Source organism: Podarcis raffonei, chromosome 5, assembly GCF_027172205.1.
Source record: "Podarcis raffonei isolate rPodRaf1 chromosome 5, rPodRaf1.pri, whole genome shotgun sequence".
NCBI classification, from domain to species: domain Eukaryota; kingdom Metazoa; phylum Chordata; class Lepidosauria; order Squamata; family Lacertidae; genus Podarcis; species Podarcis raffonei.
The window spans coordinates 71,845,472-71,989,650 of record NC_070606.1 but is presented as its reverse complement, the minus strand read 5'-3'; the positions used below and the strand labels follow the sequence as shown (position 1 = coordinate 71,989,650).

General features: G+C 43.6%; 2 protein-coding genes across 5 annotated transcripts; both read left to right on the top strand.

Annotated features, from left to right (window-relative positions):
• The first annotated feature begins 71,820 nt into the window (after positions 1–71,820).
• On the top strand, positions 71,821–100,262 carry SERPINE2 (serpin family E member 2). Its single transcript, XM_053390041.1, has 9 exons — positions 71,821–72,035; positions 84,450–84,725; positions 86,341–86,568; positions 88,402–88,599; positions 93,244–93,442; positions 93,561–93,661; positions 94,006–94,092; positions 95,184–95,267; positions 98,916–100,262. The coding sequence occupies exons 2-9, from the start codon at positions 84,470–84,472 to the stop codon at positions 98,951–98,953; spliced, it is 1,191 nt and encodes a 396-aa protein (XP_053246016.1). The 5' UTR covers positions 71,821–72,035; positions 84,450–84,469; the 3' UTR covers positions 98,954–100,262.
• Positions 100,263–107,205: 6,943 nt separating this feature from the next.
• WDFY1 (WD repeat and FYVE domain containing 1) lies at positions 107,206–134,937 on the top strand. 4 transcript variants are annotated; one of them, XM_053390032.1, is made up of 13 exons: positions 107,368–107,445; positions 109,012–109,168; positions 111,998–112,069; positions 113,539–113,612; positions 115,259–115,313; positions 117,004–117,154; positions 121,217–121,329; positions 123,265–123,391; positions 124,136–124,241; positions 126,107–126,208; positions 126,662–126,792; positions 129,084–129,192; positions 132,106–134,937. In XM_053390032.1, exons 4-13 carry the CDS (start codon positions 113,553–113,555, stop codon positions 132,163–132,165), a joined length of 1,014 nt encoding a protein of 337 aa, XP_053246007.1. In that variant the 5' UTR covers positions 107,368–107,445; positions 109,012–109,168; positions 111,998–112,069; positions 113,539–113,552; the 3' UTR covers positions 132,166–134,937. The 4 variants fall into 4 exon arrangements, with proteins under 4 accessions (XP_053246004.1, XP_053246003.1, XP_053246007.1 ...); XM_053390031.1 differs by having other exon boundaries at positions 107,369–107,445; positions 111,998–112,065; XM_053390028.1 differs by lacking the exon at positions 109,012–109,168 and having other exon boundaries at positions 107,208–107,445; positions 111,998–112,065.
• Positions 134,938–144,179: the final 9,242 nt, after the last annotated feature.

The following is a 144,179-nucleotide window of genomic DNA, read 5'->3' as shown; positions in this document are numbered from 1 at the left end:
TAAATCTGACGAAGAGCTTGGCTTCAGCACCCAATTTCAAAGGTGCCCCGGAAAGAGAGAGAGGTGCAATATCTCTCAGGGGCTTCCTTTCAGAACGAAAATAGGCGTTTATTTTCAGAACAACATAGGCCATGTCAAGTACAAAGCAAAACTCTGCTACTGCACCCGCTATCAATGAACCATGAGGAATCTTAAACGCTGCGCTTTCCTGCTATTATTGAGAGACTGCTTCAAAAACCAGCAAAGCACTTTACGCAAAATAGGAATAATCAAAGGCTTTGCCTGAAGGCTCATAACTTTATTTATTCTTCTTCTGGAGTCTATGTATTTCTGACATAAAAAAACAGCAACCATGAAAGCAACAAATGCTGTTAAAGCACACCAGGTTTTTTGGTTTGCAGTTGGATCTGAATACATCCAACAGCAGCGAAGTGAACATTGCTGTGACTCTTCCTGCTGCCATTGTCCACTTGCTGAATTCTACCCTCCTTTTCTCATTACCTGGGCATAGGGAACCTAAGGCCCAAGGGCTGGATGTGGGCCTCCAAGCACCTCTTTCTGCCCTATAGACACTGTGGTCCCAATGCAGCTCAGCATGGCCAGTCCCATAGTTGCTTTAAATGGGATCGTGCAGGTAGCATGACCAATAGTTTGGCCCTCGCAATGGACGAATATGCCCATTTCCTTTTCTCTCGGTTTCTCATTTTTCAAATCTTCACATTTCCACATCAGTTTGTGATCAGTTTGTGCCCATGAAAACTTGTGAGCTGTTTGGGGTGAATATTTTTTGTACATTATTTTCACTAACATATTCATTTTTATGGATGCTTTATTCCGCCATATGCATTTTTATTTACAATACCTGGCTGGAGAGCTACATTGCAAAATTCAGATATGTTGCAGATTTCGAAGGAGGACAGCTGTGTTTTGCTCAGCAGCTTGGTTTCAGAAAGTGCAAATGGCATAAGTTCCCCTTTAAATGAAAAATGAATCAAATTTCTCCCACATCCCTACCTGGCCCTTCCTAGAGGAGGAGACTCGACTTCTGCATCTACCTTATATCTCAGAAGCAGAGCAGACTCTGGCGCATGGGTGCCCTGTGGCCCCATTCTGCATTTTGCAGTGGCAGCGGATTTCTAATGTGAGACTGTGATTCCAAGAGAAATCACCTCCTGGCAGGGACTGGCACCTTCCTCGCCCTTAGAGCAGACAGCTGTGCTAAGTGCCGTGGGGACTGCTCTTGAAAAATCTTTGGTGGCAGCTGGTAGCACAGAGAAGAGCACATGTCAAGCCATCCGAGAGTGTCAGACTTTTATAGCAGCCACCTGTGCCTCTCTATAGGCAACATGATTTCTTGTGGCCTCAGACTGACAACTGGCTAATGAAACAACTAGTCTTGCTGTTTGATATCAGCTCTCTCTTCCCCTCACGACCTTCAAATGCTTGCCTCTCCAACAGGCTCCTTCTCTTGGATTCATAGAGGTATGCTTTCACAATAGGGTGTCTCTAGAGGGCAACCTGCCTGTCTAATTTTTCCCTGGTCCTAGGAAAAGAACCATTGATGGAACTCTATCCTAGTGTATATAATACTGTATACACTCCCTCCAAACATGTGATGGCTTTATACAGTGGTACCTCGGGTTACAGACGCTTAGGTTACAGACTCCACTAACCCAGAAATAGCACCTTGGGTTAAGAACTTTGCTTCAGGATGAGAACAGAAATCGTGTGGCGGTGGCACGGCGGCAGCAGGAGGCCACATTAGCTAAAGTGGTACCTCAGGTTAAGAACAGTGTCAGGTTAAGAACGGACCTCCAGGATGAATTAAGTTCTTAACCTGAGGTACCACTGTACAGTGGAACCTCAGTTGTCGAACATCTCCATTGATGCATGTTTCAGCTTTTGAATGCCAGAATCCCAGAAGTAGCTGTTTTGGTTTTCAATGATTTTCGGAAGCCAAACATGCCTCGTGGCTTCCATTTTGAGTTTCCCTATTGTATTGAGGCTTCCGCTTTCAGTTTTCGGTTTTTGAATGTTTTGGAAGTCGAACGGTCTTCCGGAACGGATTACGTTCAAAAACCAAGGTTCCGCTGTACCTTTAAATGTCAGAGGTCTGTGAGAATGTCAAATAAAATGGGGGCTGTATTCAACTATCTTTTAATCGGAGCAGACACATTGAAATTAATCTCTGTGACTAACTTTAGTCCGTCAGTTTTGACAGTGCTGCTCTGAGTAACAGTTGAATGCAACACTAGGTTAGCAGCAGGTCAGTTGCAATTACTAGGATATGCAACAAAATGTGGTAGCGTAGAGCCCTGCTGCTCAGGATGCCTGCCAGCCAGCCATGCCCTTTTCCAGGATACACTATTCCAGCCTCTACAGCTGAGCTTGGGAGAAAAGTATCTAAAATAACAGAACATGACAAAGGAAGGCGAAGAAAAAGGGGTGGGATCCCATAAACTGTGTGCACCTTTTGTTGTGAAAATTATTTCTCACTTTCTATGTGAGCAGAGCAGACACGTGTTTAAAAGCAGGGTGGTTATTCTGTTCCCTTAAGCGTGGCTCTCCTTCTTCAGTGCACCAAAAATTTAAAACATGTGTATGGCATGTATAAAGGGATGTCTGCGTATGGACTTTTCATTGCATGCCAATTTGACTTTGCGGCTACAATCTGAGCCTCGCCTGCGAAACAAGCCAACTCATTCTTTCTCCTGTTGTTGAATTCAAAACTCTTCTCATCTTGCTTTTCAGAGAAAGCAACACACCCTCTTAACCCAAAGCAACAATACAGGTTCAGCCTTGATTACCTATGTGGGAGAATAGATTTTGGTTGTGTTAGAGAAATGCAATCCCATACAACCCAGAGCATGCATGAGTTGGGAGTTCAAAGACAGAACATCTGATCTTGCAATACGCAGGGGCTACAGGAGATTTTGGCAGGTCATGTAAGCGATACAAACTTGACTATGGCACCAAAGTAGCAATTGCTGCAGTGTTATGGTTGAGGAAACACTTTCATCCTTGGCCCTCATCCCCGGAGGCTTCCAGCCTCCTGAGAAAACTTCCCAGTGGGCTGAAATTTCTCATGCTCTCTCAGCCAGTGGATGGGAGGATTCCTCCCCGCACAGTTGGTTTTCCTGCTCGTTATTTAATTGAAAGCTTCTGTCAGTGCTTAATTGTTGAGATACTTCCTCCACAAATGTGTAGTTTACAGATCTGTTGATGGTTCACATCGGCAGCATGTGAAAGACATTAATTCAAGTGGAAATGTAGTCCAATTTCTTGAAATTCAGTCAGAGCGTGACGTTCTTCCCAAAAGCTGAATAGCCAAATACACTTAAATGTCCGGTGCCTAGGAAAGCTGTATATTTTCCAGGGAGAGAAACAACTTGCCATGAGTCCTGAGACAGCTTCTTGGAAGGGCTGATCTGATCAGGGCAAAAGGGGGCGAGGAGTTTGAGGAGGTGCCCTAGGATGACCCTGGGCAAGGATCCAGTGGGTTGAGGTGGACCACATCAGGACACCAGGATTTGTCCAAGCTGTAAAGGGCTGAGTTGGCAGGTGAGGAATCTGATCCCAAGGAGGGAACCAGTGGGTTGTTGCCAGTCTAGTCCACCATCTTGTTTTCATTAATGGTCCACTAGACGCTTCTGGGAAGCCCATAAGCAGTAACTCTTTAAAGATGTCAATGGGAGAGTCTTTTAACTGGAGGCATATCTGGGAGTTTCTGCACTCAATGCATGTGCTCTGCCACTGAATTATGGCCTCAAAAAAGACTGTGAATTGACAACGGCTGCTTTTCACTTAGATAAATGGCAACCACACCTCAGGTAGTTGCCCAAAATGCGACCGGGGCTTGCTCTGGATTCTTACCTTTTGTTGCTTTTTGAAATCCAGCAAGAGCATGGATATGTTCCCAAATATATTTCAAAACTTTTCATTTAAAGCAGCACGATCCTTTCCTTCACTTGAGAGAAAACCACACTATCTCAAGTGACCTGCCCCACAGCTAGTGTAGCTGGGAAAAGACCATTCATCAAATTTTTAATTAAAAACACATGCTGACAATGTTAAATGACACAGTCATCTGTGTGAGGCCTTTAAGGAAGCTGAAATGTTCGTGCAAAGGAAATGAGACTCAGGTTTGCTCAGTATTCAACCATTGTTCAATAACTAACTATTGCTCTCAATGAAACATGAAGATACCCCAGCATATTCTAGGGTCAATCCCAGGCATTCTTAGTAGGGCTGGGGATGTCTGAAACTCTAAGAGAGTGACTGTTAGGCAGTGCAGACAATATGGAATTAGATGGGCCCAATGGTCCAACTTGGTATGAAGAACCTTATGACCCTTTGTTTATGCTTATGACCCTGTCATAAGGCTGGGAAGTTTTCATCAGACAGCAGCAGCCACTGATGCACAATGTAGGTACAGGTGTTTGTAGGGAGAAATACATAACCTCAAGACATTGCAACACAGGGTAAGTGGGTGAACTTGGCACAGGATGCCATTATTGACAGTAGCTCTATGCCTTCAGTGAAACATGGTTTTATGTTTGTTTATTACTAAGGGCTGATACCCCTGCTTGCTTTGCTCACCAACCCACCACCCCTCTGCCAAACACTCTCTCTCCTTACCTCTTGCTAAAGCACCCAGCCCTCCTCTCCTGTGCTTCCCCCTTATTTCTTAGCAAACCTTTGCTGCTCAACCAGGCCCCCTCACTCAAACCACCCTGAGATCAACTCACTTGCCTGCTTCATCCACGCCAGTGCACAGCTATTCTTGCTCCACTTGCCCTGCTCGCTTGTCAACACCTCAGACGTCACTCAAACCACCCAGTACCGCAAGCCCAGATCACTTGCCTGCCACCCCTCTTGGTTACCCTGCTGTTGCAAATCCGGTTTTCTTGCTCATGGCCCACCTGCTCACATGGCCCTTGAGCAATGGCAGTGGCAGCACGACAACCGGCAGCGTAACAATGCACTAGTACAAATGTAATACACAGAGAAATTTTTATCCCACCTTTTCTCGAAGCAGCTCATGGCAGAATTGGTTCTCTCCCATTTAGTGACCATTTAGTTCATTGCCACTCAAGGCTCAGGAGGAATTTGAACCAGACAACACTGTAAAACAACTACACTTAACTCCCCCTGTCCTAAGTCTGGGCATCTTTTTCATACTTCACCTGATTTGTAGTCAGCAAGAACCACTAGTGGACATTGGAAGCTGACTTAAACTGAGTCAGGCCATAGGTTCATGTAGCTTTAGAACCATAGGTGCCAACTCAATGGGGCTGAGGACAGCTCAGCCCCCAAAGTATGTGCGGATGGGACTGAGCCCCCCAGTCTTGAGGAGCTAGTGTCCCCCCCCCATGATGGCAGAGGGCCTTGCCATGCCTACTCATGGTGGCAGCAGGCCTCTCCAGGCCTTGTGGCCTTCTCTCGATGCACGTAACATCACATGTGTGTGATGTTGTGCGCTTACGATGAGCCCCTCAGTGTTACGTGGAACTCAGTGCCTCTGCTTAGAACTGACTAGCTGTGGTTCTTCAGACTTGGGACTTGCTGAGTCCAACTTTGAGGGGCCAGAAATCGAAAAATGGAGCCTTCTGCATCCAAAGCAGCTGCTCTGCCACCAGAAGTTTTATTTCAAAATGTTGACTGGACACATTTCAACAAGAGTGCCCACATCTTTGTCCAACACAAGGATAGAGAACCTGAGACCCTCTTGATGCAGCTGGACTCCAACTCCCATCAACCCCATCCAGCATGGTGAAAGGTCACAGCTGATGGGATTTGTAGTTCAACAACTCTTATTTATCTGCATGATAAATAACATCAGGATAATTTGCCAATCTAAAAACATTAAAGCTGTGAAGACTGTAAGGCACAGTAACACATTAAAACCAGTACTAAAATTCTAAGCTAACAACAGAAATGGGTGACATTGATAACTGTCCCCAAATGACTTGCTGAAGAGAAATATCAGCAATATAGACACTAGCAATATATCTGATTGAAGATTCATATATTGGATACTGCCAGAGAAAAGTCCCTGTTTCAAATCATTGCCTGTTGTACCACAGTTCCTGGTGATGAGATCTCCAGAAAGGCCTCTTTGCACATCTCAGGGCTGATATAGAGAGAAGTCTGTGACAATCCAAACACTTGCCATTACTCTACAGCTGCAGTTCAGTACTGCAGAGAGAGAGGTGGTGGAGGAAATCTTAAAATTGGGCTACCAACTGGATAAGTATTATTGCTTCCATGGGAAGCTGCTGAAAAGATCCATTGCATGTTATTTTCAGGGATATCTAGAGACAGATGGAAGTAATAAATAAGATCTGTAAAGAGATTTGAATGAAATGAGCAGCAAGTCGCCCTGTGTTGCATAAGAAACAGCAGTTGCTCTAGATCTCTATCGTAAAAGCTCATCAGAGCAAACTGCTCTTAACATTGACAATGACCAGATGCTTAGCTTAAAAAACATCTAGTTTCCCTTCCAAATTAACTTTTGCTCTGCAACTCAGCTGCTTCCTGTTTCAAATCTGCTTCCAAAGTGCTCTCTATTCTTTTGGCAACATAATTATTAGATCCTCAAGCACAATCGAAAGCCCTGATAGTGGATGAAAAGAGATGCTTGTCAAATCGATTTCTCCATGTTGCGATGACTGTACCTGCGAGGGCTTTTGCTTCATTCACTGACATGCCTAACTGCACGCTTCAAATCCTACACAGGTGTGGCCAGACTTTGAGAGGCAGGAAATAGGGCAGTGAGTACAAGAGCAGACTCCACTTTCCCATCTCGATTAGCCTCAACTTCTTGAGTGAGGTCTTAATAAGTAGTGCAGCCAAGGGGCAGACAAGTTAATGGAGACCATTCCAGATTATTTTTCACTCAGCTGAACCTTCCTCAGTAATGCATAGCCCTAGGATGTAATGATGCCCTTTTGTGACTGTTCAGTTTAGTGATCAAATTTTCTGAAAATCTTGAAGCTGAGCTTATCTGCGCATATTTTCCCACTAATTTGCATCTTGTTCCTTGATCTAGTCAAGAAGTGGGTTATATATTTTTTCAGTCCAGGTAGAAATATGAACAATTAGTACTTATTACACACACCGAGAGAGGTATTCAACTAAATAGTTACGTTAGCAGAATAATTAGTGCTAGGGCAATGGGATTTCCCCTCTGAGCAACCTTGGGACGATGGCAATGGGAAGGGGAAGTCTGATTCTATCTCCCTGTGCCACACAAATGCCCCCAGAAATGCCTTTTGGAAACTGCTATTTGCATTTGACAGGAATCCTCCCTTGACTTCAATTGCATTTGCTTAGATTTAATTTGGCCCTGAGGCTTTTGTGGTGGCAATAGCAAGAGTCAGGATCAGGCCAGTTTCTCTGCTTGGAAAATGGGTGATTGTATGGTGGCAGAGAGTGGAGCTGAGGAAGGGGTGGATCCTTCTCCTTCTGCCCATCAGAACTGATGGGATTTGAGCTAGTCTTGCATCATCATTAGACAGGTTGAAGTATTCTGTCATTACTGAGTGATTTGCCTGCAAAACCATTTATCTCCATCTCCAGCTTGCTTAAAAGTATGTTGGAACAGTTCACACTGAGGGTCTCTTATGTGCCAAGAGTTTTTAGCGGTGTATCCTTCATAATACAGCTGTGTCAACTTTGATGCTTTGGGTTTGATTGAATGGGAGTGTTGGCATGTTATATTTCACGATGACTGATGACATTTTGGTAGGATACAGATGGTACTGCTATGAGCTCTAGATCATTTGCATTCTCCATCTCTTGGAGCGGCTGGCTGGGTTTTTGTTTTGGACAATATGAAGGAACTGGTAGAAACTGGTAGATCAGGAGGAGGCACCTGTATATCTCTGGAATATTGCTATAGATTATTTTGTAAGCAGAAGCAAGGCAGATGATTTGAGAAGGAAGTCGAAGAATATTGTGGATCATTCGCCAACATCCCAAATATTAGAGTGCTGACTCCAGTCCAGATGGGCCAAGCCAGGAAATTGAGAATATAGGAACTAGAAGCTGCCTTATCTGACTGTTTGGAACACCTGGTTCAATATTGTCTGCAATGGCTGACACTCTTTCATGCCTGGTGCTACTAAGGATTGAACCTGGCATTTTTTGCATGCAATATATGTGCTCTACTACTGAGCTACAGCCCTTTCTGCCAGTTTGGTAGCTTAGTCCTATCTCCTTAGAGATAACCCTTATTTGACTTTCGGCACACATTAGAATCATTGAGTAACCCAGGCTATTATGGGCAGAGGTTTAAAGTCATTCTGTATCATGGCCATCAACTCCCTTTTCCCTGGATTTGTTTAAAGGTGTGTATATTTTTAAGAAGATCTCATATTTCTTTGGTTTTTGAACTTATCATAGAGAACCGCAAGCTGCAATTATTTTCTGCATCATGAAATATTTATGGTCAGCTAATTAACTTGCTAAGTTTTATAGTCGTTCTGGGAATGTTTACACACACACACAGAGAGAGAGAGAGAGAGAGAGAGAGTTCAGTGTGAAATTCACACACTAAAAGTGTCAGAATTAACATATGCTGTTTTCCAAACATAAAAATTAGATCCCCGCATTAAAATGATTTGGGGGAAGTTAGTTTCCTTTACCCCCACTTCCAAATTTCATCCAAGTAAAATATTAATTTTATACAATTTTTCATGCTGGTGCTGCTCCACAACCTACTCCAAACTAAATACCAGAAATGTGTCTTTTCAGTCTTCATAAGTGAGTCATGGAATACAGTGGATTTTTTTATTTTTGATTTTTGTAAATACTTGTTTTCCCTTTCACAGGGCTGATGGCCATGTATGCAAAATTTTGTGTATGACTCAGCCCTTGGTTTCTGCTTATCCATGCATCTAAAAAGCTAGCTCTTGACAATCCACCCCACTCTTACAATAAACTGTCATGCGAGCGTGTGATCAAGAAACAGTACCCAGGTTGGTACAAAAAACATGGGAGCAGGTTAATGATACCTGGGGATGAGAAGCAAGTTTATCACGGACCCAGAGTCCATCCTTTCACTTTCTTGCATAACAATGAATGGCTGGCATTTATTTCTGTAGGGAAAAGCAAGGGAAAGGCTCTTGTTTAGTGAAGAACATCTGTTTTACATGCAGAAGATTCCAGGTTCAATCTCTGGCATCTCCAGGTAGAAGTGGGAAGGGCAATGCTCCTATCTTCCTAAGGAAAACACTATGTTTCAGGACACTGATGTGTTGCGGATGAAGCCTGCCTTCGACCCTGTAGTCTAGATAGCATGTCCTTTCTTATGGAGATCCCGCAGGAGTTTACAATCTGCCTGTGTGCACTGAGCTTACATATATACTTTAGTTGAGATTCTTGTTTTGCAGGGGGTTGGACTAGATGACCCTCGAAGCAGTGGTGTAGTGCAACTTGCCAGTATCCAGGGCCACACAGAGAAGTGGGAGGGAGGGAAACGAATGGAGTATGCCTGCACATTCAACTGCCTAGCGGCGTCCATGTCACCCAGTAGATGGCAGCCACAGAGATAAGAAAAGAAGAGTTGTTCTGTTGTCTGGAGAGATCTTTTCCAGGTTTGCATGGAGAAGGCGTTTTTAAAGGAACCCAGTGACAGAAGCGCACAGCTGAATTGAAGCAGCACCAGTTGCGCCCCCTAACAGTTTTGCAACTGGGACAGCTGCCCCTGTGGCCTCCCCCCCCCCATGCTCTGCAACTGCTTCAAGGTCCCTTTCAACTCTACAATTCTATGGTATGCATTGCACCCCCATAAGCCTTAGGGCCTAAGGACTACAGCAGTACTACAAGCCTTCTCTCTACGGACACCCACCCATCACAATGACTAGCATTTTTCAGAGCATTTTAATAAATCACAGCTTTACGAAATGTGGGAGAATGAGAAAGCTCTCCCAATGGAAGTGTTGCTTTTAGAATATTGTGCATGCAGCGTGGGCGTTTGCTTGCTTTTCCGACGCAGTTTTTGTGCTTTTTGGAATTGATGTAAGGCTTTAGTTCATGCCAGTTGGCATAGTTGTCTCTTTTCCAAAGTCCGTGCTGTGTCACTATTTCACAAAATACAGTCCCAAACTGTCAAAATATCATCTTCACTCTTCTCTGGAACTGACTCCCTGACTCCTGCAATTACTTTAAAGCAGGAGCGGGTTGAAATTGTTGCCTGTTATGACAGCATCCAAAATCCCCAGAGGCAAGGATTCCTATTTATTCTTACAGCCTCATCTAACTGCAACACACACACACACGTCCCTGCAGTGATCAGAATTTTAAGAGTGCAGAAGGATGTTTGTCACCTGTTCGAAAGTCTTTAAGTGTGGCTGAAAGTGCTCTGCTAGTTGCCATTTCCCCAGAAATGTTCAGTTTTAGAATGATTGTTATTCCAAGCACTTTGGCCTAAATTGTGGTAATTTGCTCAGTTGATTGCCTCACTTAGACCAGCATTTGCCCGCCTGGCACTTCCCTGGCTCCATCAGGCCCTAATGTGCTGGCGGCAGTAGCAGTCCACAATATCTAGAGGGCACCAGGTTGGGGAAGGCTGGCTTAGACTATTTCAGAATAAATATAAAAAGGTAGAGAAGGAAGGATAACTGTGGACTAGTACGGTAATTTATCTCAATTTCTCTTCTGAACATTGGTTTGGTTCCGGGATAATATGGATCATTTATACAGGAAATGAAGTAAAGAATAGTATATACATGAATTTATGGGTGCCAGACCCCACTAAATTCCTGGGTCTGTTAAGTGGTGGAATTTAATCAAGGCTTGGGGAGTTGAATCGGATGCCAGACACCTGATCCCTGGACCCAGCTTCCCATGTTCCGATCGCCTGGGAGATGGCCCATTAAGAGAAGAAAGGAAAGGTAATGAGCCATTAAGAAAGCCAAAGAGAGGAGGCTCTGTGCTAAACAGCAAATGGGTGGGGCCCCTCCTCCAGCCCTAAGATAGTTAGAAGAACAAAATCCAGAGTTTATAGCAGAGAGTTGGCTGTGATGTGATCTAGAGGGAAAAAGATTACAGGCTGGTAAAAGACCATAAAGAAGGCTGATCGCCGAAAAATTGATGCTTTTGAATTATGGTGTTGGAGGAGACTCTTGAGAGTCCCATGGACTGCAAGAAGATCAAACCTCTCCATTCTTAAGGAAATCAGCCCTGAGTACTCACTGGAAGGACAGGTCCTGAAGCTGAGGCTCCAATACTTTGGCCACCTCATGAGAAGAGAAGACTCCCTGGAAAAGAACCTGGTGTTGGGAAAGATGGAGGGCACAAGGAGAAGGGGACGACAGAGGACGAGATGGTTGGACGGTGTTCTCAAAGCTACCAGCATGAGTTTGACCAAACTGTGGGAGGCAGTGGAAGACAGGAGTGCCTAGCGTGCTCTGGTCCATGGGGTTACAAAGAGTCGGACACGACTAAATGACTAAACAACAACAACAAAGGCAGCAAGCTGAAAAATGAAAGAAGCAGAGCACGATGTTTGATGTCTGTTTGAATCCAAGGCTGCAGCTGTGGCAGATACAAGACCCTTTTAGAGTGCTGATGCTGTGACACCCCCCCCCCCACCCTATCACAAACCCAGGTTGTATATATGTGTAAATAAATACATCATAAAGACACACAGTCTTGGCTGTCCCTGAGTCCCAAAAGGAAACACGGATCATAGGTAAGCACCTGGAACCCCTGGAATCTCACACCGCTCAGAGATTGGGGTGGCATACAATAATATAAAATATATAATATATTTTGAATTGTTGTCTCTCTCCCTCCCCACCACAGATCTTCCCATAGACCCAGGCCTACCTTCTGCCCATACTTAGTCGGCAATATACCATACAGAAATGAGCTCCCCTTTAGAGGACTATGGCCTAAGGGACAGAGAATTGCCCTCAATTTCACAAGAGAATCCCATTATGAATTTAGAAAGGCACTCCTGACCTTTTTGCTTTCCGGTCCTTTAGCCATAAAGCTGTTTGTGTGTCAGTTTGGCTAGAGTTGCACAATCACTTTTCTCATGTATTTTCTCTCACCCCTGCCCCTGTTTGTTTATCTTCTCTTTTCTTTCCTGTGATTATACCATGAGCCACCCGCCACCCACAATGAGCTACTGTGCAATAGTTCTCAGCGAGATCTCCAAGTTAAGCCTAAAGGTTTTCTTGGCTAGACACCGAGCAAAAGGCAAGCGTTGTGTCACAGTCAGTTTTTAAGTTTTGTCTAGTTTGTAAAATGTAAACCAGGTTAGCCAATGCTAATCCTCTAGTCTTAACGACTGTACTTATAATTCTATGATCAGAACCCCTTCCGTTTAAAAGAAGGCTCTTAGAAATCTACTCATGCTTCAGAAAGCATGGAAACTGTTTACTAAACTGTTAACTGAGCTGTCACTTTAACTTACACACCATGTAAGCAGAAAAGGACACACTATAGCAGGGGTCAAGAACTGGATATAGCCTGAGGGACACATTTCCACATCCCTCACCTCCAGGTGGGTGGAAATGCCCACCTGTCAGTCACCTGATGTCATAATGGTATCAAGCGAAGCCTTTTCCTTTTGCATAGCTTGGCTTTATTTGTGAGGATGGTGTCGTCTCCCTCACTAAATACAGGAATGAAAGCAATTCTGGGTAACCAGATAATAGAAAACTGCTTTACAGTGGTACCTCAGGTTAAGAACTTAATTTGTTCTAGAGGTCCATTCTTAACCTGAAACTGTCCTTAATCTGAGGTACCACTTTAGCTAATGGGGCCTCCCGCCGCCGCCACACGATTACTGTTCTCATCCTGAAGCAAAGTTCTTAACCCGAGGTACTATTTCTGGGTTAGCGGCGTCTGTAACCTGAAGCGTCTGTAACCCACTGTATTCTGAATCAGGAAGCTAATGAACCATTTATCTTAGTATTAGCTACACTGACATTCAGCTGCATTTCGGACAAGAGGTCTTCCCTGAAGATGCCAGGAACTAAACCTGGTACCTTTGCCATGTAACACATATCTTCTTCCACTGAGCATCCCTGTGATCCTAAATATACTTATTTAAAAGTTAGTTCTATGGAAATCAATAGGACTTAGTACTCAAGTGAATATGTTCTGCATTCAAGAGGATGTGTGCTCAGAATCATCTCATCCTTATTAAGAGAGAGACAAAGTTTTTCACTGACTTTTAACCACAGCAAAATCAATTCAGCCAATAATGAGAACAATGTCTTGCACTAGAGAGAATTAATGAACTATGCACCTGAAATCCCACTGACAAGAGAACAATAGCCATTAGGGCCCTGAAAACCCACTGTAAGCTCCCAGGGTGGGTTATCTTCAAATATTTGCAGGAACCATTAGGACACTGGCAGATTTCCCCTCCCCCCTTCCCACTGGCAGATCTCCCCTTCCCAGAACTCCCTAGTTCCACGCCGCCTAGCTGTGTGTGTCTATGCACTTCAAGTGTTCCAATTTTCCTGGGACTTCCCCAGAATTACAGAAGCCATTTTGGCTTCTGATTTGATTCCAGAATGCCCCCTTTTTTGCCCTCTAGCACCGCCACTGAGCCACCGTTTGCAGTGCTGACACCAAAAGGAATGTTGAAGGGTATGTTCTCTCTCTCTCTCTCTCTCTCTCTCTCTCTCTCTCTCTCTCTCTCTCACACACACACACACACACACACACACAGAGAGAGAGAGAGAGAGAGAGAGAGAGAGAGAGAGAGACAGAGTCATGTAGCTCTTACATCCCTGCCCACTTACACAAATTCTTTCCTATCAGCCACAAACCAAGGCTTACTTGACTGGACTCTGACAGCTTCACCTTATTTATTTATTACTTTTATATCCCAGCTTTTCTTACAAGAAGCTCAAGGTGCCGTATATTTTTGTGAGACTCAGGAATGTATTTATTTCTTGGCAACCTTCTGAAGTCCACGTTCCTGCGGTGGGCGGAGCCAAAGGCAAAAATGGGAGAAGTAACTGAGGCACCTATGCACAGTAAGCTAGTTTCTACACACATCCATGCAAGATGAGCAAGAGGCCTTATCAGAGCGGCGGAGAAGATGCTGTGTATCAAATCTCATATTGCTCAGACAAATTCGCCCAATTTTATAAGGGACAGAGATTCGTGGGTGTTAATAGAGAAAGACTCGTGGTTTCACTATAGAACTGCTACCCAAGCTCTATAATGAGGGACTTTCTGAGTGTTCTGAAAGGGTCATTCTGTGAGCTGCTGTGAACTGAAAGACAAGGAATTCCTTCATGCTACGCTGAATGCTTTTACTATTCTCAAATCTAGTTTCAGGGAATGCCAAGCCTAACTGCAGACTTGATATATTTTTTTAAAACAGCACGTGTTGCTCTCTTTTTGCTGGAGCTGGAGGTTAGGAAGAGGAGGGCGGGGAATGTAAGGAGAGCTGAACAGAATCCGGTTAACTGGACGGCTTGGGGTTGTCTCTGCAGAACATTAAGGATCACTGTCGGCTCAAACTCTAGCCAAGGCTGTCGGATGTGCTGATTTACTACTTTGTTCCAACAGGGATAGCTTATTGCCTGTAATTAGAACCTCATGGCTACTTCTTTGACAATAAAATAGCAAAGCGGTAACAGATAAATGAAGCCTGCAGCAGGAACAGATAGAGATTGGACATGTTGCAATTGACTTCTACCCATTGTTCCCAGCAAACATGCACTTCTGTAGCCAGCAGAACTTGGAGGAGGAAACAAAGATGATTAATTAGAATGATTTTCCCTAGCCACAGGGTAAATCCAGAGTAAATTGGGAGGGGTGCAGGCTGGCTTTTTGATAGCAACAATGCTGTGTGCATGATGCAAAAACAAAACAAAACATGCATATATGAGGAGCACCAACCCCACAATACAAACACCTGCCTGAAGCGCCCAGAATCACAGGATGTGATCATAACAGGAATAACACTGGAGGAATAACACATATTACCATCAATTTGGTATATGATTCTATTCACCTCCCTTCTATGTGTGATGAGAACTCCCAGGGCTGCAATGCTTACCCAGGTTTGGTTCCCTTTGTAAGGTGGGTACGGAAGCCATTTTGCAATATCTGAGTTCATTCATGAATACACAGGTTGAACACAGATGGAGGCAGAGCTTAACTCGCCAATAGACATCCAAATCCACTGCCCCCCATCAACCTTTAATTCCCCAAAGGCATTTCCAGAACTTTCTCTCTCCTTTCCTCTCCCCAAAACAAAAACAACTGCAGTCTGTTTCTCAAAACGCTCCAGTTGTTTTTCCCATCCACACCTAGCTAACCCAAACCCTCTGACTAGAGGGAGAGGTGAGTCATCTTCTCCAACCATCTCCTAGCCTTCTCAGGGCATTTCGCTGTAATTTCCTTCCAAGATGCACCTACCAACTTTGCCACTGACCACAAAACTCCATTAAAGCTCACCTGTCCAAACTCCCAATCTTCACTACAGTCAGGGATACAAACACTTTCGCAACACCAAAGTTTTACACCTACTGGTAATTGGATGGAATGTTTCTGTTGGGAAATAACCAAGCAGTGGCAGGTTTGAGGCAGCAGAGTGGGAGACAGACATGGAAGTTCTCCTGTAAAAGTTCTATTGCAAAATTAACAGGAGCTGCACCAGGACCATACAGCTTCAGTTCAACTGCATGGGGCCTTCTTGATGGATTGTGCGCCATGTTGATTAGTGTGTGTGGAAGTGTCATTTGGAAAGGAATTCACTTCTGTAATGGCATATTACCTGCCCATTTCTAGTGGTAAAGAAATGTATACAAGGCCTCAGCTTTTCAGATGGGACACCTGTGCTCTTCTTAACACAGAACATAGGAATCTGCCTTATGCTTAGCCCGACCAGTGGTCCTTCTAGCTAAGCATAGTCTACTGATTAGCAGTGGCTCTCCTGGGTTTCAGAGGTCTTTCTTATCCCTACTTAGAAATGTCGGGGATTTAAAGTGGGACTTTCAATACGTAAGGCAAGTGCTCTATCGCTGAGCTATGGTTCTTCCACAAATCTTTCTAGAAACACGAATGATTTGCCTATTTTCTTCCCTGTAACAAAATGCCTCCTCCCTTTATAAAATAGTAGAGGATATTATGTAACCTGAAGAGAGTTCTTAAAATTCATGGAGTGAATTTTCTCTCTCATTAAGCCTGCTCTAGTCAGAAATCTTACACTGCTTACAACCATTCTATAAAATGCCACAAGACTCTTCCTCATAGTTTTTTGTTGCAATAATATAATGACTACCTTTCTGGAAGTAGTTTTCTTCTTGATCATCTCAGCTTTAACTTGTTTTCAGCTCCTGAAAATGTTGGGTTATCCCCAAACAGCGAGCTATGATCAAACAGTTAGTGGTGTCAATAAAATGATTGAGCACCAATCATTTGGGAGAGGTTCTTTTATTACCAAGTTTCCTGGTTGATCGAGTGACTCTGTAAACTATTTCCGGAGCAACATAGTCTTTTTAGGCCAATGGGACTGCTTTGTGGTACTGAAGTGTTTTGTCTTCTGGCTGTTATATATCATTTTTCTATTTTGTAGGGGCCCCCATCTATGTTTTTGTGCTTTTAGGTGCGTAGGCATCTCGTGTTGGGAACATTTAGTCCTTTTGGGAAAAAATTCTGTAATGTCAAGGCTGCTAGAAAATAGGTCAGCCAGAAAATTAGTATGTTACACTTGTATAAATGTGCTAATACCGGGAGGCATGTCCAAATATCATCCTTGAGTGCAAGGTCACCTCCCAAACCCTCTCCTTAGAAATTCAAAGTCACGTTTGTGAAGATGAAAGATGTCCACCTCATTTTCTACACTGAACTGTCTGGTGATGGAAAGGGACCAGTGTCTGCTTTGTGTGTCCTGCATGAGGCCTGCATGATACAGATCTATTTCCAAAATCCTCAAGTGCATCTAATGTCCAACACCCAGGCTGAGCCAAAGATGGCACATCATGCTCTTTTGAAAATATTAGATTGCTCCAAATGAACTCACTTGCACCAACATTTCTCAGAGCAACCTTTTAAGATGAGGATTTTGACAAATTGCTTTTCAAAGGCGTAAAGCATAGAGCACCCTAAGAAAACCACCCCAGAATCTTCAGCTTATGTTAATACGACATTTTGAAAAAGGCATCACCATGGTTTCTATGTGTAAAGCTTTGAAATCCCTGACACTTTGGCCATTAAAAAGTCATATGTATAACATTCATCTCCTCTGTGTTCTTTCCTGTCACCCTTTCCCCCCTCAGCTTCCTTAAACAGCTAGAATAAAAGAGTGGTCAAGAAATACAGATTCGGCCATCGTGTAGCAGTTGAAAAAACTATTAATAGTGGCAATTAAAATAAATTCACAAGGTACCTTTCAGGTGTCCAAGGCTCCAATTTTATACATAACATAGCTGGGTGTAAATGCCACAAAACACAGTCTGACCTGCTTCTGAGAAAACAAAACCCTTAGGATCTTTTATAGGAGAGTCCTTTTCAATGCATCTAATAAGCTTACCTATTAAAAGCTACAGAAGGTGCAAGAATTGTGGGGCAGAAACCACACATTAATATACCAACAAATAAAGTGTTAGGGCTGTGCATGAGCCCCTGATTCAATTCAGGACCCAATCAAACTGGGATTGGGGGATCTGGGGCTGACCCAACCTGGATCCAGCCCCCAATTGGTTGGGACAGGGTGGGGAAAGGAAAATACATGCCTCTTTTTCTCTCCCTGCTCCTGTCTTTTAAATCCTAAATAAAGAAGAGATGGTGGTGGAGAGATGCAAACAGGCTGTGCATCTCCTTCACCCACCCACCCACCTGCCACTGCTAGGCCACCCTCCTTCTGACAACCCCAGGTTGCTCCAGGTAGACACCATCTGACCTGGGGCAAGCCATAGCTGCTGCAACCCAATCCAACCAAATCCCGGGTTATAATAAAATAATAATAATATAATAATAATTTTTTATTTATACCCCGCCCATCTGGCTGGGCTTCCCCAGCCACTCTGGGCGGCTTTCGGCAAAAATTTAAAATACAGTAATAAATCAGCTCAATTTGTTGTGTGATCTAGAAGTTTCCCAACCTTGGGTCTCCAGCTGTTTTTGGACTACAACTCCCATCATACTTAGCGAGCAAGACCAGTGGTTAGGGATGATGGGAAGTGTAGTCCAAAAACTACATTTGGCCATATCTGGTGCACAGCCCTATAAAATACATGTGATGAATCAAGTTATCGCCCATGCAAATGGATGCCACGTGCTAGTCTTTAAGGTGCCACATTGCTGCAACAGACTGACGTGGTTAATCTTTGAGTGCAGTGGGCCTGCAGCTCATGCATAATCTACTTACGTGATCATAACCATAGCCACATGGCCAATGAATGAATGAATGAAGAACAGTGAAAATCCACCACGGAAAGAGCTTGTTAAGCCCTCCGTCTTGCTTGCCAGGCTCTGGGAAGGAGGTGCAAGAGCTTTGGGAGTGCTCCAGGGCTCTCAAGCAACCATCCCAGAGACTGGTAAGTGAAGTAGAGGGCAAGGTCTGCCGTTGGACAGATGGGGGTGGTCATGTGGTGGGGCCGGTTCCAGGATTTTCTAGCATTATACAATTTTGTGTTTGTGTGTGGACCCCCAGAACTGAGCCTGCACATAAGCGGTGGACCCACATATTTTTTAATGGCTGGCACGTGGTACCTTAAAAAGGAATAGAAGGGCAAAATACACATGTCTCTGTCTCGAGGTGCTTACAGATTTCTGCATCTAAGTTTCCATCGTGTGAGAGATGACAAATGGGAGGCAAGGGAAAGTTGGAACATGGGTGACATGGGATGAAGTGGGCAAATGTATCTACAACCTGAATGTCAGCTGCTTGGCTGTAGTTCCTGCATTGCAGGGGGCTGGTTTGGATGACCCTTGGGTCCCTTCCAGCTCTACAGTTCTATGATTCTACTTTCTGGATCATGATTATTAGTGGCGATTTTGGGTGAGCTAGAGGGGAAAAACACTGTGCTGTACTTTCAGATACCACAATGAATTTTTTCCCCTAAATGGAGCCGATATAAATCTCCTTCCTGCCACTTCAAATGTGTTTAGAAAATAAAGAATTTCAGGAGTTTGGGAGATTATTTTTTAAAATCTGTCTGATTAGATTTCATCCTCTCCTGCTGCTGCTTCTCCTGCCACTGCTTCCCCCCTCCATTTTTGCTTCATTACTCCTCACAGCTGGACCTTGGTGACTGTCTCCTTTCTGTAACTGCATAAACCCTTCATCACGAACTGTCTGAATGTTTCGATGACTAAATCCTCCTCTTCCTAAAAGGTCAGCCAGCAATGTGTTGGGGAAAATGTGTTTGGTTCAAGAGAAGAAAAATACAGAGTAGCATCCAAAAGCAACTATCTAGGGTGGCAAGCACAAAATTACTTCCCTTGCAATTGAAGGAGTGTGAATTACATGCCTGAGACTGTAGCATCTTCTTGAAACCGCAAGCATGTTTTAATTTTGATGGTTAAAAATAAGTCTGAGAACAACTGTCTGAGGTCACTCGTCATGTTGCAGATTTATAAAATCCCATAAATGCATAGATTGGGAAGGAATCTCGAAGGCACTCCAGTCCAATGCCCAGAAGGCACGTTTCTTTGTAACCTTAGCACTGACCCAGCAATCGGGACCAAAAAGTTAATGTATTTTACACAGTGCTCTTGGCTTTTAATTTTTTTGTTTCCCTTCCCTTGCTGTCCAGACCACATGGTTGTGATTAGACTTCTGTTTTATTTAGAAATAAATAGCTAAATAAAACAGCTTGTCTACAAAACTGGGTTCTATATATAAAAGAAGTACTTGCCTGCAGGCTTACAATCTAAACCTGGCTTTCAGGTGATTGATGGATGCACAAAGAGGGAAGTGAGGCAGAATGCTAAATACATGCAGAAATAGAGGTGAGAAATAGGAGAAAGAACTTTTAATGGGTGGCTGCTTAAAAGTAAGAATGGGGGTATAATTGCCATTTGCAAAACACGCACCCATTACTTTTGGGTTTGAATCTCAGCCAAGGAGATCAGGACCCTGGGTAGCTCCCTGTAGGTCCTGTTGGTTGAAATGTGGAAGATAACATCACACCAAAGGACTGGAGTGATCTTCAAGCTTTAGAAGGTTGGCAAGGTCATTCCTTCCAGTGACTCCACTCACCTGGAAGAGCTGCCTGTAATCTTTAAAAGTTCCACAGGGCTTCCTCCCCCCCCCCCCCATCCTAAGTGGGTGATCTCTAAATTGTCTATAGCTTAACCTTCATCCGGGCAACTCTGGGCCCATGGCTATGACACACTGAGGCTGTGATCTGGTAGATATATTTCTAATATATTGAACAGCATAGAAATTAAATAAGCACTCAGTTAACCTTGCTTGCGTGTGCATCCTAGCTACAGCTAAGAAGCAGGCAAAAGAGATGGAAACCAGACAAACTGTATTTAATGATGGTCAATGCATCAATGTAAAGATGCATAATAAATCTACCTGCCCTGGGAAGTCAGTATGCAATAAATGTCTTTGTAAAACTCCTGGAATCTTCTGAGGTTCCCCCCACCTGCCCCTAGTTCTACTGAAGTTTGAGCTTTGTGACCTGGCAACACTGAGTGTGCTTAAATGAGACAAGGCAAACCCAAGGGAAGGTGAGTGGAAGGAAAAGGTAGATGTGTGAGAGCAGTTCAAAGAAGCAAGATTTTAAAAAATATATATGAAATCAGGTATTTAAATAAATCAAAGGGAGAAGCCAGAAAGACTTAAGAGGGAATTATGGAGGGCAAAGAGTCCAGAGGAGCAAAAAGACTACAATAAGACATAGGGAGAGAGAAGAACAGAGAAGTGTTAGGAAGACAATAGCATTGCTTCCTGTGTGCAAAGTCTTGACTGCTATGCATTGACATGCAACTGGAATTCCTGCAGTTCTATATTAGAGAGAAGAAGGTGGGGAGGAAATGTCCTATTTAAAAGAACTACAGCCAAAGGGGGGGGGGGAGAGAATCCATAAAAGTCAGGAGTAATGCCTGTGCCGAGGTGAAAAATGGAGATCTGCCTGTGTTAATTCTAAGATACGCTCTGAGCATCGTCATAGACTTCCCATCAAAAGTGACCTTTTAATTTTGGTGTGTTCTCCCGCAGAAGTCATCCTTTTCAGAATAAACATGGTGATGTAATCTCCTAAACAAAACCCGGCAAAGGAAAGTGTTCTCACTGCGGTCAAAATGTTTTGTTAACTAGGAGTGCTGCAGAGGAAGAAGAAGAAAAAGGATCTCACAGAAATGTCGAAACGGTGGGACTGGAAAGTCTCCCCCACCATCTAGTCCAGGAGTAGGTAACCTAAGGCCCGGGGGCTGGATGCAGCCCAATCGCCTTCTCAATCCGGCCCGCAGACGGTCCAAGAATCAGTGTGTTTTTACATGAGTAGAATGTGTCCTTTTATTTAAAATGCATCTCTGGGTTATTTGTGGGGCCTGCCTGGTGTTTTTACATGAGTAGAATGTGTGCTTTTATTTAAAATGCATCTCTGGGTTATTTGTGGGGCATAGGAATTCGTTCATATTTTTTTTCCAAAATATAGTCCGGCCCACCACATAGTCTGAGGGACGGTGGACCGGCCCATGGCTGAAAAAGGTTGCTGACCTCTGATCTAGTCCAGCATCCTTTTCCCACAGTGGCCAACCAGCTGCCTCTGGGAAGACCACAAGCAAAGCACTCTCCCCGCCTGCAATTTCCAGAAATGGCTATACAGAAGCATACTGTCTCTGAGGTAGAACATAGCCATCACAGCTAGCAGCAGTTAATAGTCTTATCCTCCATTTTGTCTAATCCTCCCATCCTTCCTTTCTTGAATTGTGTGACAGAATCAACCACGTGCGGATTTTGTAGCTCCATTGGAAGCTGTTGGCTGGAAGTTTGACTAGAAAATGAGACATTACAGTCACTCATCATGGGCAGCTGTTGGTTCCTTTCAGTTTACTCAGATATACTGCTGCATGAACACCATTATTTGTCAAACAATTACTGTTTGCCATAAACTTAATGGATAGGAAATAATCTGTCAGTGATTAAAGGACCAAGGATCTGTGCATATATGCAAAATCATCTGCCCATAGTAAATGCGACTGCTTGTAAAACAAGCCTTTATATTCCCATAAACAAAGATTTATGCCTACAGGTCCTGCTCTACTGATTTCCCTTTCTGAATGGCTTGCATCTCATTTAGAGGAACATAAAAGATTCACTACCGGACGCGGGTGGCGCTGTGGGTAAAAGCCTCAGCGCCTAGGGCTAGCCGATCGAAAGGTCGGCGGTTCGAATCCCCACAGCGGGGTGCGCTCCCGCTGCTTGGTCCCAGCGCCTGCCAACCTAGCAGTTCGAAAGCACCCCCGGGTGCAAGTAGATAAATAGGGACCGCTTACCAGCAGGAAGGTAAACGGTGTTCCGTGTGCTGCGCTGGCTCGCCAGATGCAGCTTTGTCACGCTGGCCACGTGACCCGGAAGTGTCTACGGACAGCGCTGGCCCCCGGCCTCTTGAGTGAGATGGGCGCACAACCCTAGAGTCTGTCAAGACTGGCCCGTACGGGCAGGGGTACCTTTACCTTTACCTAAAAGATTCACTACTAGCTGCAGGGCAATTTAAAGGTTTGCTGTGGTGATGGTCATTATCTTTCCCCCACAGTTTTCATCAACCAGCATTCAGGATACACAGATGATGATGGGAGAAAGGTGAGGGCAAGTTCCTTAGCAGGATGCTTTCTAGTTCAGGTGGTTCATGACATTTTTTAAGTTAAGTCACAGAGGCATTCTGACCATGATGGTGGCATCCTGACTACACTCTGTCCTCTCCTCCTCCTCCATCTTCCTAGATGCTGACAGCTGCTGTGACAGATGCATCATATAATGTGACACACATCATCAGTGCTTCCCCCCCAGGGGTCACTCAAGGGTACGTGGTACCAGCACCTCTTTTTGTTGTTGTTAAAAAGTGTGGCACTTAATGTAACAACTTCATGGTGAGTACCGGCACCTATTTTTCTCATATATATATATATATATATATATATATATATATATATATATATAAAATTTTTTATTAAGTTTTCTGTTTTACAATTTAAAATACTCATTTTACATCCTTAAGATATCAATGACTTCCCTTCTTCTCTTTCCATGGTTCACTTTACATATCATAAATGCCTGCATATTTTACGAAAACTATACCATTCATTATTCCATTATTGCATCCATCAAAACTTGTTTACACTGTTGAATTTATCTTAAGGCTGCCAGCTTTTTCAGCTGTACACAATTATTTCCCATATATTCAGTAAACATTTTCCAATCTTCTTTAAACGTATGTTCTTCTTGTTCTCTTATTCTATATGCTAAGTCTGTGAGTTGTGCACATTCTGTCAACTTCAGTTGCCATTATTCTTTTGCTGGGACCTCGCTCGTTTTCCATTTTGGGGCTAACAAAACACGGGCCGCAGTAGTAGCATACATAAATAACCCTTTTTTGACACCTGGGAATTTGAGTCTGAATTATTTTTCTAGAAAAAAGAAAAAGAAAAGAAAAAAGCTCTGCACATCATGCATGCATGATGGTTGTATATAACCTCCACTATTAGGGGAGAATGATACGGAATTCCTGCACTACTGTGGGAAGCAGGATGCAGGACTCGATGGACCTTTGATCTGATCCAGCAGGGTTCTTCTTACGTTCCGAAGTTTGAAAGGCTATCTCTGATACATTCTGGCTGCAGTCTACAAGGGAGCAAGACCCCACTGAACTCTGTAAGCATGCTGTGGCTTGTTCAGACTGTGTTATATTGGCTTTTTTAAAAAAAGTATGATATTTTCAGAGATGTGCTATTCTCTCAAACTCTTTATAGCAGGTGTAATCAACACCAACAAGCAGGTTTTTTTTACCACTAGAATGTTTGTAACAGTCGCTCTGAGAATACAACTAGAAATATATGTAATGCTAAGGAATACTTGCACATATACTGAAAAACATATGGTATATGTGTGCATGGAATAGTAGTAGTCCTGCGCTAAAATCTTAGAAGCATCTAGATCAGGGCTGAGGAAGTGGATCTGGCAACCAGGCCAAATCCTTATCCGATCTCCAAAGGTCCAATTTTAACATGGTACTGTCTAGCTAATCAATCACCTTATACAGTGGTACCTTGGGTTACAGATGCTTCAGGTTGCAGACGCTTCAGGTTATAGACTCTGCTAACCTAGAAATAGTACCTCGGGTTAAGAACTTTGCTTCAGGATGAGAACAGAAGTCGTGCTCCAGCTGCGCAGCGGCAACGGGAGGTTCCATTAGCTAAAGTGGTACCTCAAGTTAAGAACAGTTTCAGGTTAAGAACGGACCTCTAGAATAAATTAAGTTCTTAACCCAAGGTACCACTGTATAACAATGACATCAGGTAACACATTTTTCTTTGTTCACATGGATTAAAATTCACCTTTGGCTAATTAAGCAATATATGGCCTTTTAAAACTTTTTGTGGCTGGGTGGGAGCTGTTGTTTGTTACTATGGTATGTATTTTTGTGTTTTAAAAACAACAACAACAACAACAACAACAACAATAAACTTTTATTTCTATCCCGCGCTCCCTGGCCAAAGTTGGGCTCAGGGCGGCTAACATCAGATATATAACATTAGTATAAAATCAAACAATAATTAAATTACCTCCTAAAAACAAACCTCCCTATGATCCTTGGATGAAGGGTTCTATATAAAATTTGTTGTTGTTTCAGGCCCTGCACAGCACTTTGCAAGCACCAGTGATCAGCTGATTGTCTGTGCTTGCAAAGCCTGGTATCCTTGCAAATACTACCATGATTGTTGGTGTTTGGGAAGGCCAGCATTGTGCAAGCGGTGACAATCAGCTGATTGGTGGTGCTTACAAATTGCAGGAATTTGCAGGCACTGATGATCAGCTGCTTGTTGCTAACTGCAAAGCCCTGTGCCTCTTCAGTGGCGCTAGGGAGATCCTGGAGAAGGACACTGGAATGCACCTGATCCCAGTGGGGTTTGCTTTCAGCATCAATCAGCTGATCAGCCGTGGCAGTGAGGCCCACTTGCAAAGGAACAGTCAGGAGCTCACTTGAATGCTGTATGAACTTCACCATGTGAACAAGGAGAGTGTGTTGATCCTTGCACATATGAGGAGAAACACCTAGAACAGCCTACCCTAGCCTGGTGACCTCCTGTTTTGGATTACAACTCCCATCAGACCCAGCCAACATGGTCTGAAAAAGACTGGTCCCAGTTTAGCATGTGAAATGGTCGTGTAGCATGAACTAAAAGCCCAATTAGATACTGTTAGGATATTTCCGTTCCACCTTAAAAGGGAGCAGGCTTTGTGAGTCACAGAGTCTGCGTATTTCCTGTTCACAGGATGTTTATGTTTTCAGTTGCTTTCGTTTCATACTTGTTGCCTGAGCATACCGATGCAGGCGGTCATGTTTTTCTTTGTTCTGACCAACGCTAAATAAACTGTAAATATGCTCTCCTGCTGTGCATCTCTCGCTGTGTGAATTCTGCTGACAGAGTGTGCACCAGCCTAAGAATGTGGAATACTGTTTCTGAGGCTTCGTGTCGCTAATTGCTGATACTGCCTGTCTACGGGAGGTCGATGGATCGTCCGGCAGCCGGCTTGGGGGCTATGATGACCCTAGCCTCCCTGGCAGCATCCCAACAGATACAACCTTAAGAGTGGGAGAACTCTATGGTCACTCCACTTTCCATTACACTCGCAGATGTTGTAATGTTTATTTTTTAGCAAATAAAGTATTACAACTGTCAGTGGTTTCCATTAACTGCAGGATAATTGTAGTTAGATCCAGCTGTCTGAAACATTCACACCCAACCTGGGTGGAAATGGTTGTAAGATTATAAAGCAGAGCATTTGCAGCCCTGGATTTGTATCTTTTCTTTAAAATAGAGATGGAGAGTTATGCAGATTTGTCCTCTCTTTGTGTCATCAGAGGTTTGGCAACTTGCACCCCCCTCTGTTTGAACCGTGATTGAATATTTTTCTGCTACATTTACATTTCACTACATTTAGAAAAGACAACTTCGCAGACTTGATCAGGTGTCACAGTTGTTATACTTTCTCTTAATTCTGTGTATATGTTGCTGCTGCATTAGCTATTTTTGTGAACTACAGCAACATTGTTGGCCAGAAATGCTGAGAGAGAAAGAAAATGTACGATAAGAAAAGTTAGTTAATTTGTTTATGACCAGAATATTGTTATATGAAATAATGATATTGGAAACTGCTATATTTAATTACAAGAAAATTCAGATGGAAGAGATTAGAGGAAGTCAAGTAATATGTTTATGAAGATGGATTATAATTACCTGATTAAGTTTTAGTGTATGTGGTAGTATATGGGATGTTGGAAGTATTTTATGTTTTTTTCTTTTTCTTTTTCTTTTGTTATTGTTTATTCCCTTTTTGTTATGTTTTTCTATGAAAATTAATAAACATTACTGGGGGGGGGGGAGAAATGCTGAGAGAGAGAGAGAGAGTGACGGTAAGACTGCGAGCCCCGTTAAACAACTTGGTGTGTGCCAAGCTTGTGACTGTAAATAAAACTTACTCCATTTATTTATTTATGCTCTTACATTTATATCCCACCCGCCAATCCCATGACTGCAATCATGGAGCAGGAATTCTGACATGTGGAACCCAAGATGGCATATATGCGGTTCCCAGGACATCAGGACTATCTGTAACATAAGGCAGAGAGGGGCAACCACCTCAGACAGCCAATGCTGGAAGGAGAGACGGACCTTGATGCCCTCCTGCAAGCCCTTGCAGTGGCAGCTTAAGCTGGGTTTGGGAAAAGAGGTGTGATGCTCTGGTAAGAGAAGGCGCCCTCCTTGGCTGCATCCCTGGTGTGACCACCCCATTAGCACTGCCCTAAATCCAGCTCTGCCAGAAGCACAGCAGAAGCCCCCCCCCCAGCTATTTACCCTGATCCCCTTAGCTATTCTTCTGTTGCAACACAACCTAGTTTGTCCAACCTAGTCCCTCTAGTTTGACCTGCTGCCTCAGGTGCAGTGAAGGACACTGTCCCACAGCAGTGCCCTTATACCCAGTATATACCCAGAACATACATAGTTGGTCTCTAAGGTGCTACTGGACAATATTTTTTTATTATTTACAGTGGTACCTCTGGTTGTGAATGGGATCCATTCTGGAGGCCCGTTCGCAACATGAAAAGCCCACAACCTAAAGTGCCGTATCTGTGCAGGTGTGCAGCGCAATTTGGCGCTTGTGTGCATGCGCAAACGGCGAAACCCGGAAGTAACCCTTTCCAGTACTTCCGGGTCGCCACGGGAGCAACCTGAAAAAACGTAACATGAAGCAAACGTAACTTGAGGTATGACTGTATTTATTTTGTTCCACAACAGTGGCACATGGAGTGATGGGGAACTCCAGTGTTACTTTACAACACCAGTGTTACTTACCTGGGATGGACTGGGGCAAGATGGCATCAGGTTTGAGGCCATACAGATTTACCAGTGGGGCCACTTTGCTGCTCCCATCACATGGTCCAAACAACACTACTGCCCCCACCCAGAGGCAGAGCTAGCTGCTCCGGCACCCAGAGCGGAACACATGCTGTGCACCCAGAGGTGGGGCTAGCTGCCCGCGGGGGCGGGGGGCAGCGAGCATCCCAGGGGGACAGAGGGGTGATGTCACTCCCTGTCAGGGATGACACCCGGCACGGACTGCAAACACAGCACCCCCTTCCTCTGCCAGTGTCACCACCCCCTCCAAGGAAACAACGGCACAAATGTCAAGAGTGCTATCTTGGCAGCAGTGTTCAGTCTAATCTGGTTTCTGTACATTAAATGGGGAGGGGCTATTGTTTTGTCTTTTGTCTCAGGCAGCATCCATACCCAGTTCTGCTTAGCTTCAGCTAGGCAGTTGTCTCTCCTGCCTTTAGATTTCTCCTTGTTTCATCATATAGCAAGGTCATTCTGCCCCGGCACCTTCAATTGTGCTACCAACATCAGTACTGTAAAGTCTTTGCAGTGGCACATGTGCACACCTCACAATGGGTTTACATAACCCACAAGCATGCTAGTAGGAACTCTGCTGGAGTACCATTTCAAAAGGTAAGAGTTAATGCAACTCCTCATCTCTCCTTATAGATTTTTAGCTCCTGCCCCCAAAATAACTTACAGCTAAGCAAGCTAAGGGACGCGGGTGGCGCTGTGGTTTAAACCACAGAGCCTAGGACTTGCCGATCAGAAGGTTGGCAGTTCAAACCTCTGTGACAGGGTGAGCTCCCGTTGCTCGGTCCCTGCTCCTGCCAACCTAGCAGTTCAAAAGCACGTCAAAGTGCAAGTAGATAAAGAGGTACTGCTCTGGCGGGAAGGTAAATGGCATTTCCGTGCACTGCTCTGGTTCACCAGAAGCGGCTTAGTCATGCTGGCCACATGACCCGGAAGCCGTACGCTGGCTCCCTCGGCCAATAAAGCGAGATGAGCGCCGCAACCCCAGAGTTGGCCATGACTGGACCTAATGGTCAGGGGTCCCTTTACCTTAAGCAAGCTAAGCAAGAGAGCAAAGCAGAGTTTGGTCTCTTTAAATCTGAAAGGACTCTGTCCTGAACTCTTTGAGATTAGCACCATTTAGAGAGCAGGGGTGGGGGGGAAAGGGGCCATTTTGAGGGTGAATAAAAGCCGATTAGAAGACAGTTGGAATCTGGGCCAGACTTTTGCATCTCTCAGGGGATCTCATTATGTAAATTATGGATAATAAGTGTTCATCAGTAACTAAAACTAGATAAAATTATTTCAGGCTACATCCCCGCCTACGACAAATCATCTGAATTGCTGCACTAGTGGGACAAGTATTTACAAAATATAAGAACCCCAAATGGCATGTGTGAAGCCTCGTTTATCACAGAAATGCACATGAAAAGATGCACAGGGCTGTGGCCAAATGGCAAACTCTCCTCCTCGCCTGCAGCGTGTGGTAAAACCCTGCATCCTCCTGTTGCCATCACACTGTATTTTCTCTGTTGCAGCTGTCAATACAGGGGCACGAGAAGCTGCCTTGTGCCAAGCCGGACTATGTGCCCATCTAGCTCTGTAAGGTCTACTCAGGCTGGCAGGAGTTCAGACTGGTGCTGCTCCTTGCAGTTCCCCGCCTCATTGGTGGGCCAGTTCTGTCCTGAGTTAAAGGAGCTTTGTAAATTGCAAACTTCCAGTGTAGGGATAGGAGTTTGAACCAGCAGATTGGTTTGTAGGTGGGTATTGAGTGGATAGCTGCAACTTTACAGAATTTTGCAGACAGATAGAGCCATCCAGTACATGCACTCTCTCTCTGCTGGTCTATATTGCAGTGGAGAGCAGAAATACAAAGCCTGCTAAGACTGCTAAGACCATCGGCTGGGTGAGGACTGCAGGGCCTGCTCCCTTCCAGGGCCTTTTCCAACTGGCCCAGGGGGCGTGGCCCAGGCCCTCTCTCCCAGCTATAAAGGGACTCCTGCTGCGGGGAAGCCTCGGACCATCGGCTGGGTGAGGACTGCAGGGCCTGCTCCCTTCCAGGGCCTTTTCCAACTGGCCCAGGGGGCGTGGCCCAGGCCCTCTCTCCCAGCTATAAAGGGACTCCTGCTGCAGTGAGGCCTCGGACCATCGGCTGGGTGAGGACTGCAGGGCCTGCTCCCTTCCAGGGCCTTTTCCAACTGGCCCAGGGGGCGTGGCCCAGGCCCTCTCTCCCAGCTATAAAGGGACTCCTGCTGCGGGGAAGCCTCGGACCATCGGCTGGGTGAGGACTGCAGGGCCTGCTCCCTTCCAGGGCCTTTTCCAACTGGCCCAGGGGGCGTGGCCCAGGCCCTTTTTGGAACAAACTTTTTGGGAAGGGTGGGAAGTGTTCTGCCACTGCTTCCCTGTTCCAGGTGGTTAATGTGCTTTAAAATGTCCTCAAGCAGTCGGTGGCAATTTAAATTTTTATTTCTTTTTTTCCTTTTTTCCTTTGTTGGGGGTGGGTGGGATGGATATTTGGTTGGGGATTAATTTTAGTATAATTGTTCTGTTCCTTTTTGTTGTTGTTGTTTTATTGGTTCTGTATAGTTTGCGTTTTGTTTTTAAGGGGCGGGATCAGGGCTGCCTGGGAGTGGGGCCCCAGCCAACACGATGGCTGGGACAAGTTCCACAGGGGGGGAAGCACTGGGACATCCGATCTCGGTGATCATGGGCAGGAGGCGGAGTTACGCTAAGACCAGACCATGTCATTACCGAGGAGGCAGGTTTAGTCGTTGTCTGAAGACTATCCCTGCCTCCGGGTCTGGCCTTGACCGGATGGATACTGGAATCAACAGGGGAAACCTACATGACCTGAAGGTGTTGCTGTGTAATGCCAGGTCAATGATGAATAAAACCACTGCCATCCACGACCTGATTGTGGATGGAGGATTTGACCTGGCATGTGTGACGGAGACCTGGTTGGAGGAAGCAGATGGGCCTGTCCTTGCCGCTGCTTGCCCACCAGGTTTCTCTTACACACAGCAACCCAGGTCATGTGGGCGGGGAGGGGGGGTTGCAGTGATTTTTAGGAAGTCACTAGCTTGCACCAGGCGTCCTACTGGGAAGATCCAGTTTTCTGAGTGCATGTTCTGGAAGTTGGGCAATAGGGGCAGTACAGGATTCCTTTTGGTGTACCGACCTCCCCGCTGCACCAAGGATTCCCTGTCTGAGCTGCTTCAGGTCGTGGCGGATTTTCTCCTGGAGACACCTAGTTTGGTTGTCCTAGGGGATTTTAACATCCATGCCGACACGACCTTACAAGGGGCCGCTCGGGACTTCGTGGAAAGCATGGCCTCCATGGGGCTGTCCCTGAATAAGTTTGGCCCAACTCATAGTCATGGACATGCCTTAGACCTGGTGTTCACCTCTAGTGACGTGGGTGATCTGACACTAAGTAAAAGTGAAACAAAAGAAGTGCCATGGTCAGATCACTTCCTGGTGCAACTGGACTTCTCCGCGACCCTTCCCCTCTGCAGGGAGGTGGGACCAATTCGGATGGTCCGCCCCCGCCACTTAATGGATCCAGATGGTTTCCAGAGAGTGGTAGGGGATGCTTTATCCCATGTTGATGGCCTTTCAGCTGATTCCCTGGTGGCCCGCTGGAATGCGGAGTTAACCAGGGCTATCGACTGTCTGGCTCCGAAGCGCCCTCTCCGATTGCATGGAGCCCGGACAGCCCCGTGGTTTTCTTCGGAGCTGAGGGCGATGAAACAATCGCTGAGACGGCTAGAGCGTCGGTGGCAAAAAACTCACTCCGAATCTGACCGGACACAGGTTAGAGCTCAACTTCGAGCCTACCAAGTGGCGATAGCGACGGCGAAGAAGACTTTCTTCACCGCCTCTATTGCATCTGCAGAAAATAGTAGCAGGAGACTCTTTCAGGTGGTTCGCAATTTAACGGAACCACCTTTACCACCGGGGCCTTGTAAAGACCCCAAGATCTCCTGCAACGATTTTGCAAAGTTTTTTGCAGATAAAATCACTCATATTCGGAAGGAGCTAGACACCACCGTGGGAGCAGGGCTGGGGCGGGAGAGTGCTAGAGCTCTGTCTGGTCAAGTTGCATGGAATCAATTTCAATCCGTTACCCCCGAGGATGTGGACAGGCTGCTTGGACGCGTGAAACCAACCACCTGTCTCCTTGATCCTTGCCCATCCTGGCTAATAAAAGCAAGCCGGGAAGGGCTGGGCGATGGGCTCTGCGGGGTGGTGAATGCTTCCCTCTGTGAGGGAACATTCCCAGATCCGCTGAAAGAAGCGGTCATTAAACCGCTTCTTAAAAAACCATCTTTAGACCCGGCCAGTATGGCCAACTATCGCCCAGTCTCAAATCTTCCATTCTTGGGCAAGGTGATTGAGCGCGTGGTTGCTGAACAACTCCAGGCACGCCTGGAGGATGCGGACCATTTGGATCCCTTCCAATCAGGATTCAGGCCTCATCATGGGACTGAAACTGCCTTGGTCGCGCTGGTTGATGATCTCCGGCGAGCTAGGGACAAAGGTGAGAGTTGTTTCCTGGTTCTGCTGGATCTCTCAGCGGCCTTTGATACAATCGACCATAACATCCTTCTGGACCGTCTAGAGGGGCTGGGAGCTGGGGGCACTGTTATGCAGTGGTTTCGCTCCTTCCTCCTGGGCCGTGTTCAGAAAGTGGTGGTGGGGGATGAGTGTTCAGACCCCTGGGCCCTCATTTGCGGGGTGCCTCAGGGTTCCGTCCTCTCCCCCATGCTTTTTAACATCTATATGAAGCCACTGGGAGAGATCATCAGGGGGTTTGGACTGGGTGTCCATCAATATGCAGATGATACCCAGCTCTACCTCTCTTTCAAATCAGAACCAGTGAAGGCGGTGAAGGTCCTGTGTGAGTGCCTGGAGGCAGTTGGAGGATGGATGGCGGCTAATGGATTGAGGTTGAATCCTGACAAGACAGAAGTACTGTTTTTGGGGGACAGGGGGCGGGCTGGTGTGGAGGACTCCCTGGTCCTGAATGGGGTAACTGTGCCCCTGAAGGACCAGGTGCGCAGCCTGGGAGTCATTCTGGACTCACAGCTGTCCATGGAGGCGCAGGTCAATTCTGTGTCCAGGGCAGCTGTCTACCAACTCCACCTGGTACGCAGGCTGAGACCCTACCTGCCCGCGGACTGTCTCGCCAGAGTGGTGCATGCTCTGGTTATCTCCCGCTTGGACTACTGCAATGCGCTCTACGTGGGGCTACCTTTGAAGGTGACTCGGAAACTACAACTAATCCAGAATGCGGCAGCTAGACTGGTGACTGGGGGCGGCCGCCGAGACCATATAACACCGGTCTTGAAAGACCTACATTGGCTCCCAGTACGTTTCCGAGCACAATTCAAAGTGCTGGTGTTGACCTTTAAAGCCCTAAACGGCCTCGGCCCAGTATACCTGAAGGAGCGTCTCCGCCCCCATCGTTCTGCCCGGATGCTGAGGTCCAGCGCCGAGGGCCTTCTGGCGGTTCCCTCATTGCGAGAAGCAAAGCTACAGGGAACCAGGCAGAGGGCCTTCTCGGTAGTGGCGCCTGCCCTGTGGAACGCCCTCCCATCAGATGTCAAAGCGATAAATAACTACCTGACATTCAGAAGGCATCTTAAGGCTGCCCTGTTCAGGGAAGTTTTTAATCTGTGATATTTTAGTGTATTTTTGGTTTCTATGGAAGCCGCCCAGAGTGGCTGGGGAAACCCAGCCAGATGGGCGGGGTACAAATAATAAATTATTATTATTATATTATTATTACTGCTGGTTGAAAGAAAAGGAAAATCTGAAGTTTATTAGTATGTACAGGGAAACAAAGCTATTCTTCAGTATGTACAAGTTTATGTGTGGCTAACACAGGCAACATATTGCAAGCACTGTTGCTTTAGTCAACTGAACTAGCTGGGTCCTCTTAAACCTCCTCCTGAAACTGGTTGCGCTTTAGATTGGTACCCTTGGATTCTCACAAGAACCAGGAATGTTTCTTTTCCCAGGGCCAAACAAGAGAGAGAGAGAGATCATGTGAGAGGTCAAGGCAGAGAATCTGCTTTGCATGCCAAAGGGCTCACTTTCAATCCCTGCAGTTACGTAGGCTGGGAATTGGCCCTATCTGAAATCCCGGAGGGCCACTGCCAGCCAGTGTAGGCAACATTGAGTTGGATGGGCCAATGGACTGACTCAGCATCTGACGGCTTTCTCTGATCCTCAGTATAGGACATGAATGGAAAACCTGGAACCCACTAGTTGTGACTGGAGTTGTGACTCCAGCTACCATCAGCCCTCACTAGCATGGACATAGTCAATGGTCAGGGATGATAGGAGTTGGAATTCAACAGGGCACAGTTTTGTCATTCATTCTGTAAGGTGTAGCCTTCCAATCCAATCCCCAGCATGCAGAAGGTATCCATTTGGTCAACGAAGCAGGGTTTCCACCACCACCCCTCACTTCAGGGTTGATAGCTCTGCATTCTTACTGTATCTTTCAGTCTCTAGCAACTGCAGGATGGTACTGCTCAAAGAGCCTTGATGAATACTAAAAAACCCCCCACAAAAAACCAAGCCATCTGAAATTGTAAAGTTTGGAATACCCGTTTTAATATCTGAACAACTATCATTCTTGGCAGCTGCACTGCATGGGGGGAGCAGTCCAAAAGTATGATAAATCAAATGCTGGCATTTCTCCAGACACAAATGTGTTTGAGAGAGGAAAACAAGTAGAGTGAGTAGCTTTCAAAAATCATCACTCCACTTTCACAAACACATTTATCTTTTTCCTCCCTGAAAGACTTTGCTTTGTATTCTGATGGGAGACTCCTACTCCAGATGTTTTATTCAAATGTTCATTATCTGTCCCTCACTCCTTTACTTTATTTCTCCATGCAGCCTTCCTTCCTTCCTTCCTTCCTTCCTTCCTTCCTTCCTTCCTTCCTTCCCCCTTTCCCTTACTAATTGCTCCTATGGATCATGTTGGTTCTAGAAGAGTCAGGCAGTCTTTGGAATGCTTTCCCCTTGGCGGTGTGCTTGGAGCCAACACTTTTCCAAGGACATCGTGCATGCAAAGCCTTAACTGGCCGCCCAAGCATTTACAGTGTTTTAGGCTGCAAGCCAAACCCTCCATCCACTGTGCTAAGTGTGAGTGGGGATTTGACCCTGGGTTTCCCAGGTCCTAGCTAGACACTCTAGCCATGACAGCACACTGGCTTTGGATTGGAGGAAACACTGTCGCCCACCTGCAAGGATGCTTGTGAACCACAGATGGTCCATGGACCCCTTTTGGGGAGCCCTGTTTTAGCTCAAGAAGCACACTAGTCACTCTTTTTCATACTTAAGTGTGAAAGTTACCGTATTTTTCGCTCTATAAGACGCAGCAGACTACAAGACGCACCTAGTTTTTGGAGGAGGAGAACAAGACAAAAAATATTCTGAATCCCAGAAGCCAGAACAGCAAGAGGGATCACTGCGCAGTGAAAGCAGCAATCCCTCTTGCTGTTCTGGCTTCTGGGATAGCTGTGCAGCCTGCATTCGCTCCATAAGATGCACACACATTTCCCCTTACTTTTTAGGAGGGAAAAAGTGAGTCTTATAGAGCAAAAAATACGGTAATAGGGTTTGTTTCTGTGAGTGGTTTCCCTGTTCTTAGGGGTGGGCAGGCGGCTTCTACAAAAATGGCTTAGTATATTTACAAACCACATTCTGATTTACATATATAAATGAGAATTCAGCATGTGGAATGAAGATAACATGAGTCCAATGGAAAATAAGCCTTTGCAGATATGCTTGTGACTGCTGTGGTTCAGACGGGTGCCTTCCTTTGAATTACTAATGGTTTTGATGTGCTCCCAAACCATTTAAAATCAAATACTTGATATAGCAAATGTTGTTGAAAGTTGGTTGGAAAACTATTAGAACTGATTTTTTAAAAATAAATAAAAATGGGAAAAGTCAAGTTTCTTCCTCCTGTGCTTTTGATAGCTTGAACAAAAAAAGAGAAAAATAAACCCAGCAGATCAGCGATGGCAAGGCTGCATTACAGAATATTTGCTAGAACCATGACTGGGAATTCAGCTTTATTTCTGACCAACAATATTAATTATTTTGGACTATATTGCAGCACTGCTACAGGAAGCTACTCTCTTGGCACAGCCGTTCAACCTGCAATAGAGTGTATTGCCTGCAGGTGGTTGGAGGAGGGATGGCGGCTAACAGATTAAGGGTTGAATCCTGACAAGACAGAAGTACTGTTTTTGGGGGGCAGGGGGTGGGCAGGTGTGGGGGATTCCCTGGTCCTGAATGGGGTAATAGTGCTCCTGAAGGACTAGGTGTGCAGCCTGGGAGTCATTTTGGACTCACAGCTGTCCATGGAGGCACAGGTTTATTCTGTGTCCAGGGTGGCTGTCTACCAGCTCCACCTGGTACTCAGGCTAAGACCCTACCTGCCTGCGGACTGTCTCGCCAGAGTGGTGCATGCTCTGGTTATCTCCTGCTTGGACTACTGCAATGCACTCTACGTGGGGCTACCTTTGAAGGTGTCCTGGAAACTGCAATTAATCCAGAATGTGGCAGCAAGACTGGTGACTGGGAGTGGCCGCCGGGACCACATAACACCGGTCCTGAGAGATCTGCATTGGCTCCCAGTACGTTTCAGAGCACAATTCAAAGTGTTGGTGCTGACCTTTAAAGCCCTAAACGGCCTCGGTCCTGTATACCTGAAGGAGTGTCTCCACCCCCATCGTTCAGCCCGGACACTGAGATCCGGTGCCAAGGGCCTTCTGGCAGTTCCCTCATTGTGAGAAGTGAGGTTACAGGGAACCAGACTGAGGGCCTTCTCAGTAGTGGCACCTGCCCTGTGGAACACCCTCCCTTCAGATGTGAAGGAAATAAGCAGCTATCCTATCTTTAAAAGACATCTGAAAGCAGCCCTGTTCAGGGAAGTTTTTAATATTTAATGCTGTACTGTTTTTAACACTTGATTGGAAGCCGCCTAGAGTGGCTGGGGAAACTCAGCCAGATGGGCGGGGTATAAATAATAAATTATTATTATTATTATTACTCTCTCAGCTCAACTTATGATGTTGGGGGGGGGGGACAATGGATAACATTGCAGTGGGGTTGTGCTCTCTCAGCTAAAGCCCAATGTGCAATGGGGTCTAGTGTGTTGGATAACACTGCAAGGTTATTGTATACCACTTGAATACCAACTTGTGTTTGGTCTGAACTGTACAGAAGAGCTGTCGTAAGCCGCCAACTCATAGCCACAGCCTTTTCCAAGCAGCAATACAGACGATCAACTTGGAAGCTGAAACAGCAAGATTAGTAGATCGGTGGGTGGAAGACCTCTTAGATCTTGCAACTCAGGAACAAAGAGTTAGTACAGAAAGAGGAATGGAAGATAAATTTCAAAATATATGGCTGAATTCCTTGGAATCCTACATAAACTGAACAGAGCTAGTTCAGATGGAGCACAAGGATTTGACAGTTTGCTTGTTTGCTCCCTCTGTACTCAGGAGATATACCCAGGTTTTTGTTTCCATGGAATGAAAGTCAGTGGAGACCGTGGTGCCTTTCAGATATATGGTTTTACTTACAAATACAGACAACTTGTGCATAGGATGGAAGGGCTTACAGCATTTTCACTCCAAGAGATCTTGCCTCCCCACTAGGTTCGTAGCATTAACCCCAAAGCCTTAGCTTTGGAATTCCATGCAGTCAAGAGTCCAACTTCTCTCTCCAGCTTCCAGTCCAGCCCAAACCATCTCACACAGCCACCACCACAACCAGGGCCAGATTTAGTTTTGATGAGGCCCTAAGCCACTGAAGGTAATGGGGCCCTTTATATGTCCACCTGTCCTTTGTCAACAACAAATTGCCACTGTTTTTTGTGTTGAATATATGCTATATGGTCATTTATGGACCTAATGGGTATCTAAAGCCATTTGCTCATAACAAAATATGTATTTTATCAAAGTAATTGTTGAACTGAAATACAATTAAGAAGAAGCATATTAATAGTGATTTTTTTTGGGGGGGGGTCAAGAGAGTGGGGCCCTAAGCTATAGCTTGTTTAGCTTATACATAAATCTGGCACTTACCACAACACACACACGCGCGCGCGCGACCTTGGCCCATTCTTCTCCTTCCTAGGATGATGTGGCATCTAGCCAGGTAAAGTGGGAAAAGGCCCATCCATTTGTCGCTATGGCAACAAAGCTCACTCTTTAAGATGCTGATGAGGTCAGCTAAGGGCAGTAAACAAAGAGAAAAAAGAACAGAAAAGCTGGTTCGATTGGTTCAGCAGGATCCCTCTTATAGATTCCAATCTCACAGATATGGAATCACAAGCCTGGAAGCAACCCACAGGTGTCATCTGGACCAGCCCCTCAATCCTATGACAATATGTACCTTCTCAGTTAGATGAGAATGCATCTGATGCATACATGAAAAGTTATGTAGGAGCGCATTCCCAAATAGCACAAGAACCACAGACAAACTGTGCCACTTTCTAAATTTTGGAACTGATTTCAGTGTTGAAGCTTTTGGGGTAGCATTGTGGTCTAAACCACTGAGCCTCTTGGGCTTGCCGATCAGAAGGTCAGTGGTTCGAATCCCTGCGATGGGGTGAGCTCCCGTTGCTCTCTTCCAGCTCCTGCCAACCTAGCAGTTCAAAAGCATGACAGTCCAAGTAGATAAATAGGTACCGCTCTGGTGGGAAGGTAGACGGCATTTCCGTGCACTGTTCTGGTTTCCAGAAGTGGCTTAGTCATGCTGGCCACATGACCCAGAAAAACTGTTTTCGGACAAACACCAGCTATCTCAGCCTGTAAAGCGAGATGAGCGCAATAACCCCAGAGTCGTCTGCGACTGGACTTAACTGTCAGGGGTCCTTTACCTTCACCTTTTAAACCCCGTTTAGGGACTTCCAGCCAATTAGGTTACTTTGGGTGACTCTCTTCAGATAACACCTTTTCTGGAAGACACACATAAGTGGCTGGAGGGTTATTTTCATCTGCCAGCCATGAGAAATTTCTTATTTCTAAATTGGTTTGCATGAAGCAATGAAACAATACATAATCTGGAGGTCTTATCAACAACTCTACATTCTTCTTAGGTTCACCTTCACAAGGACATTTATATTCTTGCTCTTTTTAGTGGGTTTCTGTGTGTGACTACGACGTGAGTCTCTTTTGCATGTGCTACAATATGAGTCCATTTCACGTGTGTTCTAATGCTGTAATATATTGCATTGTTATACCTATTAATTACATTGAGGACCCCTTATACTATTTATAAATGCTACTGACTCTCTCTGTGGTTTTCCATAAAAATGTGTGATATACAGTTAATATGCTAGCCTTGAATGTGCCACTTTAAAAAAAACAAAAATGTTGCTGCTCCAACACATGAATTCTCCAGAATTTGTGCTGTGTAAAGAAGCCCAGCAGATGCTACTGGACCTGTCAAATGAGGCCCAATTCATATAGCCCATAAAACCGGCCATTTATGTGAACATGAAAGAGGAAGGAATTCAGACAATACTTAACTTGGGCATGAGAAGTGATGCAGTTAAATAATTTTAGATGCTGGATGTAATGGCCTTACAGGGGGGCCACGTTGCAGATAGAATCATAGAATCATAGAGTTGGAAGAGACCACAAGGGCCATCGAGTCCAACCCCCTGCCAAGCAGGAAACACCATCAGAGCACTCCTGACATATGGTTGTCAAGCCTCTGCTTAAAGACCTCCAAAGAAGGAGATTCCACCACACTCCTTGGCAGCAAATTCCACTGTCGAACAGCTCTCACTGTCAGGAAGTTCTTCCTAATGTTTAGGTGGAATCTTCTTTCTTGTAGTTTGGATCCATTGCTCCGTGTCCGCTTCTCTGGAGCAGCAGAAAACAACCTTTCTCCCTCCTCTATGTGACATCCTTTTATATATTTGAACATGGCTATCATATCACCCCTTAGCCTCCTCTTCTCCAGGCTAAACATGCCCAGCTCCCTTAGCCGTTCCTCATAAGGCATCGTTTCCAGGCCTTTGACCATTTTGGTTGCCCTCCTCTGGACACGTTCCAGTTTGTCAGTGTCCTTCTTGAACTGTGGTGCCCAGAACTGGACACAGTACTCCAGGTGAGGTCTGACCAGAGCAGAATACAGTGGCACTGTTATAGGATATAGGATCTCTCGCTTCAAGAAGTGGTAAGCAACTCCTGGGTTAAGGGAAGAGTAGGTCGAGTTGTTAAGCAATGCAAGCAGGGACAGCAGCCCTTAGTATTACTAAATATTTTGGGGGGGGGGGACAGTTATGTTCATGCCAGATCCAGGAAAGTTATTCACTGTTATGTTCATGATGTACAAAACACACTGAACTAATTACCACAGGAGCAGATGGATACTTGTTTGCTATGTGGGTGATTATGTTCTCTCAAAGTTCAGTTAATTTGAAGTCAAAAACAGCTTCAGCTGTGTCTCCCCAGAAAATGCGTCGTTGAGAATCAATATTGATAATATTGCTGAACTGTAGGAGAAAAACAAATGTGCATCGAGAATGTCTCACACAGAAATATTAATTGCAGGGAGAATGCTTTATAATGTCAGTGATAGCAGGAAAGACAAAACAAAGCTATGTGGGGGGGGGGATGAGAAATTGACTGTGAAGTCCTGTTTATGTTGACTCAAAATTAAGTCTCATTGTATTTAGTGGTGCTTACTTCCCTGTAAGTTGGATAGCCGAAATCAAGGCAGGTACCCAAATGTTGTTGGACTCTATCAGACCCAGCCAGCATACATGGGGGGGGGGGGGAGATAACAAGTTAGCCACTCTTGGTTTAATTGTTTAAATTTAATTTTGTCACCATGGTAGGTTCAGTTTTGTAATTGGATGCTAATATGTTCATTAGCTTACTGCAAAATAACTGTCATCAGCTTAAACATGCTGACTGTTTCTAGATGATAAAAATGGAATGCTATTCTGAGGGCCTGCTCTATATAATGTGTGGCGCTGTGGTCTAAACCACTGAGCCTCTTGGGCTTGTCAGTCAGAAGGTCGGTGGTTCAAATCCACACGACGGGGTGAGCTCCTGTTGCTCTGTCCCAGCTGCTGCCAACATAGCAGTTCGAAAGCATGCCAGTGCAATAGATAAATAGGTACCGCTGTGGCAGGAAGGTAAATGGTGTTTCTGTGTGCTCTGGCTTCCGTCACGGTTTCCCGTTGCGCCAGAAATGGTTTAGTCATGCTGGCCACATGACCCAGAAAGCTGTCTGTGGCCAAACGCTGGCTCCCTCGGCCTGAAAGTGAGATGAGCACCACAACCCCATAGTCACCTTTGACTGGAGCTAACCGCCCAGGGGTCCTTTACCTTTTCCCCTATATAGTTCTGAGTAACACCCAAGGTGGTGAATCTATTAATGCACTTATGGAGTCTTACTCCCCTTCCCTCTGGGATCATCTTGACATCAAAGAGATCGCCAACCACTTGTTAAAACTAATAGGAGAGGATGCCTGATCCTGTGTCTCACCCGCAATAGGGGGCATGTGAGACACAGGGAAAGAAAGAGAAAGAAAAGCTGTTGCCATTTCTGGGTACGATTCAATCACATACCAGCAAATTCAGGTTGCACAATTAAAGTTGGTTTGAAGGGCTTGGGCATTGGACCTGCTCCCTCCCCCAAAAGTAGACTTTTTGCAGTAAAGAAAGGGAGGAGGAAATACACTGGAAAGTATAACAGGGATCAGCAAACTTTTTCAGCAGGGGGCTGGTTCACTGTCCCTCAGACCTTGGGGGAGGGAACTATATTTTTGGGGGGGGGGAGGAAATGAACGAATTCCTATGCCCCACAAATAAACCAGAGATGCATTTTAAATAAAAGCACACATTCTACACATGTAAAAACACTCTGATTCCTGGACCGTCCGCAGGCCAGATTTAGAAGGCGATTGGGCCGGATCCGGCCCTGGGCCTTAGTTTGCCTACCCATGGTATAGAAGATCATATGCTTGATGCCATGCTATCAGAATGAATGTGCAGTAAACAAGTGGCCTAGAAGTAACCTAAGAGAGAAGCAAGGGAGGCAAATTCCCCTGAGTTACAATCCTATACTCCTCTGAGACAGAACTATCAATCTATCTCGCAGCCAATCTTTTGCTTCCTAGGCAAAGCCAAACTCATTCCTACTGTTGGCCATCCTAAATGCTGCAAGACCTGCTCCCTGCATTGCTGGGTAATATCCACCTGGCCTGGACTTACTTACTCCAGCTGCTGCTATAGGGACCAGACTCCATCATACCGCACATGAAGGACCAGCTACCATTTGTTTCCTCTTCTCTCATCTGTTCCTATTCAACCTGCTGGTTATAAGAACTATGTAGTTTTAAACTGGTGCCTCTTTGTTCCCCATCCCTTTTCCTCTTGTGTTGCATCTTTTAAATTGTGAAGGGACATACAAGGACAGGGTTCTTTTTAATCTGTGCAGAGTGCTTAGTAAAGTTGAAGGTGCCTAAAAATAATAAACAAACCGCAGGACCTACACTACATGGCATCAGCGAAAGATATCAGAATATTCTAATCTGCAGATAATGGAATCATAGAATTGTAAAGCTGGAAGGGTCCATAAGGGTCTAATCCACCCCCCCACCCCACAATGCAGGAATCTTTTGTTCAATATGGGGTTTGAACCCCCAACTCTGAGATTAAGAGTCTCGTGCTCTGCTGACTGACAGCTATCTGAGCAGAAACGTTTTCAGCTTGAGGAGCATGTTACTTTTGGGACTACGTTCTGAGAACCACATGCCAGTGGCGAATAGTGCCAGAGGCTGAAATGGGTAGAATGATAAACCATGAATTCAAACTTTGTACGATAAGCTAGTTTCTATCTATGCTCTTCTCTATCCTCCATCCGGGCTAGAAGGAGGCATTATCAGAGCAGGGATACATTCCAGCCAGTCAAAACACTGGGGCTTGAGGTAGAAAACTAGGCCTCCTGTGAGGGGGGTGGCCTGTGGCTGAGGGGCGGTTCTCAGAGAGGGCTGGAGGGCTGCATTCAGTTCTCAGGCAAGCAGTTCCTGTTCTAATGATTTATCTAAAATCTTCTTTGGTTAACCCTTATGCACAGTGAACTAGGCAGCCAAACAGCAAGCAAATGTTGTAATCTGGAGTTTAATGGGCTTTTCAGGACAAGAAAATGGTTTGGCAAGGAAGAAAAGGGACAGTGCTTCTCTTTCACCCTGTAACATGCTGACAAGCATCTGCACGCCTGGAGCAATTTCAGTTTTGTTTCACAGCATCTCACCTTCATGCTGTTTGCCCGAGTGAATAATGTTGGCACCTGTCAACTTGTCCTTTCAGGGCTAACAAAGCAACTGCGAGGGCAGCAAAACTCATGAACTGCCCATAAATCAGGCTATAGTTGCAATGGCACTGACCAGATATGTATGTATGAATGTATGTATCTAGCTGACTTAGTTAACATTTATCTCACCGATTTTTCTGGTGCAGCTAACTTTAGGACTTAATTGCAGGTTTTGCTACTCTTATCCCTGAAATCTCTCATGAGTTTGTAGGTGCCAGACACCTACAGTGGTACCTCAGGTTACATATGCTTCAGGTTACATATGCTTCAGGTTACATATGCTTCAGGTTACAGACTTCGCTAACCCAAAAATAGTGCTTCAGGTTAAGAACTTTGCTTCAGGATGAGAACAGAAATCGTGCTCCAGTGGCGTGGCGGCAGCGGGAGGCCCCATTAGCTAAAGTGGTGCTTCAGGTTAAGAACAGTTTCAGGTTAAGTACGGACCTCTGGAACAAATTAAGTACTTAACCCGAGGTACCACTGTATAATCCTAGCAAAGTGTTAAAAGCAAAATAAGACAGGTTAGCTTCCTGTGTGGAGGAAATCGCCTGGGTGATGGGCAATTAAGAGAGCAAAGGAGAGGGGGCTCTGTGCCAGATGGCAAATGGGTGAGGCCCCTTCTCCAGCTCTTAGTTAAAAGGACAAAGACTGAATTGTGGGGCATGTGGGTGTATACACCATGTGGATGTATTAAGTTGCCTACAGGGATCAAATTGCAGTATTGGGTTATTCAGAGAAGTTGTTAAAAGTGCTCTGACTCATATCGGGGTGGCAGAAGGAAGGAAGGAAGTGCAAAGGTTATAGCAATAAGATGATACAGTCTACTTTGGCATAATAACTATCTTGTTTTGCAAATTGCAAACATGTTAGTTTTTTTCTTTTAATGACTTTTGCCTTAAGGGTGGGATTAAGGCTTTAGACATTCTCTTGGAAGAGGCTATGTTTTGCATACTGCAAGCCAAGAGAACCACAGAGATGTAAACAAACCAAGGATCATGTAAAAATAACAATAGGGCTGCCATATGTACCAGGATTTCTTGACGTCTGGGCTCAGTGTCCTTGATCTTAGGCAAGTCAATTGAAAAATCACTTGGGGGGCGGTCCTGGTTGTTTACTTTTTGAAATATGGCAACCCGAAGAAGAAGAAGAAGAAGAAGAGGAAGAAGAAGAAGAAGAAGAATCATAGAATCATAGAGTTGGAAGAGACCACAAGGGCCATCGAGTCCAACCCCCTGCCAAGCAGGAAACACCATCAGAGCACTCCTGACATATGGTTGTTAAGCCTCTGCTTAAAGACCTCCAGAGAAGGAGACTCCACCACACTCCTTGGCAGCAAATTCCACTGTCGAACAGCTCTTACTGTCAGGAAGTTCTTCCTAATGTTTAGGTGGAATCTTCTTTCTTGTAGTTTGGAACCATTGCTCCGTGTCCGCTTCTCTGGAGCAGCAGAAAACAACCTTTCTCCCTCCTCTATGTGACATCCTTTTATATATTTGAACATGGCTATCATATCACCCCTTAACCTCCTCTTCTCCAGGCTAAACATGCCCAGCTCCCTTAGCCGTTCCTCATAAGGCATCGTTTCCAGGCCTTTGACCATTTTGGTTGCCCTCCTCTGGACACGTTCCAGTTTGTCAGTGTCCTTCTTGAACTGTGGCGCCCAGAACTGGACACAGTACTCCAGGTGAGGTCTGACCAGAGCAGAATACAGTGGCACTATTACTTCCCTTGATCTAGATGCTATACTCCTATTGCATTGGCTTTTTTAGCTGCCGCATCACACTGTTGGCTCATGTCAAGTTTGTGGTCAACCAAGACTCCTAGATCCTTTTCACATGTACTGCTCTCGAGCCAGGTGTCACCCATCTTGTATTTGTGCCTCTCATTTTTTTTGCCCAAGTGCAATACTTTACATTTCTCCCTGTTAAAATTCATCTTGTTTGTTTTGGCCCAGTTCTCTAATCTGTCAAGGTCGTTTTGAAGTGTGATCCTGTCCTCTGGGGTGCTAGCCACCCCTCCCAGTTTGGTGTCATCTGCAAATTTGATCAGGATGCCCTTGAGTCCATCATCCAAGTCGTTGATAAAGATGTTGAATAAGACCGGGCCCAAGACAGAACCCTGTGGCACCCCACTAGTCACTCTTCTCCAGGATGAAGAGGAACCATTGATGAGCACCCTTTGGGTTCGGTCAGTCAGCCAGTTACAAATCCACTGAGTGGTAGCATAGTCAAGACCGCATTTTACCAGCTTCTTTACAAGAATATCATGGGGCACCTTGTCAAATGCCTTGCTGAAATCAAGGTAGGCTACATCCACTGCGTTCCCTTCATCTACCAGGCTTGTAATTCTGTCAAAAAACGAGATCAGGTTAGTCTGACATGACTTATTTTTCAGAAATCCATGCTGACTATTGGTGATCACAGCATTCCTTTCTAGGTGCTCACAGACTGTTTGCTTAATGATCTGCTCCAGAATCTTCCCTGGTATTGATGTCAGACTGACTGGGCGGTAGTTATTTGGGTCCTCTCTTTCCCCCTTTTTGAAAATAGGGACAACATTTGCCTTCCTCCAGTCTGCCGGGACTTCGCCTGTTCTCCAGGAATTCTCAAAGATGACTGCCAGTGGTTCTGAGATCACATCTGCCAGTTCTTTTAATACTCTTGGATGCAGTTCATCTGGCCCTGGAGACTTGAATACATCTAAACTAGCCAAGTATTCTTGTACTATCTCCTTAGTTATTCTGGGCTGTGTTTCCTCTGCTGAATCCTTTGCTCCAAATTCTTCAGGTCGGGCATTGTTTTCTTTATCGGAGAAGACTGAGGCAAAGAAGGCATTGAGGAGTTCAGCCCTTTCTGTGTCCCCTGTTTGCATTTCACCATCTTCTCCTCTGAGTGACCCCACTGTTTCTTTGTTCTTCCTTTTGCTACGAACATACCCATAAAAGCCTTTTTTGTTGCTTTTACCTCTCTCGCAAGCCTGAGTTCATTCTGTGCTTTAGCTTTTCTGACTTTGTCTCTACACATGCTGGCTATTTGTTTGAATTCCTCTTTGGTGGTTTCCCCCCTTTTCCATTTTTTGTACACATCCTTTTTTAATCTTAACTCAGTTAAAAGTTCTTTAGATAGCCACCCTGGCTTCTTTAGGCACCTTCCATGTTTCCGTCTCATTGGTATTGCCTGAAGTTGTGCTTTTACTATCTCCCTCTTAACAAACTCCCAGCCATCATGAACTCCCTTTCCTTTTAGTATTACTGTCCATGGGATCTCACCCTGCACTTCCCTAAGTTTTATGAAGTCGGCTTTCTTAAAGTCAAGAAATTGAGTCCTAGTATGCTTGGCTGCTCCTTTCCGCTGTATAGTAAACTTCAGAAGAGCATGATCACTCGCGCCTAAGGATCCTTCCACTTCTACCCCACTAACCAGGTCATCAACATTGGTTAGGACCAGATCTAAAATGGCTGTTCCTCTTGTAGCTTCTCCCACTTTCTGGACAATGAAGTTGTCTGCAAGGCCAGTGAGGAATCTGACCTTATGCTCTTGGCTGAGTTTGACATCCAACAAATATCCAGGTAATTGAAGTCCCCCATTACTACTATCTCCCTTCCTTTTGCATGCTTGGCCATCTGTTCCAGGAAGGCATCATCTATGTCCTCCGTTTGGCTTGGGGATCTATAGTAAACTCCCACAATGAGGTCACTGTTATTCTTCTCTCCCTTAATTTTGACCCAAATGCTCTCACTTTGGCTTTGAGGATCTAAATCTTGGATCTCTTCACAGGTATACACATCCCTGACATAGAATCATAGAATCATAGAATCATAGAATCATAGAGTTGGAAGAGACCACAAGGGCCATCGAGTCCAACCCCCTGCCAAGCAGGAAACACCATCAGAGCACTCCTGACATATGGTTGTCAAGCCTCTGCTTAAAGACCTCCAAAGAAGGAGACTCCACCACACTCCTTGGCAGCAAATTCCACTGTCGAACAGCTCTTACTGTCAGGAAGTTCTTCCTAATGTTTAGGTGGAATCTTCTTTCTTGTAGTTTGGATCCATTGCTCCGTGTCCGCTTCTCTGGAGCAGCAGAAAACAACCTTTCTCCCTCCTCTATGTGACATCCTTTTATATATTTGAACATGGCTATCATATCACCCCTTAACCTCCTCTTCTCCAGGCTAAACATGCCCAGCTCCCTTAGCCGTTCCTCATAAGGCATCGTTTCCAGGCCTTTGACCATTTTGGTTGCCCTCCTCTGGACACGTTCCAGTTTGTCAATGTCCTTCTTGAACTGTGGTGCCCAGAACTGGACACAGTACTCCAGGTGAGGTCTGACCAGAGCAGAATACAGTGGCACTATTACTTCCCTTGATCTAGATGCTATACTCCTATTGATGCAGCCCAGAATTGCATTGGCTTTTTTAGCTGCCGCGTCACACTGTTGGCTCATGTCAAGTTTGTGGTCAACCAAGACTCCTAGATCCTTTTCACATGTAGTGCTCTCAAGCCAGGTGTCACCCATCTTGTATTTGTGCCTCTCATTTTTTTTGCCCAAGTGCAATACTTTACATTTCTCCCTGTTAAAATTCATCTTGTTTGTTTTGGCCCAGTTCTCTAATCTGTCAAGGTCGTTTTGAAGTGTGTTCCTGTCCTCTGGGGTGTTAGCCACCCCTCCCAGTTTGGTGTCATCTGCAAATTTGATCAGGATGCCCTTGAGTCCATCATCCAAGTCGTTGATAAAGATGTTGAATAAGACCGGGCCCAAGACAGAACCCTGTGGCACCCCACTAGTCACTCTTCTATAACGCCACTCCTCCTCCTTTCTTGTCTGGTCTGTTTCTCTGAAATAGATTGTATCCCTCCATTATTACATTCCAATCGTGGGACTTATCCCACCAGGTTTCAGTGATGCCTATTATGTCATATTTAGTTTGCTGTACCAAGAGCTCAAGCTCATCTTGTTTATTTCCCATGCTTTGCGCATTAGTGTACAGACATTGAAGTCCATTCATCATTCCCCCGTGTCTCTTATTTAAGGATTTTTTCCTCCCACCACTAGGTCTGCGTGCTGTTTGCTCCATTTGGTCTATGACATTTGGATGATCATCTTTATCAATTGATAGACTCCTACCTTCAGGAGCACTGTCTCCCTCCCCCACATTAGTCAGTTTAAAGCCCTCCTGATGAGGTTTCTGGGATTTTTGGCAAAAACATTCCTCCCAACCGTTGTGAGGTGCAGCCCATTGCTTGCCAGAAGTCCATCTTCAAGAAACTGCAGTCCGTGATCTAAGAATCCAAACCGTTCCTGTTTACACCATTTGCAAAGCCAGCTGTTCACTTCCACTATTTTTCCCTCTCTCTCTCGAAGGGGATGCTTTCACTTTTAAATCCCCAAACCAAAAAATACAGTTTGCGAGTTTTGTATATGAGCAAAAGTGATTTCTTCTTTGCCTTAATTTTTTTTTTGCCAGAGGTTTTATTTCTTTGCCTTTACCAATAGTTGGTCAGCATGCTCAGTCCTCCATGGGGAGGTTTTGCAGTTTCTCCCACCCTTTGGGTTGGAACAAGTGGAGCCTCGAACAAAAGTTCATAGCACCAAGTGCTACTGCTCAGGATCCCGGCCAGCCAGTCATGTCCTTTCCAGGATACTCTCTTCCATCCCACCCACCCCGCTTTAACAGAACTCAGCAGACTGTGACCATTAAGAGTGCTCATTCATCTTCACTGGGCTGTTTCTGCACTACCAACCCTTAGGTAGTGGTTTCTTTCTAAAAATTACTTCTGCAAACCTTGAGGTTCCCACAAGCCATCTGTTTGGGCTGTTGTAGTCACATGAGGTCTCACACTCCCAAGTTCAGAGGTATATTTTCAGTTGTTGTAGGGTAGGAGCATACTGTGCTGCCTTCATATCTTGCTTGGGGTCTTCCTGGGGCAGTCTGGCTGGCCCCTATGGGAAATGGAAGGTGGGACTAGAGGTGACCTCTTGGTCTGACCCAGCAGAGCTCCTCTTATGGGGCTGCATTCTGGGCATGCTTCCTCAGAAGCAAGTCCCACCAATCTCTTAAATGTATCTCTGAGTAAATATGTGCAGGATCAGGCTCTGATAAGTGTATTTCATACAAGGTGTTTGAAACAAGGACTGATAGATCTAATTAAGAAGTCCTTCGCAGGAGCATATCACAACAGTTTAACAAACAGCAGTTAACATTTACATACCGAACCTCACTTAGAAAGTCAACACTCTGCATAAACCACTTATTTGGCTTTCCCTCAGGGTTGCCATGGAAACCATTGGATTCCTATTCCAAGTCTGTATTCAGTAAGCTAAAAGCAACAGTCTTTTACCCCACAGAGGTGGTCGTCTTCTTCTTCTTCTTTGGCGATCACTAGTAGCCAAGTAAGATTGTCTTCCATAAACACGGTTTTAGCAATGCGTCCGTAAGTGACTGTGGAGGCCAATTCTGGATCCACACATCCTTCCACAGTGGGGACATTGGTTTCCGGGTGGGAGTTGATCATGGTGTGGATTTGCCAAGTGTGCCTTCCTCTTAGCACGTTTCTCCCTTGTGTCCTGAGTTCGAGTGTCTTCAAAGCCCATGACACCTTTGGTAAAGGTTGTTCTCCAACTGTAGCGCTCGCAGGCCAGTGTTTCCCAGTTGTCCGTGTTTATACTACATCTTTTTAGATTTGCCTTGAGACAGTCTATAAACCTCTTTTGTTGACCACCAGCATTACACTTTCCATTTTTAAGTTCGGAATAGAGTAGTTGCTTTGGAAGACGATCATCAGGCATCCGCACAACACGACCACAGAGGTAAGGAGGATGTGTATCAGCGAAGCAACTTGAAAGCAAAGGTTGCAGACGATGAGTACTTACTCTGTCACCAATGCTTTAAAATGTGTATAAGATAAGGCTATAAGTCTTGGGTCTGAAAGCAGGTCTTCTTCACTCAAGGCTTCATTCATTATACAAGGAGTAGGGAACCTGTGGCACTCCAGGTGCTGTTAGACTCCAACTCCTATCAGCCCTAGGCAGCCAAACATCTGAAGGGCCACAGATTCCATGTATAGTTCAGCTGGTTGAGTATGAGACTCTTAATTTCAGGGTCATGGGTTCAGGCAAAAGACCCATGCATTGAAGGGTTGGACTAGATGGCCATTGTGGCCTCTTCCAGCTTTCTGATTCTCTGATTCCCCATCCCTGTGCTACACAATACTGGCTGGCCCTTGTGTCTGGAAGCACTCCTTGACAGAATGCTGCTCCTGAACTCTTGGGTCCTTCTGCACCAATGCAAAGTTCACTCTTTCCTGGTTCCCATAATTCAAACCTTATGTAACTAGAACCATCACTTACTGCAATGCAGCTTATATGTGCGGCTGCCTTGGTGGAAAGCTATGGCTGACAAGGGCCTCCATGTTGAGCCTCCATGAGGACGTGAGGAGGTATAAATGCACAGTCTCAGGGTGGGATTCAACATCGAGCCAAGGTTTCTGCTTGCTGGATGGAACAGTCTCTCCTCTCCTTCCCTGTGTGCTGCTCTGGGGGTTCTCCTGCCCTCACCCCAACCACCTGAGCTGATTTGAGGAGTGCAGGGGATGCATAGGAAGAGAAAGCCCCATTGAGCTAGCAGAACTCACTGCATTGGTTCCTGTTAGAGCGTAGCTATTTAGTTGAATCCAGCCCTGTTTGGGCCAACTTTGCTGGCTTTTCCAAAGCTCATGAAGGCTGGTAGGCAAAGCCTTGTTTTATATTCTGTCCTTGAGAAATGCGGCTTATCAGAGCTGGCCTTGTGTTCTGAAATAGGCTCTTTATCCATATTCATCAACCCTGCAGGCACCTGAGGCTTGTAAATGCTTCCTGTTCTAGCACACTCTTCCTGAATGTGCCTTCATATTATGCATTTGGCCCCGGAAAATTATCCTGAAAGGCTCTGTGCGAAGATCTCACCACCACTTCATGTGCCTCTTTCTCCTCCTTCAGCTGCTGTTCACAGTCTTCCTTATTCCTTCTCTTTCTTGTGCTGACCTCATTTTTTCCTTTCTTTTTATAGTTCTATTTCTAGTGTAGTTAATATTTTTTTTAAGCACAGCTCGGGTTTCTTAATTCAAAAGGCACTTTAATGCTTTGCGGTACATGTGTATGTGGAAGACCCCAAGGCAGATCGGAATCTTGGAGAGGTCAGCTACAAGTACTTCAGCACTGCTGTCTCCAGAAGAATGGAAGCTAATGATCTTTACACGAGCGATAATGGCGTATCATGCACCAGCAGATGAACATGGAAATGAAGGGCGCATAACAACTTTGTTCCCAATCTTGTCATCAAAGAACACTGCGAGAGGAGGTAATTTCAAAGTCTCTCTCCCCACCACCACCCCGGAATAATTAGGTCTCTTGTATATTCATTTTGCTGCTTAGATTTGCCGTTGCTGCTCAAAGTGAGCTGGAAGCAAGCCACAGCCTCGACTGAACCTGGATTTCCTCAGAGCCTAACATCTTAACTGCCATGACGAAGTGCAAAACCAAGGCATGGGGAGCTGGAAGACTTTTAATAGAGCAGGAAGCTAAGCCTAAGAAACTAATTCCTGACCTCAGCGAGGCAGATGGAAAAATGCAAATATACAAACTTGGGGAAAAGGTCATTGGTAAAGTGCATGTTTCACAGGCAAAAGGTCTAATCCTTGACATCAAGCCCCCCCCCCCCACTCAATGAAGAGCTCAACTCCTCCACTGCCCCCCCATTGTTGGACTCCAGTAATTAACATACAGTGGTAGCTCAGGTTACGAACAGCCTTGTTAATGAACTTTTTGGATTACAAACACTTCAAACCTGGAAACAAGTGTTCTGGGTTGCATATTTTTTTGGCATATGAATGTACTCCATTTGTGGATGCATTTCCATTTTGTTGGCATGGCCTTCTGTCACTCAGCGCCGGCCATGGCAGCGTCACCCAGAAGCGGAGAAGGGGGACGTTGATGCTGCAGCGATGGCAGTGGCAGAGGAACTGCCGCCACCTTGACCTCAACCGCCACGTTTCCCCGTCCTGGGAATCCATAGGAGCCAGCTCCTAGGAGCCAAGGTCGCTTTGCTCCCCCAGTAAAATATTTGAGGGGGCCAGGCCATCCCCCCACCCCGATTAATGGGCATTGCCATTCAAATGGTGTGTGTGCGCTGCTTCATGTGATTGATTATGCGGTGCAGGGCTTATCTGCCACCCCCGCCATATTTTATTCAAGTTGGCACCCTTGTGGGAATGCCCTGCAGATGACCACAGTGCCTGGAGACAGACAGTCAGGTTATGCATCCACAGCAGTGACAAGAGGAGAAATGATCACTAGCAGGAGTGCGGAGAGAAGAAACACCATTGTGCACCTGTAGCAGCACAACCAGACACCTTCATGTGCCCCAGCTGCAATGAAGCATTTCTGTCCTGTATCAGTCTCTACAGCCACAGCAGGCACCACAACTCTCCAGAGGTTTTACTTGACCCTCAAAGTTGCACTTCTCCATTGTCTCCCAAGACAGATGGATGCCAACATTTAACAACAACAACACTTAAGCTAACTGTAGAGCATAGCAAAGAAATGTTTCGAGACTCTTCTTGGTGTGTTTGAGTGATTGCCTAAGTGCCTGAGGAGAAATTGGATGAAAAATACAATTGTTACAGTAGTTTTTAAAGGAGAGGTAGAAGAGTTATTTTCCAGATGGATGCTTTCAACAAGTTATTTCACTTTTATCTTTTATTGACAGAATAAATAGATTTAAGTCATCTGTAGTTATTTTGGAAAATATCCAAAGTGGAACACCCAAGTGTGCTTTGATTTGCTTTTCGAAAATCCATTGTTACCTATAATGTTTTTCAGTTCCTGTTCTACTCTGCCCTGACTGAGAATGGAGAAATTATTTCTGTTTAATGATGAGTAGGGGGGAAGGAAATTTTCATTTGGTCTGCATTTTTAAGTGAAATGAGCCAGTTCACACCCCCTGAACTAATACACAAATTGGATCATATCTGTCATTATTAATTTTGCACTTCCCAGAATTTCGCAATACATTTTTTAGCTCATCAAAAGTCCAAAATGAATATTTTTAGAATAAAACATGTTTAGAAATGTGTACCGTATTTTTCGCCCTATAGGACGCACTTTTCCCCCTCCAAAAATGAAGGGGAAATGTGTGTGCTCCTATGGGGCGAATGCAGGCTTTCACTGAAGCCTGGAGAGCGAGAGGCGTCGGTGCACACCGACCCCTCTTGCTCTCCAGGCTTCAGGAAGCTATCCTCAATCCTTGCAAGCCCCGCGGGCGGCAGCCTGTTCTGGGGGCTGGGGTCGGGGGAAGCTCGGGCTTCCCCCGCGCCAGCCCCGTGCCTGGGGGGGGGAATAATATTTTTTCTTTATTTCCCCCCCCCAAAAAACAATCTAGGCGCGTCCTATGAGGCGGTGCGTCCTATGAGGCGAAAAATACGGTATATTGGGATGTAATACCTATTTTCTCTGGACTTAAAAAAAGCTCAGATTAATGCAAAATTGGAGTAGAATGGATTTACAAATGCAAGATTTAAATTTCTAACTCTAGTGATGGACACCCTGAAACTTTAATGATTTGTGCATTGGCAAGAAAGATTACAAATCCAGCGTTATAAACTCTGACAAAATGCCTCTTTTATGATCTTTTGCAACATCACTGGATTTTTAAAAATGCATACATGTCACTGAAATGCATCTTGGGAACCTGGTATGAGTAGTATGACATTCCTTGCCCCATCTCGTTTTGCAATGTCATGAGTCACGTTTTCATTTGCGTGCCAGGAAAAGACAAAGTTGCTTGCTCAGGCATTTGCAGAATAATAGCATTTTTATGTGGAAGTAAGCTGCCCATTCTGCGGTTTTTACGGTTGTAATTTATACTGTATCTTAAAAATCTTTTGGGCTTGATCTAGTGTCCTGCATGTTTTGGGAATTGTAATTTGTATTGCACCCTGAGTTGAGATCTTATGGTGAAGTGCTGGTTAGAAATGCATGAAATGAATACAGTGGTACCTCAGGTTAAGAACTTAATTCATTATGGAGATCCGTTCTTAACCTGAAACTGTTCTTAACCTGAAGCACCACTTTAGCTAATAGGGCCACCTGCTGCTGCTGCACTGCTGGAGAACGATTTCTGTTCTCATCCTGAAGCAAAGTTCTTAACCCGAGGTACTATTTCTGGGTTAGCGGAGTCTGTAACCTGAAGCATATGTAACCTGAAGTGTATGTAACCCGAGGTACCACTGTACAGTGGTACCTTGGGTTAAGAACTTAATTCGTTCTGGAGATCCGTTCTTAACCTGAAACTGTTCTTTACCTGAGGTACCACTTTAGCTACGATTTCTGTTCTCATCCTGAAGCAAAGTTCTTAACCTAAGGTACCATTTCTGGGTTAGCGGAGTCTGTAACCTGAAGCGTCTGTAACCTGAAGCGTCTGTAACCCGAGGTACCACTGTACATATATACATACCATTGTAGTCCCTTGCAATGCAGACTTCAGGCACATTTCTCCTTGGTTTTCTTCCTTTGCAGACTGGAAGCAGCACTGAAAAAACTCCACTTCTGTTGTTACCTCCCATAAACCCAGAGGCATTTCCATCAGTTTGTTCCTTCAAAATGGCTCTGACATTGCAGGTGATTGTAGTGCAAGTTCAACCACTAACTGCTATTGCAGGGAGATCATTGGCCATTATGGAACATTAGCCAGTTTTTCTTCCTCAAAACAGAATTGCTTCAAACTGATAACAAACCCACAATAATAATAGGGTGTTGCTAGGCACCCCAATGCTCAAGACGTGCATAGAGATTTGGCTTCACACCAGAAGGGAGATTTTGCCTGTTGGCAATTGTCTGACACATCCTTCCCCAATATGGTTGCTTCCAGCTGTTTTGGATGGCAACTGCCAACAGTGCTAGTCACACCAGGTTGGGGCAAGACTGGGTGAACTTCCTCTCCACTGTTTCCTTTAATTTCAGCTATATTTACCAGCATAGTTGTTCTGATATCCAGAATCTTTCTCACCTACAAAGTTAAACAAGCACCACTTTGTTCATGTGCAACAGAACAACATACCGTATTTTTCGTTCTATAAGACGCACCAGACCACAAGACGCACCTAATTTTTGGAGGAGGAAAACAAGAAAAAAATATTCTGAATCTCAGAAGCCAGAACAGCAAGAGGGATCGCTGCGCAGTGAAAGCAGCAATTCCTCTTGCTGTTCTGGCTTCTGTGATAGCTGCGCAGCCTGCATTCGCTCCATAAGACACACACATATTTCCCCTTACTTTTTAGGAGGGAAAAAGTGAGTCTTATAGAGCAAAAAATACGGTAAATGGACTACATGATGCATTTACCACGAAATTGGTATCAATTGTCTTTGATGGCCTTTTAGGGAAATTTTGAAATCACAACGGTTGTATCAAAGGCAAGGCAAGGAGGCAGTTTGGGGAACTGAATGGGGATTGGGAAGAAACAAACAAACACCTGATTCATTGGTTATCCAACTGAATGCTAGCAGTTGACAAGGAATTATTCAGATTGAAACAATGCAAAATAAATAAGTCATTGAACGCTAATGTGTTTTTAAATGAAGGTCTGTAGCTCAGTAGCAGAACAGCTACATTGTATGCAAAAGGTTCCTCATTCAATCCCCAGCATCTCCAGGTAGAATTAGGAAACATTTCCTATCTGAAGCCTTGGGGAGCCACTGCCAGTCAGATATTACTGAGCTAGATGTGCCAATGGGGAGGGGCTGTTCATTGTTGTCCCACTGCCTTCTCACACGTTAAAGGTAAAGGTAAAAGGACCATTAGGTCCAGTCGCAGACGACTCTGGGGTTGCGGCGCTCATCTCGCTTTATTGGCCGAGGGAGCCAGCGTACAGCTTCCGGGTCATGTGGCCAGCATGACTAAGCCGCTTCTGGCGAACCAGAGCAGTGCACGGAAAGGCCATTTACCTTCCCACCGGAGCGGTACCTATTTATCTATTTGCACTTTGACGTGCTTTCGAACTGCTAGGTTGTCAGGAGCAGGGACCAAGCAACGGGAGCTTACCCTGTCGTGGGGATTCGAACCACCGACCTTCTGATTAGCAAGTCCTAGGCTCTGTGGTTTAACCCACAGCGCCACCCGCGTCCCTTTCTCACACGTTAACTATTAGTAAAATCCAAAATGGGGCTGCAGTGGCTATTCTTTCAAAAGTCTTGAGAATGCTAGTATATAGGAAGATGATCAAACTTAGACAGGGACTATGGGATACTAAAATCTTTTAATGTAATCAGAGAAAAATCACAGGTAGATGGCAGGAAGTGGGGCTAGTATTATTTTTATTAATATTATTAATATTATTACAGGCAACTTTCAATTTACCCAAGGTTTACGTTCCAGGGATAGTGCATTAAGCCAAAATGGCGCATTGTCTCAACACACTAGGTGCAATAGTGGGTGAGATTGTCAAAGTTCTCCTCCCCCATATGCCCACCACCTTCGTAATATATATATTTTTAATAGCCAAGTTCGTAAGGCTGAATGTGCACAAGTTAAATGTGTGTAAGTTGTGAGTTACCTGTATTATGCCAGAGTCACTTGTTACAGAGAGATCTCAAAGCAATGCACAACATATTTAAAAATGCAAACATAAATGCATGTCAGGGAACTGCCATCGCAGCCAGGAGTGGAGGAAGGGCTCCCAAGCGATGCCGGAGAAGGTCCCAGCAGGAAAGGAGGGGACTCAGCGACCGGGGAAGGAAATCAGCGTTACACCAGGGAGAAGGGCGGGCAGAGGCGGGCTTCGGAGAGTTGGCTCCAGGACTCTTCGCCAGAGACCAGCGGGGAGAGTACGGGTCCTCCACTGCCCACACCCACCCTGCGCAGAAGACTTCCGCGCAGGGAGGCTAGGCGGAGACTATCCGTCAAGGAACTTTTATGTTGGAAGAAGTTCAGGAAACGCCCACTGACGGATTCTGCCAGTGACTGAGACAGACGCGGAATCAGGACTGTCCAGCCAGGGGAAGGTTTATCCAGGCAACCTCGCCGAGAGTGGCGGCAACTTACGCACGAGCAACCCCCAATTCCCATTACAATGCATTATAGTGGTACCTCGGGTTACATACACTTCAGGTTACATACGCTTCAGGTTACAGACTCTGCTAACCCAGAAATAGTGCTTCAGGTTAAGAACTTTGCTTCAGGATGAGAACAGAAATCGTGCTCTGGTGGCAGCAGCAGGAGGCCCCATTAGCTAAAGTGGTGCTTCAGGTTAAGTACGGACCTCTGGAATGAATTAAGTACTTAACCTGTGGTACCACTGTATTATATCAACACATTCATACAAAACACATGCAGTTCATAAAAAGATACAACACACACACACACACACACACACACACACCAGCTGCAGGAAGCTTTGTCAGCATACTAACAGCAAAAACATCTAGTCCATCAAATGCCTGGGGTGAAAGGTAAGCATTTACCTGGCCCCAAGAAGATCTCAGTGAAGGCTCCAGGTGGACCTCACTGGGGAGGAGTGTTCTAGGCCACAGCTATCTTTGAGATATTTTAAGTGGAAGAAGCATTATGCAATATAAACTGGACAAGTAACTCTGTTCATTAGCTGTGTGTTTTGAACAAAAGCTGACTCTTGGGTCATGTAAAATTCAGCAAGTTCATGCAAGTCATTTTTTCTTCACCAAATGAGAACAGACCTTATAGGAGGAAAATGGAAGCCTGCTGCGTCTATGCTGGATAATTGTGATAAGTTTCAGAAAATATCGTAGTTTTCACAGAGTTTAAAATATATCTTTGGTTTGCTGGAAGCAAAGGGAAAAAAACACGATTTCCTGTTCTCTGAGACTGTAATAAGGAGAAAGATATTAAGCCCTATTCTTGAAATGTTTCCTTTCAGAACATTTCACTGTAATATAATAAGGTCCAAGATAGAAGAACAATGTTTCTCTCTCTATACTATATGTCTGCTGCATGCTGTGTTTTTAATTTGAAAGAGACTGATTCTTTTTAAGGGAATTATTCATAAAAGAATGCAGAAAAATATATTATACAGACACATTTTGACAACCGCAGTGAAATTACAGCAAATCTTATTTTACTAGAACATTGCTTCCAATAAAAATCTCTCAAGTTTTAAGAACAGTGTGTTCATATATACATAAAAATGTAAGGCTGTCTTCATGCAGCTCGGATTGGAGGATTTGTAGTGTCATGCCATTATTATTATTATTATTATTATTATTATTATTATTATTATTATTTCTATAACGCTTTATATTTTAAAGAAAAAAAATCTCAAAGCGGTTACAACAAACATTAAAACACCAAATGAAACCATCCAAAATAAAACAATACAGAAAAAAAAATAAGTATACATTCAAAGCAGCGTAATTAACAGGAAACAAAAATATTATCTTAAAAAGTTTTCAAAATAAGACATTTCAAAGGAGGGCAACTATAAAATACACATTTAATGAGCAAAGTTAACCCCCAAAAAAAATCATCTTAAAGATTTCAGAAGAAAACATTGCTAAAGGAAGTCAAACATAAAATGCACATTTAAAACAGCACAATGAGCAAGATAATAAAATATTATATTCAGCACAGAACATATCTGCTGATGTTGTTGCAGCCAATTCTGCCAATGGTGGTTCATGGCACGAGATAGCTGTGGAAGCTCAGGCTCAGTGACCTGAATCTGCATTAAGAGACTACGAAGATGGTCTCTGGCCTCTTCAACAGCCTCAGCTTTTGTAGCTGGAGTCAGTCAGGGCCCCGTCCTCCCAGCCAAGGTGGAAAAAAGGCCTACATGGCAGGGAACAGGCCATGAAGTCAGGGTGGGGAAGCAAACGAGAAGGCAGGTTGCACAACACCAGCGGTCATTGTTATGTACTGAAGTTCTCACCCTGGGCCAGCAGGGGGAATACTGTAGATAGTTTTCACTCAGGTCCACATATGCAAATAAGGAACCGAAAGTGACGTTCAGTGATTGAATAGTTACAGAAAGTTGTTACTGTTGCTTTGTAGTTGAGCTCTATATAAGCAGGTTGGCTGAACCCTTCAGTCCAGTTCTGTTCTGGGCCTGTGAATAAACAAGAGCTGTCTGAAGAATCGCTGTGTCGTCTGATACATTCACCTACAACTTAACAGTCATGACATGGGAGTGAGGAAGCAGGTACACTGACAGACGAAAGGTGGTGAGTAAAGCTTTAATGAGAATTTACCAGCTACTTGTCAGAGAGGATGCAAGGGATGAGGGTGATATTACACTACATGGTGGCAATGCCCAGTTTTACAAGCAAGCTTGTTTTCTCCTGCTCTGGAGGGTAAGACTTGAACCAATGGCTTCAAGTTACAAGAAAGGAGATTCCGACTAAAGATCAGGAATAACTTTCTAACAATAAGAGCTGTTTGACAGTGAAAATGGAATCCCTCATGAGGTTGTGGGCTTTCCTTCATTTGAGGTTTTAAAGCAGGGGCTGGATAAATGCTTTAGTTGAGATTCCTGCTTTGCAAGGGGCTGGGCTGGCCTTGGAGTCCCTTCCAACGCCACAATTCTATGATTGTGTGATTCTATGATTTTTTGAGGAAAGGCTTTTTCAAACTATGTCTTCCAATAGTGCAATAAATTATTCTTCCAGACCCAGGTCTGACATTGCTATCACTCTTTCCAGAAACCATGCACAATGTGTTATATAAGGATCTAATCATCCACCTAGTAACAGCAGCTAGGCTACAAATGGCCCAGCATTGGAGATATCATTCCCATTGTACTCTAAAGGGAATAAGTTGTGGCAGTTACTGATTGCAGAAGAAGTTACTGAGTGTAGCTGACAACTTAGAGGGGGTTTAATCTAAAATACCATTCTCGGTTATATGGTTTTCATTTGTCGAATATGTTTTGCAGTAACAGGGAGCAGTTCTTTCTCCAGATCTCCATCATCCATTACAGACTGGTATCATACCCAAACATTTTTGGCCTTCAGCTTAAAATTTATACATTAACTTTGTTGGCATTCCATATCACTATTTCTACATCTTCTCCACGATTGTTTTGGTTTTACCTTCTTTCTGTGCATTTACAAGCAGCGCCGGAACTAAGCTTACAGTCAAGTTTTGTTATGTGTGCCTTGTTTGTTATGATGCATGTTTTGGTTATCTGAAGAAAATCAGTAATTAAAAAGAAAAAGACGGCAGGACTGAGATTTGGAGATATGCTTCAAGGTCCAGACCATGAGAAGCCCCGAAATATTAATTTGGATGACAATTTGGTCTTTTTTAGTTTTATATTTTATTTTTATTGGATTATGATTTGATGTGTTAATTGGATGTTTTTTTATTGGAAAATTAATAAAAATGATTTAACAAAAAAAGAAAGAAAGAAAGAAAGAAAGAAAGAAAGAAAGAAAGAAAGAAAGAAAAAGGCAAGCAGGAGAGGGCTGTTGTGCTCATATCCTGCTTCAGGGCTTACCTTGGGCAGCTGAACAGCCACTGTAGGATCAGATGCTGCAGTAGAATACATATTTGGTATGATCCAGCACAGCTCCTTTTATGTCATTAAAGGCATCAAATGCTTGCTGGCAGATGAACACTGGGATGTCAGCAAAATTTTAACATAGACAGAGTGCTATCTTCATTGCCCTGCTCTAGCTCTCTGCCACTTGCTGTTTGATGACCTTTGCATGTATGCAGCAGTTCTTGAAAAGCACACAGGGATGCTTTTGAGGGACAAAATAAAGAAAGGCAATAAGGATAGCTGATCTAAGTCCATCCACACTCGTGGTGATATTGATGTGAGGAGAGAGGGTGGACCTTCTGGTCATCAGTGCCACAGTTAGAAAGCTGTTCCCTGCAGAAGACACCACCCTGAAGAAGCTTCCTTCTGCTCATTGTGAGATTCAGAGGCACCAGCTTCTCTGGGCAATTGAGGGGGTCCGACGTGATGTCACACAACGTCCTGACATCGCACGCCAACGCCCTTGATGAGATTGGATCTACTGTCTAAGAATGGGAGCTTTGAGAAGAAGCTGTAGGTATCGCAGGAGCCCTGCAATGAATTCAGAGTGAGGAAAACATATACTGTGCCTCTTCACATGGCTCCTTCACCTTCTCTTATGCTCCCAGCTTTTGATCCTCTGACACCTATTGTTCCATGTTATGTACTGAGTTGAATAGGATTCAGAATGCAGCAGTCTGGTCCTAGAACAATAGGATCCAGAATGCAGCAGTCTGATTGGTTCACAGGAGCCACCCAATCCAACTCCAGGTGGAAGTGAATCCGCAACCTGATTGGCCTACAGGGGAATCCCGGAATTAGCCAATCACGTGGGGCCCATTGTGTAAATAATGTATATAAAGCAGACATTCTGGGGAAACTTCCATTCCTCCTGACCACTATGAGCTGAATAAAGAGCATGAAATCCACTCTCGACGAGTATATTTCATTCCAGTTCCCCTTTCCTGTTTCAGTCTCAACCACCCGGCTTGTCTTCCCTTCTATACTCCAAATAATTAAAATCCTACCATTTATTAATTTCTAGGGTTTAAGGCCCTCCCTCCCGTAAAACTGTAACTTTTTTTGTTAAAAATATGCAGGGTTGGTTTATACATTATCTTGGGGCACAGACACTCCCATACTGCTTGTAGAGTTGGCAAGGTGGTTCCTTCGCATGCACTCATTTGTTGTCATTTCTCTGCAGAAGTTATTAAAACACATTGAGGCAAGAGCCAGATTGGAATGGGCCTTAAAACTATTTCCAACCTGCCATTCCACACCTGAGGAATCGTGTGTCTATGGAACAACTGGGAGCTTACGCGCTGCGGAGAATATGAAAGCCTTGTCTTCAGAATAGATTAAATAAAGGTGACTGAGGAATCGGTTGCCCAAAAGAGACATCACAAAACTGATTAGATTCCTGTTGTTTCTGGGTAATGTGGTTGCTCTGCTGACATTTGAATGACAAATGCTGAAGATCTCTGAGTTTTCTGCTTAAAACTGTTACAGACCAATCCCCAGTTTGCCTTCTGCATGCCTTGCAGAATGATGTTTGACCTCAAAATATTGGAATTTCTAGTAACATGGGCTGAATTCACTTTTAACGTGATAATCGTATCCTTTGGACATATATTGACTTTGAGAAATGCTAAGAGCTCGCATTTTGCTGCTGGCTGGTGGAGCGACTCACGAAAAGGAGAGTGATGCTCCATGTCACTTAATTGCCATTCAGGATGCATTTCTGCAGCTGCTCAAATAACAGGCAGATAGCCAACGACAGCATCCTCTTGATGCTCCGGGACAGTGTTCCTTGTGTAAGAATAAAAATATAATGACTCTAATGTGTCATTTGGGTTGCTTCACACATCACCTGCAGATTGCCATTTGGAATGTATAATTAGAGCAATGCTCGGAGAGGGGGACAGGAAGTGGGGGCTTAATTGCAATCACTTGGAGGCTGGCCAAACATTTTAAGCACCCTTCTGTGATGTTTGAACTGTGCTGCCTACAGAATGAATAATATACCTGGATTCTTCCAGATGCTGCACTTTGGGATGTCATTTATATGCCTTGCATGCTCCTCTAGGAAAAAAATATATCCCTGTAGTTTACTTTGGGGAAAATCTATCTATCTATCTATCTATCTATCTATCTATCTATCTATCATCAACCATCTATCTATCATCGCAACAGACTGGAACTTTGTCATAATTGTCAAGCTGCCTCAAATTATACAAAAACTCAGCAAGGTAATCTACTATTAGTTATTCTTCTTTCTTTCTTTCTTTCTTTCTTTCTTTCTTTCTCTCTTTCTCTCTTTCAATGTTTATAAACTACACTTTCATAAAATATATAAGGTGGTGTATAATATGGGGGGGAACCCAACTAATAATAATGATGATGATGATGATGATGATGATGATAATTTATTATTTATACCCCGCCCATCTGGGCGGCTTCCAACAAAACACTAAAGTACAATAACCTATTAAACATTAAAAGCTTCCCTAAACAGGGCTGCCTTCAGATGTCTTCTAAAAGTTTGGTAGTTATTTTTCTCTTTGACATCTGGTGGGAGGGCATTCCACAGGGCGGGTGCCACTACCAAGAAGAACCTCTGCCTGATTCCCTGTGGCTTGGCTTCTCGCAGCAAGGGAACTGCCAGAAGGCCCTCGGCGCTGGACCTCAGTGTCTGGGCAGAACGATGGAGGTGGAGACGCTCCTTCAGGTATACTGGACTGAGGCTGTCAATAATTTTTATTGACTTACATGTCAATAAAAATGGTTGATAAAAAATCCCAAGTGTCATACGTAGAAACATAGAATTGCAGAGTTGGGTGGGTCATCTAGTCCAACCCCTTGCAATGCAGGAATCTCAATTAAAGCATCCATGACATATGGCCAGCCAACCTCTGCTTAAAAACCTCCAGTGAAGGAGAGTCCACAACCTCCGGAGGGAGTCTGTTCCACTGTCAAACAGCTCTTACTGTTATAAAGTTATTCCTGATGATTAGTCAGAATCTCCTTTCTTGTAACTTGTAACTATCCCAGATAACCTAGAAAAGCTCTGCTGGATGATCACTTGAGAATGTAATAGAAGCAGTAAGGTAGGAATCCTTTGCTGCCTTTATTGTCACATGGTAGGTACAGTTGTGCTCTCTAAACAGTGCTCAGTTGGCCACGGAGTGAGTTCTTATAAGTTTAGAAATACGATAAATGATGTAATAAAATAGTATTTAGCTATATTTTTGTAGTACAGATTAATGCAGAAATGAATTGGGACTTATGATCACATGCAAAATCAACATGAACCGGGGGGGGGGGGACGGGACCTTCTTTGGCCTTGATTTTATATAGAAGAGAGCAAGCAAATTTGGGAAAGAAATAAAAACTACCCACTGTCCACAAAAGTTTTCTGCAGAGTTTTTATGGTTTCTTGAGGAGACTCTTGAGAGTGCCATAGGCTGCAAGAAGATCAAACCTATCCATTCTTAAGGAAATCAGCCCCGAGTACTCACTGGAAGGACAGATCCTGAAACTGAGGCTCCAATATTTTGGCCACATTGTGAGAAGAGAAGACTCCCTGGAAAAGACCCTGATGTTGGGAAAGATTGAGGGCACAAGGAGAAGGGGACGACAGAGGACGAGATGATTGGACAGTGTTCTCGAAGCTACCAGCATGAGTTTGACCAAACTGCGGGAGGCAGTGGAAGACAGGAGTGCCGGGCGTGCTCTGGTCCATGGGGTCACGAAGAGTCGGATACGACTAAACAACTAAACAACAACAAATTCCACTTATTCAGTCTGCAGTGATGGTTCTCTGCAACCTTCACCACCACCACATCTTTCTTCCTCCTCTGGTTGGTCAGTCTGCCCTTTTCTCCTAGCTTTGCGTACCATCATAGTTCCCAGGAGATACAAGGCCAAGTATTGTTGATGTCATCCACATCTAAAAAAACAGCACTGAATTTTAGCAGACCCATTAAGAAAAAAAGAGGTTAGACAAGGCACTTAATGATGTGGTGTTCTGAGTTAATGGAGAAAGTTAAATGTAGCTTTAAGGATAAAAGGGCACTAGCTTTTACTATGGGATGACATTTCCTTAGACCTAGTTGAAACAGTTTTCCCACAGTGCTTTGGTTGTCAGAGCCTTGTCTGCATGAACAGGGTATACCAAGTCTATTCTGGACAGTAGATGAGGTTGGTGCTTGGGAAACAGAGGCTGTATATTGTGCTTCATTGCCTCATTAATACCCCCTTTTGACAATTATTAGTTATTTATTTTGTTAGTTATTGCATTTTGAGGGTTGAATCCAATGCAGCAGCAGCAGCAGCAGCAGCAATAATAATAATAATAATAATAATAATAATAATAATAATAATAATAATAATAATAATTTATTATTTATACCCCGCCCATCTGGCTGGGCTTCCCCAGCCACTCTGGGCGGCTTCCAACAAAATATTAAAATACCGTAATACATCAAACATTAAAAACTTCCCTAAACAGGGCTGCCTTCAGATGTCTTCTAAAAGTCTGGTAGTGAATTAAGTAAGTGAATTTGTTAATGAAGGGATTTATACTTGTGCAATGGAACTTCTCCCTTCTCCTCCCTATAACCCGTGGACCCGCTAAATCTGTTCTGAGGTTTTTCCCAGCCCTCCGTAGCAGATTTGGGGAAGGGTGAGAATTTCCATTGCACAAGCATAAATCTAATACAAGTGCATTAGATGCTGCCCTGAATTTCCAAATCATAACCCTTTTCTTTTTCCTTTTCAAACTCAGAAACATCCACCATTTGTGGGGAAGTCATATATAGCTGAGGTTCATCATCACTTATTTTTTATATTCTTAAACCAATGCCTAATGGTTTTTTTAATGTTGATTACGTTCTTATTTCTGCTTGCTTAAGCTAAATGATTGTTACCATCACAATTCTTTAAAGGCCTTGCTTTTCTCCAAAACTATTAATATTCCAATGCAACTCAGATAAAAAATCTCATTGCTTTTTGCTCAGCATGTGCCATAACTCCTGAGTTTCTGTACATCATTGTAAAAAGATCAGGGATTCCATCGTTTCCCAGGACAGTATTGTTTCCCTTTGTGCACCTAAGCTTCCAACATTTAGTAACATTGATCCTTTATCTTGTTTTTCCTCAATGCAGTGAATCATTTTAATGCTGGCTCAATATTTAAGAAAATATTTTTGAAGAAAAGAAAAAAGGGAAAGCAAGAAAAAGATGTTACACATTTGCAGTTCTTGCTGGAAAGAATAAAAACACAGTTGTTTTCTTGATGGCTCCTGTTTTCCAAGGCTGCTGTTAATTTTAACGCATGTACTTCCAAACCCTTGTTTTGTTTTCTTTTGCTTCCTTTTTTGTCTTTTCCTTTTGTTACTTTTGTATTCCTGTTTTGAGAAGAATAGTTCATTGTTCCAGTCTCTGCAATGGAAATTGTGAGATTAGGAATAGCGGTCTTTTAATTTTCTTTGAGCAAAGTATCTTATCTGTTTGTGGTACCAGGGTTGTTCCCAAGATCAACTGATGCAGGTTAGTGTGTTTATGTGTGTGAGATTTTAACTGATAAACTAGTGCTGGGGAAAGGCTTAAATCCCCCACATCCACAGCATAATGTACCTGGTTGGAATCAGGGAGCCCTTGTGCCTTCTAGTTACACTTTAAAAGCAACAACATGGGAGAATCTATTAAGGGATGTTCCATATCGGAAGGTTGGTGGTTCAAATCTGCACGATGGAGTGAGCTTCCACTGCTCTGTCTCAGCTTCTGCCAACCTAGCATTCAAAAGCATACCAGTGCAAGTAGATAAATAGGTACCACTGTGGCAGGAAGGTAAACAGTGTTCCCGTGTGCTCTGGCACTCGTCACAGACCTCCGTGTGCCAGTAGCAGTTTAGTCATGCTGGCCACATGACCCAGAAAGCTGTCTGTGGACAAATGCCAGCTCCCTCGGTGAGTTCGAGCACTGCACCCCATAGTTGCCTTTCACTGGACTTAACCGTCCAGGAGTCCTTCTACCTTAATTTGGTTCTCACCATTCCTACCTTTAACTAGTTTTGATCATGCTATCAACATACAGAATGGTTCAGTACAGAGGCATCTAAAAAGTGGAGTGGATATTATAATACAATTAAGTATGTTATCATAGGGACGCGGGTGGCACTGTGGGTTAAACCACAAAGCCTAGGGCTTGCTGATCAGAAGGTCGGCGGTTCAAATCCCCGCAACGGGGTGAGCTCCCGTTGCTGGGTCCCAGCTCCTGACAACCTAGCGGTTCGCAAGCACAAAAGTGCAAGTAGATAAATAGGTACTGCTCTGGTGGGAAGGTAAACTGTGTTTCTGTGTGCTGCTCTGGTTCGCCAGAAGTGGCTTAGTCATGCTGGCCACATGACCCGGAAGCTGTACGCTGGCTCCCTCAGCCAATAAAGCGAGATGAACGCCGCAACCCCAGAGTCGTCCGTGACTGGACCTAATGGTCTGGGGTCCCTTTACCTTTATGTTATCAATAGTTCATGGTCAGATGGTGTGATGGGTCAGAATATTCACCTGAACTACCAACAGCTTAGTCTCTACTACAGTACTTCCCGGGAAAGAAAGGGGGAGGGCGAACCAGTGGAAAGGTTGGCATAGTGCAAATCTATCAGTAAAGTCAATTTGGTGCTCCTGCAGTAGAGGGTCTGGCAGGACATGAGCATTGGTGGTTGGCTATCCATGCCAACTCCTGACTCCTTGATAGTTAAGTGGTATGCTGTGCATGTAAAGGTGTCAGGCTCAACTATCTTCCTAACCCTTATAGGTGAACACACAATTAAGAACATACAACCAATTTACTGGCTTAAATGTTGCAATATTGCTTCACTCAAAGTAAGGTGATAAATAATAATGTCATCTCAAAAGAATCAGCAGAGTTTCACACTGCCAATTAGTCATTGTCTAACAGCAGGTAACTAAACATTCTGAAACAATTCTTTCAACATGTTCCCAACTCCCACATCAGGACAAATCTCCCTGTGGTTTTTCATTTTTCAGTTGTTCCTGTACAATTGGGTTTGATTGACTCTACTTCCAGTACAAAAGAATCAGCTCTACATTTCTCTGGTACGTCACAGTAAATTACTATCCAATCCATATTTATACTCAATAAAATGCAATTTCATGCAGGAAGTTATTTACAACTTGCTGGGTATTAAATTATCTCTTGAAAATGTCTACTAAAATTCTGTCGGTGACTGGAAATGCAGGCCTTGAGAGCTTATATGCTCTTTGACCAATTTTTTTTGGTCTAGTACAAAATTCTCCATCTCATTCTTGGGGATTCTGCACCAAACTGGTAAGATGAACTCATGAAGCTAACTTTTACTCAGAGAAGACCTGCTGAAATTATTTTTTGTAAATAACTGCTATGTTTCAGTTTTTCAATCACATTTGTTAGCATATGTAAACAAGGCCCATTACTTTCAGTACAATATGAAGAAAATAAATCCTAAATAAAGAGAACAGAATTAAATTGAGTACAGTCTTGTGACAGATGGGGAACTCTACACAAGTGAACTTAACTGTGCTGGCCTTTGCATTTATAATCCCAGCCTATAAGGTATCACCTTTACACAGGAAAACTCTCCTGAAATCATTTTACTCAGCACAATGAACAAAAGCAGTGATCCAATGTATTTTCCTTTAATTTGTAATCATTAACTTATAATGGATACACACGCAATCCTGCTCAAATGCTCATTCACCTGGGAAACTGTGATTGCTTAATAGGGCTATAGATGGTTGCTTCTTGCTAAGTGAAATTGAACTCATAAGACTACATGGCAACAGGCAATCTGATCCTCCTAGGCTCTACCTGTTGTATTCCATTATTTTTAAGTCTGCGTTTAAGAAGTGTGCCCCAGTAGTTAAGATGAAAGGAGTTAGAGCAGGAGCTGCCAACCTGGCACTTGTTTGTGCCATGGTACGCATGAAAGCTTCTACTGGTGCATCTGGGTAGGTGCCCCAGAGTCTGAACTTTCGCTTCTTTTTAAAGCAAGTCTCTAGCCCTCCTAGAATGTAAATTATGGGGCAACATGTACAGGCACCTTCTATGAGATTTCTGTGGAATGAGTGTGGTGTGGCCACTTCACCCTGTTGCCATTAGACAGCAACAGCAAGTGTGTGTGTGTGTAATCAGTAAGATGTGATTTCCCCAAGCAGGACCAGCAGGACATAACTGACTTCCTATGTTAACTATAAAGTTGTCAGGGGCAGCACTCTCTCTTATTTTGTGTTACCGCATGCTTCCCATGGCAGCCATTTTTTGTGTTAAGCCCCACCCTGCCCCATAGCAGCTACTTTGTGCTTCCAGTACACTCTTTCAAAACCTGAAATGTGCCCACTGGTCTAAAAAGGTTAAGAACCCTTTAGTTAGAGAAAAGTGGCAGGTGGGGAAAATGCTGAGAATGTGGCTGGAGGTTATGAATAAAGATCTACATTGAAGCGCGTTGGACTACTTCTACAACGGGATCCTCAATTAGATTTTAACCCTTGCTGGACTCAGGTCTACACACTAAACCCTCTCCAAAGTCACACTATATAAATTACCTCAGCAACAGGTTACGGGTCCAGCAGGGGGACTACAGCATATGTGAGAAATTGCCTTGTGCTAGCAAATGTGTGGAGACAGGGGTACTTATACACACTTCTGGTGGATATGCCCGAAGGTGGCAAATTTTGGGAAACTAGTGTTTAATGAGATAAGTAAAATTACTCATCATCAGATCATGAAGTCTCCAGAGCTTGCTTTACTGAATCTGTATTTGAAGAAGAATCAGGACTTGGTTAATAAATCACTAATTAGATTTCTCTTTACAGGTAGGCAGCCGTGTTGATCTGCCGTAGTCGAAACAAAATAAAAAAATTCCTTCCAGTAGCACCTTAGAGACCAACTAAGTTTGTTATTGGTATGAGCTTTCGTGTGCATGTACACTTCTTCAGATTTCTCTTATGGCAGTACCCATGGTTATAGTCACATTCTAGAAAGACTGAAAAGGTGTAAACTTGAATGCATGGTACAAGAGAGTAGGCATATGAATATCTTAAATGTGATTTGGGGGCGGGGGGAAGAGTTAAAAGCAAAAACACTCCTCTTGATTGTTTCCTACAGAAAGCCTAGCACTATGACTTTAGTAAGAAAAGGAAAGAGCATCTATTTCTGCAAAATCCCATTTGTCACTTTAAGATCATTCAGATTGTAAAATGTTGCTTTCCATCAAGTCTGAAAGGTGTTCATTTGTTTGTGTTGCCAAGGATACATGTGGTAATAACAGGAAAAATATTTCTGACACGCAATGCACAAAGCTGACAAAAATAAGCCAATGTTAAACCCCATATCAGCTCTACAGCCTAATCCAAACTTTGGCTATCTGATTATACTTTACTGACTAGCTGGCATCAGCCCCTAGGGAACTTGAGGAAATCCCACTGCTTACTTTGTTCCACTTTGAAATAATGACTTTTTAACTACTCACTGACCAAACTTGTCTACTTATTCCACGATCTTGGTTCAAATATTGCTGTTATGATGCTTGTTGAATTACTGTACTTCACACCAGTCACTGTCTTTCAGTATAATGTATCTCACATAATTTTGCATCCTGAGAAGAAAGCAAGTTAGGAGCCTAAGCTCCTGAAGAGGCCACAACTGACTGAATTCTGCTGTCTTATGTTTTATGCTTGTTTTACATTTTGGATTATAAATCATGGGGAATTGGCAGAAAGGAGTGCATATAAGTACAGTGCATAGATAAATATGCACTGGTTGCTGGTTTTGGTGGAACTCAGATAGACAAAAATCATCTGCCACCTCAACCAAAGGTGATGCATGGAGGGCTGGCTACATCCTGATCCAGGATGTTGGTTTTTGTCAGGCTGATGTGGGCCAAATTCCCTGCAGGCTTGGGCAAAATGGTTGATGAGTCTCGGTAGGGCTTCCTCAGAGTGCACTGTCTAGATGGAGGATAGAGGGGTTTGTGAGCATGGGCGTAGCCAGGATTTATGTTGGGGCACAGGCTTCATGTTAGGGAGGGCAGAACCTCAGTTAAGTATTTTATTGATTTACTTGATTTGGGGGAGGCAGCTGCCCCCCTGGCCCTACTTGGCTATGCCCATGTTTGTGAGTGTATAGTAATTAGCATACCATGCAAAGGTAAAAGTTACACATCTGTTGCTTTTGCTTCTGCGACACCCCCCCACCCCTTGAAAAGCTGTTCAGAAAGGAATGCAGCTGTCTTGCTGACAGATATTCCTCACCCCTGCCCTATACAGTGGTACCTCTGGTTGCGAACGGGATCCGTTCCGGAGTCCTGTTCGCAACATGAAAAGCCCGCAACCTGAAGCACCGTATCTGCGCAGGTGCGTGGCGCGATTTGGTGCTTGTGCGCATGCATGAAGTGCGATTTAGCACTACTGCGCATGTGCAAGCGGCGAAGCCCGGACGTAACCCTTTCCGGTACTTCCGGTTTGCCGTGGGACATAACCTGAAAAAACGCAACATGAAGCAAACGTAACATGAGGTATGACTGTATACTAATAGTGAACGTATTTGGCCAGTGGGAATTCCTATTTAGCCAAAATGGCACCATCTACACTTCAAAAAGGAAGTATGCAACTTAGGCAGAAAGCAAGCTCAAAGGTCCCCCAAAGTTCGATAAATCTTTAGGAAGGATTCCCCCTCAGCACCAATTGGACACAGAGTGTTGTCTGAGCTGCTGGAAAGCAGAAAACTGGGGAAGGGATAATGGCATATCCCAGAATTTGGCAGCTTGGCTTCCTCAGCAAACACTCCATGCTGCAACATTTTCTTGCAGGCGCCACTTGAGAGACAGGCGGGCTAGAAAACTTAACGTGTTATGAAATTCCATTGTAATAACAGAAGTGAGTTGCTTTGTTGTTTTTGCCCCCTCGCTTTTATCCCCTTTACTAATGAGCGACTGTGAAAGGAACTCAAGTTTCTAAAACAAACCTAGTTATAAAGCTCTAATGATGAGGCTGGTGATGCAAAAAACAACAACACGCCATAACAAACAAACAAACAACACTTCTAAGCGGGTTCTGGCGCGACCCAGGTTCTGCTTGACTCGCTCCAAACCCGTGTTTACACATCGAGTCCCATCGTTGTTCTCCTCGGTGCTCCCTTTTTTTCTTTCGAGCGCCTTGGACGCTCTTGACGAGGGCGGAGAGGCGCTTCTGGACTGGAGGGAAGGAGGTGGCGCCTCAGGCCGGGAGGCGAGGCCTCCTGGCGGCGTGGTCTTTCGAGGAAGGGCGGGAGCTGGGCGAGGCGGAGGAGGAGGCGGCCGCTGCTGAGGAGACAAGCGGCGGCGGCGGCGGCGGCGGCCCCAGTGGGAGGGGGAAAGCCGAGTGGGCGCCGCCCGGCCGCTTCTGCGCTCTCTCGCCGGCGGGCGGGATAAATGCGGGATTCGGGGCGGCCGCTCGGCTTAGTCGCTGAGCTGAGCGGGAGGAGCAGCAGAGAGGAAGCTCAGACGCCGCCGCTCTTATTCCCCCGGAGAGGCGCTTCTCCAGCGAGGGCGAGAGAGGTGAGAGCTCCTGGGGGGTTACTTCGCCCCGGGGGTCGCGCTTTCCTCCCTGAGGTCTCCGCCTGGGCCGCCCTTTCCCTTCCCTTTCAATGGGATTTCTTTGCCCCCCTCCCCAGCCCCAGCTTCCGAAAATGAGGGTTTATTTTGGCGACCCCTCTCATCCTGCTCCCCGCCCCCCCGGCCTGTGTACTTTCCCTTTCTTTCTCGGCTGCTTATCAACTTCATGACTAACTCTTCATTACCCTACGGCAGTTCAGGGAGACATACATATATATGAACATTTCCATTAAGGCTGTTCTTTCCCCTTTCTCGGATTGAATTCGGGTTGAGTTTGTGGGACGGGGGGCGGCGACTGGGCAGCCAGAAATAAATAACTGCTGGGTTTGCAAAAGCCCCCCTGTGCGGTTTATTGAGATGAATTCACAAGGGCTCTTTTTGCCCCACTCCTTCCTCCAAATCTGTCATGTGCGTAGTAAATGAATACTTGTAAATTCCCAAAGCCCACAACTGTGCGGTATATCGGGGTGGGTGTGGGTGTATGTGTATGTGTGTGTGTGTTTTTTTTGGGGGGGGAGAGCTTCCCAATTTAGTTCTCCGATTTCCATCTCCAGAAGAAGGAAAGAGTGTATCTGAGATTCCCCCTTCGGGTACTTTTCTGCTTACCCTTTACCCCGAATTTTGTGCGGTCAGGGCACCCTTGGAAACATGTCCGGTCAAGTTACTAGCCCCTACGAAAACTTCATTAGCTCACATTCCCGCCAATACTTGCAGCAGGAGCTTCTTTTTTTCCTATGCTATTCAAAAGAGCTCATTCTTATCCTGGGGCGGGATGAGATTTTTATGTGCTATGGTTGAATGGTAATTTACAAATGTGGTATAGGGCATCAAAGGAGTGCCATAAAGAGAGCAGGTGACTATAATAAAAAGTGGGCGTCTCAGTCCTTACATCTTAGTCTGGGGCTGGATATGTTGCCCATAGGGTAGAAACGATCTGCAACACAGACAGATGTTCTTGTCTGCCTCTGTAAGGTAATGGTCACCACAGGGAGGCTTTTGAAGGACCTCTAGCTTTTCTTCTCTTGCTGGTGGGTGTAAAAGTGGTAACAGCACAACTGAATTTAATGAAGTTAACGCTTGTATAGGGAATATCTAAGAAATATTTAGCGTAGAGCATATCCCTGAATTGAAATGGAAAATGAGAACATTAAAGAGATGTTCAGACCGGAGTTCATAATTTTCTTATCTTTTGTTTTCTCCCCCTCTCACTGTGTGTCTGGGTTTGAAAGAGAGACATTTTTCTTGAACTATGGGGACACTTGTGAAATAACTGTGAAACTTAATTTGCTTAAAATTAGACAAGAATTTGTTTAAAATTAGACAGTACAGTGCATCTCATGGCCTCAGTTGGGAAGAGCCCAATTCAAAATATATTCTGTGAAATACCGGTGTGTGTGTGTGTGTGTGTGTGTGTGTGGATTCTGCCTAAATCTCTGTAGTGTCCTTTTGTGCCAAAGCAAATTATAAATGGCTTACAAGCTATTCACATAGCAGACAGACAGCTTTTGATGCTCTTGCATACTTTTATTTTTGGAAGTGGAATCTTGAGCTTGAAGCCAAAGAATATTTATTTGTATAAGAATTTCCATTTGGTGTTGAATGTCGCCACAGAATCAAAAGGGCAATTTTGCCTCATTTCTAGCCCTCCTATGTGCGAAGATGCTTGACATGCCCAGTAATAACATGTGTGGGCACTTTTTAAAAGATGGGAGGAACACATGATTTGTTAGAAAGATACGTTTTTCAAAATTGCCAGTTTCTATCCAAGACCCATCTGTTCTGGACTTGCTTTTCCCCCAAATAGATTTATAATAGGACAGAGGACATGGCTGCTGTACTGGTATCTGAAGTCTAAAGTACAGCGTAGTCCGCTTGACTGTATTGGTTTTTAAAGAGCTTGCTGGAAGATATTAGTCAAGCAGTAGATTATGAGAGTAGGGTATAGTATCAGAATGGTTAACTACACTGCAACTAAGAACTGTAGGTCATCTAGCATGTAATGCTCTAAAACGACATTTTGAGGGCACAGCAGCATTACACATGCCCTAAGAACATCATAAGAAGCTGCTGGATCAGGCCAATGACCCATCTAGGCCAGCATCCTGTTCTCACAGTGGTCAGCCAAATGCTTCTGGGAAACTCGCACGCAGGATCTGAGCCCAAAAGCATTCTCCCCTCCTATGGTTTCCAACAAGTGATATGCAGAATCATTACTAACCTCCAGCCATGGAGGCGGAGTGTAACTAACATGTCATTGTTGGTTGGGTGTAACATTCTTTAATAAAGGCTGGAACTGTGTTTTTGTCATCATCTTCTTGAGCCATCCTACCTGAATTGAAAGGAAGGGCTTTTCTGGTGGTGGGAACCTAAACAGTTAGTCGGAAATGGGATGAACCTTTTGTCCACTCATTCATGCAAGTGGAATGTCTTTTCTAGTTAAAGCTTGGCAAGGCGTTTGGCTCTCTAACGAGCAATTGCCGACAACATCCTTTCAGTAACTGCTTGAAGTGAAGAATTAGGTCAGCCACAAAGTACATGCTCTAGAAAGGCAACATTTCTTTCTCCAAAACAGTTTTAGAGTCCACCTGAACAATTAAGAGCGCATCCAAGACTTGCAATGGAATAAATAATAGGCACAAAATAAACAGTAGCATTGGTTTATAGATAGTTTTCTGGGGGTATGCATATTTTGGCCCTGAGAGAGGTCTGAGCTTCCTTATTCACTGAATTTCAGTAGAAGCTATTCTAACACAGTTCTTGCGTTTTGTTCCAAGTATAACTATAGCTGACAATTTGTCTTGCATTCACTTGCTAACCTCACAGGTCTGTGTGAACATTTTGGAAACTGAAATAATTTGAGATGGGACCTGTGCAAATTGGAACGGCGGTGTACTTTCAGGATTAAAAATGTATCCTACTTAAAATTTTAATAATAATAACAACTTTACTGGATCTTCTCTTGAAGATATGGGCTCTTTATTTACACGACAATTTATTGTTGTAAGCAGTTGTGTTCTAATTCTTAAGTTTTGGCATGCTTTTAATAGCTTGCTGCTTTTTTCTGAACAGGGATGTTTATGTTCGTTGCATCTTTGATAACATTCAGTGCCTTTTCACAGGTAGTGAGCAGATAAACAATATGGCATCACAAACTAATATGGGTGTTTTAGGAACAGTTAATTCTGCATCATCAATCCTTTTAGTGTATTGTTGCCTTGTAAAACACTGTATTTCACAAGATAAGGGACAATAAATAAAGCATCATGGTGAAGGAACACATTTGAAGAAATTAAAGGTTGTTTTCGACCTAGTAGCAGTTAGTAACCAACACATATTTCGCAATGCATCAAAATATTGTCATCACTGCATGTTTCTCAAGAACACAACTGTAAGTCTTTAGTTCTCTTTACATAACAGTTGATAGGATTATCAGTATGTCAAATGAGTGTGCTGAAGGAAACATTCTGGATTGGTGTTTCAAATAACTTTCTTCTTACCAGTAGAATTTTGGTTTTTCAATTGGGAGCCAACATTTTGGACATGGACAAGGGTGGTCTCCCTCCTCATACATCAGGCTTCCTCAACCAATGGTTGTAGTGGCTGGATTAGATGGGAGTTGACTCCAAAACATCTGGAGGGTACCGTATTGGCTACCCTTGAATAAAACATCTGGAGGGGCACCAGGTTGAAGAAAGGTGTCATAACACCATTTGGCCTATCTAGAGAGATACTTAAACAAGCTTTCACATGTGTTCTAGACATCCTGACTGCGTCCTTCAATGATGAGTAATTATTGGGCATTTTATGGATCATAGCTATATTTTTAATATATAAATTAGTAGGTAAGACTCCCACTAATGGCAGCAGCATTAATGCAGATTTTTATATTTCCAAATGGTGGAATAATGAAATGTGCAACTTCAAAGGAGAAGTGTTTCTTCAAAGCTTATTTTTCTATAGTAGTAGTAGATATGGTGATGACTGGTGCTAAATCATAAGCCTCTTCAATACAGATTCCTTAGCTTTCTTCTGACGACTGCTAATGTAATTTACTGAGTAATTACACCTTCTTACTGTCAAGGTTTGCATACACTGGCGGAAGAGATAAAAAAAAATTGTTTTGTTTTCACATAGCCTTCCCAACCTTGTATCTTTAAGTTGACAGTAGAACTGTCGGTTTTGACAGCTTAGTTATACATAATAAATGAGGGTTCCAAACATATTTTGAATAAACTCACTTTAGTTGGAGACAAATATTACTTATTTCGTGTCCTCCATCAAGGAGGAAAAATACATTTATGTATTTAGAAAGGTTCATGCTCTGAATGGTTAGTGAATTCATCTGCATGTAAGAGCGCCCTCTGCTGTCTGAGCTAGCTAAAGGAGTGCATCTACTTTGTTCTCTGTTTTGAGTATCTGTTGTTGTTTAGATAAAATAACAATACTGTATCCTGATGTATAATTTGTCAATACATGCGGAGCAAAGACTGAAATCTATGTTAATGTCTTAAATGTCAAAATATTTCTGTCACTCTCTTATTGCAAATAGAATAAGAATAATCTCAATAGAATGAAAACTCTTGAAATAGTTATTTGCATGCAAAATATATTTTGTTTAGAATTTGAATGGTTTTGCGTCTAGACTACTACTACTCCCGAAAAGTTAAGGGTAAATGGTATGAGTCTCATTCTGCCCCAAGGCTAAAAATTGTTGGTCTGAAGTAGCATCAAATATAAACAATATTGTGAAGGGCAACTTTAAGAAAAAACATCTAGATGCTTTGCATTGAACAAGGGGAAAACAAAATAAATATATTTGAGCAAGAATGTTTAAAGAACTTTGGGATAGCAAACAGAAGGGGCATAGGATTAGTTAAAATCCTTTTGCAATTTTGTGAGAATATGTGAATATGATTCTCTTTTATGAAGGACCATGCAGGATTTGACATCTTTCCGCAGGGCCTGCAAGACAGAGCTGTTCCGCCTGGTCTTTGGCTTAGACTCACTCTGACCCCTTATATGGTATATAAATTTTCCCTTGGCTTTTTTGCTGGCCCATGTAGGACCAGCATGGATAGCTGGCTCGGGTGAATATCTGATGTTTCCTCCCTTTATGGTCTTGATTTATGGGCTACTACTAAAATGAGGCTGCATTTTAAGCTGTATTTTAAGCCGTATTTTAATTAACTGTTTTTCCCCCCATTACGTTTTATTGTAATTTATATTTGGTGTTAGCCGCTCTGAGCCTGGCCCTGGCCGGGGAGAGCGGGGTATAAATACAATATTATTATTATTATTATTATTATTATTATTATTATTATTATTATCAGATATATAAATAAAGTGGGTTCTTTAATAGCTCCCTTCTTTAAATTATATGATGTTCACTAATTTATATTGGCTCATTTTCTTCTTTTTCTCTTTATTTTTTATTTGCTGACATATTATTATGGATTATCATAGTAATTATTGCTATTTAAAATTAATTTATAATTTCATGTATTTTTGTAAATTGTGCAGTTATTGCTTGGAATACTGTTTCAGTTAAAATAAAATATCAATAATAAATTTTTCCTTCTAGCTTTTTGCAGGCTTGAGGTTTTTCACCTTTTTCTAAAATAATCCTGAATTTCACCTATCCAGTAACTTTAATACAGTGTGTTGGGGGGGAGGTGGGGGGGGTAGAATAGGAATCTGAAAACTCGACTACCAAGTAGCTGCATTTAATTTATATTCCTAGTCAGATTTTCTGGGCAAAACCCTCAAAGTTTAAATTTTTTTTTAAAAAAAGAACCTTAAAAACAATATATGATACATGAATAATTAGAACAACAGTTAAGAAACATTTTGTCTAATGGATTTCTGGGGAAAATAATGTGTCATGAATAAGTTTTGTGGTGCAAAACAGGCATATAAAACTAAAAGGCTCTAGTAAAAAAGATGTTTTGGGGAAGTAGAAATGAAAGGGACAGTTCAGAAACCACAGGAAAAGCTATGTATATTTTTAGTATAACTTTTTTCAATTACAATAATGAGAGAGTACTAAAAATGTGGTGTGCATTGTGTCTCTACTTTGTTGTGAAATTTTCAGTAACCACTCATCTAGCTGAAGCTTTAGATTTGCATTTCTAGTCAAGCAAAGTCTATATATCTGAAATTAAATCCACTATAATAATGTTTATTGAACAGAGTTGCATCCACCAGCAGAGCAGTTTTCACCACTAGTGCTTGATCTTGTAGCCACAATGGCTCCTGCCACTATGTGGCTGCTGTGACCACTTTTCCATTTTGTTCTTGAGCTATTTTGGCATAGGCTCTTATTAGTTATCAGTTCGTCTTCCTCACTTCTCAATGTGTCTCAGAGTAGATTCTCCTGTGCCCAAATAACTTTCTGAGTCAAGGAGCCGCAGGGCACCTTGTACAAAAATTATGGTGCGTTGCAGGTTAACGGATGCAGCAGAAGGACAAATGGTCAGATGAAGACTTTCTATGATGCTTGTAAAACCTGATAGATTAGCCAATGTGGAGCCCTCCAGATACTTTGGACTGCAACTCCCATCATCCCTGATCCCTGGGCATTCTGGCTGGAGCTGATGGAGTCCACAACATCTAGAGGGCAACATGTCTGCTACCCCTCGACTAGGCGTTATACAAGAATTGAAATATGCTACAAATAGACCATTGAAGTTTTGATCTGACACCGAGAAGGAGGATGAATCTAGCATGTGTGTGGTATTGCTCAATTGGAGAGACTTTGGAGGAACAGAAGGAGGTGTTGTTGCATTTGGTTTAACTGTTGACCAGTTCATTATTCTGTATGCAACTATTTTGAAGCCACCTTTCTCCCCTAAATTAATCATTGTAGGTAAGGAAGTGCTGGTTCTGGGAATACGGTGCAAGCCTGAGCATTATAACACAGGGAAGGATTATATATCCCCTCCTCACCTATATTGGCAGCTCCAACCATCAATCATGTAGCACTATAGAGGCAGAGAAGCTATATGTGCAGCTCCAACCTGAACAGTGTGGAGGAAAGTCATCTTCTCTGCTTCCTCTTGTTACTGGTTGGGGGAATTCTGTGTGTGTTCATGCTCTTTGTTGAAAGGGGTGAGGGTGCAATTGGCCTTTCTGAGATTAGCTCTTCCTCTGTTTTTATGAAAGGTGTTTGCACTGGCCTTCAAAAACTTTCCTCCTTCCTTAATTTATAGCTGATGGAACCTTTACATTTGCCATCAAGCATGAACTTGACTCCCTATTATGGAAAGCTGCTTAATGTGAGATTTCCAAATGCTTCCTAGCATTCTCACTGAAATTCTTTCTTGAGTTCTTGGTCTACAGTTTATCTACACCTCGTGGCCGGATTGTGCCCCACAGATGATGCCACAAATTATGCTTATGAAGCCTAGTGCTTAAGTCTGAAACTTTTATCTTTCAAGAGAAGAAGATTGTATTTGACATGTTTCTGCTTTTTTAATTTTCTGTAGGCATTGAGAGCAGACTGACTTTCCTGCTCAAAATTGTCTTAGCAGCACTGACATAGTCATGTGACACTTGTATTCATGCTTAATTCTCAGGGGTAAAGTCTGAAATCTTTGTGGCGTGCATTATTTTTTAGCCCCAACAAAGCTCTAAAATGGATATTATCACTATCATTTTTTAGTCTTGCAATTATTTATTATGGGAATGGTTGGCCACCCGTGGTTTCTCCTTTCCGTTTCTCAGGCATATTGCTTCAATTACACAGCCACTATCTCTCCTGTCTGGGAGTATTCTGGTGTTATATCTTCCAGTGTTGGTAGGAGAGAGAGAGCGCAAACATGGTGCTAACCCTGTTTCATGGGGTTAGAGGAAAGGCCACATTTCCTCTTTTCAGTTTGTAACTATTTTGAGGAAGCTTGAGGGTAAACAGGTAGCTTTAACTCAGGCATCCCCAAACTCGGCCCTCCAGATGTTTTGGTACTACAATTCCCATCATCCCTGACCATTGGTCCTGTTAGTTAGGGATGATGGGAGTTGTAGTTCCAAAACATCTGGAGGGCCGAGTTTGGGGATGCCTGCTTTAACTCTTTAATAAAAAAAGAGAGGAAGGTTATCATGGGAGTTCCCTAAATGGTCTGCATTGGGAATGTTGCAATTTAATTTGTTTGCCATCTTGACTGTGGATCAGTGAAGTACTCAGGCTTGTAGATGCCACCAGATTATTTCAATAGACGAGCTGTTGTTTGGTGATAAAGCATATGGTAGTGCATGTGGAATGTGCTGTCTGTAATAGCATGCAATTCCATTTAAAAGTACCTCTGGTAGCAGGGCTGTGAAATACATTGGAATGACAGCAGCTCTTTAGACTAGGGATAGCCAGTTTGTTTGTTTTTTATTACAACTTCCATCAGCTTCAGCTAGCATGGCCAATTGTCAGGTTGTAGTCCACAACATTTGGAGCAGGTGTGTGGAATATTTGGCTCTCCAGATGTTGCTGAACTCCAGCCTCCATGGACAATGGCCAAACTTGATCCTGGGACCTTTAGAAACAGTATGGGATATAGATAGCTGAAGAGGGAAGAGAAATTGGAAGAAATCACCCCCCTCCAAGAATGGAGGAGCAACATGGGATCCACGCCAATGTAGTGGCCTCTTACTTAAGCCCTTCTTGAAGGCTTATGAATGGTTCATTTCTCTTTATTTCTGGAAATATGTGCCCTCGATAATTTCATATGAGTCTAATCTAGCCAATAAAGTCTGTTCCAGGAAGGCTAATATAAGACTAGCTTTCTTTATAATGGGCACACTACAGTCATATTGAATGTGTTTGTACTGCTTTCATGATAAGATAAATGTTGCTTTTTTTGCTCTTTGTTCTGCTTCTAGTGACCAGATGTGTAGGTGAATATTTTCATTGATTGCTACAATTTATTTGGCTCTTGAGAAGAGAACACTACCCCACCTTTCCCAATGGCTTTTCCTTGTGGATGGCAGTTTCAAATCTCATCTTAATAGAACATTTAAAAAGTGAGAAGGGTACTTGTAAAACTTTCCTAAGCTATAATTAGGAAGCTAGAGGTTTTCTCTGTGCAGTAAACAGTATTTAGCAGTAAATTGAGGCATTATTCAAACAGAACAGAGTACAGTTGACAGCTATGTCTGCATGTCAGCCCATTTCAATGTTACTTGCTTAACTCACATCTCATAAAGTGGAATAAATGTTTATTTGCTAGTTATAAGTAAAACTGTTTCTCACCCACCCAACCCTAATCTTTCTACAAAGTACTGCTGGTGGTCAGCAAAAGAGATTTAGAGACTGTGTTAAGGCAAATTTTTAAAAATGTAGTATAAACCCCAACAATTGGGAAACACTTGCCTGCAAGCGCTCCAATTGGAGAACAGCCTTTACCAAAGGTGTCATGGGCTTTGAAGACACTCAAACTCAGGAAGCAAGGGAGAAACGTTCTAAGAGGAAGGCACGCTTGGCAAATCCACACAGTGATCAACTCCCGCCCGGAAACCAATGTCCCCACTGCGGAAGGACGTGTGGATCCAGAATTGGCCTCCACAGTCACCTGTCATTGTTAAAACTGTGTTTATGGAAGACCAGTCTTACTCGGCTACAAGTGATTGCCAAAAAAGAAGACATTTCTAGTATAACAAATTACATATTGTAGAGGCAAACTTATATGCCTGATTTTGGAGGGTGGAAATCCTTTTGGCTCTGTACCATTCCTTTAACCCATACCATCTGAATTCAGAACAAGCTGAAACTCATGGTTTTGGGGGTGGGGACAGGGGGATAGGCACGTAAATGAACAATGTTAAAGTGTCCTGAAATAGATGGAAGCTGTGCAGTTTTAAGTGTTCAGTGAAAGGTTGCAAAAACTGACTTCAGTAAAAACAAAAAACACCAACATTTGAAATATTAAAGTTGTAGTTCACGGAAGATCACCCTATGGCCTTCCCGTCAGGTCATGCTAGTAGGGACTGGTGGGACCTAAGAAACCAACAGCATCTTGAGAGCCACAGGTTCTCCACTCCTGTTGCAGAAGAATGCGGTGTGCCTAAAATTAAAATAGGAAAGAAGAATCTGGTCCCAGGCATGATTTCTTGCATTCTGTGGCAGCAGCAACTTCGGAGATGTAGAAGTGTTTTCAGATAGTTCAGAGAGAGAATTTTTACTTGAATTTTGAGGTTCTCTCACAACACACACATGCATACACTCATTTGTTTTTCTGTGATGTGATCTCACATAGCGGAATCTTGTGTGTGAATGACGCAACCATGTGGTAGGGACAGATTGAGTGGTATTTTCCCATGTAGTCAGCATGATATCGCAATACAGAAAAGCAGCTCCCACGCAACTGCAGCTAGGTGTGAAGGACACCTGGGACTTGCTAGCTTGTCAGCAAATAGTCTGTTTTGATGACACTGTGCCAGTGAAGCCACAAGTTCAGCCACTACTTTCGGAAAATCTGAGCAGTGTTAAACCTGTTACCAATAATTTGGGTTTGTTTTGGGTTTTTCATTCATTCATTCTTACTCACTCCTAGTTCTTTCTTCTTCTGTTGCTGCATATGATCCTAGAAGAGCCCCTCAACTTCATGTCTAGGATATTCTGGCATATTCAATGAAGAAGGCAGCTTTTTATAGTTTACAGAGTAGGGATGGAAGGTTATATCACTTCTGGTTCTCTCAGTGTATAGTTTTCCAATCTTCAGTCCACTTCTCTACAATGTGCAACAATTTGCTTTTTTACATATAAAAAAATCATCATGGAAATTATTCATCAGTTTTGTGCAAATTTCTCTGAATAAAAACTTTTTGAAATGCAGGCTTGATTGGTATACATATTTTTGCAAGCAGTTTTCCTTTGTACAATTGATTTTTCTATTTTTTAATTAATATTTTCTTTTTGATGCACACTTTGCCATACATTATGCATTTTTGTAAACACTAGTTGGGGAATTGCATTGCAAAATTTGGATGAGTGCAAATTTTGAAGGCTATCTGTGCTTCATTTCATATATGGAGAGGTAGGAGTCTGGATGCGTAGACTGCACTGGTCATGGGGTCATTTTCTCTTGAATCCAAGGCAGTTAACTCATTGGAACTCACATTTTTTTCAAGCATTTCAAGATGGAAGGGGGTGGGATTAGGGAGATTTTAAGAAGAGAACAGAAACCTTCTCTATGCTCAAGTAGTAGCAAGAAGAAAGCATTGAGTGGAATATAATGGACTTTTATAGCTGATCAGGGCACATCTCTATCGCTTGCTTATAGGACATAGAACCAACTCCTAAGGAAAGCTTAGGAGAGGAGCATAGTGGATTCAAGAATACAATCATGTCTGCCACAAGCCCAGAATGTAGAAGGAATATTTTTTAATTTTTGATAATGGTAATACTTAAGTTTCTAATGCAATCAAATCAGCAGGGTATAAAGCCCAGTAGCTTACCAACTCTTTATAGAGCCAAATAAGAGTAAGATTCTGATATTTGGGCCACTGAGCCTAGGGCTTGCAGATCAGAAGGTCGGTGGGTCGAATCCCCACGATGGGTTGAGCTCCCGTTGCTCGGTCCCAGCTCCTGCCAACCTAGCAGTTCGAAAGCACGTCAAAGTGCAAGTAGATAAATAGGTACCGCTCCGGCGGGAATGTAAATGGTGTTCTTGTGCACTGCTCTGGTTTCACCAGAAGCGGCTTAGTTATGCTGGCCACATGATCCAGAAAAACTGTCTGAGGACAAACGTCGGGCCTTGGCCTCAGAGTCATCTGCAACTGGACTTAACTGTCAGGGGTCCTTTACCTTTACACAACAAGTTTATAAACCATAGTTAGGATTTGATTTAATATACATGTCTAAGTGAGCAGTCTGAGCATGATTTTCAATCTCTATAGAGTGACTGGAGTATTTCCTGTACATAGTGCAAAATCACATATATAACCAATAAGGCAGTTGTAGCCAGCGTGGGTAGTCTCAGTCAGCATGACCAATGATCGGGGACACTGGGAGTTGAAGTCTAACATTGGAAGACACTGTAGTGGTTACTCCTGGTATAAAAGCACTTCATGTGCTTTAAAATGCAACCCTAAATACCTTTTCTGACTTCAGATCCTGAACTGATGACTTAAGCTTGTCATCAATCCTGTTTTTTATTCCTTCTAGACTCTTTATCATATAACAGTAGTCTAAAAGTTTTTTTTTCTTGTGAAAGGCTAGCTCTAAGGGTGCTGGATTTAATTTCTGAATTTGTGGAGATACATAAAGGCATATGGCTTTCAACCAATGGGGACAGTACCTGCAAATAAGTGCTATAGAGAACTGACATGCGTCTTCTGCTCAGTCCTTAACTTTGCTTCCCCCTCTCTCTTTAGATTGTTTTGGGTTAGGAATCATGAACGGGCGTCTTCCTCTCCTCTTTGCTGCCTTGATTTCTGCGTGCCTTTGCTTCCCACCGAGTCCTCTGTCTCTTGAGGAATTGGGCTCAGACATTGGGATCCAAGTTTTCAATCAGCTGGTCAAAAGCAGGCCGAAGGAGAATGTTGTGGTTTCCCCGCATGGAATTGCATCAGTACTTGGAATGCTTCAGCTTGGAGCCGATGGCAAGACAAAGAAACAGCTAACAACCGTGATGAGATACAGCGTAAATGGTCAGTTGTTTTGATCTGTTGTTGTGGGCTTTGGGGTCTTTGTGTTCTTATGGGAAATTGCGGTATAGGTGAGGATTATTTTAGTTACTGATACAAAGTGGGACTGATAGCAAGAACAGTAGATACTGTGTTTGAGAACACTAGCCAGTTATCTTGGTCTAGTGTGTATTAAATAAGTGACAGTGAAGCAGTATCTCTAATACCCGAAGGCATCTTTGGGCACAGTGTGAAGCATTGATGCTAAACACAGTAAGTTCAACAAGGACTGTCCTCGTGGTTCCAAAGAAAACAGAGTTGAGTATCATTGACAGGCTTGTAGGGGAAGAATAAAATGCCCCTTTATGTGGGACTGACAGCTTTTCATTCCTGCCTCCAGATGTTGACTAAAATATCCATGCATTTAGTGATAAATTAAATCCACAGTACTATTGTGGTATCAAACTTTCCAAAGTTCTGCTTTTCTGCTCAGGATCTTGCTTTTGTCAGGCTGCATTCCTGACACTGGCAGGTATCAGGGTTGCATTCCTAGCCAGTAACCCTCCCTTGACAGGAGCTCACTAGACCTTGTTGGCTCCCTGGGTGTTTTGCAAGTGCCAGTATGATTTACAAGCACATTTCAGAATGGTAGTACCACCGTAAACATAACTCACTCTATCAATACCTTCCTCCCCAAAAATATTAATAATTATAATGGAACATTTCCCTATGCCTACTGAAACAAGAATACTGTAATGTACTAGCAAGTACACTATTGCACCATGACTTATTTTTTTCTTTCGGGAAATGGAAATCACATATTGCTGAGTCCTTCTCCAAACCCTGGAGACAAGAACTCTTTTGTGGAGTAATCTTGAATACCAAGAATTTTATACCTAATAGATCTATTTAAATCATCTGCAAGCATTTTGGTCCGCTGATATTTTTTTTCCTGATTATATTCAGACCATTCTGGTGACAGAACTCCCGGCACAAAAGCTTAAGTACTTTTCCCCAGCCACTTTGCATTGGAACGCCAAACAGCATGACAGCTTCATGGTAGGCAAAGCAATTCCTCTCATGGAACTATAGGCCCTAGAGTATGTCTTTAGTAAACATGGTTTAGCAAACAGGAGAGCTAGCAGCAAGTCACAGCCTACTTCTATCATTTGCCCACAGTGAACGGCTTAAATAAATTGGTGGCAGTGCCCAGAATTTGCTCTGAGGGTGCACAATGGGTAAAACGGCAATATTGCAATCCAAGTGCAGCTCTGTGATTGTATTCATGCCCGCCAACAGTGGGTTACTTTCTCAAGGCTGCTTTATCTCTCTTGCAGTTCATCTGTTAAGTGCATTTGATCGATCTGTTGCCTTGGTACATTGCTTGAACTTCGAAAATGGGGCTGTGTGTTGGGCATGTTCCATAATGCCTAAGGTTTGCTTGGCTCTGGAATCCAAACGCATTTGGAAGTAGATTCCACTGGAATAATTGGAACTTGCTTCTGAGTGAACATGCCCTGGATCACAGTTTTAGGTGGCTTCTCAACCTGTTTGTGTGCTTACCACTGCTTATTTTGAAGAGGATATTTTAAGCATTTATTATTTTTTTACTAAAGATTCTTGCTTGTTTTTCAATCAGGGGTTGGCAAAGTACTGAAGAAGATAAACAAAGCCATAGTCTCAAAGAAGAATAAAGATCTTGTGTCAATTGCAAATGCTGTCTTTGCAAAAAGTGGCCTGAAGCTGGAAGTGCCTTTTGTTTCAAGAAACAATGAAGTCTTTCAGTGCAATGTTAAGAGTGTGAACTTCGAGGACCAGAACACTGCATCTGATACTATCAACCAGTGGGTCAGAAATGAGACCAAGGGTATGTGATACCAACAGCTAACTTTTGTCTCCACCCCCCCTTGTTATACCGTCTGTCTTGTTTCTGCTCTGGTTGTTAGATTTATCTCTCTTCCCACTCTTATTCACTACTGCTAACATAGAGACCGTAAGCTACTTGGAGAAGGAACTGCTCTGCTTTGATTTGGTTATAATGCAAAGCACACTGATGGAATAGAATAGTAATAAAAGAGTCTTGGATTGGGCAATATCCCTTTGTGTCCCTGGTCCCCAGCACCCCTGACTTAGAGAACAAAGCAGGTAGAACACAGTGTTTGGGGTCAAATAAGGCCACAACTTTCTTGATTACACATGTTAAGAGGTTTGGCATAGACATTGGGTGTAACCATAAAACATCCATCCAGCCTGCTGGAAGTATTACAGTCGGGGTCTATCCAGAGGCAGGGAGGACCTATAAGTTTAATCAAATAGGTTTGCCCCCATGGGGCTGCCACCTTGAGGAGTGCTGTGGCCCTAGATCCCACATGGTGCCTGGAAAAAGCATTTCCGGTTCCAGTGTTCTTTTAATGGGATGCCCCTTTCCCTAGGAGAGGCAGGCAGAGGCTTGCAACCTCCCCTCCAACAAGCCAACCCAATGCCAAAACCTGTGTCTTGGATTTGGCAGTATCCCTTTCTGGAACCTCTAGTCCCTGCTGCAACTGGTCTCTTCCTCTTCAGCTTAACATTTCTTTCCAAATTCTTTGAAAAACTGAGCTTTAAACATCTGAAGCATTTGGATTGATTTTGTACACCCTGCCTGCGAGTACAGGCTGTTCTTTTAAACATATAAAGTGTAAATCAAACTGCAAAATGGCAATTAATATCAAATCTTTTTCACTAAACTTGTAACATCCTCTTGACTACATTATCTTCTGTGTGAGCACACAGGTAGTGGCAATTTCCTTGATACTCGCTTATCTCACTGTTTTGCCAAGAACACAATCTCCTCAAAAAATTCTCTTCTGTCCCTGTATTGATGTAAAGTTCCTTTCCTTCCTTGTGCTTTTCTTTATATCCACTCCTTTGATTGTTCTTTGTTCTTTTTACGATGAGATCTCAAAGAAAAAGCACCAATGGCAAATAAGTGGGTAGTATTTGGGCCAGGGAGAAAGCTGAATGTTATTGAAGCCCATTGATTTCTTGTTTGTAAACTCTTAGTGTTTAGTAAATTGCTTACTGATTTATATTACCTTTTTAAAAAACCCAAAACACTAACAAAAAAGCCCATGGACTGATTTGCCTGGAATTTAGAGGAAGATTTCTGCATAAATGCCAGAAATCTTGAATTTTGGGGGGTTTGGTGCTTGGGGGCTTCAAGATGCCTCAAGATGCATGCTGATCATGAGACTGGCACACGTGTACAGGACAGCAAGGTCTTTGAACAAGGGGGTAGGGTGTCCCTTCCCCAACTTGGTGCCCTCCAGATGTTTTGGATCATAACTCCCACCAGCCACATATGAGAGGGCACCAGGTTAGGGAAGGCTACATTAGTACAAGATGGATTTCAATGGGCTTGATCCAAGCAAACCTCCAAGTGTATTGAGAAGATCTGAAGAAAGTTTGGCAGCGACCCAAGGCTAGTTCCAGGGGTTGGGAGCTCTAGACCCTCTATCAATCTTTCTTGTGCTTTACTAAATCACAGCTGAACTCGAGCATGGGTCTTCTGTGCATTCTCTTGCTCTGAATCTTCTTGTAGCTTTTATTTAATGTAACTTGGTATTGAATTGCACTCCCCCTTCTCCCTTTCAGCTTTTTTATGATTAATAAGCTTCTTTTTCTGCTCGTAAAGTATAGGGTTTTCTTTTGTGCTTTTCAGGTATGATAGACGGCATCATATCTCCGGATTCTCTTGATAGTGAGCTGACCAGATTGGTGCTGGTAAATGCAGTATACTTTAAGGGACTATGGAAATCACGTTTCCAGCCAGAAAACACAAAAAAGCGAACATTCAACGGAGCTGATGGAAAGACTTACCAAGTGCCTATGCTGGCTCAGTTGTCAGTGTTCCGATGTGGTATGTTCAATTTCCCCCCCCCCTTTGTTTTTTTTTTCATCCTTAAAGCAGCAGGTGCCCATCTTGCCTGCTTTCCCCCAGTTTCTGAGGAAGGCAAGGTAAAAAATCTGGAGAAACTCAACATGTATAAAACCATCCCAGAGTACATGCTAAATTTTGTGGTGATTCTGTTTCTAGAAGGCACCAAGCATGAGAACAGCAATGGTTTTGCTGGTATGGCTCTGCACGACAGATAGGGAACCTGTGGCCCTCCAGATGTTGTAGAACTACAAGATCCATCATCCTTGGCTTTGGGCAGTTCTTCCTGGAGTTGATGGGAAGTGGAGTGTGTGGAAATGTCATTGTTTCTTTGGTGTGTGCACCCACTAGTACTGATGCTATCTACGGCCCCCTTTTTGTCCTAAGCTTGGCTATGTAGTTGCCATTTCTTGGCCAGTAACACTTTGATTAGCTCAGATTCTTGCTGATTTCTTTGAAAAATATTTCATGATGATTTCAGTTGCCTTGGAGGAGGCAGCTAATGGACGTCTCTGCCTGCTGAGAAAGAAGTGATTCAGCACGAGCATTTTAAATCTTGTAACATTTCCAAACTCGGTTCCAATGTAACATAGGGAGTGTTTGAACAAAAGGAAGTGTTTTCGAAGAATGCGGAACCAGTGTCCTTGCAGATGATGCTGGATTCCAGCTCCCGTTAGCCCCAACTAGCATGGTCAATAGCCTGGGAAGATGGGGGTTGTAAGTCAACAACAACTGGGAGGCACAGAGTTCCCAATCCTGTGCTACTTTATCCCTTTCAGAATTCCCTCTTCCAATGAGATGTGGTCAGGTGTCCTTTCATTCTTGGCAGAAATCCAGTACTAACAGCTCCGATCTTCTGTTGAAACATTTTGTGTTGATAGATAGCATATGGTCTTCCTAATAAGCATTAGTACTCTCATCCCCTTAAAGAAATCCAAGCTGGATTAACAGGTTTTAGCTCCATAATTCATAATTAAACGTTCATACCTCAACATATGCATCAAAGTGAGACTCTGAATGAAAATGGAGGGGGTGGGAAGTGAGAACAGCTTTTAAAAATTGCACCAGTTAATTGGGGGCCAAGCACATAGAGTGCAATATTGTGCATGTTTGCTTGGAAGCAACTCCTACTGGGTTCAATGGGCTGACTCCCTAGTAAGTGAATTAGGATTCCAGCCCAATTTGGAAAGTCTTCATTAGCTTGTTCATTTTGATTAATTAAACTTGGCAACTCTAATACAAATGCTAGCTTACAAAGATTCTGTATTTCACAACAGACTATTGCTATTTGCAATACTGCAAATCTATAATGGGATGTTTGATATTTCAAGATTTCTGAAAGAGGCACCCTATTGCTAATAAAACTATTATTGTAATATTTTGAAGTTGCCAGTTGAACCTTACTTTATTACTAGCAGGATGCTTATTTAAATGTTGAATGTAAAGAACAATGAGAAAAAGGGATAGCAGGAGTCCTTAAACATTAAAAAGCTTTTGATATTTCTGTTGAAGGTACCCCATTCTCCTTAGCATATGCAGCATTTGAGAATAGAAGATTTTTACTGAAACTCTGTAATACCAACTGGAAAACATTGTGCACACAAGAATAATTTGCTGTAGTTTTCCAACATTGTATTTTTGTGGTTTAGCTAAGCCACCTGATTTCTCATATGGATGTCCTGCAAGAGAGTCAAGAGTAGATGTTCTGTTTGAATCCTTTACCTCTTTGATGATAGTTTTAAAAACTTCATATTTACACATTATCATTTGGCCAGTTGCAACCTTCTTGCAGTTTTAACATTAATTCTTATCCAAAGAGAGCAGTTCCAATTTTTGGACCGTTTTCTTGTCCAGTATACCGGTAATATTTGGGGGTGCAAGGTGGCAAAAGGAAGGCCATCTGTTCTGTGTTTGGTCTGCCCTAGCCTCACTTGGTATGGAAATTCAGCTTGTATATAAAGAATCTGCTGAAGACACTGCTAGATTTTGGTACCTTTAGGTAGCAAACTTCCTTCTTCCAAAGAATGCCATGTTCATTATTGTTATGCTGTCACTGAGATAGCTCGTGTCACCTATACTAATAGTGAATTCAGGTATTGTTACTTTTATTAAGTAGAAATGATAACAACATTTATATATCACTTGATGCTTGTAAAACCTCTAAGCTGCTTGCAGCAATATTAAAATTATCAATAAAACAGATCACAATATTTAAAGATGATTAAAGTTAACTGTAAAAAGGTTAAAACACACCCATATCTGTGGGTCTGGGCAGGCTTGCCTGAACAAAAATGCTTTAAGTTGTTGTGGCAGCTTTACAGTGAAAGCAGGGCTGCTGAAACAGAAGGTATCAGCATCTTCAGGGAAGCTCCAAGGCTTGCAGAAGTACAAAGCAAAAGAAAAGGGGGGACACTCTCCTCTCAGAAAGGCTCAAAGACAGACATACTTAAAGCTGCAAAATGCTTGAGTAGTTGGGGCAAGCAATGCGTTTGCTGTATTTCCTGACTGTTTTCTTGATGTCCTCATAATACCAGATTCATGGCTCGCGTTTAGAAGTTTTGTAGAGACAGTTGGTATGACACTTAGCTGGTTTGGGGATGTCTTTCCCCCAGTTTCGAACATGGCATGAGAAGATAGGGAAAGCCCCTTTTTTTTGTTTCTGTGTGTCTCTTACCTTTCAGCTTTAATCTATTGCAGAACATTGAGAAACAATTGCTATCAGTAACATGCTTCACATGCAATTATATTAAGGTATTTCACCCTGGTATATGCAGTAGTGAAAAGGGTGGGTTATGCATTTTAAAAAGTTTAGTTGTGGCACCACAATTTCTGTAACATTCTTTAAAGGAGGCTTCACCAGCCCGAGGAAGGAGATGGTTTTAGGGCAATGCTGGTGGAGCAGGGAAAGAGAAATAGTGATTATTACCTGTGCATTTCATTGGCCTTTTACTTGTGTGTGAGGGTGTTTATATAAACATTAAGAACATAATTTATGGAGCATAATAATAGTCAGAATAATAATAAAATAATAATCATAAGAACAGTCCCCTCCCCACACACATTTAACAGGCCATAGATTATTTAATGGCTGAAGGCCTGAGTAAAGAGGAATATTTTCATCCAGCACCTAAAGACATGTAATGATGGTGCCAGGCGAGCCTCTCTGGGGAGAGCATTCCTCAAATGGGGAGCCACCACAGAAAAGGCCTGTTCTTGGGTTGTCACCCTCCAAACCTCTCAGGCAGGGGAGACATACAGAAGGGCCTCAGAAGACAAGTGGAGGGTCCGGGTCAGTTCTTATGGGGAGAGGCGGTACTTCAGGTACTGAGGTACCAAGCCACGTAAGCACTTTGAATTAGACCTAGAAACTAATTGGCAGCCAGTGCAGTCAGGCCAGGATCGGAATTATATGCCTTGTCTAGACATGGAATAGTTGGTATTCACCAGTGTGCATTAGAATCAAACTTAATCATTAGTTTTGTTTATTCAGGCCTGTGTCAGGATCATTTGCTGAAAACTTTGGGGGATGTCATAATGACTCCCTGTCACCCCACAGAACCCCTGAAATGTCCATGAACCAGCTTGTGCAGGTGTGCTGTCTGAAAATCTGTAGCAGCAGAAAAAATTGCACAGGCAGAGTCTGGAAGTCTGGGCAGCTGCCTTTTGCTACTTGCTTTCCTTCAGCCTAGCCTGAAAGGTATGAACAAACTCCTTGGCATCGGGATGAACATAATAATAATAATAAATTTTTATTATATCCCACCCTCCCCAGCCAAAGCTGGACTCAGAGCGGCTAACAACAGTAAAAATAGCAGAGTTTACATAAAATCACACTCGATTGAAATACATTCTAAAATCAGTTCAGAATCAAATTAATGGCAACCATTGGTTGCCATTCTATGAAGATTACAGAAGGAGAGAGGGGGTCAGACTGTTCCTTGGCCAAAGGCCTGGTGGAACAGCTCTGTCTTGCAGGCCCTGGGGAAAGATGTCAAGTCCCGCAGGGCTGTAGTCTCTTGTGACAGAGGGTTCCACCAGATCGGGGCCACGGCTGAAAAAGCCCTTGCTCTGGTTGAGGCCAGCCTAACCTCCCTATGGCCCGGGATGTCCAAGATGTTTTTATTTGAAGACCGTAAGTTCCTCTGTGGGACATACCAGGAGATGGCTTTGGTGTTTCTCCCGTGAGCACGGGAAGAGACGTTCTGATGGACAATGGGGCCAAAAGGGAGAAGGAACAAGTGATGCTCCCCCGCCAGCCTGAAATGTTTGTGGGTGTGCTAGCTTCATCATGGTCTCTTCACCTGCAGGGTGATTTGGGAGGGGAAGAAGTGACCTGCAGGGCAAGACAGCAGCTGCAGGTGAAATGAAAGGGGCAAATTGGGATATTCACAAGGAAGTTCTGGGGCAAAAAAGGTCCTTTTTTCTGCCTTTCTTTCTCTGCCAGCAACTTCCTTGTAGATCCCGAACTCTCCTCCTGCTTCAGGGAACAGGCTGAGGACAAGCTGATCCAATTTGTTTCAAGAGCTACTTATTACTGAGACAGTCTTGCAATACAGACTGAAGGTTTTCTTGTCTTGGATTCCCCCCCCCCCATCCCTTTTCTTTTACTTGCTCTGTTTCTTTCAGGCACAACAAGTACTCCTAATGACTTGTGGTACAATATCATTGAATTGCCATACCATGGTGAAAGTATCAGTATGCTGATTGCTCTGCCCACGGAAAGCACAACTCCTTTGTCTGCTATTATTCCTCACATTAGCACGAAAACGATACAGAGCTGGATGACAACTATGGTGCAGAAGAGAGTGCAGGTTATTTTACCCAAGTAGGTTCTGTTCCCCCACTTTATCTCACACATATTTATGTCACCCCTATTGAAAAATCTTTTCGCAATTGGACTTAATTTTAGTCTCAGGCTGATGCTTTTCTGTTGCTCCCACCAGGTTCACTGCGGAGGCAGAAACAGACTTAAAGGAACCTTTACAGGAGCTTGGCATTCGAGATATGTTTGATCAGTCAAAGGCAAATTTTGCAAAAATAACAAGTGAGTTACCCTCTCATTCTCTTGTCCATGAGTTTTAGGACTAGGGATTTGTGGAAATAATTTGGTTGGTTTGAATTTTATCCCACTTCTCACTGATATTAAATTATCAAAACACTGTATTGTGATCTCTTAGTGTCATTTTTTTCATGCCAAGTGATTACCTGGTACAATCTTTTTAGCAGGTGGGGGGAAATGGCATATCTTAATAACAGCATACAGAAGCAGATTGACTTCTCCTTATGTTTATGTATTACAAAAAGGGTTGGCTGCTCCCTGGAATGTAGCATGAGGATGTGTATACATAATATTTACGGCACATATGTTCTGTGTTTGACCCTTAACAGGAACAGGAAACATTCATGTATCTCAGATCTTGCAAAAAGCAAAGATTGAAGTGAGCGAAGATGGAACCAAAGCATCTGCAGCAACAAGTAAGCATTTCACTGCTTCCCCATAATCATCATTAATGCATATAGAAATTTTAGGTTTTTTTAAAAATAAAAATAAAATCGTAATTTCATTAATTTTAAAGTATAGCTGAAATGGCATTGCCAAGCCAGAATAATCATTTAACAGACTTTCAGAAAGCACTTGTGCATATTCCCCCCCCCCCAAGCCGAATAGGAACTTAGGAAGGCAGACCAATGGTCCATCTAGGTCAGTTTTGTCTACACTGACTGGCAGCAGCTCTCCAGGGTTCAGAATGCCTTTCCCAGCCCTGGAGAAGTGGGATATTGAACCTGAGACCTTCTGCATGCAAAGCAGATCCTCTGCCCCTGAGCTAACCCCTTCCCCAGTTATGTCACTCTGCAAGGCAAAATTCTTCACTTGGAGATTTTTCTTTTTTTCCAGAAAGTAGTATAGAATTTTTCTAAAGAAATATAGCTTAAAGCAGGGGCGTTCATACATTCACCAGCGCGATGTGACTCTCAGTAGCTACTGGACTTCAGCATTTCCAAATTATAGAGTAATTTGCCCAAATCTAATTATAGTTTAAGAATATGGCATTTTAGTCTCAGACTGATGCCTTTCTGTTGCCCCCACCCTGGACTACTTAAGAGGTAAATAGATTAAATTATTCAATTTAGGAAGTACTGATATATTGCTATCTATTTAGAAAAATGTTCACTGGTTCCTACAAAAAGGTCTAAAGGTGATGCAAAAATGAAAAATACAAAGTGTCTAACAAAAGTATTCAAAATACAATAATACTAGGCAGGAGCTTTTCAGAACCTGTTTTTAAACCTTGCTTCTGTTTAGGCACACCTACCCAGATACGTAATTTTAAGAGGTTATTTGATTGGGTAGGTTGTTTTGCAGTTGCTGTTTTTATTTATATTTTTTGGGGGGGGGGATGATGTTAACTTGCTTTTAATGTTTACTTTAATGGATATTATTTATATAAGCCACTTAGAGGGGTTTTTTTGTTGATTAAGCAGTTTATAAATCTTGCTAAATAAAATGTAAAAATAAGTTTAGAACCATCAAGTGACTATTTTTTTCCTGTTTCTGTTTGTCCAAGCTGCAATTTTAATAGCCAGGTCATCCCCACCTTGGTTTGTGGTAGACAGGCCATTTGTATTCTTCATCCGGCACAATCCTACAGGTAAGTAATATTGACTTTCACTGAATTAAATGCAAACAGCTTTCCTCAGGAGACAGAAGCCCACAGCTAAAAACAGACATCTCTTACATGCTTTCTTGCCTTACGAAATTTGGTCCTGAACCTCCTCCCTCCTTATACTGTGCATAAGAGATTTCTTCTCTTGGAGGCATTGCAGCAGCCTGCAGCTGCGCAGGATTTCAACACTCGAGGGGTTGTTGCCAGGGACTAACAGGCCCCTCTGTTCCACTGGCATATTTATTAGCTCATCTCCATAAATGGTGCATGCTGGAGGTAAAAAGTGCCAACGCTGTGGAGGAAGAGGACTTCTGGCATGAGTTCCCAGACACAGGCAGCTCAGGACATCAAAGGCACATTATGCGATTCCGAAGAGGAGCACTGGCCGGTTGTCAAAACACACATCTCTCTTTGCTCCACTTTGAAACCCTGTTTTTCTTCTAATTGATATTCTAGGCTCAGTATGAGCTAGCTGCTTAGGAAAAACACCTTCTCACCTCCTTCACCCCCATCTCCGAGCAAAAATGACTCACAAGGCGACTTGAGGGACCAGGACATCTTAACACAAACACACACACTCTCTCCCTATATATGCAACATTTCAGTCATCTCATTGTCTCCTCCACTACCACCCAGCATCAAAGCAGGCTAAGAACAAAATCTGCTGGCATGCACTGAATATTTTAAAGATGCCATACAGAAGCGGCAGGCTGATTTCAGTGGAATCTTCTAGGAAGTGTTGCTCCTGATAGCAGACATCAGATGCATATGTGATTTTTTTTTTTACTAAAGCTGTACCTGGTGGGTTAGATCTTTTGAATAACGGATCAGAACTGAAAGCCAGCACACTTCGTACATCCACCTTCTCTCACGCAGGAAGGTGTATTGCAGGCCCTTTGTATTCTCTGGAAGCAGCTTCGCTTAGCAATACCTAGCGAACATTCAGTTATTAATTCAGGACAAACCCTCTGTATATAACTTCATAAGAAGGGGCTTTTTAAAGCAGGGAGTTGGGAATGAAATACTCTGGGATTGAGGTTCGGGATGTTTGTTTGTTTTCCTTGTTAAAATTCAGTGGCCCTATTCAGGCTATAAGAGACCTCAGGGAATACTGTCTTGCTCCTGATTTTTGTAGGTTGCTCTGGAAGTCTTGATGGTGCTTTAAATAAATAAAATCTTGCATTTTCTAGCACTAGCTTTGGGGGCAGGGGAGAGTACCACACATGAGTGGGTGTAGGGATGAGCCCAGTCCCTGTCACCCTCTATGAGTTTGAGGGCAGCAGGGAGCCTGTTTCATCTTCTGGAAGCTCCCCTCGTGATGCAAAGCCCCAATTTCCCACAAGCAGAGAAGTCTTCCTGCTGCAGACACCACATTTCAAAAAGTCAGATTTATTTCTTTTAAGTACTTTTTTATCCTACTCTTTAGCCAAAAAGGGTCCCAGGGCGTCTTAACAAAAATCAGCCACAATTCAGTCTCTGCACTGCAGACTTTGATTCTACAGACACGGGACACAAGGAAAAAGTAATTACAAGGAAGAAAGAGAAAAGCAATCTCAGAGACCAGGTCTTAAAAGTTATAGTTCTTATAAGAAACAGCTAAGGTATAAATAATTTAGGTAGCCTATTGTAATTGCTGCCACTAGGTGATAGTTGAAGGGCCAAATGCAGCTGTTACTAAGTAGGCCTGCCTGCCTTAGTTTGTTTTATTTTATACATTTATATGCGTAGCTGTCAACGTTTTCCCTTTTTTTAAGGGGAATTCCCTTATTCCGAATAGGATTCCTCACAAGAAAAGGGAAAAGTTGACAGCTATGTTTATATGCCATGAGAATCTTAACTAGGTGGTGTGTTTTAACTGAGTTAAAACAATAAAAAGACAGATAAACTGATATGCTTTATCACATATTTATCAGCAGAATTGTATAAAGCCACTTATTAACGAGCATCTTACAATATACATTTAAATTAATTCAATAATTTTTTGTTAGTTCTCAATATGAAAAGATTAAGTTTGACTGGTGGCCGAAGTTTGGAAAACAAATAGTACACATACTGATTGATTGATTGAGTGAGTGAGTGAGTGAGTGATTGATTTGTGTAGCGCCCTTCATCTGAAGATCACAGGGCGGTTCACAACATAAAACTACAAAATGAGAACACAAAATACATAATAAAGCAAATTTATAAGGCCATTGAATTTTTAGAGAATTGTTTTCCCCTGTGGCCTAAAGATATGTAATGAAGGCGCCAGGCAAACCTCCCTGGGTAGAGCATTCCACAAGCAGGGAGCCACTGCAGAAAAAGCCTGTTCTAATGTTGCCAACTCTCTGAACCTCTTTGTAGAAGAGGCACATGAAGAAGGGCCTAATCCCCAGTCTGTCCCGACAGTGGCAGACCTCAGGCTCTCAAATTTCAGCGGTGCCCTGTGCATCGCTAAAATTCAGTGTGTCCCCTGGTCTCTAGCACTTTGTGTTACAGCAGTGTTGTAAGGTGCCCCCTGCAGCATGGTGCCCAGTGCCTTTGCAAAACCAGCTCTTGCCCAAGGCCAAAAACACACCCACTCCACCCTCCCAGGTCTCTGTGATACAGACCAGATCTGCCTCCTCGTCCAGATCATGGGTTTGGGAGGTCTTACTCAGTGCCAGCCTGGCATCGAGCAACACTAGCCGCAGACCCCAGGGCTGCACACATTCACACTAGAAGGATCTTTATGTGCATTTGAGCTTTTCTCACTGTTCCTCCCCCCCCCCCCCCGGCAGCAGATGCAAACTGATGAACAGAGCCACTCTCTGATAACCCACATACACAAGTATATAAAGTGGCTTTTGTGAACTGGCAAGCTAGGAGCTCAAGTCCAGAGTGCACGCCTTGCTTTCTTCCTCTCTGTTCTTGGGAATCATTGACAGTGTCTGCTGAAGTAAAATTGCACTGTACTCCAAAATGTTGAACATTTTTTTTAACTCCCATTGATTTTCTGATACTTGAGTGAAATTAGGGGATTTAAAGCTCTTCAGTTTTACCAGATCCTGTTCCTTAGTGTAAATTACTAAATTGAAAGGGAGTCCTTGTCAGGTTTTAAAAACAGGCAGCAAAGTATCTTTACACAATAAAAGCAGAATAGTGGTTTCTACTAGGATAACCTGGCTCTTTAAAACACAAGTTTTATCTTTTTCGAAACTGTATCACATGTATGAATGTCTACTGATTTTTAAATAATTCTTACATATTGTCTGGCGTTTAACGGTACCAATTAATTAAAGTATTAAATTTACATTTTCATATACCAACTCTCGCCTCTGAGAAGTTGAATCAATGGACTTGTGAGAATCACCATTTAAAAGCAGAAGTACTGTTTCCTTTTAGAAGGAAGTGCAATATTTGATGATATTCCCTCTTAAAACTGTGCATCAGAATCAAAATGACCTTAAAATTGAGCCTTTATCTTTTAGGATCACAGACTAAAATTGGGTTCCACTTAATAGTCATTAATACATTCAAGCTTGCTGCTTAATTGAAAGCATTCTTGCCTAGATTGTATTGAATGCTGAACCTTCTGGAGGATTTTGTTTCGTTACAAAACAGGTGAATTGTGAATCAATCCAATATCTGCAATAACCTTTTCTTGTTCCACAGGTGCAGTTTTGTTCATGGGACAAGTCAACAAACCTTGAATGTGGGAGATTTTCCTTCTGAAGCAAATTTTAAAATGAATGCCCTTCTTCCGTTGAATATTTTTGTATATTATTATTTGGCTATGAACTAGCATTTACGTGTGGTTGGTCCAACTAGGTTTTGAAAAGGAGTTTTAAGTAGCTGGAGAGTGTTGTGGAAAAACAGAATGCCTTTTCAAAACAAGATTCTTAAAACTACTGATTAGTTCCCTGTGCTAATAACTTTTGAAATTGGGGGGGGGGGGTCTTGAGTATTTTGTATTGTGATTTTAAGTCTTAACCAGAGTTGGAACTAAAGGAGCAACTTTGATTTCTGTTTGGTTTGTACATAAATGCCCTCCTGCTACTATTGCCATCCACCGAGTGGTTTGTTGAGGCATTGCCGTAAGAATTTCAAAGCTTTAGCCATTTTTATTTTCTATTGTGCATGCACTGCTGAGACTTAAAACAACTAATGTCCCAGTTAACGCCTTTGCATTGGTGTAATGTTAAACTTGTCATTGCTAGTATACACTTTCTATGGATTTAAATTTTATATTTTTTTGTACAAAGGAAAAAAAAATAAAGTCATTATGAACAGATGAAAGCAGTGTAGTATCAGAGTGATGTTGGCAGAGATGATTCGTGAGTTGGATGTAAAAGGTCGGCTGCCAAGTGGAAGGAAACACAAGTTTGAATTCTCTGGACTGATGGGATTTTGCTGTGCTCTGGTTTTCGGTAAACAGCTCCAGCAAAGACTGACCTCCATTTACTCAATATTCTGAAATGTTCCAGACTGTACTATGTATGCAGGTATCCTAAAATATCATTCCTGGAGGTAATTCAGGGACAAGATAATTGTACGTTAAGAGAAATTCATTAAAAAGTGTCTACAACTGGTGTAGCACCATAATTAAATACAGAAGAAATTGTTAACTGGACACAGCCAGCTCCTTTGGGTAAACCTTTTTCCATGTGTGTTTTGGTTGTGTGTACAAATAAGAACAAGATGAACTATGCCATCCCTTGAGTCTGTTGGGTTTTGAATACTCTGCAGACAAGTCCGCATATTTTCCCACCAGCTTGATGAATTTTAGCTGCCCCAACTGAGACCAGGCATTTTCTCTTTACCTCTCAGTGATGTTATACTCATGAAGCTTAATCTCTGTTCAGTTAAATGGAAGTTGTTTCGGATATCAGTTACTGTGGTGAGAATGTATCTGAAAAAGTCAGTGGTTTTTATTTTGTACGTAAAGGGGAAAGAGAAACTCTACATACATTCTCCATACGGTCAGCAATAAATGTTCCTTCCTGTTTTGGAAAAAAATAACCTGTGGTATATTTGACGCCTGTTGACTTTCAACACAGGTTGAAAACTTATTACTACATGTATCTTCATGCTTGTTTTGGAATTATCCCAGTTACCACTTTTGCTGTTCTTATTCATTTATACTTCTGAGGACTGCTTCCCACTTTCCCCAGAACATTGGGCCAGTAGGTGTACAGCTTTAATTAGCAAATTTGCCATGTGATAAAGAGAACTTGTGCAGCTGAGAGAGGGGTATAACTTACATTTGGGATATTAACCTAGTGGTGGATGGTTGCGGAAGGACCCTGAGTGAGAAGCAGGGGAAGGGAAGACCTCCTGGGGTGAGAGACCAGGAAAAGAAAAGAAAGCTCCCAAAAGAGAGCTTGGAAGGGTTAAAAACTTTAAGGATTAAGAGCTACCTTTGAGAGAGGACTGCATTTTCTGTTTTCTTTCTCTCGTGTTTTTTTTATTTAGTTTATTTTATCTTACTGCGTTATGAAAAAGCTTTAATAAAAATTCTTATTTCTTAAAAAAGGAATATTAACCTGGGAAACTGAAGAATAGATTATCCATTCCAGTAAGGGGGGGGGGCAATAAAGTACTTGCAGAACAGAACAGAATCCTGTAATTTTACAAGAGATACCACTTGATTACTATAGTTTGCTATACTATATAGGCTTTTCTTCCTCCAATCCGGAAAAGGTAGGGATAAACTGGATTGTGTTTTAACATGCTCTAATGTGCCTAAAAAGCTGGTGTTGGATTTACCACTGTCCCATTTGTTAGATAGGAGTCATCCCAGATTATTCTGTCTGCCAGAGGAGAAATGACAAGCAGATGCTTAAAGAAACAGTCCCTGTGGCTAGCAAGAAGCCAGAAACTGAAACCACGGTTTGATCCTGGCTTGTTCTTGCTAACCATACTTTTAAACAAGGCACAGTTCCCAGAGGTCAGACACCATGGAGCTATGATTTTTATCTAAAATAAAAAAAACAAAAGTTTCCAATCTCACTGGGGGCTAAAGAGGAGGAAGGCAGGAGTACAGAAGCCTGATGCTCATTCACGTAGCAAGAAACCATTATTTCAGCTGAACTAGGCCTATATGTAAACTCCTGTTTTATACTAGGTAAAGGGACCCCTGACCATTAGGTCCAGTCGTGGCCGACTCTGGGGTTGTGGTGCTCATCTCGCTTTATTGGCCAAGGGAGCCGGCGTACAGCTGGTCATGTGGCCAGCATGACTAAGCCGCTTCTGGCGAACCAGAGCAGCACACGGAAACACCGTTTACCTTCCCGCCGGAGCGGTACCTATTTATCTACTTGCACTTTGATGTGCTTTCGAACTGCTAGGTTGGCAGGAGCAGGGACCGAGCAACGGGAGCTCACCCCATCGTGGGGATTCGAACCGCCAACCTTCTGATCAGCAAGTCCTAGGCTCTGGTGGTTTAACCCACAGCGCCACCCACATCCCTTGTTTTATACTAGGCCTTAGCTAAAGCTTTTTTTAAATATACAACCCCACCCTGAGGATAAGGTCATAAAATAGCACCTGCTTTAAGCCTCTGCTCCCAAATACTAACCAAAATGGAAGAGCCTTTGAGAAATGGTTATTTCCTGGACGACCACAGATGGAAACTCTAGCAGTTGAAGTGAAGAGATGTCTCCACACAGCCAACATGTGCTTGGTTATTCTAAGAGCAAATACATTGTTCCCCTGCTTTTTTCAGAAGGAATTGCGGAGGGGAACATAAATATGCCATCTAAATTTTCAAGAATTGCTTAACAATCTTCAGTTTGAACCTCCTTGACACCATAGGAACGAAGGTTCCACTTTGTAGATAGGAAACTGAGACTGAAAATGACTTGTCAAAAGTCACCTGATGGGTTCAGACAGTATTTGCATGGCCTATAGTCATGTGAATATTAGAACCCATATTTCTCAGCCGATCACGTGTTTTAATCACATCATTTTGTAATGTCTGGTTTTGCTTAAGACATTCATGCCTTTGTCTCTGAAACTACTAGGCCATGTGTGTTTGAGAGCTTGTTCAGCTTTTGGACAACTAAGTGGTCTAGTTTTAAAAAGAAAAATGTTCTAGCTTTGGTCAGGAAGATTAATATAGCTGCTCCTTATTCCTATAAACTCAATTATTAAGCATTCTGCTCAAGTAAGAAATGTGCAAGTGGGAAACCAATTAGTGCAAGAGGTTTTGTACACCGGTCACCCCAAAGGAGGCACCTGCCTGATCCTGCTATTCCCCATCTTAGTATTTGGTTCAGCAGAAGTCTGCATGAGGGGTGATGTAGTTTATGAGCATCAGGGCCCATTCAATTGCAGTCTCGTTTGGTGTATGTATTGTTAGTATGCAAGCTTATCTCTACTACGTAATATTTAAACCTACAAAATTTTGCTCTATTTTGAAAGGTTTTTGTTTTTTTTAGCAAGGCACAGTCTGTTGTCAGAATATTTTGAATAACTTGTTTTCAGAGATTGAATGGTAGAGGTTTGGGGTTTTTTTATTAAAAAGGTTATAGCACCATCTTGTGGTCAGATCACTGATATAACATTGAATAAAACCACCTACTGTATCTATTTATATTAGTGTGTCTTGTTTATTCTAGTTTCATTACAGTGCTTCACTACAAGTAATTCTAAGAAAATCCAGAGTCTGCCAGGACCTTTTTTTGGGCCAACTAAAATGTCATAGGTGTAGTAGTATTTTTTAAAAATAACAATAAGAGTAGGAGGCTCAGATGACCAGTGTTACTTTTTAAAAGCTGCGTTTACTATCTAGAATTGGAAATCAAAAGTGCCAGGCCAAGAAGAAAATTATAAAAAGAGGCAAAAGCTATGGTTTATTTCAAACCAAAACTCAAAATGCTACAATGATCCGCAAATGGAACAATGCATGCTACAAAACTCATGAAAATGAAATTTAGTGGTACAGAACAACAACATCTAACTCCATACTGCAACCTATTGTTCTATATGCCTCATGGATTCAGGACTTAACCTGGTCTCCTTTGGAACCCAGTAGGCTTACTGGCATTTGTAGTATTTCTTTATAAACGTACAGCTTGAGAAGAGGTGGAGGTACACCTTTAAACATTCCTACGAGGGTTGTACGTGCACCTCAAGATGGCTCCAGAACTAATTTGACTCTCTGACACTCAGTCTGGCTTTCTGAAACCAGCATTTCTTCACCCATAAGCTTGACGACATCACCCCCAGTCAAAGGAAAGGTGAAGGGGGCAGGGGAGAAAAGAAAGACATGCCCCATTTTATGAAATAGGCTTTCCTTTCCCAGAGCAGTCTGTGACCATTTCCTTATTATTCGGAATAAAATTATCCCTAACGGTTCCTATAAGGACCTATCACCTTAGTTTTTCTAATAATAGAATGAGCATGGCTAGATCTTCTTGACTGGTTTGCAGTGGCAGTTCTCTTACCATGAGTATTGGCAGAGGCCCATCCCAAACCCATAACACTATTTGGCAGGATGGGCAGCTGTGTTGTGTTGGTGCTTGAAAAGTTTATTTCTCATTTTAAGAGTCATCGGGTATTGTTCTCACCTCCACAATCATGAGGGACAGGGACATGTTCATTTTTTATTTTTTTTAAAAATTGTAAAAGAGGGACACCTGGTAATATAATACATGCCCCAAAACCTAGGCTGTGGACACATCAGCGGTTTAAAACACAACAACGTGGTTTCCATCTGTGAAGAAGAAGAAGAGTTTGGATTTGATATCCCTCCTTTCACTCCCTTTAAGGAGTCTCAAAGCGGCTAACATTCTCCTTTCCCTTCCTCCCCCACAACAAACACTCTGTGAGGTGAATGGGGCTGAGAGACTTCAAAGAAGTGTGACTGGCCCAAGGTCACCCAGCAGCTGCATGTGGAGGAGCGGAGACGCGAACCCGGTTCCCCAGATTATGAGACTACCGCTCTTAACCACTACACCACACTGGCTCTCTGTGGCACATGAGGTACACACCAGAGAGGGGAGGAATGCATTTGCCGGAAGCACATTACCTGATTTGCTTCCCTGCGCTTTCAGCCCCCTAACCTCCAATGAACTGTCATCTGTGCATGTCCAATGGCTGTCTGAACTCTACTAACCGCAGCTTGTGTTTTCAAATGGTGTGGCGGAAAATGCATCAAACAAGTGTGTTTCCCATGAAACTACTGGATACATATGGATTGCGGTTAATGTCCTGTATACTCTGCTTCAAACAGCAGCGGTGGAAGTGCACTAGGGTCAGAGTAAAGGAGTAAAGGACCGCCCTCTTACCAGGACAGCTCACTTTTTAGTGGTTTCCAATAGCTGGCAGCCAGTAACACGTCCCTGCTAAAGTTGGTGCTGACCAGCCAAGAACATTGGAGTGACTGCTCTGAAGCAACACGAGTCTGTTGTGGCAAGCACCCTCTTTTTAAAAACATGCAAGCTAACATGAGCATGTTGAACTCACATTGTCTTGCTAGAGTGGTGCATGTTCTAGTTATCTCCTGCTTGGACTACTGCAATGCGCTCTATGTGGGCCTACCTTTGAAGGTGACCCGGAAACTACAACTCATCCAGAATGCGGCAGCCGGACTGGTGACTGGGAGTGGCCACCAAGACCATATAAAACCAGTCCTGAAAGACCTACATTGGCTCCCAGTACATTTCCGAGCAAAACTCAAAGTGTTGGTGCTGACCTTTAAAGCCCTAAACGGCCTCTGCCCAGTATACCCAAAGGAGCGTCTCCACCCCCATCGTTCAGCCCGGACACTGAGGGCCAGCTCCGAGGGCCTTTTGGCGGTTCCCTCACTATGAGATGTGAGGTTACAGGGAACCAGGCAGAGGGCCTTTTCAGTAGTGGCACCTACCCTGTGGAATGCCCATCAGATGTCGAGGAAATAACACAACTATCCAACTTTTAGGAGACATCAGAAGGCAGCCTGTTTAGGGAAGTTTTTAATATTTGAAGTTTTATCATGTTTTTAATATTCTGTTGGGAGCCACCCAGAGTGGCTGGGGAAACCCAACCAGATGGGTGGGGTATAAATTTATTATTATTATTATTATTATTATTATTAAGCTCAAGGGTGTGTAGTGTCTTGACAACTTTTCACCAAGGTAACGGCTCTCACCTGAAGAAAGCATCTCCACGCCTATGTGGGGTCCCTGAGTTCAGAGGCAGTTGGGAAACAATGCTGGGAGTTGGGAAACAATTGCTTGTAGGTTTCACTGAGGTTTCTGGTTGCTTATGGCTGAAAGCAGGACTTGAGGAACCTTCAGTTTGTCCCAGCAAATCTCTTCCTAGTGCTCAATTGAATGGTGGGGTTTGCATAGTAACAATGTGTACTTGAAAGTATGCCCTATAGAATTCAATGGGGGTTAGGTTAAGGTAAAGGGACCCCTGACAGTTAAGTCCAGTCGTAAAGGACTCTGGGATTGCGGTGCTCATCTCGCTTTACAGGCGGAGTGAGCTGGCATTTGTCCACTCCGCAGACAGTTTTTCTAGGTCATGTGGCCAGCATGACTAAGCCGCTTCTGGGACAACGGAACACCGACAGAGCAGCGCATGGAAATGCCATTTACCTTCCCGCCGCAGTGGTACCTATTTATCTACTTGCACTTTTTGGGGTGCTTTCGAACTGCTAGGTTGGCAGGAGCTGGGACCGAGAAACGGGAGCTCACCCCATCACGGGGATTCGAACCGCCGGAACTGCGGACCTTTTGATTGGCAAGCCCTAGCTCAGTGGTTTAGACCACAGCGCCACCAGCGTTACCCCCAGGTAAATGGGATTAGGACTGCAGTCTTAGATGATACCCTTAAGGGAGACACTTTAATCTGCAACATGCACATCTAAAAGGCAGCCTTGGGGGGGAATGCTGTATCCTGGCGGGGGACCAATACAAAAGCACTACACTCTCTGATTCCTTGTGGGACAGAGAGGTGAGTGGCACTTTCTCAAGTGGATAGGGATGCATCCTTTTCCTTACCCCACCCCTTTAATTTGGAAAAAAACAATAGCTAAGTGCCAAAATACTGTCACATGCTTTGCATGAAAAAAGGTCCCCATGAGCTACGGTTAAATAACTGCATTGGTAAGCTGCTGCAGTCCTATACAGTGGTACCTCAGGTTACATAAACTTCAGGTTACATATGCTTCAGTTTACAGACTCCGCTAACCCAGAAAAATTACCTCAGGTTAAGAACTTTGCTTCAGGATGAGAACAGAAATTGTGCTCCGGCGGCACAACAGCAGCAGGAGGCCCCATTAGCTAAAGTGGTGCTTCAGGTTAAGAACAGTTTAAGGTTAAGAACAGACCTCCAAAACGAATTAAGTTCTTAACCCGAAGTACCACTGTACATACATACATACCAGGACTAAGCCCCATTGAATTCAATGGGATTTACCTCTGAGCAGATACTGCACAGCTAGTGATTTTCAGTTTTGCCTGTGAATGGCAGGGTTTTCTGTCCTTTACCAGCCAGCGGCTTCCCGAAATCTTAACATTTGCCAGCAAATGTCAGCAGTGGCAGAATTTCAAACACTGCTTTGATCCAGAAAGCGAGTCATACCATATACCCCATAGAATTATGCTCTCCGGCTAAAACCCATTGATCTTGGGAGGTCGTGCTGTGAGCTTTGGCTAACTAACTTCGAATATCAGCCGCTGATCATCTACATCTTCTTCCGCAGGGGGGGGGTTGGACTAGATGACCCTCAGGGTCCCTTTATGTATGCTTACTATATATACCAGCTGTGGCTGCTTCTGGGCCTGCGAAGTTGCGAGACGGTATCTGAATCACACAGGGGGGAAATACGCCCGCCTGGGACAACAAGCCCTTTTGGCGGCGCCTCTACTCCACGTTTTATGGCAATCTCACGACGGGAGGTTGGGCGCGGCTGCTCCCGCGGGTTGGGGAGGGGGAGGAGTGACGTCGTCGTCCGTCGGCGCGCCTACTCCAGACATTACGGAAGATGTCTGCGCGCTGAAAAGCCTTTTTCGCGGAGTCGCCGCTACACCCGCCACTACGGGCCGCGCTCCCCTGGCCGGTCCGGGCTTTGCGAGATGGCGGCCGAGATCCACTCGCGGCCTCAGAGCAGCCGGCCCGCCCTGCTGAGCAAGATCGAGGGGCACCAGGACGCCGTCAGCGCCGCGCTCATCATCCCCAAGGAGGACGGCATCATCACCGCCAGCGAGGACAGGTGAGAGGGGGACGCCCCGGAGACCCCTTCCCCGCTGCGGGCGGCGGGAGGCGCTTCCCCCGGGCGAGGGTCGCCCGAGCCCCGGGCGCGGGGGGAAGGGTCCCTCCGCTGCCTCCGCACCCACCCCCGGGCCCCGCAATCTATTTTTTCCTTTGCAGAGACCCGCCTCTTTCCTCCCCCTTTATGAGGGGAAGCGCAGCTCCTGAGCATGAGTCTTTTTTCTTTTGGAGGGGCAGCAAGAATTGGGAGTGGTTGGCTCTTATTTTGTCGCCTCCCCCTTTTTTTTGCTCTAAAATCTCTGGGTACAGAATTGCTATTGTGGGGCGGAGAGGAAAGGAGGAGGGACACGCCCCCTGCCCTCTTGCTTGGTTTTTTTGGGGTAGCTGGTCTGCCTCTGGTGGTGGTGTTCACACGCCGCCACCACTCACCCACCCCAAACTGGAATAAAATCTGCAACATAATGTAAGAGCATTTCTTTAAAGAAGGAAGAAAAAGTTTTTTAAACAGTAGGATCCTGTGCAAACGCCTACGCGAAGGAGGGTGGTGCCTTTTTCCTTTTAAAAGGGATACACACACATACACACACACACAAAATATAAATATATATCTCAACACTCATATCCACATGCAGGGCCCTGGATGACAACGCTTCTCCACTCCCTCCTTCCTCCCCAGACACAACCAAAAATCCCCAGGGGGGGGGGGTGGTAGCCATGTTAGCTTGCCACAGCAAACATGTGAGTTTGTGGTGGGATGGGAAGCCTTGTGAGACTTAACAGATTTGTTTCCTTGGTGGACCAGACCAGAGCTTGCTTTGTCGGCTGCAGGGAGAGCTGCATTCCTGGGCAGCGGCTGCACAGGTGGGTTTGCAAATGGGCACCGGAGATGGCTAAACAACGGACAACCCCTCCAAGGCTGTGAAATGCAAGGGGAAGTGTTGGGGGGGGGTCGTTTTATACCTTGCTGTGCTGCAGAGAGCCCCCAGGACACATGCAAACTTGCAGGAAAGGAAAGAGCACCCCCCTTTTATCTCTCTCTCTCTGTTCTCCCTCTTCCAAAGATTGCCAAGACTGGGGAGTGGTTTTGGCGCTACTTACCCAGTTTAGATGTCTGGTGTTGAGAGTGTGGGACATAAGAATGTAAGAGGAGCCTGCTGGATCAGGTGATCTAGTCCAGCATCCTGTTCTCACAGTGGCCAACCAGATCCCTCTGGGAAGCTTGCAGGACATGCACACAATAACACTCATCCGTGGGGGAGAGGGAGTCAAATGGGGTGATCGGGTATTATCGTTGCTTGTCAGGTATTAATAACCATTAGCTGTCTCCGATCCTACATCTATTCAGCCAGAAAATCTTCCTTTTTTGTTGCATAGAAGCCACAGCCGAACTGGATAAAAGGAGTAGTGTCAGGCCTTGGGTTGTGGCAGGCTTTCATACATGCACCCCAACTTTTCTATGTAAGTGAGGGGTGAGGGGTGATGAAAAGAGTCCTGCATATGCATGAAGCCACATTTTTGTTGTTGGCTACATTACACATTTCATGGGTGAGTTCTGATGTTTTCATAGAATCATAGAATTGGAAGGGACCCTGAGGATCATCTAGTCCAACCTCCTGCGATGCAGGAATATGCAGCTGTCACCTATGGGGATCAAACCTGCAACCTTGGCGTTGTCCGCACCATGCTCTAACCAACTGACCTGCCCAGGACTCCCATCTTCAAATGTAGGTTGTGTGATGGAAGTCCTGGTGAATCCAGTCTCTAATGATACCCAAGGAGAGCCCTTAACCAGTCACCCCAGGATTGTTTGGAGAGAAGCAAGTGAGAATTGGGGGGATGCGCACCAGTTTGGATAGACTGGTGACCTTCCCCAATGGAGATAGAGAAACAGACAGGCCAATTTGCTCATTCTATTTGTAGAACTGCCAGAAAACCTTCAGCTTAGGGTAGGAAGGGCAACTTGGAGCTCCCCTGAGACAAAGCTGAGTTCTGTGCAACTTTAATGCTTGCATAACCTTATCTGATGATGGATTATATTTCTGAGTTATTCAGAGAACAAAATATAAAGGCTTTTCTGTCCACCCTCCCCATATTTCACATTATCCCTACATCAAAACACCCCCTGCCCTCTGTGTGCATGCACATGTGTGGTGTGTGTGTGTGTGTGTGTGGAGAGAGAAATGGTTGAATACTGGCACACTGCCTTGAAGCAGAAATAGCCCATCCCATTTACTCAGTCTGGGGAAGCGTCTGACTGTACAGAAATACTTTCTTCCTTCTGCTCTCCCCTCACAAAGACAAAGAGCACTCATATTCCAGCACAAATACTTTTTCGCATTGGTTTGGTTGCTTTAAAAAAACCCATTTTTGTGTCTCCTTAGCCCCTTCAGTCCTTCTTAGCCCTACTCTGGCCTGTGAATTTGTTCCTTGAAATCTTCTCTGACCACTCTTTATAGTGCACCTTTGATTTGCACGGCTGAGTTACAGAGTCAAGTGCTTTATAGCCAAAGTTTAGATTATCTGCTTTGATTTTGCATCCTGCTTTGCGCTAACAACATAATTTGCACACGTTCTTCAAGTTGTGTATTGCCAGCTGCCAACCAGCAGGTAACATCGACGTTCAAATTGCCTTTGTCTTCATCATGATGGAGCAGAATTTATAGGGGAATATACATGTTAGTCTTTTAAGCAGATGGCGCACAAGAGAGTGCGTAGAGAAAACTGCCCCACAAAGCTGTGCTTAAGCAATCAAGATAATAATCGGTTTCATCAGACCAAAGGGTTAATTGGTGCTAGTTCCGAAAGCCCTTGGGGATTACAGCATCTGTTGCACAGGATTACATTTAAGCTAAGAGAAGAATGCATGTTTCCTCAAAGTGGATGAACAATGTGGCTCGGCAGTACCAGACGAAGCATTTTGATTCTTGGCTTGTTATTCCAAGCAGTGCTTGAAGTGTGCAGAGAGGAGGTCACTCTTGTTACTCACATAGGAGGAAATTCAGCAGCACCCAGCAGTGTCATGCACCTTGGGGCCTTGGCCACGCATGCCATCCATCTCATGTCATCCGAGAACTAGGATGGGGGTAGTGGCCAGGTGTGAGTGGTCAGCTGGCAAATCCACCATTCCAGTTGCACCTCAGCCACAAACCTGTTCAGTCTCTATTCTCTGATTGTGTATATTCGTTGCCATTTTTGTTGTCAAATGCTCAGACTCTTTTTTTTAAAATGCTGTTTCGATGCATTGTGTTATTGTGCTCATTCAACAACAATAGCTATACACTGCAATGCATTAAAAAATACCACGATTAGGATTTCTCAAAAAATGTTGTCAAGGATGAAGCTGGGGTGGGGGGGTAGAAGTCTGTTACCTTCACTGTTATCACCGGAATTGTTAAAACATAGTGTGTATTCACAAAGCACCCAAAGAACTGTTCAATTCCACTTTCTTCAATTATTTCATCCTGAAATCAGTCTCTCCATATTTCATCCATCTTCTCTCAATGTACTTCTCACTGCACACCTTTTCTCTTGAGCTTTTATTTATTTTGCAGCATTCACCCTTGCCAGTTATGAGAATGGCAAGTTTAGGGCTTTCTAACTTAACAATCATTCTTCCGAGTCAAGTACAAAAGCTTGGTGACCTTTGTAGCAGAGTCAGGATTTGAACACGTTCCCCATATCCATTCCCTACCCTGAAGGTCAGGGATGGGGAACTTCAGGACTGGGGTGGATGGGGCCCTGAATGTGGCTCCCCAGTCCTCTCTATCTGGCCTGTGGGACTTCTCCCAGTCGTGCCCCCTCCTAAGCCACACTCTTCACCAGCCCTGCTTTGCCACCACCTTTGAATGTTGTTGTCTGGCTAGAACGTGCCCTTAAATTCTGATAATGCCTTTTGCTTGCCTGGGTGGAAAATGGAGAGGAATGTGTGAGTGTGAAGAAGCTAGTCCACTGTACAAAGGTACAATTCACACTTCATTGCTTTGACCACTTTGTCTCTGGCCTGCCCACCACTGGCATGTGATACCCTCTTCCAGTTGCCCAAGTGGGAACATGAAAAATGTCCCCTACGCCTCCTCCAAGTGCTGAATCATGTTAGTTTTCTGCTATATGATACACTTCAAAGGGTTACGATGGAGGTAACGTCCCTGTTTCTGGTCTTCCCTCTAATCTGAACCTAGGGATACATTTGAGACCACAAGTAGGCCACAATAAAAGGACTGCATGTATTTTCGTGGCCCTAATTCTCTGTACCAGTTATACTGTATATCTTAGAACCAGCATGAAAATGAGCAAGTCATACTGAAAAGCCAAAGATTATATAAGTATTATATAGCTGTGGTGTTATGGCTCATAAAAAGTCAGCTGATAGGTTACTGATATAGTACGGCAGAGGAAGCACAAGGAAATAGCCAGGATTAAAATAAATGACTCCTTTTAATACTGGTGTGTCTGGTAGACATAAATTAAGATACATACTTGCTTGAAAGCACTTGAAATATTACTTTCCACGTTTCACTGCAAAATGATTCTTTTTTCTTTCCCTAACTTCACAGGACAATTAGAGTATGGCTGAAGAGGGACAGTGGTCAGTACTGGCCCAGCATTTACCACACAATGTCATGTAAGTAAGTACAGACACTGCTTTGTTGATATCACTGGTTGAGTGTGTCTCTTGTGCAAATCTAGGAAGAGATCTAGGAAGTTGATGTATGTTATATCCTGCTGTTTTGGGTACTACTGTTAATGTTTTGTACAGTGAAACCTTGTGTTACGGACGGGATCCGTTCCGGAGACCTGTCCGTAACACGGAACTGACATAACCAAAGCGCTGTGTCTGCACACGCTTGGCGTGATTTAGCGCTTCTGCGCATGCGTGAGCAGCAAAACCCAGAAGTAACCCGATCCGGTACATCCAGGTTGCTGCGGGACGCAGCACGAAAACACGTAACCTGAAGCAGTCGCAACATGAGGTATGACTGTATAGTGGTTTCAGTGTGTGATGTTAAATCTTTTTCTTTATAATTATTATTGCTACAATGCATTTTGTCATGTTGCAGACCGCTCTGCGAGAAAAAGGGTAGAACAATAATAGTATTTATCACTATAGTAGTAGGCATGAAAGTAGCAGTAGATGGCTGTTATTGTCAATCAGGATGAAGGCATTTGTTTTAATTCCTTGTTGCTTGATCCTTTTGTGGCTCCTGTCTGTGCTCTTTCTGACTCCTTTAAAGGCTTTTGCTGGTGCTTCCTCAGTAGGCTTGTTTTAGCAGCCTGCCTGTTGATCCACGAGATCATCTTGTGACCCATGTAGGAACTTTACAGCTGGAGGAAACTGACAAATGCAAGAACATCATTCATGCTCTGTGAAGTTGCATGAGATTAAGTTTTCTGCTTCTGGGAAGTTCAGTTACTTATCTAGCTCTACCTATCTAGTATATTTTGCAAATCAGTTTTAACTTTGCTAATAGAATGACTTGCTTTGTTTAACCATTTTTGTTGTTGCTTAAATAAGCTTCTACTCAACCCAAAAGAGAAGAGTGGGAAAGAGAAGAATGCTGCTGTTGTTTTCCCCCACCAAGCTGCTAATTGAAACCAGAGCCTCATTTTAGCTGGGTCATCTTAACATTAAGTCAAACCTAACAAAGGCTTTTGCTTTTAAATATGATTGCCAACTGTAGAGGAAAAACAGCTTGGCTTTCTCTTTTGTCTCTAACAGCAGTTTCATCCATTAAAAAAATCAGCAGATACTTTTCATAATATGCAGAAAAACACAATCACTAATGTTTTCAGATTAAACTGCTGTTTAAGCTTAAGAGCATTAAGGCAGTGCTCTCTAAGAATCCTGATGGCAAGATACTAAGGCTGCAATCTTATATACTCTTTCCTTCTGAGTAGACATGCCTAGGGCTGTGCTTTTGAAACAGAGGGTGTTCTGTGGAAATTCTTCTGGTTTTCCTTGGAAGAAACATGGATGAATAAGAATCTCACTGCAAAACAATGCCTAATGTTGATAATGCTTCGACTGGCAAAAATATTTGATTTAGATTAATTCCTATGTAAAAATTATTTTGTAAATATGTATTTCTTTGGGCAGCTCCCTGTTCCACCATGGCTTATCATCATGACAGCAGACGGATATTTGTGGGTCAAGATAACGGAGCCATTATGGTCAGTATCTCATTTGTATTCAATACGCTTTTTAAGTACTGAGTGCTAGAGTCCTGTCTAGTCAAGTTGCATGGGATCAATTCCAATCTGTTACCTCCGAGGATGACCCGGGTCAACGTACAGCCCAGACACTCAGGTTCAGCTCCGAGGGTCTTTTGGCGGTTCCCTCACCGTGAGAAGCGAAGTTACAGGGAACTAGGCAGAGGGCCTTCTCAGTAGTGGCACCCACCCTGTGGAAAACCCTTGCATCAGATTTCAAGGAAATAAACAAATATATGACTTTTAGAATACATCTGAAGGCAACTCTCTATTGGGAAATTTTTTATGTCTAATGTTTTACTATTTTTACGTATTGTAAGCTGCCCAGAATGGCTGGATATTATTTATACCCAGCAGGGTATAAGTAATAAAGTTGTTGTTAGTTATTGTTATATATTATTATTATTATTATTAATTAATTAATTAAACCCATGCTAAAAATGAGCCTTGCAGTCTTGAATGCATGCATCAGAATACTGTTCCTGCTGAGCTCTCACCCCCCCCAAATATATTAAAAATATATACACTGGGAACAGTTGCTCATGGCCTTTCCTTTCCCAAGACTCCTAAAGGAGCAGATTATGGAGCTCCCAACTGTATGGATAGAAATTCATGCGCTGGTAGGTTTCAGGCTGATTTTCATGGCCTCCAGTTGTGCTTGTTTTCAGTCCACCTAAAGCTGCGAGGGGAAGCGGTAGTGTTAAGCCATCAGGACCAAACAGTGACTGATTTAGGTGGTGCGGAGGCTGGTTCAATTGGTACAGCTGCCAGACTGCTGTGAACACAGGGGTCTCTGTGTTTCCTTAAGATCCTTCCTGGTCTCCCAGGTAGAGCCGACGTACATCTTTAGAAAAGCACCTGGAAGGCCCAGGACTTGAGATAACCAGGCTAGAGGTGAGAGAATTGTATTCTCAAGCAGCCTTGTGTCAGAAACACCCTTCTAGGGAACACGCTGAGCAGGAGAAAAGTTTCCAGCTTGCTGTTCCTAAGGGGTAGGTATCTTCTGTATAGATTCTTTTAAAAAAATATGCAGTGGAGCCTTCCAATGTGCACTTCCCTTGCTTACATTCTGAAATTGTACAGGCCCAGAAGATTGTACCACACATGTAATTTGTAGATTGGCATTTTGCTGTGTTCCATTCACTTGGGTATAGATGCATGTCCTCTTGGATGTTTTCTGCATTTGTTGGCTATTTGAGTTATTAATATTCTGTTGGGAGCCACCCAGAGTGGCTGGGGAAACCCAGTCAGATGAGGAGGGTGTGTGTGTGTGTGCGTGTATTATTATTATTTTAATTATTATTGACTCTTATTTAAAATAGGGGAAATGTAGCAGTTTGTATAGGACCATATCCCTTATTATTATTTACTGTTTTCTTAGTGCTGTACAGCACTTCTTACGTTATCCCTGAGATCATTCTTCAAAATCCTAATGAAGCTGAATGGATGGCAGTTGAAGACCACCTAGACATTTCTCCACATGAAAGCAGAGCTTAAATAGATGGAAATCCCTTGCAGCTTTTCTTATTGTGTCACCTGAGCCTGCCTGATCTCAAGAGAAGATTGTGCCTCTTTCTCTTAATAACAGCTTGGTTGCTTGGTTTCAGGAGTTTCATATCTCGGAAGACTTCAACAAGATGAACTTTGTCAAGACTTACCCAGGTAATGAAACAGCAAAGTGTGCATTATCTTTTCCCCAAGAGGTGGGAAATTTTAGATCAATAGCTTGTAATGTATGACCTGTCTTAACTTGCATCAGATTATTATTGTCTCTGTTTTGAGACACAACTGACTATCTACCTATGTGAGCCGAAATCATACATTCCGTAACTTAAGTATCGAAAACAAAATAGAAAATGGTAAAATATATTTTAATGATGGGTAACCATTAGGTTTCAGAAAGGTTGGATCCAGACTATGCAATAATCAGGGCAGGTTAGTTGTGACTAATTTCAGGCCCTTTGATTTTCAGTGGAACAGAAAATCACGAAAGCACGATTAACTTGGTGTGGGGCTAAATAGTGGTAATTACCAATTTAACTTCTGTCCATCGCTGGCTTTTCCTTCCATTTTATGGGTTCTGAGGCCACTTGTGGGATGGGCTTGACCTAATACTCTTTAAGCAACCTACCATTCTTTAAGCAACTGTTCTCTGCTGCTCTGTGGATGATTCTGAGCTCAGACACCTAATCACAGAACATTTACATGGTGGGGCCATACAGTTTGGCTACAAACAATGACCAGGCTTTTGACTTCAACTGATCTCCCAGCTCCTCTCTTCAGTTCCAGCTAAATCTGTTGCAGCTTTGCCAGGGATCAACGGATCAGGAAGAAAGTCTGCATGGGACAGTGTAGGGAAGACATCTGGGTGCACATTATGCCCCATTCTGGGGAGCATGTGCACAGGGAAGGGATGGGGAACATTTGACGGCTCCAGTTGAAAGCAGCCTTTCTTGACTGCAAGGCCAACCCCATCGAAACAGACCTATCTTATGATGTGTCACTCTTTCTACAGATGCGAATGTTGGCTTTGAGAGAGACCTTGTGTTAAAATGACAACAAAAGAGTCTTTATGTCACGGCAGATGATGCTTGTCTATTCCAATATAATGCTTTTCTCTATTCCAACTAATTTCACAGTGGTTCTCCCCCAATGCTCTCTCCTTCGATCACCAGGTCTGATTCACTGTTTAATCTCATTTGCAATCACATATGTGCTTCACCTAAGCTGTTGTTTTGCCATAATGGAGACTGACCTTCATATATCCATGTGAAGGATGTGACTCACCGCAAGAAGCCTTTAAATAAATGAACTCCTGGCAAATGGGGGGGGGGAGAGAAAAAATGCACACTGTTGTTCAAACAATCATAGCAAAGTCAATGCCTTCCCAAGAAACTTAAATTTGTTTTCCAGGAAGGCCAGCCATCTTTGGAGTCTTCCATGTGTACTTCGGAACAAAGTTTGCATTCAACATTTTTGTGCCTTGACTTTTGCTTCTCTCTCCTTCCACCATAAATGCCTCAGGAGGCCCACAAATTAAATGGGAGCCTGGCTGCAAGTTATTTTCCTCCCTATCTTTTGTTGATAATACTGGCTGCATTGCTGTGGGTGCAGTCACTGGTATTATGTCTGTCAGCATTTTTTGTTTCCTCCTGAAAAAGCATAGGGTGCCACAGTAGGTTCTGGGACTGCAGACAAACCTTGCGTTCCTCTTCTCGCCCCCTTTCCCTGACAGCCATCGTATAAGATGGAAACAAGTCTTAAATGTATGGATTGAACGAGTCACCTGTAGAGCAACGCATCCTGCCAATTGCTGCCTGCAAAAATATTCTCTTCGTTTGTGTCTCTGCAGCTCATCAGAACAGAGTATCTGCGGTCATCTTCTGCTTGGAAGCCGAGTGGGTTATCAGCACCGGCCACGATAAATGTGTCAGCTGGATGTGTACCAGAAGTGGAAACATGCTGGGACGACATTATTTCACCTCCTGGGCTTCTTGCCTACAGTATCTTTCAAAGTAGCAGTATCATAGCAGATGTGGGAGTCTCTGAAGGTTTATTTAAAGTGTGCTCAAAGCTCAGTCGCTCTACTGCACAATTTTATATTCATTTTGAATAGCCTCTGCCGAAAGAGTGTTTTAAGTGACTCTTTCTGCTGTTAGATTTCATTAGTGTAAGAGCTTTTAAAGAGTCTACTGTAGCTAACAGGTTGAGGAAGTACTAGCCACTGTTGCCATGTGTAATATTTGTTTGGCAATTCAGCAGTCTCAGGCTAGGCGCTACATGTGCTTCAGAAGTCCTCTTCAAGTATTCTGCAAGTTAAATAAACTCATGATGGTTGGGGGTGCTTGAGGACCAGCATTTAATAATAATAATAATAATAATAATATAATTAATAATAATAATAATAATAATAATAATAATAATAATAATAAATAATATATTTATACCCCACCCATCTGGCTCGGCTTCCCCAGCCACTCTGGGTGACTCCCAACAAAATGTTAAAAATACAATATGCTACCCCTGCTCTGATCGTCGTCTGTAAGTTGCAGGGCGAATGCATTCCTGAGTTCATGGAGGTTCACTGTGCATTTTAGAACCCTTGTTTTCTAGGAGTCTAAAAATGTGCAGGGAGCCTCCGTGAGTATAGGATTGCAGAACCACTTTGCTTTCATATGTAATGCCTGAAGGAGGCTACAAGCTGCTGGCAGTGCTAGGTGCTGTCTTCATTCAGTGTTAGGAGTGACAATCTGTGATCCGTAAGGTGTTCTCTTTATATCCAAAAGGTCACTTCAGTGTTGATGCTCACAGACCATAGAATGAAAAAGCAGGGTGTGCACACTTAGTCATTGGCTGGGAGGTTTTAAAAATTATTTCACACCAGTTTATTGTATTAGGTGGGTGGACAAGTAGGGAATATCTGTCAATCATTCTTCCCAGTCACCTTTCTCACCCCTCCAGCCTATTGCTGAAGACTCATGACCCTTTCTCGTGGAACAGAGCATTATAGCACACATTTCTGCTATTTAGTATATTTTAGAACTATGTATTCATCTAGGCATAGCACGTTGGGAAGGACATCAAAGATGTGCCGCGATCATTGCTAATCCAAAAATTGGCAGCCCTCTCTAACCCTTTCCTTCTTTTCCCTGCTGGCCATTGGAAGCTGTAGCCAGGGCCCTAACTCCCTCACATTCTACGAACACTGTGAAATGTTTTTCTGTGCCTTATAACCCAATTTAGGCCTAAATAATAGCTTGTCATCCCTAACCCTTGCACTACCTCTGTGATGCTCTTAGTCACTATTCCATCTCTCCCACCTGTAAAAGACAAGAGGAGTGTGATTTGCTTTTAGGTGAAAGTGACAAAGAACCTTGTAGCACTTTAAAGACTACATATTTTTTAAAATGATTGGCTTTTATATCAGTTTTTTTATGGCATAAGATTTCCTGGGCTGCATTCTTCCCTAGGCTGCATCTGTATCACAGTTGTTTTAAATGTGCTTTTTATTGTTTTATCGCTTGTTGTTTGCTGCCCTGGGCTCTTTTGGGAAGAAGAATGGGATATAAGTTTAATAATAATACAGTTCACTTCATTGAATGTCAGCTGCCTACTCCACGAAAACTGGATGACATGATATGTTAGCCTTCAAGGTGCTACAAGACTCTTAGTTCTGTTTACTGTGAGAGACTAAGGCAGCTACTCCCCTGGGAGTTTCCTTTAGGTGTTGAGTTAGTCTATGAGAGAGCTGTGATTTTAGCCCAGGTCATATAGGTTCACTCTGTCCAGTAAATCATTCTGACTCTGAACTTTACTGAGAATCTAGCATGGTTTCCCCAGAAAGCATCATCTTTATCTTTTGGGGGAAAGAGAAAGTAAAGACTTCCTTTTCCTCAGCAGGGTTTTTCTTCTCCTTATTGTCACACACTGTTTGCTGGAGTCATTAATAGCAGGACAGATTATTATTTCACTACCCTTGTCAAGAGCTTCTGAAATATAGCAGCTAATGAGCCAGTTAGAGACAGTTAAGCAAACATGAAACGTTGCAGCATGGGCAGTCAAGAGTATTGTCTACTCCATAAAAGCAAACACTGACAATATTACACAAGTAATGGAATAATGCTGGTAATGAGGCTGGCTAACAGGCTGGTTCAGTGCATACATTGCCAGTCTTCATTTGTGGCAACCGCTCCCCCCTTTTCGACATGTGGTTTGCGAGCCAAGTCTTCAAAGTGTGAAGTAGCACACAGTGCAGCATGCTGGCTTTGGTTTTGTTTCGGATCTGCCCAATTTAGAAGGAGGCAGCAGTGAAGCGCAGCTCTTCTGTTCCTGCTCAGGAGTGACCCCCGTGCCGCAGCTTGGATTTCCGTGCTTGTAGACCTTACAGTAATTTTATACGTAGAAAGAGAGATGGGAGCCAGAAGGGAAGAGGAGAAATGTCTCCACTCCCATTAAATTTAGACCAGGCATAGCCAGTGCTATTTTTCTAGGGGTGCGGGTAGTGCCAGAGCTCACTTTGAACTTCTCCCTTCTTCTCTTAGAATGGCAATAATTCCTACCTGAGAGGTGCCGGAGCTGAGCTCCAGCTGGGGGGGAAAAAGGCCCAGGCATGACAGTTTTGGAATCAGACTTGCTTTAAGATTGCGATAAAGCTCTTAAGTCTGGGAGGAGGGACCTGAGATTCCTGCATTGCAGGAAGTTGCACTAGCCTGCTGCATAAAGGTCTAATTGTTTGTCTGCCTGCTTTTCCCTCTGGCCTTGCCTGCCATGGGCAGGTGGCCAGAAGGAATTGTGACCCTACAGGTGACAAGTTTACCCACTCCTGCTCTAAGCAGTCCAGCACATCCTTGCTTGTATCTTGGAATAAACATGATGGGTTCAGGCACCGCTCAGAGCCCCCCAGGTGGCAAGGTCTCCCTTCTCCCTTTCCACAGGAGAGAACTGTAAGTGATTCCTCCTCAGCCTCGTGCTGGTTAGACTCTTATTATGCCTGTTGTGGTCACACCTGCTCTCTCCTCCACCAACTTGCTCGCATCACGAAGTCCCTTAAGTCTTTTTACTGACACCGTCCTGCTGTTCCGTCACCTGGGAGACGGATCTAGCACTCCTCACACCTTCATGGTGTCATGCTTGTTTTTCTTACCCAGCTAGTCCAGCTGCCCATTGCATGGTCGGCGGTTCGAATCCCCGCGGCGGGGTGCGCTCCCGCTGCTCGGTCCCAGCGCCTGCCAACCTAGCAGTTCAAAAGCACCCCCGGGTGCAAGTAGATAAATAGGGACCGCTTACTAGCAGGAAGGTAAACGGCGTTTCCGTGTGTGCTGTGCTGGCTTGCCAGAGCAGCTTTGTCACGCTGGCCACGTGACCCGTAAGTGTCTGCGGACAGCGCTGGCTCCCGGCCTCTAGAGTGAGATGAGCGCACAACCCTAGAGTCTGTCAAGACTGGCCCGTACAGGCAGGGGTACCTTTACCTTTACCTTTTAGTCCAGCTGCATCTTGGCAGTAGAGCGTTTCCCTTGTTTAACTCATACCCCAGAATGATCAGACTAATTACCCCTCTTAAGTTTTAGAACCTCGGGTGACAGCGACATGGCTTTTAAAATGGTTGCGGAGGTCAAGAGCCTCGTTTGCTTGAACTAAAAGCAGCATCTAGTAAGATATCTTCTAGTTTAGTGAGAGCCAGTGTGGTGTAGTGGTTAAGAGCGGTAGACTCGTAATCTGGTGAACCGGGTTCGATTCCCCGCTCCTCCACATGCAGCTGCTGGGTGACCTTGGGCTAGTCACACTTCTCTGAAGTCTCTCAGCCTCACTCACCTCACAGAGTGTTTGTTGTGGGGGAGGAAGGGAAAGAAGATTGTTAGCTGCTTTGAGACTCCTTAGGATAATGATAAAGCGGGATATCAAATCCAAACTCCTCTTCTTCTAGTTTAGGCACACCTTCAACTTTGGTTTTTATAGCACTTTGGGACAAATTAGACTCCTTTTTACAACCATCATTTTACGCTCTGCCTCTGTGCTGCTTGAGCAGTTGATGCATGAAAGCTACTCCTTGACTCGGCTGTGCTAAGATACGACTTTGAAACCCAGCATGCCTTTGTCGGAGACTATTCTGGGCAGATCACGCTCCTGAAACTTGAACAGAGCACGTGCTCAGTTATCACAACTCTCAAGGGTCATGAAGGTAAATATATATGTATGTATGTATGTATATCTTTTTCTAATTGATTTTCCTCCTGAAATGAAATTAATTATAAATATATGTAACTAGACCTTCCCTGAATTCTTAGGGTGAGTGGCACTAAGTGCCCTCCCTGCTAACCTATGAAGTGTTCTGAACAGGAATGTGGTTGCCAGCAATTGTGCTGCTTTCTCAAATGACTGGGCATTAGGCGGTATTGAGTTTATGGCCAAGAGGGGTGTCGGAGAGGATGACCTGTCACATTTGTAAGCAGACTCAAACCAACTTCTCTTTACCTTCAAAACTTCTTTCCTAATGTCTCAACAAATGAAACTGATTTGTAAAAATGTTACATGGGGAGGGGGGAATGAGAGAGAGACATTGCACACACTTTTGTAAATCAAGAAAATATTTAATAATAATAATAATAAAAAAACTTAGGGTGTAGTAATGAGTTTTAGGCACCAGATGGCAGGCTTTCAAGGGTTGACCCTCTGGCAGCTCATAGAAAGCAATAGATATAATGTACTGTCCCTGCTGTGTGACCGACACACATTTGCATTAAGTGAGAATGGGAACTGGGGATTATTGCTTCTTTTGTTAGTTTTCCTGCCTTCTTCCGTTGCGGAATCCACGGTGGTGCACACATGGTTCTCAGGTGGCCTCCCATCCATGCTCTCACCGGACTCAGGCCTGCTCAGCTTCAGCAACCTTGTATGCCTTCAGATCTGACTGACACATGAGGACTCATTGAGGACTTGAACTGTCTATCATAGAGACCCTCAAGAACATTGTTTCCCCCACCCAGCCTAGTCCCTCTCATTAAACCCCCCCCTCCGGCCAGTCTTGTCATGGCCATGTGCAGTGACTCATGGCTCACTGTGACAAGTATCTCTCCCCACCCTGGTAAGCTGCTATCCATCTCCTCAGCCTGTTGCTGCGGGTGAAGGTAGTGGGTGGGAACCGACAGGTTGGAATGCAAATTCGGACTTTGGTTCCTAGTTTCAAAAGTTGAGACAACCCTCCCCAAAGGTTTATTCCTGCACCCTGCTTTGGCACTACAGGGTTCAGAGTGGCTTATTTATAGTTCGCATCTACATCCAGACACTGCCAAACATCTTAGCGTCAACCCTAAGCCACCACATGTGCCTTCAGACCATTATCTGAAGCAGAGGTCTGTGTGTGTGGTTGGTTATCTCTTATTGTGTGCCAACAGTGATGTATGGCCCTGCCAGAGCAGATAATTAGTTGCACAGCTACACACACTGAGAAAAATGAGGACCAACACTGATTAACTTATTCAGCTGTGCTCCAGTGAAAATTGCCCGTTTCTATGTACCTTTATAGTAGACTGTGAATTCCAGACAATAAGAATTATGTGGAAATGGTCAATACTGGGGCTCTGCTATACAAACAAGGACAGCGGGGCAAACTCTAATCACAGCTGGCTCAGATAAACAGGCCTGATAAAGATGCTGGCTACTGAGAGTCAATTTCAGAGGTTGTTTGTATGAAACAAACTTGAAAAACTCTACTTTGTTTGAAGGCATAATTTGGTAACCCAAGCGTGGACTTGCAGAGGACGTGATTTCTGGAAAACATTTTGGGGTCCCGTGAAATATTTCTATAGTCTCTCATCGTCTTCATTGCTTGTCATGAAGACTTTCTCACATGGCTGGCTTGTGCTGAACTTTTAAACCTGAGTTTAGGTGTGCTTGTCTGCTGTGCTGTTCAAGTCTGCTGCTTTGTGATTTATTACATGGTTTATGAAGCCAGGAATGATTGTCTAAACTAGGCAAATGTATCCCTTTGTAAAAGGGAAGATTTATACCTACCCTTTGGAAGTGCAGTATTCTATTCCAAGCCTGCCACTCCCATTTACCAGAAGTCTGAAGGTTCTCAAGCTAATGCACTTATTCCTTCTCCTCCCTAACCTAGGAAGCATTGCCTCTCTGTGGTGGGATCCGATTCAGCGGCTACTCTTCTCTGGAGCATCTGATAACAGCATAATCATGTGGGATATTGGAGGAAGGAGAGGTCGGACGCTTCTGCTTCAAGGCCATCAGTATGCTAACATTTTATTTTCCCAGCTCTTACTGCTGCTGGTTCAGTCCTTGGTTGTGTTAACATAGGGATGAGGAATACTACATTGTACTTTCTTTGAGCACCATCTGTGCTATGCCTTTAAAGCAGCATGAGACCACTTTAAACAGTCCTGGCTTTCCCCCAAAGAATCCTGGGAGCTGTAGTTTGTTCAGCATGCTAAGCACTGTTAGCAGACCCCCTACTCCCCTCACAGAGCTATAGTTCCCAGAGTGGTTTAATCAATCAGTCCTCCTTCCCAGGGAACTCTGGGAATTGTAGTTCTGTGACTACATACAAAACTGTTGTACCAAAATTTTGCAGGGTTGGGGGGCAGTATCTGGTGTTTGAAATTAATAAATGAAATTAACAAAATGGGTAAAAATTTACTTCTCTGGTCAAATCAGCTGTCCCTTTGTTTACAAATGAAGCAGTAATATAAACAGGAAGGAGAGCATGAGAACGTCTGTGGTGATAATGGGGGTAACTTCCATTAGTAGCATTGTGCACACCCTTTCTTTCAAAAACAACAAAACTTAAGGCAATGTGACTCGTGTGGCATCAGAGAAAGCTTCCTGTCAGCATGAATCTTTAAGAAGCCTAAGATGGAAACAAAATTTCAAGAGACGGAAATCGTTTCAACTGCAGCCTGCAGAAACATGGCTAAGGTTCTGTATCAGTTTTAAATACTGAAATGGAGAATGCTTTTTGTTTATTTGCTGTACAGTGACAAAGTTCAGGCCCTTTGCTACCTCCAGCTCACACGACAACTGGTTTCTTGTTCAGCTGATGGAGGGATCACAGTCTGGAATATGGATATTAGCCGAGAAGAGGTAGGAATTGCCACCAGGCCCAAAGGCTTTATCTCATTTCCCTTGAGTGCACATAAGAAGCTAAGGTCCCATAGCCATGATGCTCTAGTTCTGCTCAGATTTCTGCGTTCTCTTCACAGGCCTCCCACTTATAGGCAGTTAGCTACGGAAAATTATTATTATAATATTTATTTATACATACATACATACATACATACATACCCCACCCATCTGGCTGGGTTTCCCCGGCCACTCTGGGCGGTTCCCAACAGAATATTAAAAACATGATAATACATCAAACATTAAAAACTTCCCCAAACAGGGCTGCCTTCAGATGTCTTCTAAAAGTCAGATAGTTAAATACTCCCTTCTCACAGTGAGGGAACTGCCAGAAGGCCCTCAGAACTGGACCTTAGTGTCCGGGCTGAATGATGGGGGTGGAGACGCTCCTTTAGGTATACTGGGCCAAGGCTGTTTAGGGCTTTAATGGTCAGCACCAACACTTTGAATTGTGCTCAGAAACGTACTGGGAGCCAATGTAGGTCTTCCAGGTCCGGTGTTATATGGTCTCAGCTGCCACTCCCAGTCACCAGTCTAGCTGCCGCGTTCAACATCACAGTAATATGATCGTTCGATGGGCACAAGCATTTCTGCCTGCCAGATGGAACCAAACTCCCCTCTTCTTCTGCACACTGGTGTGGGGTTTTTCCCAACCCTCTGGAGCAGATTAGGGGGAGGAGAAGCTCTCTTGCTCTAGCACGAGTATATACTGGCCTCCAGTATCATAGTGTGTTAGCTGAATCCAGCCATAAGCAGATTCTACTTGTGGGCATGTTGCATTTATTTATAGTCATTCTTACAGGCCTCAGTCACCTACTGAGGAATCTTGGTTAAAGGGATTTTGATACTTAAGGAATGACCAGACTGCTTGTTTTTGGATAGTTCTTCAACAAAGCAAACGAATAGGGGAAGGGGTGAGCTTTGTTGTTGTCACATTTTCAAGGTTTTTTCAGCAGCTACAAAGGATAAAACCTTAAACTCGAGGTCAAGTAGTGACAAGCCCACAGGGTGTGCCAAAGTGGCTTGTAGGCAATAAGTGCAACTTGAATTGCTCTGCTTCTATTAGTGTATGGAACACTTGCAATTAGCTAGACCTCCGGTGTCTGCCTATAGGGAAGCAGGTGGGGGGAAATCTGGTCCTTCCATGGGTTTCTGAGCCGCCCCAATATGGAGTGAGGACAGGAATAGAATCTGATTCATATACAGAAGAGAGGTCCAGGCAACAGCTCAGTTAATTGCTTTAAGTGGCATCTATAGTGCTCAGAAATGAGGACAGGACATGTTTAACGTCAGGTTATGAGTGAAAAACGGAAGGCATGATTATTTGACTGTGGAATGCTTCAGTTTTTCCAATTATGTGGTATCTCTTCTTAATCATCCAGACACTGAAAACTGGGGAGCTTCGAAGCCTGCAGCAGGCTAATAATTCAGATGTGGCAAAGGGAGGCTTCCTCATTAGCGTGGTGGAAACGGAAAATGCCACAGCTAAGGGCAAAGTGGGGGAGGCACATAAAGATCTGGGAGACAAGGCCCCATTTCATTAATTCCTCATGGACGCAGCTTGACACTAAATTGGACTAATCACATCTGGAGGGTGGCGGTTTTTATGAGGCAGGCTTGCGTTTTGGGGACTTTTCACAGCTCCTCTCAGTTGAAGACCTTAATCGCATTTCTAGCTTTGTTGCTAGCGCAAAGCAATAAATAAACAAAGGTTAATAAATACACATCCTTAATTCCAGCGACATTTATGGGATTTGGGGGAAGCGGGTTTCTCCCCTTTTGCAACAACATGTTTAAACGTTTTCCATTGCCTCTTCTGCTCCCAGGCCCCTCAGTGGTTGGAAAGCGATTCCTGTCAGAAATGCGAGCAGCCTTTCTTCTGGAACATAAAGCAGATGTGGGACACAAAGACTCTGGGGCTGAGGCAGGTGAGTCTGTCCTCCCGCCTGCAAAGTATTTTGGTGCTGGCCATGTATGGCCTTGGCAGGAAGGATTAATGTTTAGTGCCGTACTTGGATCGGGCCTAATTTCAGCACTAGGAGTGCCCCATCTCCCTTCGATCTAATTGAAACGAGAACGGATGCAGTGTTTGACTTACAAAGTCCTAAATAGTCTGGACCAGTGTTTTAAGGACCATTTTCTTCCATATCAACTTGCCTATCAAGCTCTTAATCTGAGGGTTTTTTTTCTTGAGTTGCTCACTGTTTGGAGGGTAGAGAGGCTAGAACTAGAGAGGGAGTCTGTGGTGAATCTCCCCTCCCCAAAACCACAGTTGGTTGCAGCTAATAATTGGAAGCGCTGTGGTAATTTGGCTTTTTTATTTTGCTTGGTTTGATAATTTTCCATCTTTCTTGTTCCTGCTTTTCAATTCTCTCACCCAGCATCACTGTAGGAAATGTGGCAAGGCAGTGTGTGGAAAATGCAGCACAAAACGCTCCAGCTATCCAGTGATGGGCTTTGAATTCCAGGTTCGGGTCTGTGACGCCTGTTTTGATTCAATCAAAGACGAAGAGTGAGTACGCTTAGGAAAGACTCCTTTGTTTTCAGTGATTTTTTTTAATTAACCGAAGGACATTGTATACAACACAAACCAAACCAAAGAAAATCCCAAAAGGGAAAGGGGGAAAAAGATAGTATACACTAATTATGAGCCAGATTATGTAAAGCTCTACTCAAATATTCATTGCTTTGCTTTCCTAGCTGTCAGCTGAGGCTTAAAAAAATACAGAGCGAGAGCTTCAGTATAGTGGGTGGCGCTGTGGTCTAAACCACTGAGCTTCTTGGGCTTGCCGATCAGAAGGTTGGTGGTTTGAATTCCCACGACAGGGTGAGCTCCTGTTGCTCTCTTCCAGCTCCTGCCAACCTAGCAGTTCGAAAGCACGCCAGTGAAAGTAGATATGTAAATAGGTACCACTGCGACTGGAAGGTAAATGGCATTTCCATGCACTCTGGTTTCTGTCATGGCGTTCCGTTGTGCCAGAAGCAGTTTAGTCCTGCTGGCCACATGACCCAGAATGCTGTCTGTGGACAAACACTGGCTTCCTCAGCCTGAAAGTGAGAGGAGTGCTGCACCCCATAGTCGCCTTTGACTGGACTTCACCGTCCAGGGGTCCTTTACCTTTTTAGCTATATTCCATAATTTATTCATTATCAAACCTATGTTAGATATTTTAAATGTACATATGACTTCTAACACCAATGATCTTTCATTGTAGTAGTTGTAGTTTGCCTCCAAATATTCCACAAACATTGCAGGTTAGCAAACAAATCCTTTATGGCTAGCTAAAGTGCAGCTTTCAGCTTTTAATTAGAAATTCAGTGAACCTTACAAGGCTGTTTTATCCTTTATCCTGAAGTAGCAACCTCATCAAAATAAAGAGCAAGAGAGTCCAGCACCTACCTGATTCTTCCTCCCTGCTTTCCTTTTTTCTGCATTTAGTTCTTTCCAGCGTCAGCTAGCAGTTTCAAATGCTGGAACTGAAGACGCTTTCCTCCCCAACCTCCACCATCCCAGCCTTGTTTTGTAAACAGAAATCCCTACTTGCTCCTGTTTGTTAGCATTGGCAAGAGGGTCATCTTCCTGTCTCCCCACCCCTCTTGAATATGAGCTGTTAATCATAGTAAAACTTAAAAACATCCCTGAGTGAGTCATTTATCTTATTATCACCTGTGTAATGTTTATAGGGGTTGCTCGTGCGTAAGTTGCCACCACTCCTGGCTAGGTTGCCTGGTTAAACCTTTTCTGTCTGGACAGCCCTTCACTTCGGGGCTGTTTCAGTCACTAGCAGAATCCGTCAGTGGGCGTTTCTTGAACCTCTTCCAGCACAAAAGTTCTTTGACGCCAAGTCTCCGCCTCCTCTCCCTGCGCGGAAGTCTTCTGCGCAGGGTGGGTGTGGGTAGCGGAGGACCCATGCTCTCCCCACTGGTCTCCGGCGAGGAGTCCTGGAGCCCCCTCGCCGATTCCCCCATCTGCCCCCCTTTATCCCTGGTGTTACGCTGATTTCCTTCCCCAGCCGATGAGCTCCCTCTCTCCCTGCTGGGCCCTTCTCCAGCATCACTTGGGAGCCTTGCCTCCGCCTCTGGCTCCGATGGCAGTTCCCTGACAACCTGCGTCACTTGCTAGAGCAGGAAAGGCCTGTTGCTATAATTATCCTGCTGTGTTGATTTATTGGAGTCTAGTTATACATTGGAACTCATTCTCTCACCCCAAAGGATCACAAAGCAAATGAGAGCTGATACCCCATCAGTTCATGCAAATTCCTATCGACCACCACTTACTGATGTTCTGGAAGTATCCTCTGTAAGATATCAGGCCAACCAAATAACCTTTTTTGACCTCACTGAGCTCATGGCGCCACAGTTGCCCTCCCCTACCTGTTGAGTTGTCCAAAATATTTGGAGGGCTACAGGTTGAGGACGGATGTGCTACAGCATTTGCACCAGTCCATGCCAAACAGTAAAGAGACTGAAACCAGTCATTAAAAAATAATAAAAAAGGAAGAAACGTGTGGGTTACAATTTCTGATCTTCTCATTGTACAGAGGCTTTCACAGATCAGCAGTGGAGCCAAAGGTCTGAAGGTTTCACTCTTGAATATTTAGAGCTTAATAGGACCTTAATGAACTGGCCAGTTCTCCAAATGTCATTCATATGCTGAGGCTGATCCTGAACATGACACATTAACTTTTCAGAAATCTCATTTCCCTGAAGTGTCTTTCTGTCTTGAAGCAATTTCCTGTGCCTGGTTTGAGAAACGTCTAGCAAGTGGCCCTTATTTAAACTCATTTTTCTCCCCTCTTCAAGCCGCACGTCTCTGGCTACTTTTCACGAAGGAAAACATAACATTTCCCATATGTCCATGGACATCTCAAGGGGACTAATGGTGACATGTGGAAGCGATCGTGTAGTGAAGGTATGATTCTCTCCCCCCTCCCCATCTGTCTTGGCCAAGACCTGCAAGTAGCTTACACAGTTTCCAAAAGGTAGTAGATATGAAAATATTCAAAGGGAAAACCCCAAATAAACAGCAGAACCTTGAGGTCAACCAAATGTTTTGGATAGACTTAATAGTGTTGTTCTGCAGAGATACAGGATTATCTGTTTTGGTCTACTAAAACTGTTGAGCCATTCTGCCTTTGATGGGTAGGACAAAGTTATCTAGTTGCTTTTCAGGAAATACAGTTGTATCTTGGATCTCAAACGCCTTGGCTCCTGAACAAATTGGCTCCTGAATGACCGAAACCTGGAAGTGACTGTTCCAGCTGTTTCGAACGTTCTTTTGGAAGCCGGATGTCCGACGGGGTTTCTAGGGCTTCCGATTGGCTGCATGAGCTTCCTGCAGCCAATCAGAAGCCATGCTTTGGTTTCCGAATGTTTTGGAAGTCGAATGGAACAGATTCCGTTCGACTTCCAAGGTACAACTGTACCTCCTTTAGCTCCACACCTTTGATCTGAGGTTGTTATTGCCCTGGCTGCCTTTGAACCATTTTTGAACCATTGAAGTGGAGAACGTGCCATCCTTCCCCTTTAGCTCTGTGCAGATGCTTCTGTATCAAATCACTGGGTGGGATCCAACATTAGTCCTACTCAGAGTAGACCCTTTGAAGTCAGTGGAGTTAAATGGGTCAACTCTGAACAGTGGAGTTAAATGGGTCAACTCTGAATAGTCAGTGTCAGATATCGTCTGCTGGAACTGAAACGGAAGCAGTAATATTAGTAATATTTCTAGCTAGGAATCTGCAGTAAATTAAAATGGGAGTGACTGTGTTTAATCAGTGGGGATCATGTAACATTTCTCTGTGTTTTAAGCACATAAGTATTGGCTTGTTGCACATGGCTAAATAACGAACACTGTCTCCATTGACTTCCAACTTGAAAACCTTTGATAAGTTCATAAGCAGGGCATGATGGAAGTAGCTAGCATCCTGTCACCATACTACCTTTGCGGTCCTTAGCTGTCGCCAACCACCAGACACTGGCCAACTTGTCCTCTGTTTCGATTAATCTTTATAAGAATTTGCTTAATAATCTCACAAGCCAAATTGTTTTAGTTTTCTGAACAAGTGGACTGTTGTATCTCCAGACGTTTATTGTTTACTTCCCAATTTTCCCCCAAAGTGTTGGAAATACTCCAGTGTTTTAAGAATTAATGATTACGAAGCATTCCTCCCCCCCCCCTTTTTATATAAAAAAAGTTATGCCCACAGAAGGAAGATCTATGCCCTTGAAGGATAAAATACCCCGTAAGTTCCCAATTTAGCCTACTTTAGCTTTGGAAAGATTAGAATCAAAACAACCTTTTCTGTTCCATCCTTATTACTTGATAACCTGAATTCAGTGTGGAATATTTGGTGTGTCAAGTAATGCTGTGCTTGCAGCACTGAAGTGAACTCCCCAGGGTGCAAGCCTGGGCAGTGTGTCTGGAGATCCTGGACTGCCCAGACGACAGGACTCCCCTCTTGGCCTTGCTGGTGTTCTGCAAAGGAAAGGAAACCATTGCATTTGGCAGCAGCTTGGCTGCAGGAGTTGCCAGAAGGAAGTGTACAAGGCACCATCCAACCATCTTAGGGTCTCTAGTCCAGATTTGTGAGGGTTTATTCCTTAGCCTTTTTTTCTCCTGAAGATGTCCCACAAGGCAGCGGGTCCTGATTTTTTCCTTGGGCTTTACTCCTGAAGCCTTTCTCACAAATGAGTGTAACTGCAAGGTAGCAGAGGTATCGAATCAGAGTTTTCCTTCTCCTAAATGGGCTACCACCCAATGTTGACAAGCCCCTTCTGCCCCTCGTTTCCCTTTACATCTCATGCATTGCATAGTACAAGTGTCAAGGAAAAAGCTTGTAATACGCAACATAGAATTCATCTGTGGTATAAAATTCTACAGTCATACTTTGGTTCTCGAATTTAATCCATTCCGGGAGTCCATTCAACTCCCGAAACGGTTTGAAAAACAAGGCGTGGCTTCCTACTGGCTGCAGGAGCGTCCCACAGCCAATCGGAAGCCGCTTCAGACGTTCAGCTTCCAAAAAACGTTCACAAACGGGAACAGTCACTTCTAGGTTTGTGACGTTCGGGAGCCGATTTGTTCGACAACTACGGTGTTCGGCTACCAAAGTACGACTGTAGAGTTAAATAACCAACCAGCTTATGCAAAATAGTGTCATTGTTCTTACATTCTATTCATGTGTTGCCTGCTGAATTCCCCCCCCCCCCATTTTGGTCACCTTTATCTGACAGAAAGGTGGGATAAATCACTGGTCTGAAACTGCTGGGTTGCCACCTGTCTTACGAAGGGTCTCAACAGCAGCCCTGCCACCAATCATGTTGTTGGCATCCATCTGTCTCGGGAGACAATGGAGGAGCGAGCTTTCGGGGGTGAAGTCAAACCGTTGGAGAGACTTAAACCACTGAACCTCTTGGGCTTGCCGATCAGAAGGTCGGCGTTTCGAATCCCTGTCATGGGGTGACCTCCCGTTGCTCAGTCCCAGCTCCTGCCAACCTAGCAGTTTGAAAGCACGCCAGAAAAAGTGCAGATAGATAAATAGGTACTACTCTGGCGGGGAGGTAAACATAGCTGTCAACTTTTCCCTTTTCTTGTGAGGAATCCTATTTGGAATAAGGGAATTTCCCTTTAAAAAAGGGAAACTTGACAGCTATGAAGTTTTCGGTGTTCTGTTGCACCAGAAGCGGCTTAGTCATGCTGGCAACATGACCCGGAAAAACTGTCAATACATGTTTGAACTGCAGGTGGATCTTGAGTTTGAACATGTTGGGTCTGCTGCCATATGTCACTCAGAGTCTTACTTTGCTTCTGCATCTCCTCCTTCAGATATGGGACATGACACCAGTAGTGGGCTGTGGCCTTGCGACCGGCTTCGCTTCCCGCTGACCTGGGCCTGCCGAGTTAATGTACCCGAAGCACCAAATGGATAACACTCCCTTCTGTGATTCTTGCCACCAAAATGCCGGCTGCTTGACTCTGTGAACTCTGCTTTTCCCAAGATGGACAGCCTTTTTGTGTGTCTGTGTGTGAGAGAGAGTGGAGCAGAATTTTTCTGTAATGCTTACCAGGAACAGCGGAGCCTCCCCAACTACAAGTTCACCGCCTATGGAATGAACGCAGAAAAGGCTTTAAGTGCAAAAAAACCAACCACAACTCCTTGCCTAAAGAGACCACTCCTCATTCGATTTACTTGTAGTCTTCAATGTGTGCTTTTTCTCTGCTGAAATAATACTGTACAGTGGCAAAGGGTTAAAATGAGTGTAGTGACAACAGAGTGTGCAAATAGTTGTAACTTATTCTCCGTCCTTGTAAACCATCCCTGTAGGCTAGTTTTATCTTCTGAACAGCCGCTGTGAAGGCTGCCTCACAAACATAAGAATATATACCTTTTGACGGAAAGAAGAAAGCACCTCTTCACCTCAAAGCAGCATTGCAATAAGGGTGAGAAAATGGATAAGATTTTTTGGGTGGAGAATTTTCTATGAATTATGTTTATTCTTTCAAAGTTGTTCAGACTGAGAATTACGTCAAGTTGTCTTGAGAATTTTTGTATCTGGCCAAAATCATGACTTTTTTTCCTGTAACACTAAAAGCAAGTTGATGTGTCTTGTCGTATGCCTTACATGTAAATAGAGGCTGTGTGAACTCAACAACCTGCACACTTTGAGTGAACTAGTTGTTGTGTTCTTTCCGCTCCCCAGATGATGGCGCTTCCTGCATTCCCCCCCTTAAAAAGTCATAATAATGGAGAAGTGTGTGTCACTTTGATCTTACTTTCTTCAGCCAGTGCTGAGCATGCTTTTGAAAACATTTCAGCAATAACAAATTTTGTTGTGGGGTGGGGTGGGGGCGCATAGATAAGAGCTCCTGCACTTAAAAATGGATGGGATGAATAGCAGCGGAAAGTTGTGAGACTAAAGATGCCCGCAAACTTTGAGAATGAAACCGATTTGTCACGTTGCGCTACAGCAGTATAAGGAGAAGGGAATGATCCTTCGTAACCTGAGCATCATTTCAAGTCACCTCTCTGTTCATTTGCTTCATTGGCACTGTTGAGTTTAAATTTTTGGAGTAAATGTAGCTTTGTGAAATCGGGCCGGTGCGATCGCTAGCATTAATGGGATAAAATCATTGCCTAAAAGCCTGTGTAAGATCCACGGCAAAGGTTAGTTCATTCAGGCTAATAGATCTGAACTGCTCATTTTCCCTCCGATCAGGTAGCAATATCTCTTCCCTCAATATATAGTATCTCTAGGAGTATTTTCTGGAAATGTTGTACTAAAGCGGGGGGGAGAGCTATTTGGTGTTTGCCATGAAAAACTTTCATAAGGCCAGTGTTAATTGTATACTGTTTTATAAGTGTGTAAATTGCTAAAGAATCAAGTCTTTCAAGTGTTTTGTGTTAGGGAGATGCATATGAGGAGGAGCAGTATAATATTCTGAGGTGAAATGTTGTGTTTGCTGATGATCACACTAGGACTTAGGTCAATGCTATGTTCTGCAGTTGTGTGCAAGATTTGAGTTACTTCATTAGAATGAAAACTCAGGAAAAAAAGATTCAGTTGATCATTTTAGGGTCAAGGTGCACGGAGGAAAAACATGAAGGCAGCAATTTCGCCTGCATCCTAACATAAAGTTTGAAGAGTAGCACAATCTTTATGGAGAACAGTTATCTCTCTTGAGTTGATGCGTTCTGGGAAGAAGATGGCCCCACTGAACCAGTAAACTTGTACTACTCATTGCCTTATTGGACTGCATGAAAAGTGGAACTGCACTTGTATGGATTAAACCAGAGTCAGTTCACCTCGGTGCCCAGAGGAAAAGTTTTCTGTATCTGGAAATGCACATCTTGTGTTTTGAAAACTACCCGACTTGAAAGCATTTGTTACATCTCTACTCCACCTCCCCTCAAAAAATTGCCTTAGAGCATATGTTCCCTTTTCCTCACTTGGAAACCTGGGATAACCGGCAGCAAGGGGGGGCACCCATTGTTTCAGCATTGATAGTTGACCCTACAGAGTAAATTCTCCAACTTGATTGGCTACTTTTTCGGTTATTAACTGCTTAGACCACAGAATAAGAATTTCCACCTCTTGGCAACTGCACTTAGACTCTTCTGTGAGTATTTTGCCAAAGGATGCTGAATTTGCTCCGCGACTGAATAATTTTAATTTTATTCTATATTTTGGTAATTTGGAGAATTTGACATTAAGGTGTTGTCTAGATCCGTGGAGAGATTTTGTTGGGAAAACACAAGTTTGTTTGCATAATTCAAAACACGGGAGTTCTCCAAAGTCGTCAAACCCTTCCCTGAAAACTTAGATTGTGTGTTTGTATAGAAAACAGTTTTGGGGTGAGCAGAAGGACAAACACAATGCTGTGCAATGTAACAATAATGGTCCCAGTAATTTTAAATGTGCAATTACTTTGACTTGATTTGACACACTTACCTAGTCCCCCCCCCCCCAATTAAAGCCTTTCTTTATGTGGGAGCAACAAGTACTAATGTATCTTTTGTCCGATAGCTGTGTTCTGTGAAATACTGTATCCTTTGTTATCTGAGACTCTGTTATGGCTGTTCTTCGTTCTCCCTCCTGTCTTTTGGAAGAAAAAAAACTTTGAATATTGTACAATTAAAAAAAAGAATATTTCCTGATAGTATTCCCCTTCGCCTCTCTGTTCTGATGGCCTATCTTTTGTTTGTGGGGAGAAATAACTTGCTGTGTGTGTGCTTTACACAAAAGATTGTCCAAATGGATGAGGAGAGAGAAATTGCTTGCTTAAAACACTACAGTGGAAGGAACGGTCCAGGTACGAATGAAATGGTTTGGGGGTGAGGAGAGAATTGAGGATGTTGAACATCCGAAACTTGGTGAACTATGCTCACACAGTCTAGGAATAGAGAGGGGAAGAAGGGTACCTATTTGAATTGTCGTAATAGGTGATGAAATCTGGGATGAGCCTACTGTAAAAGAGCCTAGGAAATAATGCTGCAAACCTAAACACCGGCAGAGCAATCCAAACCCACTTTGTGTTGGTCCGAGAGGGGTGCTTCTCAGCTGGCCGATGTCTCTGGCTGCTGTTGTTGGTGTCATTCCCTGGTGCGTAGCTCCCTCTCCCACCTGCCCAATGAAGTGCCCCTGGTGAGATCCCCGATGACAGTCAGTGGAAAGGCACACATCATGCAATGGCATCAGTTCAGTCACTGTGCCAGCTGCAGCCTGGCACCGCCTCCCACCCAAGCCAATACGTCCAGCAGAGGTGTGTTTGCCCCATTTAAAGCCCAACAAGGCTTGAGGGCATTTGGAATGGCTTCCTTTGGGAGTAGTGCCATTAAACTCAGTAGGACATCAGCACAACCCTGCAGATATTTAATTTGAAGGGGGAAAAAAGAATAAGAATAGGTCTGGCAAGCTCTGAGGTTTTTTAAATGTAAGAACTAATATATAAAGCCAACCCACCCAAGAAAAGGTGAAGTGTAGAAAAGCTCCAGAAGCTTTAGCTGCTCAGGGAGAAATAATGCCCAATTTACCTGTCTGTTTTCCCCTGCAAGAGATTTATTTCTTCTTCCCATTGGCTGGCAGTCCTAAAAAGGTGAGAGAAATGATGAAGCTCGTCTTAAATTTGCCTGTGGTTAGTTCCGGGTTAGCGCCATCGGCTAATGGCGGATTCCCTCCGAGCTCCGGAGGGAATCGGCTCCGCAGGATCCGGGTCTTGCCGCTGCGGCGACGCGGGGACCCTCAGAAATCACAGGCACTGAAGCCTCTGAACTTGGTGACTCGGCGGGCACCATTTGCGCCCCCCCGACCCGCGAAGGAGCCTTTTTAAAGGCTTCGGAACGGGGGACGGGGTGAGCGGCGCGGTGCTGAGAGTCGACTGCTTCTCCTGCAGAGTGAAGCCGCATGCCATGGTCGGAGAGCGCTGACTTCTTCTTGTGAACAATTGGACTCTAAAAGCAACAACCCGTGAATAATACGGAAATTGGATTTGTAAAGAAAAAAAATTTTTTTTAATTAGGCACGTTCGGGGAAGGTGCAAACAGGAAGTCCGTCTCCCCGTCTTATAAATAATCTAAAGCAAGGACTAGCTAACTAAGGTTGAGAGAATTTCTTCTTCTTTATTGGGTAAAAGACATTAATTTCACGATTTGGCAGTATAAGTAATTTCACTGGAGTATAAGAGCTAATTTTGAGAGCTGAAGTGCCACCCCCCCGGACCCGGGAGTGATCCGCGAGAGAGCCTGTTGAGGAGATATAGAAGAGTTTGACAGCTGTCAAATTAGCTGTCAAGAAGGAAAAAGAGAACTTTGTTTCTGCTATCTCTGCTGGATATATTTGCTACAATTTGGTTATATTTTGTTGAAAACAAGGAAGAACTGATACAAACTAACTTGATTTTTGGATTTGAACTGGAAGGAAGATAAAGTAACCAAAATCCCTCTAGAGGGGTTTTGGGACATTACAAGAATGGCTGAAGGAGGAAAATTTCAAGCTAAATTGGACAGAGTGTTTCTTCTCTTGGGAAAGTTACAAGGCCAAATTGATGTTTTGGCTACAAATGTTGCAACTCTGGACTTAACAGTAAACAAATCCATTGAATTTGATAAGGACTTGACTCATGAAGTCCATGCAGCTGGACAAGAAGAGAAACTTGAAAGATTTGAGAGTGTGGAGAAAGAGATATATGTTGTTTCTGAGGAAAAGGAAGGAGGAGGTGTAATGTTGCAGATGACAAAGGAGAGCCAGAGGCCTGACATGATGGCTCCAAAGGAAAATAAGTACTGGATGATGAAAATCTGTTTTGAATTGAAGATTGAAGAATGGAGAGATCTCCTTATGTGGAGATCTGAAGACCTATGGATTACAAATTTGATTAAGGTGAAAGTTGGAGCTTTTGGGACATTTGGACTTAAAAGGAGTAAGAAACAAGATTCAGGCTCCACTTTTAAGTATGGAGGTCTGGCTGGAAGAAATATGGACCCTATCAGGACAGAGCTTCTCCGAGATCTGGTGTTTAATACTAAGGACTACCAAAAAAACCCGCAGAGAGGAATTGAGAGAGAATTAAGAGCCTCGGACGTGAGGTCTCCAGGCTGATAGTAGACTAAGACTGATGGACATTTGTTGGGGATTGAAACCGGGAAAGGGTGGGGTGGGGTTTGGGAATCCAAAGGGAGCAGAATAATAATCTCTTTTTTTTATTTTGTTTGTTATTAGTATGAAAATTGGGGAATTCGTGGAAGGGAATTTGGGTCGACTTTAGAAAAAAGTTTTAAGAATGAGTACTGATGTTTAAATACTGATGTTTATAAGTTAAAATTGGTTTTTTTTAAATGAATTAAATATAAAAAGGTCAAAAATTGGGGACAAGAACTTGTTGAATTAACAATTTGAATTGGAATATAAGAAGGGGAGGTGTGGGGAAGTCAGGGGAATATGTTATTGAAAATAAGGATTGTAAACTTTATGTGTTTTTAACTTTTTTGTTTTTTGTTTTTGATTTTTTAATGTATAAAGGTGGAAAAACTCAATAAATATCTTTAAAAAAAAATATTAAATTTGCCTGTGGTTAATTGCAGAGGCCAGACTTTCCTGTTTCTTAGAATGCTGCATTACTTCATGTTTCCAGTTTAATTGTTCCCTCTGTCTGTTGCACTTGAATCGATGCTTTATGTCACTGCTACAGAAATTTGTTCTTGTACTGTCAGAAATGCACAGTATTATTTCCCAGCAAACTCTTGCCTGAAGGACCTTCTTAAATCAAGGTTTCATATTGAAAGCAGGGACTTCTGAAGTATGTTTGAAGCATGGCAGTGCTGTGTGAGATTGATGGGAACATGAAGATGTGCGCATTTTGTGTTTTTGTGTTTCTCTAATAGTCCCGCTTTTTTAGCTATCCACAAATTAAGTCCTCTTTTGGAATTGTGATTTGCCAAGGTCTGTGGGTGAAATCAAATAGCCACATTCATTACACAAAAGCAATCAATCCTTTACACAAAAACTTCAATCCTTTGTTTCGCTTGATATATACATTGGTGATTGTGGCTTGTGTCCCTTCAAACAAACCATGATCTGAAACAGAGTTTTCTTTTTACCAGTTGTAGTTTGTTTGAATGGAAGAAACCATGATCCCATGAAGGATGGTGGTTTCTTTCCTTCTGCCCGCAGGAGCCATTTGCATTAACTTGCTTGCGCATGTAGCCACACTGTCAGTAGCAACAATTTAATGTGTTCAAGAGTGAGTGTGAAATAATGGACTGACTGCATGTACGAATCGGCCCTGAACCTGGTGCTTGCATTCACTACCATACCATATATGCGGATAGGGGAATGGCATGTGCGAATTCATTGGAGAAGAGCTGTAAAAGAGTGATAGAGCTCTGCTTTGAGTGTAGAAGGTCCAAGTTCAACCCTTGGCATCTTCAGGTAGGGGTGGGAGAGAGACCTTTGTCTGTTTGGAGGACCCTTGTCTGTCTGTGTAGACAATACTGAGCTAGATGGACCATTGGTCTCTATATAAGGCAGCTTCCTCTGTTCAATCCTGGGAGAACACTCAGAACCTTTTAACGTAATGGTTCAAAGGCATAGTGTGCCTCCTAGCATCCCTCCCTCCCGATACAGCCTTTCTCAACCTGTGGGTCCCCAGATGTTGTTGAACTAATAATAATAATTTTTATTTATACCCCGTTCTCCCCAGCCAAGGCTGGGCTCAGGGCGGCTAACAAGCAATAATAAAAACAAGTTGAATGAATACAACTTAAAAACAAGATTAAAATACAACATTAAAATATTGAAACATTAAAATATTAAAATGCAGCCTCATCACAGGAAGAGAAAGGAAAAAGAAAGAGGGGAGGGAATAAAATTGGCTCCAAGCCAAAGGCCAGGTGGAACAACTCTGTCTTACAGGCCCTGCAGAAAGAAATCAGATCCTGCAGGGCCCTGGTCTCATGAGGCAGAGCGTTCCACCAGGCCAGAGCCAGTGTTAAAAAGGCCCTGGCTCTGGTTGAAGCTAATCTAACTTCCTTAGGGCCTGGGACCTCTAGGGTGTTGCTACTTATGGACCTTGAGGCTCTCTGTGGGGCATACCGGGAGAGGCGGTCCCGTAGGTACGAGGGTCCTGGGCCGTGAAGGGCTTTAAAGGTCAAAACCAGCACCTTAAATCTGACTCTGTACTCCACTGGGAGCCAGTGCAGCTGGAAAAGCACTGGGTGAATATGCTCCCATGGCAGAGACCCCGTGAGGAGCCTTGTTGCTGCATTCTGCACCCACTGGAGTTTCTGGGTCAGCTTCAAGGGCAGCCCCGCAAAGAGCGAATTACAGTAGTCAAGCCTGGAGGTGACCGTCGCATGGATCACTGTAGTTGTTGAACTACAACTCCCATCACCCCTAGCTAGTAAGCCCAGAGCTCAGGGATGATGGGAGTTGTAGTCCAACAACATCTGGGGACCCGCAGGTTGAGAACCACTGTAAGGCAGAATTTTGGGAGGAGCAATTTTTCCCTCTGCAGGGGTGAGAGAAGCTTACAGTGTGCAGCTTCTTCATCACAGGCAAGTGTTGAAAAGCTGAAGGAGTAGCCCGGTCCTCCACCTCCAGATTATTCTAAATCACCAGCCCTGACTGAGCGCTGTCAGCAAGCAGGGAAGAAGTTAAATGCTAGAGGACAGAGCCGAAGGAGAGGCTCCTTCCTAATGAGCAGCGTTGAAAGAGAATGCGGCTTTGTGGTGCTGTTTACAGAAATGAAGCTCATCATCAGGCCCCCATGGAATTCCTGGAGATGCCTTGAAGGCGCCAGCTAAAAGTGAACCAGCTTGGCATGAAGATGCAACTGAAAAGTAATATTCTAGTCTGGGGATGGGGATCCCGATGGCCACACACATTCGTGACAGTTGGGGCCCAAAGGCAAAAGCGAGTGGAGTAAACAAATGTGGGTTTTGCCATAGCTGTCAACGTTTCCCTTTTCTTGCAAGGCATCCTATTCGGAATAAGGGAATTTCCCTTTAAAAAAGGGAAACGTTGATGGCTATGGGTTTTGCCTTTGTACAGTAGGCTGCACTCTCACCCATCCCTCTGCCCTGCATCCAGACAAGCAAGAAGCGTTAAAAAAGTTCAAGGACCCTTTTGAGCCAGGCAAAACATTTGGAGCTAGCTAACTTAACCAATGAGTCTAGGGCTTGCCGATCAGAAGGTCGGCGGTTCGAATCCCCGCGATGGGTGAGCTCCCATTGCTCAGTCCCAGCTCCTGCCAATCTAGCAGCTCAAAAATACACCAGTGCAAGTACATAAATAGGTACCGCTCCAGCGGGCAGGTAAACGGCGTTTCCGTGCGCTGCTCTGGTTTCACCAGAAGCGGCTTAGTCATGCTGGCCACATGACCCGGAAAAACTGTCTGTGGACAAACATCGGCTCCCTCGGCCAGTAAAGCGAGATAGCACTGCAACCCCAGAGTCGTTTGCGACTGGACTTAACTGTCAGGGGTCCTTTACCTTTACCTTTTTAACTTAGCTGGAGCACTAAGTGCACCTGACATCAGCTGGCAGGGCCAGTGAGGGGTGTGGCCTAAGGAAGGGTGAGAGAGTTCCAAGGGCCAGATTAAAAAGCTCAGAGGGCCACATTTTCCTCCTGGGCCTCAGAGGTTTCCCATCCCTACTTTATACTGTTTAGCTGAAATTATGATGGATCAGAAACAAAGACTTATGACACACACAACCTGCTTTAGCCATTTCCGCATATTCCATTAACTTAATTTGCCAATCTTCTTTAGCAGGGACTTTTTCTCCTTTCCAGTGTTGGGCTAGCAATATTCAAGCAGTCATTGTTGGATACAAGTTCTTGTACTCTTTAGGTAAATCAGTTCCTGTAATTCCTAATAGAAAAGCTTTTGGTTTTTTTTTAACAAAGATTATTTTTATCATTTTTTCTCCAATTCATTATATATCATTTCCCTTTATATATATATGACTTTACATTGCCACCACATATGATAAAACGTACTTCAACTTCTTTACATTTCCAACACTTATTGGAATTGTAGTTCAACAACATCTGGAGGCTTACAAGTTCTCAATCTGTGATTTGGGTAGGAAAAGCTGTAGCTACTGAAATCCGTGTCTCTAAAACCAGCTTCACTGTTCTCCTTTGAACTTGGCCACCCTGTGAAAGCAGAACAGACATAGGGGGAAACCTAGATTAATTAGAACAGAAGAACTTGTTAAATTATTTTGGTTTTAACTGGCACCTAAGGTCTTCGCCCATTTGAGGTCCTGCTGTTTTCCCATAATTGTTTTACATTGGATTTTTCTTCATTAGAATTGCGTGACTTATTTGTATTTTGTAATTTTAGATGTTACGTTGAAAACTGTCCTGTGGCTCTTTTGTAATGATGGCGGGTAGCCTATATGCTCTGATGATAAATAAATTGAAAATTAAGCCAAGCAGATGAACAAAAGAAAGGAGGGCTTGCTAGTCACAAAGGTATTTTATATTTATTTTTTGGGAGGGGGTGTTAAAACAGATGTATTTTCTCATTTTTGCATGACACACTGACCCCCATCCCCAGACTAGAATATTAACTTCTCAGTTCTGTCTTGTCTGGCATTCAATCATCTTACAAGGACAAAGAGATATGTATCTCTGGAATTATAATTGTTCATTCTTATAGTGATATAGTATACATTTTGTGTTCTTCATGTTTTCCCTTTTTAATTTTATTCTATGTCATTTATTTTAAGTGTTTACTAGAGATTTAAACTTGTTTTTATTAATTTTTGTAAACTGCCTTGGCAGAAACATGATATATTAAATGCAATTAAGCTAAATGAACTCACAGCACCAGCTGTTATCTGAATCAGAAGAGTTTCTTGTCCAACAATGAGGGATCTCGGGGATTTCAACTTGCCATCTCTTTACCCGGAACACTGGCAGCAATTTAGACTGCTGTGAATGTATTTAAGAAACCAAAAGCAGCACAGACCAGATGGAAGGGCCAAGCATACCAAAGCCTAAAGCGGAACCAACAAGGAAGATGCTTTTTTCTTCCTTCTAGGATGCCCTAGGTCAAAGCTCATATTTTTGTGTTTTTGGAACAACATGTCCCTCTTAAAATTTAAAGAATAGTAATTAAAAAAACAACAGTGCAGGAATGCAGGGAAGAGAAAAGAGAGTGATGGGGATCTCTTTGTAGACGACTGTTTAACAGGCAGCAGCAACCATTATAAAACAATCACACATGAATCCGGTTTACTTAGGTGACTAAGCTGTGCAAAACATACTTTGTAGCTGGCTCCTGTGACCTACTACTGCAGATGCAAGATCCAATAGGGCTCTGAATTTTGTAACATGGGTCATAATGTTGGGCAACTGAAGGGTGTGGTTGAGTCGCAAATTGCATTAATCTGAGCGCGACAGACAGCTGATGTTACGATTAGGCTGAAAGGAATGAATAAGAAAAGCACAAAGGAAGAGGAAATCTGCAACCCAGTTCAACTAGAATATCTGGATTTGTGGCCATTTAATAGCTTTGGTTTTGACAGGATAAACATTGGTTTGAAACCTGGTCCTCCACCTCAGCAGGCTTGTCAACTGTGCAGTAAGTCTAAATGAAATACATTGGCTCCCAGTACGTTTCCGAGAACAATTCAAAGCGTTGGTGCTAACCTTTAAAGTCCTAAATGGCCTCGGTCCGGTATATCTGAAGGAATGTCTCCACCCCCATTGTTCTACCCGTACACTGAGGTCCAGTGCTGAGGGCCTTCTGGCAGTTCCCTCACTGCGAGAAGCCAAGTTACAGGGAACCAGGCAGAGGACCTTCTCGGTGGTGGCACCCACCCTGTGGAACACCCTCCCACCAGATGTAAAAGAGAACAACAACTACCAGACTTTTACAAGACATCTGAAGGCAGCTCTGTTTAGGGAAGCTTTTAATGTTTGATGCATTACTGTATTTTAATATTTTGTTGGAAGCCACTCAAAGTGCTGGGGAAGCCCAGCCAGATGGGCGGGGTGTAATAATAATAAAATAATAATAATAATAATAATAATAATAATAATAATAATAATAATTTGCATAAATCAGAGGGGCTGTGCTGACCTTTGGGATCTTACCAGCAGAACAGTGGTTGCCTGTGTAATACAGTTCTCATTACCCACCCCACCATATCTCTCTCTCTCTCTCTCTCTCTCTCTCTCTCTCTCTCTCTCACACACACACACACACACACACACAGCAACATTTTTGGAGTACCAAGTTAAACCTATTACTGGTTTTTACCTGGTGCCTGTGCTACCTTTGAATCAGAGAAGACTCAGTGGGTGGTATTCAATGCTAGTCCTACTCAGAGAAGGCCCACTGAAATTGATTGACATGAGTAACTTAGGTTCATTAATTTCAATGCATCTACTCTGAGTAGGACTTGCATACCATCCACAGAATTGTAGAATTGCAGAGTTGGAAGGGATCTTGGAGGTGCCCCCCCCCGCCCCGGCAATGCTAGAATCTCAACAATAGCATCCGTGACAGATGGCATACCTGACTTAGAAAGAGGATCTGACAACACCGTTGCCATGTATGGAATTTTGAAAATGTTAACATGTTCAGAATGTTGGCTTGCTCTGCCCATTGTAGGGAGTCTGCTGTAATAAATTTTGAAAATGAGAGGTTGTCATATGTTAAAAATGTGCCAAATGTACATGCATTTCCCCAAAGTGAAGTTATCGTCAGTTAGCAACTTTTACATCTCTCACTTTGAACATTTCCGCATCTTTAAAATTCATTACATGACAGAAAAGTTGGCAGGTACTTTATGCCTTTTGGTTAAAGGCCAAAGTTACTGAGTCCTAGTAGCCAGCAAATGTCATGGCTGTCTGTCTAGGACAGTATGCAAGCAGAGCGTCGCAAATTAC

Bases quoted from the DNA above. Each gene is read 5' to 3' on its own strand.
- WDFY1 (XM_053390028.1), top strand. From the start codon at position 107,309: ATGGCGGCCGAGATCCACTCGCGGCCTCAGAGCAGCCGGCCCGCCCTG. The intron at 115,314-117,003 runs GTAATGAAACAG...GTGTCTCTGCAG, and splicing joins CTTTGTCAAGACTTACCCAG to CTCATCAGAACAGAGTATCT. The intron at 126,793-129,083 runs GTGAGTACGCTT...CCCCTCTTCAAG, and splicing joins GATTCAATCAAAGACGAAGA to CCGCACGTCTCTGGCTACTT.
- SERPINE2 (XM_053390041.1), top strand. From the start codon at position 84,470: ATGAACGGGCGTCTTCCTCTCCTCTTTGCTGCCTTGATTTCTGCGTGC. The intron at 84,726-86,340 runs GTCAGTTGTTTT...TTTTTCAATCAG, and splicing joins GATGAGATACAGCGTAAATG to GGGTTGGCAAAGTACTGAAG. The intron at 93,443-93,560 runs GTAGGTTCTGTT...TGCTCCCACCAG, and splicing joins GTGCAGGTTATTTTACCCAA to GTTCACTGCGGAGGCAGAAA.